At 41.4% G+C, this 127,054-nt stretch overlaps 10 protein-coding genes across 19 annotated transcripts; 7 read left to right on the top strand and 3 right to left on the bottom strand.

The window, feature by feature from the left end:
- The first annotated feature begins 7,657 nt into the window (after nucleotides 1-7,657).
- tph1a (tryptophan hydroxylase 1 (tryptophan 5-monooxygenase) a) lies at nucleotides 7,658-14,559 on the top strand. 2 transcript variants are annotated; one of them, XM_030053833.1, is made up of 11 exons: nucleotides 7,658-7,803; nucleotides 10,407-10,541; nucleotides 10,811-10,994; nucleotides 11,100-11,200; nucleotides 11,303-11,370; nucleotides 11,451-11,647; nucleotides 11,759-11,894; nucleotides 12,462-12,588; nucleotides 12,711-12,806; nucleotides 13,228-13,361; nucleotides 13,574-14,559. In XM_030053833.1, exons 1-11 carry the CDS (start codon nucleotides 7,714-7,716, stop codon nucleotides 13,746-13,748), a joined length of 1,443 nt encoding a protein of 480 aa, XP_029909693.1. In that variant the 5' UTR covers nucleotides 7,658-7,713; the 3' UTR covers nucleotides 13,749-14,559. The 2 variants fall into 2 exon arrangements, with proteins under 2 accessions (XP_029909693.1, XP_029909694.1); XM_030053834.1 differs by lacking the exon at nucleotides 7,658-7,803 and adding an exon at nucleotides 9,151-9,274.
- A 796-nt stretch (nucleotides 14,560-15,355) lies between these two features.
- Nucleotides 15,356-26,427, top strand: sergef (secretion regulating guanine nucleotide exchange factor). The gene is made up of 11 exons (XM_030053835.1): nucleotides 15,356-15,514; nucleotides 15,793-15,931; nucleotides 16,807-16,959; nucleotides 18,814-18,908; nucleotides 19,561-19,621; nucleotides 19,707-19,820; nucleotides 19,951-20,013; nucleotides 20,665-20,823; nucleotides 20,924-21,069; nucleotides 22,843-22,879; nucleotides 25,331-26,427. Exons 1-11 carry the CDS (start codon nucleotides 15,473-15,475, stop codon nucleotides 25,558-25,560), a joined length of 1,239 nt encoding a protein of 412 aa, XP_029909695.1. The 5' UTR covers nucleotides 15,356-15,472; the 3' UTR covers nucleotides 25,561-26,427.
- Nucleotides 26,428-26,941: 514 nt separating this feature from the next.
- On the bottom strand, nucleotides 26,942-39,238 carry kcnc1b (potassium voltage-gated channel, Shaw-related subfamily, member 1b). 4 transcript variants are annotated; one of them, XM_030053815.1, is made up of 5 exons: nucleotides 38,461-39,238; nucleotides 37,554-38,171; nucleotides 33,758-34,673; nucleotides 32,266-32,439; nucleotides 30,754-31,184 (listed from the first exon to the last, which is right to left on the bottom strand). In XM_030053815.1, the coding sequence occupies exons 2-5, from the start codon at nucleotides 38,118-38,120 to the stop codon at nucleotides 31,045-31,047; spliced, it is 1,797 nt and encodes a 598-aa protein (XP_029909675.1). In that variant the 5' UTR covers nucleotides 38,121-38,171; nucleotides 38,461-39,238; the 3' UTR covers nucleotides 30,754-31,044. The 4 variants fall into 4 exon arrangements, with proteins under 4 accessions (XP_029909676.1, XP_029909675.1, XP_029909674.1 ...); XM_030053816.1 differs by lacking the exon at nucleotides 30,754-31,184 and adding an exon at nucleotides 26,942-28,455 and having other exon boundaries at nucleotides 37,554-39,238; XM_030053814.1 differs by having other exon boundaries at nucleotides 37,554-39,238.
- Nucleotides 39,239-40,032: 794 nt separating this feature from the next.
- LOC115360731 (CD81 antigen-like) lies at nucleotides 40,033-49,311 on the top strand. Its single transcript, XM_030053847.1, has 8 exons — nucleotides 40,033-40,180; nucleotides 42,079-42,193; nucleotides 46,828-46,925; nucleotides 47,133-47,207; nucleotides 47,339-47,452; nucleotides 47,601-47,696; nucleotides 48,269-48,352; nucleotides 48,587-49,311. Exons 1-8 carry the CDS (start codon nucleotides 40,115-40,117, stop codon nucleotides 48,647-48,649), a joined length of 711 nt encoding a protein of 236 aa, XP_029909707.1. The 5' UTR covers nucleotides 40,033-40,114; the 3' UTR covers nucleotides 48,650-49,311.
- Nucleotides 49,312-50,920: 1,609 nt separating this feature from the next.
- pkp3a (plakophilin 3a) lies at nucleotides 50,921-68,611 on the top strand. 3 transcript variants are annotated; one of them, XM_030053803.1, is made up of 14 exons: nucleotides 50,921-51,022; nucleotides 52,582-52,759; nucleotides 57,008-57,096; nucleotides 57,606-58,348; nucleotides 59,052-59,175; nucleotides 60,581-60,785; nucleotides 62,138-62,312; nucleotides 63,260-63,377; nucleotides 63,747-64,181; nucleotides 64,889-65,042; nucleotides 65,354-65,549; nucleotides 65,770-65,857; nucleotides 66,829-66,879; nucleotides 67,084-68,611. In XM_030053803.1, exons 1-13 carry the CDS (start codon nucleotides 51,020-51,022, stop codon nucleotides 66,868-66,870), a joined length of 2,550 nt encoding a protein of 849 aa, XP_029909663.1. In that variant the 5' UTR covers nucleotides 50,921-51,019; the 3' UTR covers nucleotides 66,871-66,879; nucleotides 67,084-68,611. The 3 variants fall into 3 exon arrangements, with proteins under 3 accessions (XP_029909663.1, XP_029909664.1, XP_029909662.1); XM_030053804.1 differs by lacking the exon at nucleotides 50,921-51,022 and having other exon boundaries at nucleotides 52,401-52,759; nucleotides 63,747-63,911; nucleotides 63,999-64,181; XM_030053802.1 differs by lacking the exon at nucleotides 50,921-51,022 and having other exon boundaries at nucleotides 52,401-52,759.
- A 755-nt stretch (nucleotides 68,612-69,366) lies between these two features.
- On the bottom strand, nucleotides 69,367-76,169 carry sigirr (single immunoglobulin and toll-interleukin 1 receptor (TIR) domain). Its single transcript, XM_030053828.1, has 10 exons — nucleotides 75,950-76,169; nucleotides 74,611-74,922; nucleotides 73,401-73,608; nucleotides 73,153-73,280; nucleotides 71,694-71,834; nucleotides 71,452-71,595; nucleotides 71,126-71,228; nucleotides 70,593-70,743; nucleotides 70,081-70,258; nucleotides 69,367-69,620 (listed from the first exon to the last, which is right to left on the bottom strand). The coding sequence occupies exons 1-10, from the start codon at nucleotides 76,017-76,019 to the stop codon at nucleotides 69,448-69,450; spliced, it is 1,608 nt and encodes a 535-aa protein (XP_029909688.1). The 5' UTR covers nucleotides 76,020-76,169; the 3' UTR covers nucleotides 69,367-69,447.
- An 893-nt stretch (nucleotides 76,170-77,062) lies between these two features.
- Nucleotides 77,063-89,309, bottom strand: LOC115360714 (anoctamin-9). 2 transcript variants are annotated; one of them, XM_030053807.1, is made up of 25 exons: nucleotides 89,243-89,309; nucleotides 89,018-89,135; nucleotides 88,180-88,245; nucleotides 87,951-88,073; nucleotides 87,717-87,853; nucleotides 87,359-87,408; nucleotides 87,213-87,271; nucleotides 86,232-86,311; nucleotides 85,213-85,347; nucleotides 84,991-85,084; nucleotides 84,828-84,888; nucleotides 83,364-83,446; nucleotides 82,725-82,829; nucleotides 82,326-82,490; nucleotides 82,205-82,241; nucleotides 81,460-81,571; nucleotides 80,852-80,909; nucleotides 80,641-80,738; nucleotides 80,337-80,533; nucleotides 79,104-79,256; nucleotides 78,856-79,003; nucleotides 78,614-78,736; nucleotides 78,259-78,352; nucleotides 78,057-78,169; nucleotides 77,063-77,293 (listed from the first exon to the last, which is right to left on the bottom strand). In XM_030053807.1, exons 2-25 carry the CDS (start codon nucleotides 89,036-89,038, stop codon nucleotides 77,278-77,280), a joined length of 2,328 nt encoding a protein of 775 aa, XP_029909667.1. In that variant the 5' UTR covers nucleotides 89,039-89,135; nucleotides 89,243-89,309; the 3' UTR covers nucleotides 77,063-77,277. The 2 variants fall into 2 exon arrangements, with proteins under 2 accessions (XP_029909667.1, XP_029909666.1); XM_030053806.1 differs by lacking the exon at nucleotides 89,243-89,309 and having other exon boundaries at nucleotides 89,018-89,196.
- Nucleotides 89,310-92,478: 3,169 nt separating this feature from the next.
- On the top strand, nucleotides 92,479-115,679 carry ano5a (anoctamin 5a). Of its 3 annotated transcripts, XM_030053799.1 has the most exons (20): nucleotides 92,479-92,721; nucleotides 96,151-96,218; nucleotides 103,900-104,007; nucleotides 104,931-104,999; nucleotides 105,314-105,598; nucleotides 105,885-106,004; nucleotides 106,190-106,305; nucleotides 106,417-106,551; nucleotides 106,692-106,797; nucleotides 106,933-106,993; nucleotides 107,847-107,998; nucleotides 108,950-109,024; nucleotides 109,977-110,205; nucleotides 110,366-110,538; nucleotides 110,663-110,760; nucleotides 111,379-111,509; nucleotides 112,055-112,260; nucleotides 112,414-112,613; nucleotides 113,159-113,264; nucleotides 113,465-115,679. In XM_030053799.1, the coding sequence occupies exons 1-20, from the start codon at nucleotides 92,652-92,654 to the stop codon at nucleotides 113,693-113,695; spliced, it is 2,739 nt and encodes a 912-aa protein (XP_029909659.1). In that variant the 5' UTR covers nucleotides 92,479-92,651; the 3' UTR covers nucleotides 113,696-115,679. The 3 variants fall into 3 exon arrangements, with proteins under 3 accessions (XP_029909659.1, XP_029909661.1, XP_029909660.1); XM_030053801.1 differs by lacking the exons at nucleotides 92,479-92,721; nucleotides 96,151-96,218 and adding an exon at nucleotides 102,430-102,581; XM_030053800.1 differs by lacking the exons at nucleotides 92,479-92,721; nucleotides 96,151-96,218 and adding an exon at nucleotides 103,532-103,647.
- Nucleotides 115,680-115,929: 250 nt separating this feature from the next.
- LOC115360550 (P2Y purinoceptor 4-like) lies at nucleotides 115,930-117,421 on the top strand. Its single transcript, XM_030053525.1, has 2 exons — nucleotides 115,930-115,950; nucleotides 116,363-117,421. The coding sequence occupies exons 1-2, from the start codon at nucleotides 115,930-115,932 to the stop codon at nucleotides 117,419-117,421; spliced, it is 1,080 nt and encodes a 359-aa protein (XP_029909385.1).
- A 1,161-nt stretch (nucleotides 117,422-118,582) lies between these two features.
- Nucleotides 118,583-126,216, top strand: slc17a6a (solute carrier family 17 member 6a). The gene is made up of 12 exons (XM_030053830.1): nucleotides 118,583-118,668; nucleotides 120,200-120,455; nucleotides 120,987-121,105; nucleotides 122,177-122,291; nucleotides 123,425-123,512; nucleotides 123,719-123,805; nucleotides 123,900-124,042; nucleotides 124,139-124,288; nucleotides 125,246-125,378; nucleotides 125,467-125,577; nucleotides 125,659-125,786; nucleotides 125,887-126,216. Exons 1-12 carry the CDS (start codon nucleotides 118,583-118,585, stop codon nucleotides 126,214-126,216), a joined length of 1,746 nt encoding a protein of 581 aa, XP_029909690.1.
- Nucleotides 126,217-127,054: the final 838 nt, after the last annotated feature.

The following is a 127,054-nucleotide window of genomic DNA, read 5'->3' as shown; positions in this document are numbered from 1 at the left end:
ATATATATATACACACACACACACACGCACACACACACACACACACACACACCAGACATATTAAAACTCATAAGAAGGCACATTTTTGCACAGTACAGTATGTAGCCCCTGCATTCCTGTGTCTCCTTGCTCCTAACCCGGCATGCGCTGTCATGTGATTGGCTGTTGTTGAGCGTCAATCATGTTGAATTTTGACATTTTAACTTTTTAAAAAAATATGTACTGTATTTACATTGAGGAAAATTCTATTTCATTTATTATAGTAGTAGTAGTAGTAGTAGTAGTAGTAGTAGCATAGCTAATTGTTTTATTGCCTAGAACTGCAGGTTTCTTTAAAAATTTAAATGATTAATAAGATAAAATGAGTGATTTGGGGTGGTTTTGATCACTGGAAAGCTGTGTATCTGTATCTGTATCCACTGTAAGTGAGACACGCACACAGAAAACACAGCTGTGGTTTGCAGATCTCTCCACACACATGACACACGACTACTGTCCCTCATCAGTGATGCAGCGTCTTCGGCTTGACGCAAAAGGTTTTCACAGAAACGAACAAAACTGTTTCCGCTGTTTCACTGTTTTAACTACTTTTACCACAAATTATATTTTTATGAGTTCTCTCTCCATTCATATTAAATGTTCTTTGAAAACAGAAAATTTCTTTATAAGATGAACCCGCTTTCAAGGTGTATTGAGTCATCCTTTCCAAGCATATGAGTAATGGACATGCTGATGACAACATCAAGTGTTTACCAGAGGGTGACAGTCACTCGGTAAGGACAATAAAATTAGATGAAAGGCCTGAGCCTGCTAACAATGAACTCATTTGGTTTCCAAATGCACCATTTTGCCCACTCATGGGGGAGAGCAGGACAACCTGCGCATTTCCAGCAAGCTTACGAAGGCTGGGTGAATATAGCAGCTTTTTAATTAAAGCCTGGATTGATATGTAGAACACTCTTTCTAATGGAAATCCCGAGTTGGTTAGAGTGTATGCGGGACAGAGGTCACCCTATGGCAAAAAAAAGTCTTTTAATCCTGCTATCTCTGAAGAGGATCTGAACATGTTGATGAGATGCGTGATGCACATAGATGGCCGATGTTGAGAATTATTGCCTTGATCTCCAGAGTTGTGGTCGTGTGTGTGCTGTAAAGTGCTGCAGTGATGTGGATGTAATCATGCTTGGCCTTTCAAGATTGCTTGTGGCTAGTGACTTGCACTTTGCCACAGTGCTCCTGTCTTCAGGACTTGCTCCCAGTCACGTCATGTCATAGAGATCAGAGTGAAGCTCAGATGTTTCCTGCTGCCCTGCCAACTCCATTGTCAATCTGCCTGTCTTAACAGAGGCCTGATATGATCTGACTCCACACTCACGGTACAGCAGGCCTTGCCTTGTGTATGGCCGGGTGCTCACCAAAGATTAATGACAGAGAGGCATGTCAGGGTCAGCTGATGTTGATGCTGGGTGTCAGTTTTTTCTGTTTTTTTTTTTTCTTTGTTTACCTCTACACACATTGCTTGATTTTATTTTAAATGACCTGACATTTTGCCTTACAGTGAAATCTGTTCTATCTTTGTCTCTTACATCTGTATGAGCATTCATATCATATCTGCCCAAAGTCCTTAAATCACCTGCCATGAATTAAAAAAAAAAAAAAAAAAAAAAAAAAAAAAATAGGCTATATAAAATTGCAATAAGAAAACCTAGAATTCATAGCATGCCTGTGAGATTGAGCATTATTTTACTGGTGAGCATTTTCATATATTCATCAAGTGATTCTTGGAGAAATTAACAATTTGAAATCAGGAACGCTTTGATCTGTGGGGATCAAGAGGCATTTTCTGGAGACGCTTCAGTGAAGAAAGATTAAGAGCCCAGCATAAAATGCCCACCCATGATTGAAGACAGCTTCAAGATATCAAGATAATTATATTCTCGTGGGATTCTTGTGTGCTTGTGTTCACAAGTCTAGCTTGAGCTGTCCAACATGATTGGAATAATGAAAAATATATGCTTTACCAATTTCTTAACAATGGATTTTCTCTTGAACTGAGACCCACAGTGCACGAAGGAGGCGCGTGGAAAATGCTGCTGACGCCGCTAGAGCACTTGTTGCTGGGTGAGCAAGACGGATAATGAAGGGATAAAGAATGCATGTGCAGTGTGTCACGTTCCCTTTCCTTTGATTCCAAGGCCCAGCCTATTCACAACCACCTGGTCAGGGCACGTTAATAAAGAAACATGATGCTATTGGGTGTAATCAAAGCCCCGTCAGCTCATTTCCTGAGTTCCCTGGCTTTCTATCTCATGTCAACAGAATCACAATGAAACTTTCCCTTCCGTGTTGCCTAAATATCAAAGACATTTACGTTTCCTGCACACCAAAAGTGACCCGGTGACGATGCTCACATTTGCCTCGGCTGCCCCCCCCCCCCCTTTTACACTTAGTTCCATCTCTCATATTACTTATCTGTTATGTCTTTGTAATGACAGATTAGAGAGTAACAGTGCTATACACTGTACAACCTGTTCATCTCTGCCCAGGTTTATGTGTCTGCCACTAACAACAAGGAGGTAGAAACACTGCACTATCAAGGGTAATCTCTAATTTTTACTGTTATGTTGACCCTGAATCGATACTTTCTCCTTATTCTGGGCATGTTTTTATTTTATTCAAGGTGCAGAAGAAAGCGTCACTTGGAATACATATAGCCTGCAATAAATGTGGAAAGCTCAAAGTAAATTTGATTGATTTGGTTCTGATAATTGTCTTTGGAAGTATGATACACTATGAAAAACAGCTGACTGTTTTTCATAGTAAAAAATAAATAAATAAATAAAAATTTAAAAAAAGCTTGGAGAATTGCAATACATGTTGAATCGGCAATCAGTTGTTGTGAATCGTATTGTATTGGGTGGCCCTGCCATTCCCTTCCCTAGTTTTTTCTGTTGTTGGGTAATTCATTTGTTTGGAGATAAAACATGCACAGAGTGAGATGCAGATGTACCCTGAATGATCACTTATCATTTCCTTTGCTTTAGTAAACTTGAATAGGTACTTAAAACTCATTCATAACAATGTATGTTAATCAAATATAAAGTTTAATTACACTACACTCTTATTTTTTCCTAAAAAGTGATGCATACGTTTTTTGTTTTTTTTTTTGTTTGTTTTTTTTTAAACCTATGGCTATTACTATTGCGTTTTGTATATGGTCTTCTTAATGTGACAGGTGTTTGAGCTCTATCCTGTCCTGGCCTTGTGTACACTGACGCCTGTCACCAAGTAGCATATGCTGTTGTTTGTTCTGCAATGAAAGAATCGGAGCTAATTAAAGAGACCGAGTCCTCCTTCAGGAAGTGGACGTAAGCAGCAGACCATTCACGGCTCTGATTAGTTAGTTGTCCAAACAAAGCTCAGTATCAGGTGAAAGACTGGAATTCTGTTGATGAAGTGCTATTGTAAGACCTTGGATTCCTCATGGAAATTCAAATAACACCGGCATTATAGTCGGGTGGAAAGACTACCCAAAGGTCCTGCTAAAGTAGAAAAATCATTGTTTGGCTGGAGAAAAGATAATTTGACTTAAGTAGAAGAAAAATTACTGGAGTAAAAATCTGCATAAGTAGAAGTAAAATGTACTCACAGTAAAAGTTACTGGGCTGCTTAAAATAAAACAGTTACTCGTGATCTTTGACATGTAAACAGATAAAAGTAAGTAAATAAATGAAAAGACTTACCCCTAATAATCCTCAATAATGGTGTAAAGCCTTTCTCTATTAGCTGTTTACCTTGCTATCAGCCAGGCAAACACAAACTAATAATACTGCAGCTGAATCAATATTAAATACATTACTATTGTGGATATAATTTGAGCATTAATTCTTATAGTTAGTCAGCCTTTCTCCTGCGGGCTTGCAGTTGGATGCTGACACAATTTACAGGTGTCCAGTTTTTGGTTTTGCTCATAAAATGTGTTTTGTGTAATGGATGCAATTCAAAAATATCAGGTAAAATACTTCAGTGAAAGTAAAATTACTAAACAAATAAATAAAAGGCAGCAAAAGAAATTACATTTATAGGTGAAATATGTCTCATAGCTTAAAGCCTTTGATCATAAACTCGCAATGTGTGACTCTAAACGTTAGTGTGCAAGTACATAAAAGAGCAGCCAGTTCCCTTGAGAAGAACACAGGGACTCAGAGGTCAAATGTCAACCAAAAATGGCAGAGTGAGTGTTAGGTCTGCAGATTGTCAGAATAAATAAATCAGTGCTCTATATTGTTGGTGTACTATGAGTTAGGTGGTGAAAACTAGAAAGGAAGCATTTGGGGCGGTAGATAAGTTCAAACAGACATGTGTCATCAAGCATCTGCCTTGTTGAAGTGCCCTTGAGCAAGATACAGACTCTCAAGCAGCTCAATAGGTGCTGTGACCTCTGACCTCCCTGCAGTGTGTGTGTGGGGGGGGCATAAAGGCAATGCGCCTATGAATTGATATAATGGGGAAAAATAAGACAAATGCTTGATGAGGTTCACATATTAACAGGTGAATTTGTGATGCTTTTGTTGAGGAGTTTCTTAGTACATAGGTGAGATTAGTCAGAGGGATCTCTCACAGCTCAATGTTCAGACAGTGTCAGTAAATCCCTCTGATTGAAGTGAACAGAACTGGGACAGACTCCCCATCGTGCATCTCACACACTCAGACTCATCTCCAACTCCTGTCATTTGTATTGCATTACAAAATATCTCCCCTTCACCTCAGGAGGAGACCTCCTCCACTTTTAATCAGAGATGAGAGCTTCTGCAACACTTTTAAAGAATAACAAACATGCCACGAAAGAGCAAGATTTACTACGGGAGAAAGAACATTTGAACATTAAAGGCAATAGATGTACGTACTCATGGTTGCCTGGATAGAATCAGCAATCAGCTATGGTCAGATTGTCTGTGGCTGGTTTCCTCAGCAGTGGTTTGCATTTTGGTAATGAGATGGGTGAATGTAATGAGCAATCTTGTCCTGTCTCACTCCAGTGAAGCAGATCATCAGGAGCCACAACGAAGGGAAAGCGAAAGCCTTCCTCTCTCCTCTTTAAACCTCTAATCTACATTAAGCACAATTGTGTTCAAGTACATGCATATGCATGCCCAGCTTTGAGTAGGATCATCTACAGTGGTTACAGTACAGCATGTACATGCATTTTGATGAAAGGTATAATACCATAAAAGAGGCGCAAAAGCACCTTGCACATTTTGACTGCACTGTATGATGACTGAAGGATTTTGCACACAAATTGTAACATATGAAGCAGCAGGAGTTGGAATTATAATATAGATGGACTAGTGGTGGTGAAATTGACCTAAATCATCTGCTAGGACAGTGTTCATTCATGAATGACTTTTTGTCACATTTCTCCCTCTGAAGCACCATTCACTAATTATTCAAAGAATGCTATCCACAGAGACTGATGTGTCACCAGCAGGGCTAACAACAATGAGCCATCTTGTTCATGCCACACTCTCCAACCTCATCACACTCCTCAGTGGCTTGAAGCATCTCGTAGCACCTGTGTCAATTACCCAGTGAATGGCAGCTGAGAGACGTGACGGAGAGCACAAGCCACATCCGGGTGATTTAAACTTAAGTCAGCACAGTAATGTATTTTTCATACATTACTATAGTTTTGAGGAATATAATGATTATGTAACATAGTTACTGTCATCACAGTTACAAAGGAAAGCTCTTTATTAGCTGGTCAAAAATATTGGGTGCACTTGTAAACCTGATACAGCATGAAATCCAATTAGCACTTGACTCTATGAAGGACATTGAATTGAATTGACATTGAGGACATTGAATTAAGGAGATATGGTCTTGGAGAGGTCCAGGCATGAGGAGATCAAAGACATGGCCACAGCATCTGGGGCATAAAAGCGATGTCTGTGACTATTTGATAATAAGCAGACGTAGCAGTGTGGTGCTGGATCATAGAGGCCAATTCAGTTTTTGGGCCTTTATCAGAAATGGACTGTTTGTTACTGAAACATAGTCCATAACAAAACCACGGCCACTACTGATGCACCTTTTTATTGTTTCAGCCCCGTCTCACTCTCTGACCCCTTTATAACAAAAAGCATGCTAAGATTCTCATTTACAATTTACAATTAGGGCTGGGCAATATGGAGAGAATCAAATATCACAATATCTTTTACCAAATACCTCAGTATCAATATTGTGACCATATTGTTGGGGGTACGTAAGATATTTACACACAAAAGAATTTTTCAAAACAATCATTAGTAATTTTATCATTAGTGGACATAATGACCGAGCAGGTAAAGCCAAATAATAAAACAAATACAACTGTCTAATGAGTTCAGAAAATTGCATTTCTTCATTGTAATACAGCCTTTAAAACCTATATCACAGCATTTTAAATATCTGAAATCCTGGACGATATCTTATTTCATATCACAATATCAATAAGATATTAATATATCACCCAGCCCTATGCCCAGTAGCAGTCTTAATCTGTGACTCTGCACCATGGCTGGATAGTACTACACTGGTGTCTAACACATGAGAGGCCAGATGAGCCCCTTCACATGCCTCAGTCCCTGGGAAGAGGAAGCACCCTTCACTGCCTCCCCAGTTGTGTAAATCTTGTGTCCGTGTCACGAGTGACACAGGCCAGATACCACCTGAGAGAAATATCATGCGCATCAGCCACATGTTCCATTGTCTTACTTGTGTGGAGCTAAAAGTAATGGCAGACTATCTCAGTGTTATTTTTTGAGCTGAAAAGCATGTATGGTCTGCCACGTTTCTAACAATAATGGTGCTAGCCATTAAAGGTTATTAGGTCTAGGGCTTTAGCTCTCCTTTGTCTAGGTTCTGCCTGAGCTGAGCCACCTGAGGCTTTTTACTGTTATTCTCTGGATCTCACTTAACAGGCTTACACTGTTAAGCAAAACATCCTGACTACAGTATTCATGCTGTGTGCACGTGAATCCATAGGTGCTTACAGTGCAAAGAAATGGATTCTGGAAGTGGGGCATGTTTGGATCACTGAACAATGAAGGAAAGAGCACTAAGTTTGAATCCTCTTAAACCTTGACCTCTGCTGAGTCTCAAGGTGTCAACAAGCGCTGCAAAGTAAAAAATAGGAAGAATTCGGTTACTTGAGGAAGCATAATGCGTGGAAAGGCTGTGTTCATATGGTGATTTTTTTTCCTATGGATATTCACTGGGTAGTGCTGTCAAACCAGCTTACATAATTAAAGTTTGTCAGCACCACCCATGCCCTCCCCTCTGCTTTTCTTGTAGGCTTTTCAAGGCTTTTCTTATAGGATTTTTCGAGTGTATTTAAGTGTCTGATGTCAAGCGTTATCCAAACAGGCCAATCTAATTCATTCTCCTGGAAACACATAACTTTGTGGTTTGATCTAATTAAAGATCCCCAGTGTCTCAGGCCTTTAGGCAAAATAAAAAGCGAGCCTTTTCCCCAATGACGTGAGCGACGCTGCTCTTTTTCCATTTGCTGTTGTGGGTGAGATTATTACTCCCCTGTGCCCCCTCCTATTTCCTCCCCTGTGGTTAAATAGCAAAGCGCGCTGCTTCTTAAGGTAGACAGCCCATACATTGCTGAACTTATTTAGATCCACCCAGAAGCGGTATATAGATAGGCGGAAAAAACAGCACTTCATCATGTATTCAAACAAAATCGATGGACCGCGTAGAGGAAGGTCTTTCGACTCGATGAACATTGCCTTTGAGGAAAAACTGCTGAACAACGAGGTAAGAACTTCAACACCAAAAAGAAAGCAAGAAAAAGAGTTAATTATTTTGAAACAAGACTTCATCAGTGATTTTACTAGCGGCACTGATATTGTGAGATTATGTCTTATAGATAAAACAGCTTCAGTATCCTGCAGCTAACCTGAGGGATTTGATGGTGTTGTCTTTCTATCTGATTCCTTGATTACGACTTGTTTGACAGACATATGGGGATGCGTGTTCAGGGTCTTCTTAATGAATAAGCCTTCACTTGGTCGTCAGCGCAGATTAATTTAAGCCGTTTTGTGTTCATAAAGTCTACGTCAAAGCGTTATGATTAAGAAGGAGGGATAACTCTGAATTTCATGGCCAGAAAAGACCTGCATGCTTGGCTCAGTGTGTATAGTGAACACCCTCCACTCATTTCAATGGTAAAAGGCACTTGAGACACAACATGAGCCGACCAATGATCAACAGTTCGGCAGATAGAGAAAGAGACTGGTAGTAGCCAGGGCCCACTGCAGATACGGGTGCATTTTCTGGAGATAAGCCTGTTACAATTATAACAGACAATGAAAAAAAATAGACTGCATGAATCTACAGAGCCTTTAATGCGGTGCCTTTCAATTCCAAGGGCGCAAACGTGCAAAATCAACCAATAAATGAGTCGACAAACGAATAAAAGACCACATAATTTCGTCAAATAAACACACAACAAGTCAATTATGATGTGACTAATTTTCTCAAGGTTGACTGTGAAATTGAAAGAGTAGCCTACGCAAGGATAAATAATTTTCCCAACGGGAGCAGCGTCACAGCAGGTTAGTCCGTGGCCAAAGTGTCACTTATAATTCGGTAATACAGACAGAATTTTAATTGTAATATATAAAACTGCGCAATTATGCTCAAAGTAAACCCCTGTCTCAACATCACTATCAAATAAGTGAATGAATGTGAAGCTGCCTGCTTCTCCATGATGATGTCGCCTATAAAATAAAATAAAAAACAATAAAACATATAACTCTGTGAACATCGATATGCGCCAGAGGTTAAAATTGGGACTTAAATCTGGGAGTTTGAACTGACTTATCATTTTATGTTCGGTAAAAACAACCTGTTTCAGTAAGTTTCACTGTAGTGTAGTTAAGATTGGAATAAATTGTGGTCGGACAACAACTGCAGGCTAGATCAGCCAACTTGATAATAAATGCGCGTCGGATTGATTAAATGCTGCCTAACGTCTTGTAAGATTAGGCCACACCATGGAGGGAGCTAATAATAGGCTTCCCCGCTGTCTAAATGCGATTGCTCTAAGGCGCTTCTTTGAGACAGAGACAAGTTCATCTTCGTTAAACCGAGACGCGAACAGTTGACCCTGGCACCGACCTGGGCCTGTCTCCATGCACTAATGCTTTCAGGGATACTACCAACAAGAGTCCACCGACAGCTGGTCTGCCGCGCCGTCTCCACAATGCTTGAAGGGCGAAATGTGGTAGGCCGTAGTCAATTTTACACAATTCAACATACGTCATGTGATCCATACAAAAAACAAAGAGATAAATACATAAATCAGTTTTGTTGAATAGCCTGCACTGGTCATAAGTCTACATTTCTGGAGCTTCATAATGTAATTGTGCAGGATATCATATCAATAAAGAAAAAAAGTAGGCTGAACGTGCCTAAGCGATTTGAATCTTAAAAAATCGGAAACATGCGTTGCAGGCTGCGGTTCAGAAATACACAACAGTGCCCTAATAAAAAAAAAACTGTGATAGATTTTCTGCAGTATTTTTATAGTATTTCTAAGGGTTAAAGGGGATTGTTGTGGTCGTCTCCTGAGCGTGAACACGCTCCGCAGTGTGTGCGTCAGCACCGGGGTCGCTGTCCGTGGTGCTGAAGTGGATGGGGGCGCAGCTTCGCTAATCTCTGCCCATCGTGTCGGTTTGAACAACATGAATGCATGCATTTGTAGTTTTTTCTTTCTTCTTTTGTCACTGTATACAGAGATCTAACCCAAAGTTGCTACATAAATAGGTTGTTAGTCCTACTGTGAAGGCACCACGGCTTCCACCCTTAGACTCCTTGTTATTTGTTGCTTGTATGTTCATATGATTTTTTTTTTTGGCTGGGTAGACGCTAAGTGATTACAAGTCTTTTATTCACGTCATTACCTATCCTGATCAAAGGTTCAGGGACTCAGAAGATGCATGGGTATCAGCATAACCCAATATAAGTAACACCCTCAGTTATTTTGAGAAGAAAACACACATTGTTTATGAATTGCTCAGAGCTTTTTTTAAGAGTTAAGGAGAAATTGTGCAGCACAGAACCTGATAATTTAGTATGTTGTATGTTTCGGTCTATGATTTCATCAAATTTGTGCTACTCATACCAGCAGTAATTTTGTCAGAGTGTGCATCACATTTATAAAATATGCATTTCTGTCATTTTTATCTATAATATTTGAGAAACATGAAAGTAGAAATCACCATTGATTTCTCGTGGTCGAATGCAGTCAGCACCTCCCAATCAGGTCATCATGGAGAGAGCAAAATAATCCCACCTCTTGAATGGTACTGTATTCATGTTAGGCGAATTAAAATCTCATGCATTTCTGTTTTCAGATAAACAAATCAACCTTCACAAAAATTGAAGAAAACACTGAAAAGAAGAATGCATCAGAGAAGGGGAGAGCAGCAATAATCTTTTCCCTCAAGAATGAAGTGGGAGGACTTGTAAAGGCTCTCAAACTTTTCCAGGTGAGGACCAAGTTATTATACTGATTCTTGATTCTATCTATGTATTTATCTGTATGTATTTATCTATCTATCCACATTATAGATTATTGTCATTTTTCATGATACTTCTCAAATATGTTTGAAATAATTTTAGATTTAACACCAGAGAAACAGCTCTAGTCTAAGGCAGGCAAATGAGTACAACCCCAGTAATCAATATATTATACATGCAAAAGATGATGTTGGTAGTGTAAAAAAAAATGACAAAAAAATCACATTGTTTGTTGTAGGAAAACCACGTCAACCTGGTGCACATAGAGTCCAGGAAATCCAAAAGGCGCAACTCTGAGTTTGAAATATTTGTGGACTGCGACAGCAACCATGAACAACTGAATGAAATCATCCAGCTGCTTCGTAAGCATGTGAACATAGTGGATATGGAGCCCCCAGACAACTCCTGTCTACTTGAGGAAGGTAGGAAAACAATGACTAAAATGACACTGAGAGGCCTCTTATGATCCTCATTACAAAATCTGGTACGGCACAATTAAAATTGATCACTGGCCTGTTTCGTTGCAGATATGGATAATGTACCTTGGTTCCCAAAGAAAATTGCAGACTTGGACAAATGTGCTAACCGTGTCCTGATGTATGGCTCAGATTTGGACGCTGATCATCCGGTATGCAGGACACAAATAACCCTTTTTCCTAAAGGTGTTCACTAAAAATACAAGCTCCATAAATTCATAGCATTCTCATAGACATTTCCTTATTTTTGTCAGGGTTTTAAGGACAACGTCTACCGGAAAAGAAGAAAGTACTTTGCTGATCTTGCCATGAGCTATAAACAGTGAGTGAAAAATGAAATCTTGGGTTATTCTCTAAAATATCCACTTTACAGTTAGTAACAGAATCATTCTGTCTCTCCAGTGGGGATCCCATTCCTCGTATTGAGTTCACTGAGGAGGAAGTCAAGACTTGGGGTGTTGTGTACAGGGAGCTCAACAAGTTGTACCCTACTCACGCCTGTCGGGAATACTTGAAGAACCTGCCTCTGCTGTCCAAATACTGTGAATGTCGGGAGGACAACATTCCTCAGTTGGAGGATGTCTCACGCTTCCTCAGGGGTACATTGCGTTTTCTCAAAAAAGCCCTTGACTCAAATGCAAAACCAGAATTGTAATTGTCATTGAACAGTTTCAGTCACTCATGGGGTTTCCGATGTCTTATCCTCTCAGAACGCACTGGATTTACCATCAGACCTGTGGCCGGTTACCTTTCCCCCCGAGACTTCCTAGCTGGTTTGGCCTTCCGTGTTTTCCACTGTACCCAGTATGTGCGCCACAGCTCTGACCCCTTATACACCCCTGAGCCGTAAGTAATATAATAAATTAAGAGAATTGGTGTTGATTTAAAAAAAAAAAAAGCTCATATGACAATGCAGGCAGTGGTGAAAAGAATGTCAGAATGTCCTACTCAAGTAGAACTATTGTTATTTTTCTGATATTTTTGTTAAAATTAAAAGTACCTGAGCTACTGAAATAAAAATAAAAAGCAGCTCATTCAAAATGTACACTGAACAAAAGCTACTCAAATACGATTTAGAAAAGAGAACACTGCTGTGTGATCTTTTCATGCAAGAGCTAAAAAGAAAAGAAAGTTCAAACTAGATTCTTCCAAACAAAGTAAAGCAAAACGATTCTCTCTTCCTTGTCGACCACTCATTTTCTCCACAATTTGTCACTTGACAAATATCCAGTTTGTGATGCTTATGGGTTGCCTACAAATTCTGTAATGGGTGTGATTTAAAATGCAGTGTGAAGGACAATGTTTAAGTAAAATATACTGAAGTCCAAGTAATAAAATGCTCAAGAAATGTGAAATGTGAAGTGAATGTAATTGGCTCCAGGCCCTAATGTCCTGTTATCTTGCGTCATGCAGGGACACGTGCCATGAGCTGCTGGGTCATGTGCCGCTGCTAGCAGAGCCCAGCTTCGCCCAGTTTTCTCAGGAGATTGGCCTTGCATCACTTGGGGCCTCAGATGACTCGGTCCAGAAACTGGCCACAGTAAGTGACACCACTGCCTGGAAAGATTTAGCCAAACCAGTTAAAGGAGGATATTTTCAAATTGATAGACCTGAGTAATTTATTTTCTATTGTCTATTTTACTACTTAATTTTGTGTTTCAGTGTTACTTCTTCACGGTGGAGTTTGGCCTATGCAAACAGGAAGGGAAGCTACGAGCATATGGCGCAGGACTGCTGTCCTCTATCAGTGAACTTAAGGTAATGGTACTTTAATGGGCTCTTCAGTTTAAGACAGTCTTCCCCTCGATATTTTTCTAATGATGTAAAATCAAATTGACTCAGGAAGGCCCAAACAGCGCTCTAGCTAAAATAAATAAATAAAATAATTTTAAAAACTCATTCAGTTAATTTTCACCTTAAAAATCTTACTATATCTGGGCAATTTCATGCAAAAAAGCAACTGTGAACATTAATAAATTACATAATAAGTTCTTTTATGAAAGCCATCTGAATATTAATTATCTTAGAAAGTTATTTATCACTAAAATCTAAACCTGTAACAGTATTGACTTATCTAGTAAATCAAGCGAGCCAGGTTTTTTTTTTTTTTTTTTTTTTTTAACAGATAATGTTTATAGTATTTGCACATTATTTACTGTGTTTTTTCTCCTACCCACAGCATGCACTCTCTGGTAATGCAAGGATAATGCCTTTTGACCCCAAAGTTACATGCAAACAAGAATGCATCATCACAACATTTCAGGATGTCTACTTTGTATCAGACAGCTTTGAGGAGGCCAAAGTCAAGATGAGGTGAGTATCACTGCTCAGTGCGACAGTTTTACTGCCCAAATGTAGTTTTAACAGTCATCTAATCATCATTCATCAGTGAAGTATTAATAATGTACTCTGTGTGCAGAGAGTACAATACATCTAGAAACTACACTACTGAATATCTATATTCTTAAGTTCAATGGTGATATTCTCCTAAATGTTGAACATTGATGTGAAAATGTGTTTTTCAGGGAGTTTGCCAAGACCATCAAGCGTCCCTTCACTGTCCGATACAACCCCTACACCCAGAGCGTGGACGTGCTAAAGGACACGCCCAGCATCAACAGCGTTGTGGAGGAGCTTCGACACGAGCTTGACATCGTCGGTGACGCCCTCAGCCGGCTCAACAAGCAGCTGGGTGTGTGACAGCTCGGTTGAAGTTCCCCACTTAGTGCATCAACGCTTGCCATGTCATCCCCAAGCACTGCTGTAGAGATACTGCTTGTAACTCGCCCTTCGTCATTACAATGAATGTGCATTGCTATCGGCAAAATGCTCTTTTGTTCCCAGGCTTGTACAAATTATTGATACAGATTGGGTATGTTTAGCCATCGATATTAGTAAACTGAACAAACCCAAGGAACTCAAGACACTGCTTTGCTTCATTTGTACTTGGCTGCATTGGCCTTCTGTGTTGCATCCAGCAGCTTGTGCGCTTTCATGGTACATAAGATCCATGGTTAAATATCCATGGTAAAATATCTCTTTAAAAAATATTCCCAGCTGTTACAGACTGAGAAGTGCTCTGTTCCCATATTGTTAAGGCTACTGTTGTTTATGATCATGTGAAAGTTTTCTGTAATTCCTCTCATTCTTCTCCCTCCCCTTGAAAGTCTCCACACGTCAGTGATATGTATACAATGTACCTTGTTTTTTATTCATCTGGTGTATGTATCATGCTCCCTCCCGTGCACTGTTGCTGGAGTTTATAAAGGTGAATATTGGTATTGTAAGAATGTTTTCATGACTGAGTATGACCAAACTGGTACGTGTACCCTCACCTGGATTATTTTACAGTGATGTGCAAAAATACCTCTTCTTGCAGTGAATATAATTGTAGTACTCCTGAAAAAACATGAAAACATTATTTTTCTACTGTAAAGAAATACAGACTATGAGTAGACTATATATTGAAATACCAAAATGAAAATAAAATGTGCATTGTGTCTTCACTATATTGAATGGTGTTGTCAAAGTACTTACTGTGTTATTACTGCTGCCAATCCTCATAGCTGTGCTTTGGCTCTGGAAACTCAAATGGGGGTCTGTGTACCCCTAGTGGTATGTTGGAGTACTGCAGGGGTTATGTGAGATATTTTTTAAAATATGATTTTAAAAAATATCAGTCATGCATATTCACTGAAATAATTCCTCTGTGTTATAATAACGTCAATAAAAATGTAAATGTATGTTTGATAAACCACATTTTATATTCTGTAGTCCCTCCGGGTTCCAAATGTGTGTGTGCTTCTGGAGAAAGAGGGGGAAAAGAGCAAAAACAGAGCCAACAAAATACCATCAGTGTCAGGCTGTTTTTCAAACACTGATGGATCTGCATTTGGCCTCTATAGACTTTTTTCAACCCATTTTTTTTTTTTTTTTACATTAGCCAGGGAGTACTTGTCTGAAAAAAGTATTTAAAAGGGGATACATCATTAAAAAAAAAAAAAAAAAAAAGTTTCAGAGCCAGTGCATTAAACCAACAGGATGTCCGGTTAACTCTGCAAACATGATTTTAGGATTTGGAGTCACGTTTGCCAGCTAGTTAACAGCAGACTATGCAGTTTCAAAGCGCTGTGATGTGGTAAAGAATAATGCCAATCAATTCTCAAAGGAATATAACTTAGAAATGCCTCAAGCTCTGGACAACTCTTTTACCCCATCATGGTCCAAAATATGTCAACATCCACTGTTTATGTGTGTGTGCTTTTGACGTCAAATGATTATACATAATGTAATACAGCTTCACACCTTGAACGCGTTGACCAATTTTCACGTGGAGCCGCTCCTGCTGTCACACCCCGGCAAACAACATAGGCTTCACGACAGTCACTGCCGCAAATCGTGCCGTCGACCCGGCTGGTGAATCCATGGACAGCAGCTCGGCTACGGCGTTGTGTTTACACTCGTGGGTAAGTGCGCTCCTTCCACAGAAACTTAACGTGTGTTTGTGTGTGACCGTGTCGTGTAACACACCGTCTCAAACAGTCACCACCAGCCAGGAGAGTTTGTTCACGAGGCGAACGATAACTCAGCATTTTCACAGCACTTTAACTTAGCATAGCTTAAGTGACAGGGAAAACAAACTTCCCGTTGGCTTTAACCAGCAGGACACAGGCGGTGTTAGCTAAGCGTGTGTGTCTGTGTTTGTTTATCCTTATGACACCGTGTGTGTGCCGCACCGGTACAGGGAGCCAACAGCTACGGCCAGCTGGGGCAGGGACATGCGGAGGATGTGGCGGAGCCCCGGCTCTCCGACACCGCTGCTCTCCACCGCACAGCCGCCCGACAGCTGTCCGGAGGCGGGGGACACACCGTGGTTGTCACCGGTACTGCAGCTAAACATACACTACTCACAAAAAGTTAGGGATATTTGGCTTTTGGGTGAAATTTATGGAAAATGGAAAAAGTTCACGCTACAGTGATATTATATCATGAAAGTAGGGCATTTAAGTAGAAGCATACACTGGTGATTTCCTCATCTCAAACAATTTCTTGAAACAAAAGCCAACAACAGTGGTGGGTATACCACAACAAAAAATGTCAGTGTCAATAACTTGTCATGTGCCCTTGGGCATCAATTACAGCTTGACAACGACGTCTCATGCTGTTCACAAGTCGACTTATTGTCTGCTGAGGCATGGCATCCCACTCTTCTTGAAGGGCGGCCCTCAGGACATTGAGGTTCTGGGGTACAGAGCTCCGAGCCTCTACACGGCGACACAGCTGATCCCATAGGTTTTCTATGGGATTCAGGTCTGGAGAAAGTGCAGGCCACTCCATTTGAGGTACCCCAGTCTCCAGCAGCTATTCCCTAATGATACGACCTCGATGAGCTGGAGCATCAAACACCTGATGTGAATTTTGCCGTTAAACTCCTTGTTAGAGAACAGCAACTTGTGCAAAAAGTACTGAAACATTGAACAGTTGGACATGTGCATTCAAAAGTTTACAGAAGGTCACATTAAGTTCACTTGTAAAGGTTATAATGCATTTTAGGTTCATCCTGAAATTTCACCCGAAAGCCGAATATCCCTAACTTTTTGTGAGTAGTGTATGTTGCTTTTTCACTGCAATGTCATGTTGTAAATCTCTGTCTCTGCTCGTGTAGTAAGCAAACCAACAAGTGTGATAGAGAGACTCCCCCTCTTGGGCAAATGAGTGCCTCACCTGTGCTGTGTGTGGTGGATTGTGTGTTACACAGAGAGTGGAGAGGTGTTGGTGTGCGGTCAAAATCACAAAGGACAGCTGGGGCTCGGCCACACGACAGATGTCTCGATCCTCCGCCTCTGTCCTCACCTGAGTCAGAGGGTCACCAGTGTCTCCTGCGGCTGGGATTTTACTCTTCTTCTCACCGGTGAGCAACTAGTTCACGTCAGGAAAGTGACTCAGTTTGTGGTGACCAGGGTTGGCACATTATGTGGAACAGGATTTCAGTTCAGCACAGATGGAGCAGGGGTTTGGTGGTGATAAATCGTGATAAGTGTTGGTTATGTCTCAACAACGAAGGGCTTTACATGCCCACAGGTTTACATCAAACACCCCCATGACTTAATCTGCATAGCAAGGAAAAACTCCCCCCAAAACCCAGCAGCTGTAACAGAGAGAGGAGACCCCCTTCCCGGCCAGACAGGTGTGCGACAGGTGCCGACACAGTGAGCAAATTACAAACATTACAGTCATAATGCAAAAGAAAAAACACTAGCAGACAATATGACAACAACAGCAGCAGCAGAAAGGCTCAACCGAGGCAGCAAACACACACAGGACAAAGATCAGCCACAGTAGCCAGGATGAGGGGGATGATGATGATGATGATGATGATGAAGAGGACTGGGAGGATTGGTTGAGATTCCCAGTTTTATTTGTCAGAGTTGGTTAAGGTATAGTTAGTTAGGGCTTGGAGATAAGGACAACATCAAATAAAAAGATATTTTTGACAGAATACCTCTATCAATATTGTGATGATATTGTAGGGACGACTGTTGGACTGTTGGTGTGATATTTGAAAAACACTCACTAGTAATGTGGATGTGATGACCAAGCAGGTAGAGGCAGATAATGGAACAGACAGAACTGTCTATTAAGTTCAGAAGATAGGATCCCTTAAACATAATGCAGCCTTTTAAAACCTGCAGAAGACAACGCTTTTGCCATATCACAATATTACACAATCAAAATCCAAGGTGATATCTAATCTTGTATCACAGTATCAGTGTAATGTTAATATACAGCCGAACCCAAGGTGTTGTGTTTTTTCTCATGTAATATGGCAGATGAAAATGATGACAGCACTTTGCTCGATGGCATAATTTGTTTTGTTTGACTTTTAAATCAAAGTGAGACAACCACCTTTCCCCTTGTTTGGATGGTGTATTTAACTATCACTGTTTTCAGGTGTTTGTTAAAGAATAAAACATGTACAACTCAGCTACAAACAGATGTCTGAGATCTGTGACACAGCGAGAACTGTATTATCAAAGTTGTTTTTAAAATGTGGCAAAAGAACGTTGTATTGCCTCATAAACGTTTTGCTTGATCTGGGAAAGTGACGGCTCAAAGTGAAATAAAATCAAACGTTGTTTATCCATGCTTCAGACTTTTGAACTTTGCTGTGTTCTCATTAGGACCCGTTGTTAAGCTCTTTCCCAACTCCAGCTCCTCAAATAAAGCAGCACTCAGTCAATCATTATTGTTATCATTATTATTTATTATTGCTGTTGTTGTTGTTGTTGTTAGTTGTGGTAGAGCTACAGAATTGTCTTCTTCATCCTCTCACACTTGATGGTTGTTATCAGTGACTCGGCCACTGTGCCAGACATTACCTACACAGTAAATAATTGTCATGTAAATATATATTTTGATGTGAACTTCCCTGAATTAAGTCACACTTGACAAATGCAAATGGACGGTGCAAGGCGTAATGCGCATTTTGTTGAAATGGTTGATATTTCAGTGTGTTTTAAATAATCATAATACGGGGGTGTCCTGGTGATTCTCTTCGCGGCCTCTCCTGTCTCTCTCTCTGCTGTCACTATAAAATAAAAGAGAGGCCGGAAAAATCTTAGTCTTCTTAATCTTAATTTTTTAATTTTAATATATCAGTGCTTTGAACAATCTTCATTCCTGATGAATTTAGCTGAATCTCAACAAGTCAGAAATGGTTTGTTTGATTTAGAGTTTATTGTTTTAATGCTTTTCACACCAACAGATTGTGGGCGGGTGCTGTCCTGTGGCTCCAACGCTTTTGGACAACTGGGTGTGGGAGAGTCAATCTCACACTCTGCCGAGCTCCTGGTTGTTGAAGTGAGTGTCGATTCATGGTGTCTTTTACTCAGTCAAGTTTGTAAGGAATGCAGCACTACATGAATGTTGTAGCCTCCTAGTGTGTATCGTACACTGCAAAAACTCAAAATCTTACCAAGATTATTTGTCTTATTTCAAGTCAAAAATGTCTTATTTCTATTCAAAATATCTCATTACACTTAAAATAAGACATGATCACCTCAGAAGTAACTTGTTTTTAGACAATTGTCTCTTGTTTCAAGTGAAAATTTGCTTGAAACAAGTGCACATTTGCTTGTTTCATTGGCAAAATTTGTTTCTTGTTTCTAGCAAATTTTCACTTATTTCAAGTGAATTTTCACTTTTTCCACTGGCAAATTTTGCCAATGAAACAAGCAAATTTTCACTTGAAACAAGTGAATTTTCACTTGAAACAAGTGAAAATTGTCTAAAAACAATTTACTTCTGAGGTGATCATGTCTTATTTTAAGTGTAATGAGATATTTTGACTAGAAATAAGACATTTTTGACTTGAAATAAGACAAATAATCTTGGTAAGATTTTGCGTTTTTGCAGTGTAATACTTTTATCCAGTCAGTCCGGGGCAAAAAGCACCACTGCAAACTGCACTTATCTGTATTTTTTCATTTTTCTGTCTGGTGTTTGTCCTCAGAGGCTGAAGGAGCATGTGCTTAGCGTAGCAGCAGGGCTTAGACACTCACTCGCTGTCACTCGTAAGTTTACATTATAAATTATCCTCAGTATATTTTTTGTTTCACTGTCCAGCCACAAAACCTCTTTTTTTCCTTCTGCTTGAAGACTCAGGCTGTGTATACCAGTGGGGCACAGGTCTCTCCAGCCATGCCAAGCGAGCGCTCAGTCCGCACCCTGTCCCTGTACACCTCAGCTCAAAGGTGCCCTCTCTGGTACCAGGTAATTGAAAGTCACACCTCAACACTGCACAGCAAGATGCTTTTTCACAAGTAATTTTTTTAAAGGCCTGAAGGGCATTCATACAAGTGTCTTGCTGTGTCAAGGAAACTGTGCTCATGTCATGTTGCAGGTCTGGATCACGTGACTCCGTGCGCAGTCGCTGCAGGCTCAGTACATTGTGTGTGCCTTACAGGTATGACAATATTAGATATGTCAATCATTATGCTGTGTTAATGTTATATAATATTCACCGTAAATATCAGTCATTGCCACGAGTCATTTACATCATCCCTCTCTTGTAATTGCACATAAGCTGCGGGAATTTTTTGTGGGCTGTGATATTTTGCTCTTGGCGTCACAAATTTGTAAAGTCAGACATCAGCGTACTGTAGGCAGCAAACATGATGCAACGACGATTAGGGGAATAAAAATTAAATTTAGATATATTTATACTCATGCAATCGACTGTACTCAGAAATGCAACCACTATCTAATGCAGGACATCTACAGCTGATTTTAAATTCATAATTCATAAAGAAATGTGTCCCTCACAAAGTTTTCTTAAAGAAGTTTATCATGTTCAGTTGTAATTGTGAACACGTGTGCGTTACTTACATGAAGAGGATGTGTGTGTTCCAGAGAGTTAAAACATGATCTTGATTCTGTTCTTCTGCTTCTTCCAATGTGATGTAAAAACAGCATAAGACGCTGTACTCATACTGTATTCATGTCAGGCTTCCCTTCTGCCCTGTAACTAGCTGTCCTCTACCACTCGATAATTGTTGACCTTTCTTCTGCTCTCACTGCTGGATGCAGGCTAATGTTACTCTCATTTTCTGTGCAGGAGAGGGTCATTTATTTTTATGGGGAAGCAATAAGCATGGCCAGCTGTCCACTACAGAGCCCTTTTCCTCCTCTCCCTCTCTTCTCAAGAGCTCACTTATGGATGGAGAGAGAGTCGCCCATGTGTGGAGTGGCTGGACACACATTGTTGCCCAAACAGGTAAAACACAAAAACGCACATTATGTCACTGAGCTATACTGATCAAATTAACAGGACTCAGAGGACAGATGCTATAGCTGATTAAGGTTTCCCATTTCAGTGAGCGGGAAGGTGTTCACATGGGGAAGAGAGAGCTACGGACAGCTAGGCAGGAAAGAGCGGGAGTCGGCTGGTCCGCTGGTGGAGGGTGGCAGTCAGCAGGCTTGTCACCCTGCAGAGGTTAAGGTACTTTGTGGAGCAACACAGGTAAGACTTCTCAGGGTTTCAAAACCCAGCTGACCAAATAACCCTAAAATCCACACAATATGTCTTTTAGCATGTTAATGTTTTCTTATTTTAAAAAAAAAGTCATTTAGAATAGTATAAAAGCTTTATTTTCCATTGACTTCATTGGAAATTCGTCTTTGGCCTCACAGCGGTCAGTTAAGAGACAACAAACATCACATGAAAAGGAAAACACTACAACATTTCTAATGTGTCTGGAGAAGTTCTCAAGTATCTGCTATCCAAAAGGCGCCTAAGTGCTGAAAATTCTCTGCTGCCTCCACTGTCTGATTCCCATAGGGGAACTTCTCCTCTGTGGCTGCTCTAACCAATTACTTTAATAAGTACAAAGACAGGAATTACTCCAGGGATAGCTTTTCTCCTCATTTTCTCATAAGTACATGTCTGCCTCTGTCCAGCAGGGGGAAGCACAGACTTACAACTGCAAAACACTGAAAACTGTAGCTGAAGGTTGTTTTGTACAAGGGGAAAACAGACAGTACCACTGAATGAGAACAAGGCTTATCCGGAGTGGGTTCACAATGATTTGCATCGCTATATCTTGCGTGTAAAGCACATACACCTTGCCGTTAATCTTCCCCGAGGGAAGGAACCTCTTGCATTTAGTCAAGGCAGAGATCTCCTTTCCCACAGGGGCAATTATGACAAAGTAGCATGAGATTGCTGCACTTAACCTGTAGTCTAAATGTTAGCTGGGTGGTAGGAGATCCTTACCAATAAAGCAGATGTCAGGGACAGGCAAGGGCAGGCACTGCATCAGTCTTCCACTGCGTACAGATCATTGCAGCAGCTCTGGTGTACATTAAGGCACAGTCACCTTGTGCATGTACTCTAAAGCTGAGGGCAAGATGAATTAGCTGAGTGGACTATGAATCTCTCAGTCCACCCCTCCATGTCAATCTGGCTAAAACGCACACACACTCAACACCTATAGCGTCAGTATTCAGTAAATTGTCATTTTTATGAGGCTTATGAAGACTGCTGGGGTAATAAATTATGACCTGCCAGTGGTTAAGAAATCAATGGGTGTTTATCTATTCATGGCGTGCTACAGCTGACAGCTAGATCAAAATTATTGCGATAGGAGTAAACAGTCTGGCCCATATTAGTTATCCTATATTAACTAGGCTACACAAAATCCATTGACTTTCATTGCTGACAAAAAAGCTACAGCAAGTGTCATCTAGAGAGCTTTAAGTGGTTTTACTCTTGTTTGAGCTTCAGAGAATTCATGGGCAGCTTTTAACTATGACGTACAGTAATGCTGCCTTTTCCTCAGTAGTTGCTGCAAAAAGGTCCACAGAAAAGCAGCATTAAATTGTAAAAGGTTTTGGTCAGCAAAGGCATGGCACAAGCAGCCATGCTGAGACAGTTGCATTAACTCTCCAGGACAGCTCAGCAGTGTGTTTTAGCTTTTGTGCTTCCCCTACAGTTTTGTGCTCTTCTTTTTTTTGTCAATGTACTGTAGAGTGAGGGGTCGGTGAATTATGTTGTCTAAAATGATTGCATATGAAATCACTGGAAATTTAGTTTGCAGCACTCATGTGACATGTGCGGTGCAATTTGGAGTGAAAGTAGCTGGATAAAAGCTGGATGACAACATCCAGTCACATGTTGTTTTATTTCAGTGTGACAGCAGGGCAGATTGAGAGGCAAGCAATTGCATGGTAGTTGTGTGATGTGTTGGCTTAGTGCTGATTGGTTATTACATTCTCGAACTTTTTTTTTTTCCAGATTGCATGTGGATCTGAACATAATCTTGCCATTGTAGGTGAGTAACTTTTTACAATTACTATGTCTGCATATGTGCACTACCAAAATCTACCATGTTTGGAGAAAAAAACTGACAGAAAACGGTCTGACAACGTAATGTAGAACAGCACCAGAAAGCTACATATAGAGGGAGAGGTTTCAGGGAAATGGAGCAGAAATGCTGAGAGCCTATTGGATTCAGTAAGTGGAAGTGACTGAAACAAGAGCCGGTGTTTTTGGCCCTGCATGACTCTGGTCTTGAGTACCTGAAGGGCTAGGGAATACACACACATGTGAGGCCATACTATTTCAACTTATCCACCTTATTATACCTGTCTAGCTTTACAGTTTAACATCAGTGTCAAATATTAATCCTTCTGGTGATGCATCTGAGGATTTCTGAGGTCAGCTCATTGCTCTGTGGCCTTTGCTTCAGGAAGTAATTACAGCATGGGTAGATGGGTATCATCGACAGAAGCAATTACCCAAACAGGCCTGTAAAAGAGCTGAATTAACCACACACATTTCGAGGCATGTTCCTCCAGCAGAGTGTTTGCAGAGTTGTCTTCCTTTATCCACAGCAGAATAGAGCGTAGCTACTATTCACACACACGCCTGTAAAAGAATATTAAACAAACATGGACATGTTTGAGTATTTGTTTTCCTTCCTCAGATTTCCACAGAGATCACATTTCTCTCCGCCCTATTGATAAAATCCTTTTTCTTTGTTTGCCATAGTCACCAGCAAGCTCTCCGAGCATTTCAGAGGTAAAATCTCATGTGTTAAATTTGAGCACTGACCTAGTTTATTACATCAGCATCAGTATGAATACTGCTGAAGAAGATTGGAATATGTTTTGAGGAGCACGAGATCCCATTTGAGAGGAGGTGCTGGAAGTTGCTGGTGCATTTAAAAGCAAGTGGCCATTTAGTTCTAGCTGTTTTCTGAGTGGGCCATCCACTTGGGAAATTATTGATATAGATTTTGTCATGTACAATGACAATTCTCTCGAGGCACTGTCCTGTGCTTTCAGAACTTCCTCTCACCCAGTTAAGGGATGAAGAAACGGGTCAGACAAAGGGAGTGCTCATGTGAACATCCTGCACCCTGCTCCTCCACCATGCTCTCCTCTCCTCCTTGTCTTGAAGCATGGTGGCAGGAGCAATGAAATAGCAAAACAGGATTGGAAGCAGAGACCTGAGTGCTGCTATTTCTGGTGCTGAAGTAGGTCAGGCGGAAAGGAATAGAGAGCATTGCATGCTGCTTATGGGAACATATCTGTTGCTGACTGCTCAACCCTTGCCCATTTACACCTGAGGAAGAGCTCTTCATATATGAAATTCATTATTAGTGGTCAGAAGTGGGAAAAAAGCACTCAGAGGGCATGACATCCTTGATGAAGAAAGTTTATTTCCAGTGTGAATATTTGAGCGCATTGGGCATTGTTGCAATTGGCAAGATTTTTTTATCACATCTTTTTCCACCGGTGCTGGAAAAATTGTAAATCAGGGCAAGTGTACTAAAAAAGCCCCCTGCAGTTTCTGCCGCTTTATAATCTATTAATTGGGCGTGAAACTTAAGGCGGTCGAATGTGGAACCCAGATGCAGGTTTTGATTACAAGGAAGGAGCTTGGTACGAGTGTCTTGATTTTCATCCTTTTGTTGTACAGAATATTGTGCAGGCAGTATGTTGCCATGGAAACACTGTGCTGTATTCAAGTCAGTGTCCATGAATTAAGCACAGCACCGAAACAAGCCTGTTTTTTTTTTTTTTCAATGGAGGAAAGACTGCACTCCATGCAGCTCATTTACCAGTTATTGAATATCTTTCATACAGTCAAAGCAATACAAAATGAATATTAGGTGTTGTATTTGTCATGACTTGGTCTGTGTGTGTGAGTGTAATACATAAGCCATGGCTGGCAGAATTTCACACTGACAGAAGCTGCTGGCGTGACATCTTGGTCTGGTAACTGGTGAAAGCATATGTGTCTGTTGGCAAACCTTTCAATACCACTGATTTTAGAGACGAGCTGTAAAGGAGAAAAGACAGACAGAAATCCCTCGGTGGAGCAAACGAAAAAGATAGCATAAAAGAAGCAACTGCGGGACGAGGATAGCTTGACGATGTGTTACCCTTGAGAAAGCAAGCTCGCTTCTGTTGCTATGGCGATGGAGCCTATTAGGTAACTGTGTTGCCATGGCACGTGTCTCCTCGGTGATGCAGAGCTGACCACACCCACCAACAAGCTCACCAGCTGTGAAGAGCAGGGAAGCTTTATTACTGGCTGAGTGTCAGTGTGAGGAGCAGAGAGGCAGTGTGAATGCGTGTGGCCTGTTTGGAGTGATTTTTTTTTATCACCCTGCCGTCTTTTCTGTAGGATTCCAGTTTTAGCCTTCATGGTACAATGCTGCAGACCTGCTTCTATACTGTCCGCTCCACTGAACAATGATCCCTCTCCTTTTCAGGGGGCTGTCTCTTCTCCTGGGGTTGGAACGAGCACGGAATGTGTGGAGACGGTTCACAGACCGATGTCGTCCAGCCACAGCTCATTTCTAGCCTCAGACCTCTCCTCATTGGCTGCGGAGCCGGACACTCTATGGCAATGTGTGCGGTGAAGACCGATTCAAGACAAAACTCGGTTGCAGACCCTCCAGTAACTTTGGAACAGGAGAGCGAGCATTTAGCAGACATGTGACTGCCCTTTTGAGAAGGAAAGTCTTTGTGAGAAACGTGTGAATGAAAACATTTCTCAGTGATTTAAAGGTAGCTTATCAGTGCCTTCAACAAAACCCACATTCACTGTTGTTGAACTGGATTTTAAGTGCCTTTGAACGTAACTTTCACTTCCCGAACATGCTACAGTTTGAAGGCATGGCTGTGTTCAAACTGAGGTCGTCATAAATGTAGTTGAGGGGTTGGACACAGGTTGAGTTATGTTTCATGTGAACAGAGGCCATCATTTCCCTGACCAGCCCGTCACTTTGATGGACATGATTGTGTGTGTGGGGAGGGGGGCTTTGCAGGACCTGGACATGCCTGTGACTGCCTGTCCACCTGCCATGCTTGTCCTCCCATTGAATAAAGCTGTTATGGATTGTGTGAAGGATGGGCTAGACTGGTGCTATAGCTCCATCTTCCCATGTGAGGGGTTTTATTACTGTGATCTTGAGTGTCAGCAGGCACTCAATCTCTGAGATCCACACTCAATACTGAAATTCTCACGGCCATCTAATGATTTACCACTTAGAAATACTGTGCAGTATTTATGTTTACGCCCTGTCCATCACATTTATGTTTTTGCAGTTATATTTCATACATTCTGCTTCATATTCTTTGAGGTTGGGTTTCTCATATTTGCACTATTGTCAAATGTGCATATGAGGGTGAGAAATGTTAGGACTCAGAATGGCTCATGGATTTTATGTTGGCATTGCAACTCATATATTTTTTTATATAAATATAATTTATGATATAAAATTTCTGAAAATTGATTATGGATCACATAAATGTCACAAAAACTATGCACTGTTGAAAATTAAATTAAGAGTGTTTTTTTTTTTTTTGCTTGTTTGTTTTAACTTTAAAAAAATAATAAATCAACACTCGCTGAAAAATGATCATTTCTGTGTTTTTTATTTATCACTATTTATTGTACAAGCCTGAACTGTATTGGTCAGAAAAGACACACAAAAAAACCCTAAACAACAAACCAATCAAAACGATCACTGAACACCTTATTGAGATAACTAACCACAAAATGCACGGTGTTCAAAACACACACTCTGAAATCTCACTAAACGGCACACATTAGTTGCCATGTTTGTTGAGTTATTATTTCCGTTAATGAATCATAGCTGCTGTATTTTCCATGTTGGACAATGACCAGCACAGTGTCCCCCCATGTGTGCTCAGCTCCTTTGGCAGATCCAGATCTGCAGTACCTGACTGCACGCAGATTTCAATAAATGTTGTTGGCAGTGTGTTCGCAGTGGTTTGATAAAAAGTTGGTCCCTTTCCACTGGAGAAACTTTTCCTCATAAATAATATGAAGTTGTACTTTGTAACCAATGGCTGTTCTTTTTTTTTTGTTCAGGTATGCCTATTGCTTGCCTTCAGATACTGATCCATACGGGGGTCCATATTGTGTTTTGCCTGTGTGCTTTTTAAGTAGGGATGCACCAATATCTTTTTGGGGGGGCTGATGCAGATAGCGTATATTTTTCCACACATATGGGCAAATATTGATATGTGTTTTTGTAAGAATTTTGGCGCAAACGCAGGTGTAAAACAGATTATTCTTTTCATACATTGCCATCTTACAACTTTAAACAAAATTTTAGTTTTAGTTGCTTATTTGACACGCGTATTAAGTCATGCCCTCACAAAATGATAATTAGACAATCAGCCAAATATCAGCAGTAAAAATGACATTGGGCTGCTTTTTAAGCTGTCAGCCAGTGCCTTTGATCTGCTGCTATTGGTGCATCCCTACTTTTTAAATACGCCGCTGATCGTGGCTGCTTTCAATGTTTGTGTGACTGATTACTAACTGAAATTAAAATCATATGAGCTCACTACATTGGCTAAGCTGTGTTACTGATTGACATGACGGATTCGTATAACAGAGGCACTTGTCCAGTATGATGTGTTGAATGTTTTGGCAAAGATTGGTACTGCCAATTTGCAGGATTACAGAAAAAGAAGTAAATGTCAATTCCACATGATTGTCAGTTGAAAATGGACTTAAGAGCGATTACAGTATCTAAGCTATGACAGGAGATACTGTAAATTATACATGAGCCGCATATGTTCAAATTACAGCTAAACATGTCGATATAAATATTAAATCAACATTGAATATCTAATCCTCTTGTATCAAGCCTTAACTGAATTGGACATTTGTTTACCGATTCCTAACAGCAAATTTGGCCACTTTAATGCCTCCTCAATACAGGTATAAAGTAGGAGTTGTGGTTTTGGGAATATGAATGTAGTTTCTTTTTTTTTGTGGATGTTATCTCTATTCGATGCTGGAAAACATATCAAAGGAATGTTAAAGTTCACTGGTGCAAAACAGTGCAAAAGGCTATTTGGATGTGACATGACAGTGCAAAGTTAATGACTTGTTTCCAACTGGTTAGCCTGGCTGACATGACAAGTGACAGGTTTTTGCTGGGGGTGATAAAGTCGGAGCAACATTTTTTTTTCTTTTCAACAGAAACACACATATTTGATGATCACTCAGAAAACATTGGTATACACAACTTCAGCACACAAAAGCGTATATACAGCACTGGCACACACCAAAAATAGGCACACAAATTACAACACAGTAACCAGTCACAGATACTGATCTACATAAGGCTTGACAACAAAACTTCCTCAGTGCTACATCTATGCTGAGTTTGTGATGTACAGGTTGTCACTGTCACACCTATTTAAAAATACTAAGTAATACACACAACAACGCTACAGCACTATCAGGTGGGGGATGGGCCATTATGGGTCATACACATAGTGGTTGGTACACCATGGTTCATAACACAAACTGATTCTGTTGGTTGTCTGCTCCGGTGCTGTCGCTGGGTCTCTATAAACATATAAAAAAACAATAACACAAAAATAAATTATTACACAAAGTATGTATAATGGTGGAAGTGATGGCGATGGCAGGTACCTCTGAAGTGCAAAAGGGTGGTGAAATGGCACTAGCTTTGAGAGTAAAGAAAATGTGCTCCGTTAGTTCCTCATGGTAAACGACAAGTTTACCATGTATTTCCCATGCTTAGCCAAGGCATCGGACGAAGATGTACTGTCTGTGTGCAGAGGTTGGATTCTCAGTAGGTTAATAATCAACATGCCCGGTCATGCTGTGTTTTGTAGGTTGATGTACAGTAGTTCAGTCATTGTCATGCGTTTGTGTACTTTGCATCATGCTCTCACAGTCACCTCCTCTTTATGCTCTTTGACCCGCACAGAAGGAGATAAAGGGCCAAACAGCTGTTGAATGCACCAGCTGTAAGCTACTGGAAAAGGAAAGATGTGTATGCATGTGCTGTTGAATAAAAACGGAGTCTAAACGCTCATTGTATACAAAATTTATTTCATGCAAGGACTTTTATTTACATATTTTATTTGAATCCTTTTTCTGTTGCATAAATGTAAAATACATGCATTTACCTTTCCCCAAGTAGACCCACAACCCATACTGTATCGTATTGTTTTTTTTCTGTTGTTGTTTCTGTTTCTTTTTCTCACTTTAATTGCATTAAGTATGAGCATATAATTCACCTGCATTTCTTTACATCAAATCTTCACAAGGTTTTTTTTTCTTTCTTTTTTTTTTTTTTTCTCTTTTTTTAGATAGTGTCCATTAATTACCACAGCAAGAGACATGACTGGAAATGTAAAATGTAAAACTTTGCTCATACAGAATAAAAAACAAAACTTAAATAAGTTTCTATACCTATATCTATATATATTCTAGAAATTAACACTTCTGATTGGTCAACTTAATATTTGTTAAAGTGCCCTGAAAGATGTGTGCATAAGTAAGTGGGACAGTATCAATACATGTAACAGTATTGAGGTTTAAATCAATACACATTATGCTAAATTCATACTGTAGGTATTCCTGACATCTCTGGTAGAAACCATAAGTGGATGTGTTTTTGGCTCTTAACAGTTACAGTTCTTTGTCCCCTTTGACAACATTTTGTGCTGTGTCATACAACGTGTTTTCTTAATTCAGTGGTGTGGATGTTTTGCTTGCAGCTGTGTAAACCTAAATGCTTGTAACTGTTGGATGCCTGTGATCACTGCTTTATTGTAGCAATAATAACCAAGAGGGCATGCTTTACTTTGATTAAGGGTATGATGGTGATGCAATAGGTACGTGGCGCACCTTACACAATAAAGCTTTCGTTACACTGTTATGAGCATGGTATTAGGTGTATTGATGCTACAGCGTGAGCACTTTTTTTTGTGTCTCATGTCAATTTGTTACTCACTTTTACTTTGCCTCACCAGGTACGAAGGCACTGTAGTTATATAATAGAGGAGTCTTGCCTTAATTTAGGCATCACAGCAATAACAGACGTTGCTGCAGACTACTGACACTGTTTAAAAATTCATAACTACCAGTATATATATTTGTATAAAAAGTTTTTTTTTATGCTCATAACAGCATCAGTTAGCTTTATGACAAAGAATTCAAGTTAAATCACACTATTTTAGTTGGAGGCCCCAGTCAAATAAATACAAGAAAATAAATATATGAATTTGGGGAAAGGCAAAGAATGGCAGCTACATAAAAACTTGCTATGCTATATGCTATGACTGAGTCTCTTATTGTAAAGCTGTTTCACAATGCATAAAATGAAGAAGCTTTCGAAAGAAAAAAATGTTTTTCTTACAGGTACTGCGATACAGTTAGCTTCTTGTTGAACATAATTTCTCATGCAGTTCATGCAAATGAACAAACAGTTTTACTTCTGTTGACATTAGATGTATTCATCACTAGTATCATAGGAATTGTCATAATTTCCATATTGCATCTGACATCATGAACATCATGTTCAAAATAATTTGAATCGCCACTCAGATCATATGAAGTCTCGTCTGGGTTGCACTTTCAGAGTTAAAACATCTCCACTCCGCACCGTACAAAGCACTTAAGAGGAGTTCCCTTAACAGCTGGCAATGGTACCTTTTAGATATGTTTAAAAGCCATATACTGTTAATGTCCAGCATATTATTAGCAGGGGTTACATCTTATGAAAATTTCTTTCACAAGGTTTGAAAAAGCAGATGAGTTAAAAGTTATAGGCAGAGAGTATGAGAGATCAAAAGCAACAGAGCAACAGGCAATGATATAAACACAGGGAAAGAGTGGTGGTAGCCTGTGATAGAAGTACAAGAGTGCTTTGTCTGCAACTGAGGTGACCCATGCAGAGTGGCATGTGCCAGTGTATTCTAGTCGAGGATATGATGACACACCCAAGGAGAACACTTGGGAAGCTTGACTTTCAGCACAGTTTAGATACAGTTTTCCAGAAAAAAAAGGAAAGAAATGAAAAAGCAAGAGCGAAGGCAAGTGTAAAGCAAAATTTGACAGGAAAGATAAGAGGAAGAGTGTGGACAGGCCTTCCAATGGCATTGTGTCTGCTACTCGACCATGCTACATAATGGATGGGATGGGAGAATGTGAGTGCTGCATTAGACAGGGTGGGCTGCAGGGCAGGGCGGACACTGAGGACACTCCAGAGGCATCCCCGCTCATGCCAGACATGCTGTTAAGGCTCCAAGGCTTTTCATAACCTTCGGTTGAAAAACAGAGAATGTTCTGAGTACACTGCAGCGCTGAATCCATGACATAATGTTTTGGTGTTTTCTCATTGATATGCTACACCTGTTGCTTTCTTGTTTTTGTCTCCAAAGAAACAGGTCAACACAGACTTGAGACAGATCATTATTCTCCATGCATTGAGTGCATCAGGAGTACAACAGCATGCACCGGGTGGTATTGGAATGGTTCGGAGAGTAACACTGTAAAAGACTTGGTAGGCACCTCAGGCAGGGAATGCATTGTTAGCTACAGGTAGAATTTCATATGCCAAGTACATGTGCTCGTTGCACATGGAACCAAGGCTGGAGACTTGGCAGTGTTAGAGATTTTTTTCTTTTTTTTTTTGTACATTACTATTAAGTAAACAAAATAAAATAATCACCGATAATAATCAACCTTGTTCTTTTTAAATGTACAAATCAATGATATAATTTGGTTCATTATAATGATGTGATTTTGGCATTAGCCTTCCTCCATTTGTGTTGTGCTCCTTCACCATACTGATAACACCCATCAGCAAGACACTTCATGCACCGTTATGCTCAAGACCAACATACTCATAGTCAGGATTCCGCATGATATTTATCATTAAAACACATATACAGTACATAAATGGTACACACATAGCACGTAAATACTTTCTTAGGCATTTAAGACAGCACACTCAAGATTGTATAAAACTCTGAAAATAGTTTTCTTACTCTTAAATAAATAGGGGTATGCAATATGTGTGGTATCAAAAAATATATTATGTAGATGTGGACAACTATTATTGACAATAGTGGCGATTGTGCTTGAGCTTAATAAACAATGTTATTGTAACTTGGAATATATACAATAATACCCAAGGAGGTGGGTTGAAGAGAAACTGCTGTGAAGGGTGAGGGTTGGGTTGTGTGTGTGTGTGTGTGTGTGTGTGTGTGTGTGTATGTGTGTGTGGCTGTGAATGGTTGAGGTGTAATACTCAGTAAAGAAGGTAAGTAACATGTCGTCTCTATCTTATATGGTGTCAGTGTCTTACGGGGGCCTGTGATTGGCTGTTACTGTACGTACCCCTCCTCACTCTCCCCCCTGTGTGGTTGGGACGTTCGGCAGTGGTGACCAGGAAGCAGGGCCGCTCCCTCTCGCTGGGGCTGAAGATTTCCTCAGGAGAAATAGCCTGGTCTATGTGAGGGCAATCTTCATTGGCCAGAGCTGCATTAGCTGCCTCGCCGTTCAGTTTGGAATCTTAAGACAACAGAAAACACACACACACACACACACACACACACACACACACACACACACACACACACACACACACACAAAAACATATCTCATATATCTTCTGGTTAAATATGTTAGAGTGCCAGATGCACCCAAGGGATTGGTCTTTAGCACTGATAGGCATCAAATCGTTCACGAGTTGACATTGTTAGAGGTAATAGAGATGGTATTTTAACAAGGTGTGCAGGATGGACTAAAAAATAAATAAAAAATAAATAAATAAATAAAGAACTCCCTACATCACGAGAAATGACAAAGTGAATGTCTTAATTATAACTTGTGTGCACGATTTTTTCAGAGTATTGCTTAAGCTCCCAAGATGGACCAGTGCAAGTCATATGCTTGTTCCCACGCTTTATTTTGTGCTAAGGAAATTTATGTATGAATTTATGTGTTGGTTAATTGCTTCAAAAAATGAAATTATACTGAGCCTACGCTAAGTGACACAAGGTACTCATCCTGTGACTGGAAACACTGGACTGAATATCTGTGTCTGTATTAATCACTGTGCACTTATGAACTGCCACATTTTATATTTTTATGTTGGTGTCTTTTAATTATATTTTCTATTATTGTATTGTATTGTATTTTTTTAATTTCTGGAATGATATGGACCTATATCTCACATATTAAATAAACTGAATTGAATTTCCCCCCAAATATAATCAACACTCTATATTTACAGTTTTAACATGTATGCCATAATGTGGTTCACATTGGGAATCATAATGGAATTTAAATTTGTGGAATGATGTCTATAATCTATTGCACAGGGTATGTCTTGTATTGTCCCCTTTTACTGGCTGTGAGGTCATGTTGTTCCCATACCGTGCATGTCAGCATGTATTATGTTACTATGTCAGTTGCCGATATGTCTTGGTGTCACTGCCTGCTATGTGTTCATTCAGCAAATCCAGCGATTCTGATGTATTTTTACATGTTCTTCCCATTACAATACATGACAATAGCACCATAAAAGAGAGGATGAGCGAGTCACTACATTAACAACTGAAAAATCAATAGTGGGATTACTCATGGTCCGCCTCAATCTCTCTATTCTCTCATCCAGTGTCAAACATGCTTCTCATCACATATCTTATTGATTCGTCAGTGAGAAACTCATTTGTTTAATGCAATGTCTCATTCATGTGACTGAACTCCTAAGTGGGAACAGACAAACAATAAAACCGCTGAGTAGTGTTGCTGATGCCACAGGAGAAGAAGACAGTGGAGTGATGAGACAATGATAGATCAGCGGTGGTTAGAGTTTGTTTCTTACCTTGAAACTTTATCTCGAATACGTCGTCATGGGGTATGGGGCTCTGATGTTGTGAGCTGATGCTTGACTTACAGTAGTTAGGAGAACCTGGCTGGGGTGCCCGTGGGATATGCCTATTTTTTTTCTTTGGTAGTTTCTGTTTCGCCATGGCCAGTGAGTAATACATTCCAAAGTTGTTGACAATCACAGGGACAGGCATGGCGATGGTCAGCACACCTGCCAGGGCGCACAAGGCTCCAACCAGCATGCCGGAAGTTGTCTGAGGATACATGTCTCCATAGCCGAGGGTAGTCATGGTCACCACAGCCCACCAGAATCCAATGGGGATGTTCTTGAAGTGTGTGTGATCACTGGCTCGAGGGTCGTTAGGATTAGCCCCAATTCGTTCAGCGTAGTAGATCATAGTGGCAAAAATGAGGACGCCGAGAGCAAGGAAGATGATAAGAAGCAGAAACTCGTTGGTGCTGGCCCTCAATGTGTGGCCCAGCACCCTCAGCCCAACAAAGTGACGGGTCAGCTTGAAGATACGCAGGATCCGCACAAAGCGCACCACTCTCAGAAAACCCAGCACATCCTTAGCTGCCTTGGAGGAGAGTCCGCTGAGGCCTACCTCTAGGTAGAAGGGCAGGATGGCCACGAAGTCGATGATATTCAGGGCATTCCGAATGAAGTCAAGTTTATTTGGACAGAAAGTTATTCGCATTAGAAACTCAAATGTGAACCACACCACACAAACGCCCTCAATGTAGGTGAGGTAGGCCACGGTCTCAACCTCCGGGTAGGTATGCTCCACTGTCACGTTGTCCACCAGTTCCACCTCAGTGCGGTTGATGATGGGGTTGAAGGCCTCATGGGTCTCCAGACAGAAGGTGGTGATGGACACCAGAATAAAGAACAGCGAAGCGAGAGCCACCCACTGAGCAGGACATATATAGGGTACAGGAAGAGGGATATGGGGAGGGGAGAGGGAGGGAGAAGGACAAAGAGGAGAATGAGCACAGTAATGCATGCAATGTAATCAAGCTCAACAGTCCAGCAACCATTCTCAGCAAGGCACAATGCAATTCAATCTATTATCTGAGACTATGGCGTCTGGTTTGACAATGACAATGGCATTGACTCTCCCTCTCTCTCGCTCTCTCCTCCTCACCTACTCACGCTATCTCCACTCTCTGTCTGTGTATGTGTGTGTGTGTGTGTGTGTGTGTGTGTCTTCATTCCATAGTGTCATTGTAAAAGGGAGAATCAATGTGAGCTCACCATTCTTGCTCAGGCCTCTGTTCCCTCTGTTGTATCTCAAGGTCATGGCATGTTTCAAGGGTATGCTACAATCAGAATTACAAAGAGCCAGCAGCAGACAGGTCATTAGTGTCGACCCATGTGACTAAATTTAGCAGTACTCCTCTTCAGCACCATTACTACAGTAGGTCTTCCCTACACAAGGTCATATGGTCCAGATGATCAGCTCCAGGGAATCAGCATGAGCTGAGGCTGTTTGGATACAGGCTGCATTCACTTTATGAGAAACCTATATTTCCCTTAATGGCTAAAGAGTACTGTAGCCTTCATTATGTATTGATTAGGCGGTCATATTTCAGTGAATCCAGGTTCTGATATTTCTGATGTATACATCATTGGTGTAAGCGAGCGATACAATATTCTCTATTGGGAATTGATTGCAATCTCGCCCATTTGTTATCAGCCTCCAGGCCTACTGTTTACAGCATGTGTTTCCATTCATGCATATTGTTTTTATTATGAAAAAACAGGCATTTTTTTCAATGGAATCTAAGGTCACTAGGTCACTATTTGTGGATAGAGAGACAGGCAGTGGATAGCTACTTAATCATCCTGCGAATCAAACAAGTTGAATCACTTGCAATTTGTTCATGCATGAAGATGTCCTAATGAGTGTAAGTGCAGACATTTAGTGCTTTTCTGCCAGTGTGGAGAATTGTACTGTAAGAAGCCAGGAAGACTAATGAATGACATCGGGGAAGTGAGTCGGAGTCGGGCATGTCGGGGCACGAGGGAGAGTTTTATATTCCACTGAGCCAAGGGAACACAGGCTTAGTCAGGTCCATGTACCATGTCTCGCTATGGCTGACATATGAGATGGAAAACAGACACTCATCATAACATCCCATCATTGGCAACTCATCGCATTGTGCTGAGGAAATCACTACTGCTCATGAATGTCTGTTTCCTATCCAGCTATTGCAACAGTCCAGAGGGAAATTGTACTGGCAGTAGCTATAGTACACTGTCAGCAGCCTGTCTATTTTGTTCAATGGAGCCAGCATCACTGTTCACCTTCTGCATATTACAACACAAACATTGTTTTCCAAATGCAAAGATGGAGCATGCTGTCCATCATAGTTAGTTCCACCTTGTAATATGTTAATTGTTTTGTAGATTTTAAAAAATGTATTCACATTCAGTTTCTAGAAATTTCCATAGTTGAAATGTGCATCTACATCCATTAGCAGGAGAGATCAAAAACAGATCAAGCACAGCACTACCACCGGCACTGCCCGAGATGATAAAACCTCATTCATATCAGCTACATGTCAACCAAGCTTTTTTCCATTCATGTATCCTGGCACAGGCTCTCTGCCACTGGGGCTCAGCATGATAAACATCCAAACCATCAATATTTAGTGCATAATCTTAAAAACACTGCTTCTTAAATAATGTGTCTTTGTAACAGTATAAGCAGCACAACTTGACATTGAAGATGACAGTATGCAGTGATAGGGGTTTTCCTCTGATGTATCCACAGTGAATACAGCTGTAATTAACTCAGAGGCTTAGATCTAATTAATCTTCTTGCCAGTCTTGGTAGAGCTCTGTCAATCCCTGCTCTGCTTTGTCTCCCTCACTGTTAAATGTAGGACACACCAGAGGAGTTTCCTGCTTTGATACATTTTCCTGCAATCAGACGGTGTTTCTGAAAAACAAAAGCTGTGTGGAGAAAACAACATTCACTATTTCCTAGTGTAAGAGTGAGAACATGTCAATACAGTTTACACATGCCAAATGGGGCCTAATCGCTAATTACTCCAATCATCATGTTGCAGCTGTTAAAGCAGCATGCGACACAGCAGTCTTTGTAGGGGGTACTAGTCCAAAAAGCAAAAATATTAGAAGGTGTAAAGTCATTTCATTATCGCCAATGTGAGGCATTAAGCCCAGATGGAAGAGTGCCCATTGTAAGTCCAAAAATGTCACCTCTAACGGCAACCCAGTTTTTGCCTGGAGGTCTGCCATTAAATTCTGGTGGTGCCAAAGATCTGGTTTACTAAAGTGTTGCTGACCTATTTAACCAAACTGTGTCCTGAAAGTATCTATCCAGAGACCTGTGAGCTTCCGTATCCTCTCCTGTGACATAGATGGAGGTAATGATTTGCATGTAAATGATTCTGGCAGATGAAGTCATGGGTTGAATGTTTTTTTCTCACTCCCTGTGCAGTAACAGCCCTGCTGTGGAAACCCTGGAGAGAGAAATTTCAAGGTCATCAGCAGCCTCTCTAACCCCCCACCACTACCACTACTACCACCCCCCACCACCACCCCAACTGAGCGAGCGCCATCAATCTTTCTGTCACCATCAAAGCAGTCTGGGCAGACAAATTCACTACTATATTCATGCTCATGCAGCTTAGTGAAATACAAGACAACTTTTGGAGTATTTATTTACTCCAAGTTTTGCTGCTGATGATCTCAGTGAGTATCAAATGGAGCAGCAATGCCAAGGCCATGGCTTTACCCAAGCGTAAACTTGCAGGATACTCACCCTTGCATATCTAGAGGAGTAAGGGTCCTCAAACAGAGCCCATACACGTTTCTGCCACCGGCTCCACAAGCTCCCATGCCTGGCATCAGGGCAGTCTGCCTGCGCCAGCCTCCTCGTCATTTCATCCACATCGTCCCCCTCGGCGTGCTCTGCCTCTGGCTCTGGATCATCATTACCCAGGTCTAGCAGGGTACCCCCGCCGAAACTATCAAGGGCCTCCTCTGCCTCCCGGTGCTGACGATAGGTCATCCAGCAGCATGGCTCCACGTCTGTCTCATCAATGCCCCAGAAGGCCAGCTCCTCCTCATACAGGGGGCCGCAGACATCAGCAGGGCAGTGCAATTTACCTGTCCTGTAGTAATTGAGGATATGTGCAAAAACGCCAGGGTGGCGGTCGAAGAAAAATTCCTCGATCTTGGCATCATAGTCAAAGTGGTTGGGTGCATCAGGCTCGGCCAGCCAGGACAAGCGAGTGCCAGGTAGCGTGCGCAGGGTGCTGCGGTATGTCTGATGTCTGATCCCTCCCACGTTTATCACAATGCGATCCTTGTCGTCGCTCAAGCCCATTGCGTCCCTTAGGCATTTCTCCAATAAGTTCCCTTCATCACAACGGTAAGTCTAAGCGCACCGTGCAACACATGCACAGCAAGGGCCAGAGGAAGAGGGAGAGAGGGAGACACACACACACACACGCACACACACGCACACACACACAACACACACACAATTATGAGAGTAACACAGCGTACAGAACAATCGGTCTCTCCTTACCAACTGTGAAAGAAGGGATGCTTGACATGCATCAGGCTACATTCCCTCTAATACACCAGATTAGCTCGACTCAGTATTTCTGCAAGCACCTGTCATGCACCGGAGATCATAAACGCTTTATAGCTGTCAGACTCACTGGAGGGCAGAATCGAAATCCAAAACGATTGCAGCCAATGGCATCACATTAAGAATGGACGTCACATCATCGGTAAATCCAAGATGCTGCGATAAAAGGACAAAAGCTGGCAATTTTTCTACGGCCACCAATACAAATCCAGTGCATTGGGCTCCCAGGATGCAATAATAGTGTAGATCAATCAGTCTGAGCGTTTATGACTTTCACAGCAAGGTGACTGCGGTGGTGCTGAGCGGACAGCGCCTGATCCAGCAGCTCCTGGAGACTCTCCGTCAGTCCCCTCCTCTGTTGCCTACCAGCTCACCTCCTTCCCTCCCGACACTCAATCCGCTCTCTCCGTTTAAGGACACCGCCACTAGATCTAACTCTTTGTCTCGGCAGCTTTAGCAGATGCTCTATTTGCCAGCAGGGGTAGGCTAATACTTTTTTGTTTTTTCCCCATTCACGCAGTCATTCTTTGTTTGATTCAGCCGTGAGCTTCAATAAGAAAACATCCTCCCCGTTATCTGCTGTGAGAGGTCTTCTTTCTTGAATATGTGGCAATGCCACACAAGGAAGAGATGGAGGGGCGACAAATAAAAAAAAGAGCGCCCTCAAAACAGCCAAATTATCTTTTCACAGCTTCTTCACACCCTGCCCGTGGAGCATGCCCAGTAAAGACCGCTGGATTTGTTAAAACAGGCTGTCAAGTTCTTCCATTTCGGCTGAAATTGTCACCGCTGCCCAGCTTTTCCCTCCCTCTCAACACGTCGCCGTTTGGGGAGTTATGGTGTGTGAGCGGCTGTGGCAGACTGACCAGTCCTCATGCATAACTGGTAAGAGAAGGTGTGACCCTGAAGACATGAACGCGCATCCACCCCGCGACACTGAGGAGCCTTCTCTTGAAAGCTACAGCCAAATGATTAATTTATTCAGTTGTTAAGACTGATTTTACTACCATAACAATCTGGAAAAAAAAAAAACTAACATCGTTAGTGCTGGTATTGTGAAACCTAAGACTTTAGAGAATTTCATTTCTGATCAACTACGGGCTGCACTTTATTTGGCCAATTAGCCAATAGGACCTCCTTTATAAAATATGCCAGCAGAGGGCGCTAGAGCTCACAGCAGTTTCCCACACATTGCTATCCACTCTGGGGCTTTCTCTCTCATTTAATATTTCCATGGTAGATCTTTATTATGTTGTAAAAATGACTATGGGGCTTTTATTGTCAAATTTAATTTAATATGTGTTTCTTTCTTCCGTTTTCCTTCTTTCTTTCTTTCTTTCTTTCTTTCTTTCTTTCTTTCTTTCTTTCTTTCTTTCTTTCTTTCTTTCTTTCTTTCTTTCTTTCAGGAAAAAAAAACACGAAGTGGCTTCCAGTTTGAAAAAATTGGCTTAAATATGTTTAAATTGCAGAAGACTATATACCTTCCACTTGTGCCGCTCTCTGCTCTTGCAAATTGAGGGCTTGCTGTTGTGCCTGCCTGTCCGCATCAATTGGTGGGCAGTTCTCCGTCTCGGTTTTCACTCCTCATTATAAGGAGGAGTTTGTAGCATAGAGCCTATACCCTAACTGGCTGAATAAATGAGCCAAGTAGAAATCCCCGGACAGAAGACTGACTTAACAAATCTTTCATTTGGTGAAAAAGAGGATCTCTTAAAACTGGCATCATGGCTGTGGCGGGCTGCACCAAGTGCATTAAATATATGTTATTCTTCTTTAACTTTATTTTTTGGGTGAGTTGATCATGCTTTACTTTGTAACCTAGAAACTTATTTAATGTGCATAACTTTAGATGTTTGACTTACATGTTTCTTTCCTAAAACTTTCCTTCTTTTTTGTGACTGAGTGAACTAAGAGCTTTACACATCTGTAGCACATAATTTATGAATGATGAATCCTGGAGGAGATGCAGTGAATTTCCAGTCCTGCTATTAATTATGCTGTTCTGTCTGAGGTTGCTCTTAGAGAGGGAACCAGCATCAATAGGTAAGGAGGCACAGCACAAAGCCTTGGCCAGGCAGAGCTGAAATGCTGTTACCCATGATCAACAGTTATTTTCTGCTTGGCCGAGCACCGCTGCAAGGTGGCTGAAAGACAAGGAGAGAGAGAGGAGCACTCCAGGCTATGTGGGGTTCGCTCTCCTCCGTGTTCTCACGAAAATGGACCAAGATAACATCGCTTTTTCCCTCCAGCATGTCTCATTTTAAAACTCTCTGGTTCACATAAGCGCTGGTCCAGTTATTCCAAACTGAAGCATCATTTCATTGAAATTCAGTCATGTTCATATTAGTCATGAACTCTAGACAGCAAGGTTTGACTGCTGAAAGTGGCTTGGAGGGAAAAAAGAAAACATTAAGTTGCTGAGTACTGGAGGGGTTGTTGTTGACGAGAGAGTGGTTCTCCTCAGATTTAAACATGCATACAGAAGAAATGAACAAGGGTAACAGGGGTTTTGGGGGAGGGGAGCGTTTTATTTCCCTTCTGACATTTTCTTTGTTCCCACCTGGCAGTCAGAATGTAGCTTTTGCTCTCTGCTCAGGGCAGGCCTGTGCCTGAGATGTTTTAATTCCCCAAGTAGCTGTACATTCATATTGAAAAATGTACACTCCAAAAGTCCATTTTCTAAAAAGATGGTGGAGCTATTTGGGTCATAAGGGACTCACCACTTCAGTTCAGCAGCTGCTGGCTCATCTCCCTGCCCTCTAAGCTTCATTACACCACATCAGACCCCATGCAGATGTGTAGCGCACTTCCTAAAGCTGAATTCTATTCATGTGTTCATTTCCCTTGCTTTCTTTTTGGTCTCTGTATAGAAAACTATTGTCTTTTTTTTTTTTTTTTTTTTTTTTTTAGATAAGCACAAAGTCACCATATCCTGGACACTCTTCACTTGATTGAGTGCTTCCTCTGCTTTTTTTTGCTGGTGTGCTTGTCATCATGAAAACTCTGAGAGCGCACTCTTCCTTGAATTGCTATTTTTCTTGTTGAGGATTCAGTTTCCTGTTTCTTGGAGAACAATGGAAAGAAGGCATGGGCTGAAATGTGCTGATAAGTTGGTGTAAACATTGGCATGAAAAGGGACCTCACCAGATGAACTGTGAACTACACCGCTTGGCACAGCATCTGATCCTTCTGTTGTTATACTCCTTCACGTGTTTATCATCATCTTTTTATCAGCATGTTTCTGCGTCATTATATATTGTATAGCGATGAGACAGTATTTGTGGGAGATTTAGAGGAGCCAAGAAAACGCAACAAAGTACTTAAGTTGGATTTCAACCAATGGCCCATGCTGTGAGGACATGGCATGGGCCTTGGCTCACTGAGGTGCCAAGATGCGCTTCCATCACTTTTCTTAAAGGGCACTGGGCAGTGCAGTGCCTCCAGGCTATGCAGGACCCAGTTTGGACAATGATTTGACCTGAACCAGTAGAAATACCTGTGATTCCAGATGTGACAGAACGCTCTGTTGCTGTCATGTATGTTTAATGTTTCTTTATTTTTTTTAAAAAAAAAATGGTCTTAACAAGCAGTAACTGCAGATCTATTTTAATATTTTATGGTAACACTTTTTAACGGTTTTGATTTATGCATAAAATAAAGAAATAACACCTCTCTCTCACTGGGACAGCTGGCTGGAGGCGTGATCTTAGGAGTGGCACTGTGGCTTCGTCACGACAGTCAAACCAGCAACCTCCTCATCCTCCAGTTTGACGGCAACCAGGCACCCGGTACCTTCTATATCAGTGAGTATACCATCGTCAAAAGTAGGCAACCTCAGAGCTTCAGTCCTTTCAATCCAATCGTTTTGATCCTCAAGGGAACAAAGCTTAAGTCCCCATCAATGTTGAAGGCTCCTAAGGAAATTTATTATGTCACCATTTTCAATTTCAAGCTCAAACAGCTCAGAAGAAACATTACATTGGTGACATAACAAATTCCCCAAAGGGGAATTAACCGTCTTGAGGACTTCATACATTTTTCATTTATTATCTTTGCTTCAGTTCCTGCACCTGTTATTAAATGTTGGATGTGTGTGCTTTGCTTGCATTCTGCAAACAAAACTAAAGCTGGGATCATTCTGAGACACCCCTACACCCCCCCCACCCCCACCCCCCACCCCCCACCACCACCACCGCCATCCCCCACTACAGGAAGCTCATTGTTCGGTTCATACAGTGGCCACAGTTAACTTGTTCACACAAATATCCACTTTTAACATGTCTTTGGGGATCATGCGAGTAAGTTCCAGAAATAGCAAGCGTAGACTGACCTCTGAGAAAAGACCAGGAAACAGGACCTACGTAAATCCGCAACGTGACTAAGAGTGGCTTGTCAAGTGGCTGCAGTGCAGCAAATGTGCTTTTACTTGGCTGTCATTCTGACACTGACACATACGAGCGTCAGTCTCAGATAAACACACATGCTCTTTGTTTAAGAATCCTCCAGATCCCACAATCTCAAAAACTCTTAGCATCAGTGTATACGGGCAAGAGTGATGCCAGATGTTCTGGACAGATGTAGACGCATGTGTTTAAGTGTGTGGGCTGTGAATATACTGCCAGTCTGTATGCATGGTGCACAATTAAAGCCATAATGTGCCTTCTGTACCGCATGCTGTAAGTATGTGACTCACAGGAGTATTGTATTAATGCAGTGCAGCATGTTCTCTGTGTGCGTCTGTAGAAACATTCCCCCCTGCCATGTTTCCACCAAAGCACAGGATGAGGAATATGTGTTACAGGTTGTGTTCATCCTGTGTGCCAGAGGCATAAATCACCATCACATCTGCTTCACTGCCCTCAGCCGTCCACAGATGGACCCCAAAACCTACAATATGTAATATGATTAGAACATTTCAAAGGTCCATCGACTCAGTTTGTTGTGGTGGTGAAACTTCAGTGCGCCCATTAATTTACATTTGGGCTGCTCCACTCCCATACTTACCCCTCAGTAAGTATATGGAGCACGCAGAACCTTGTGCTTTTTATAGAGGAAAGGCAAACTCTTTATTTTAAAGGCAGGACGGCAAGAGAGGCCCACCCAAGGGAGATCAAGGGAGCGTTCCTTTTTTTACTCCCTCAAACACACGCCCTTGCATAATTCAAATAACCTTGTACATCTGCTCATTACCCCTCAAATTAGAGTTTGGAGTGGATGTTTTTAGCCTGCTGGCACACCAAAGTGGTATTTATGTAAGACTGAAAGTACACATTTTACAGCAGCTGAAATCATTATTGCTGGCAGTTGCCGCTGGTCCAGCCTGGTCATCCTGCTACTGACAGTACAGGCTCATGTATTGGAGCTGATACCCTGTGGGTGTGACAGATGTTTGGTAGAAAAGAGGACAGAATATTTTAGTAGCTTTACTTTTTTGCACTACATGTATTAGGCTGAGTCCCCACCAGAAGGAGAGTTGCACTGTGGGAAAGAGTGCTGTTGAGGAAGGTCAAAAGTTTAGAGTTTTGCAGAGACAGAGAAAGACATTTTCTGAAGCCTCTACTTTGTTTCATTCCTCTAACCTCTGCACTGTTTATGTTTTAACCATTTGTGTAAAAGGCTAATTTCTAACAACTGATTTGTCAGTAAACTTATTTGTTGGATCTTGATTACACCACCACTGCTGAAATCCTGTTTGGCTTTTTTTTTTTTTTTTTTTTTTTTTGGTAATAAAGTTGTTTATAAAAGACCAAACCAAAGACAGACACAGTGGCTCCTTTAAAGAGCAGTGGTGATTCCCGCTTCTCTCAACATGTGCGTGTGTGAATCAAAGGAAGAAAGAGAGCTACTGGCAACAGTCAAATGCTGTTCACCATTGTAATTGACTATGCAAACCTATTTTTACATATTTTTTTCATCCTTGGTTGTTTTTAATGCTGAGCTGAGGACCATTGGAAATATCAGCTCAAAAAAACTGTAGAAGAATAGTTAAAGATACAAAGATACTGTGCATGTCAAGTCCAGTGTGCCTCTTTTCTCACATATTCTTGTTAACAAGATGACAAGAAAGGTCATGTAAGGAGCCTTTTAATGATTATTCCTCATGTCATCACTTTGCCATTCAAGAACAGTGAAGTGATTTTTATTTATTTATTTATTTATTTTGTGGATTTGGGTTCACAGATTCTTGTTCAGGACTCTTTGAACAGTAGATGGGAAATGAAGGGAACTCTACTGGGGAGAAGTCCAAATGGGGATTTTAGCTGCTGTGCACTCCCTCTTTTTTTCCCCCTCTAGAGATTACACTGGGAGACAAGAAATAAATGAACTCCCCTGGTGGTAAAATTGCCTGTCTCCCTTAAAGTCTCAATACCCTTCAAACCTCAAAGGGTGTTGTCATAGTAATGGAAGGTGGTGGAAATAATGCCTGCTATGCCGCATTGCTGGGTTACTGGCCTTGGTAGCCATTTCCCTGCACAACAAAAACGTCAAGTCCTGAAAGAGAGAGGGGAATAAAGGGAGAGGGTCGCCGTGGAGGGAGAGAAAGAGAAAGAGAGAGATAGAGAGAGTGTGAGGGATGTGGAGAGATAGTGCGTGATCTGTGCAGTAGACTGGGAGGTGTTGGGAGGCCTCAGACGCAACAGAGTCAGAGCTTCTTTCTGGGTCTGTCTGTCCCTGTAGACTGCCCTGTCAGGGTGCATTAGATGCGATGTCTGTGTGTGTGCGTGCATGCATGCGTGTGTGCACGTGTGTGTGCATGAGATGTAAGAAAAGAAAACCCAGAAAAAAGTGATAATTTGAGAAGACTTTTTCCCCAGGGTTTTATTTTTAACTAATATCATGAGAGCAGGCTAAATGTTCCCATGGCATGATTTGGCAAATAACAGTTATAGTTAGGGAATGAATGTAAGTCTTTATCGGCTGTCCTCAAGGCCACTGAACCCTAACCTCTCTGGAATTTTATTACCTTTAGGTTCTTTTTTTATTCAGGTCATTTAGGGTTATTAATTCCTGATGGAGTTTAGCCATCCAGCCTCTAACTTCTATTACATCAGCTCTCCTTTTATCACTCTAATGAAGAGATGACCAAAGGATCTGCACTATGAATTATTTACGCCAGCATGCAGTACAGCCTAAACTTAATGTGGACATTGCTACAATTTGATTTTGTTTTAGTGCTTCAATTAAAATCCATTGCATTTTTAAAAACTCAATGTTTTTTTTGTTTTTTTTTGCAGGAAGCTTTATACTAACTTCTAACTTAGCTTACACTTGATTGGCTTCCCTCATTGATTAAACACTAAAATCCCTCCAGTCAGGCAGGTTTGCAGCATTTTGACCTGACCTGTCCACCAAAAGCTGCTTTGCCTCATTTGAATCGGCTGGTGCTGTCAGCCGGTCAGGGTGCGGTGTCGTGCTGTTCTGCATGTGAGGATATATTTTCTTCCCTTTCATTCAATAAGTACACTTCTGACAAAACAAGTTTTATCGGCCAAACTTAATGAGCAACCTTTTTCTTCCTCTCTGCGGGCCACAGGATATTTTTAAACGCATGAAATCATGAAAATTGAATGATATGAAACCTTTAATGCACATGTCTTTGCTTCATGCCCTTTCCCTTGTGGTCGTGACAGATGCACTTAGCTGATTTTGGAGAATTTCAGGATACACCTTGGTATTTTGTTAACCTCAGTAGCAACAGGGTCACCATGAGGTCAACCTTCAATGCAGAGGAAGTCTTTGCTTTTCTATCCTCATTTATCCGCATTTTTTAATGTTTGCATCCTCAGTCTTATGTTTTTTAAAGTTTATCAAAAACACCAGACAAACTTCAGTTCATAGGAACTGTGTAGCTATACATTGGCATTTTTCCTGCACCAGAGTGCTTCCTCTTGGTGTCTGTCACATACTTTTGAATGCATGTAGAAACAGTGGAATTTGTTTTGCATAACAGGGATAAAGGATAGTGACTGATTTTGTTTGGATAATCGATTGCTTGACTTCTTGGTATAAAATATTCTAGGTTCCTCGGCATATAACAGTTTATTTACACAAGGGCATGTGAGTTTGTGCGTGTGTGAGTGTGTGTATATGTGGTTGCCCCTGTTTCCTGGGGAAGGATAATGTTGGGTGTCAGGGGTCAGAACAGAGGGGTCTGTGGGGGTTGGGGTTCTTGGAAGGCATTTCCTGGCCTGGCAGCAGAAGACAGTTCATCCCGCCCCTCTCTTAGGACATGGGAGGCGTTCATTTCCAGGATGTCAATAATGTCATGTCATCCCACAGAGAAGGCAACAGAAACATCCACCAAGTCCATTAACAAACAATGTATAGATCAATGAATGGCCAGCAGGCAACACTGCCTCCTAGTGGTATTGAGTATGTTGACCGCTTTCTTTTAAAACCTGTCTGAGGTGCAGTTTTTTCCTCTCTCTCTTTGCAGGTGTGTACATACTGATAGCTGTAGGCGCTGTGATGATGTTTGTTGGCTTCCTCGGTTGTTATGGTGCCATTCAGGAGTCCCAGTGCCTCCTGGGGACGGTGAGTATGTTGGAGAAGGACTCCTTTGCACTTGGCATGTCACCCAGTTGCACCTGTGTAGTCCAAATTTGATGTTTTCTAGCAAGAGTTAGACTAAAAACAGCTTCAGTATGCAGGAATCCCTAATCAATCCATTTATGTTCATTTTTTGAGGCATTTAGTTGAAACAATTCATTGCACATTCTTTCCCTTTTCTTTCTCGTTCAGTTCTTCTTCTTTTTGGTCGTCCTCTTTGCTTGTGAAGTGGCTGCAGGAATTTGGGGTTTCATGAACCGGGACACTGTAAGCGAGTAACACACACCTGCAGTTCACTTTACTTTCATTTATTGACTATTCCGGTGATTTTCCACCCAGACTATGAACATGCTCTATTTGCTGTGTCACTAAACTAACCCACTCAACTCTACCCATAGATCTCAAAGGAGCTGATCAACTTCTACGACTCTGCGTATATCAAGGCTGTAGATGTCACAGGGTCCCCAAGCAAAGAGTCTGCCACTAAGGTGCTGGAGGTTTTCCACAGGACGGTACGTCATGATAAAACAGCCTCTTCATTTGGCTTTAAAGTTGTGGTCTCATGTAGGTGGGTTTTGGTGCTGTGAGTATGTGTGGGCATGCAGTAAGACCGTGGGGGTGGGGCTGACCTCTTGTTTCTGCTCTTGCCCTCGTCTTCAGCTCGATTGCTGTGGTAAAGGAGATGACGGCCCTCTGTTCACACAAGTGGCAAGCTCCCTGTGTCCCCAAAAGGCTGTAGATTTACTCACATCTCGCGTATGTACATGTTCTTATTAAATGATATAGGCTTGATTCAGCTGATTAATTTGTGGCTACACATACATTATGGATACATCTTTATTGGCTTTGCATACTTCACCCTTTTTTGTCATTTTTGTGAAAAAATATTTTTATGACAGCTGACACTCTCCTTAGTGATTTTCCCAGATCCAAATATAACTTATACAATTACAGTATACAAGGGGGTGAAAAGAAGGTAGGAAGTGGATGACTTAGCAAAATTGCTGGATTGGTTATGGGAGAGGGCCAGAGGTAAACTTTAAATTTGTAAAAAAAAAAAAAAAAAAAGTATGGTGAATTGATAGTATTTATCATCTTTAAAACAAGCAGGTTCTGAATGATTAGCAAAATAAGAACTTGCGTCTTGTAATAATGTCTACTGAACCATGTGCAGCAAATAAAAAGAGCTGCCTTAATGCACATACACAGCTGCATGTGACACTAGTTTTCCTACAAACTGACTGATCCTCCGATTTGCCTGTTGTGGAAGATGGCAAAGGATGCAAAGTATATATATATATATGCATATTCTCTCCATGTTTTCCCAGAGTTGTCATGTGAAACTGATCGAGCTGTTCTCAGAGAAGCTCTACCTGATTGGCCTGGCTGCTTTGGTGGTGGCCGTCATCATGGTGAGTGAAAAACATAAAAAAAAAAAAAAAAAAAAAAAAAAAAAAAACCCATGATATAAAGCACCCTGTTGTTTGTGTGCACTGGCTCAGCATATTTCCAAGAGCCTGCTCAGTAACCATATATCCTCTGAGAAATTAATTCTGAAACTCATACTCTTATCAGATGTGATAACAAGACGGCTCCTGAGATGCAAGCATATTGAATTAAGCTGTCCTGTTCTTTTTCCCATTTAGATCTTCGAGATGATTTTCACCATGGTGCTCTGTTGTGGCATCCGCAACAGCCCAGTGTACTAGAGGCCGGGCCGGAGAGCAGCGATGCTGCATGACAGCCTGTGATGAGATCATTTTATGCGTTTCTGTGTGATTGTTCCTCTTCCTTATGATTATAATACAAGGCAATGGATATTTCTCCCATATTATAGATGAGAAAGTACTCTATTTTGTCTTAATAATGCTAATACACTCATTTTTCTAAAACACCAGTTCAGTTTCTGTCAGATATTCAGGTGTTCTTCATGTTTCATATCAGACTTCCTTTGAGTTTTACATATGTTGTGATATATTTCTTTGAGGTCATTTTAAACTAGGTGCTCTTTTTATGATTGTATAAATTGTATATATGCTAGTCATATGTTAATAACACTTACTTGGGAGAGTTCATATGTTCCCTGTTTTGTTTGTGATTTTGCCTGCCTACAGTGTGCCAGTGTCATATAATTTAAGCAGCAGGGTTTCAGCTGTCCAGGGTAATGTACTGCATCAGTGTATTGATTAATCAGGAGGAGTCAGCCAGTGTGTTTGCGTTTCACTGTGTGCATCTCTTCTCACTGCCTAATGAACTGTCCTCATACTGTTACGCTGTCTCCACTATATTATATAACTTGTGAATCCCTCCCCTTGAATAATGACCCCTCCTCATGTCAAAACCACTTACTCAATCTGTTTTAATAATGGTAATAAATTATGTCTTCTCTGTTGTAATATTTGGGTGGGTCAGTGTGCACTCCACTGGTGATCCAAGGAAAAAAAACATGAACAGTACAAGAATCTTTGGACAGTTTCATACATGGATTTAAGCCAAAGCCTTGAAGAAAAAGTCTAGTTTTCTTTCAATGGCAAACTCCATTGTGATTCTTTTTCTTTTAAGTCTGGGAATAGGCTCAGTCCCTTTTACAACAAAATGCCTTGTCGCTTATTGTAAATAGGAACTGGAAGACCTCTTCAGAAGGAAGGAAGGAAGGATGGAAGGAAGGGAGGAATAAGGAATTGTTCAAGACATTTCTCTGGCCGATTCAGTCATTTTCCTTTATGTCACCACAAGGGGGTAGTGTGATATCAGCAGCAGTCTTACTCAGTCAGCACATTTTCATTGCAATTCACAGGGGATACAGAAGTCAACTGACTGGTACATCCATGGCACCATGCAGCACAGCCTTTTATAGCATGAGCCACACCTAGCATTCACACCGTGTTTGTTCTGCCAACATGTTTACTTTCCACCAGAGGACAGAGCAGTGATATAATAATGACCTGTTACAATGAAATATGAATCTCATTCACAATGCCCCCCCCCCCCCCCCCCCCCCCCCCCCCCCCCCCACCCCGACCCGCCAAATGTGGGGGGCAATGGTATTAAAATCCGAAACGATGGTTTTGCAAGTTCTTGAGAAAGACAAGCAAATCACAGCACATAAAAAAACAAGCTGTCCTCTTTGAGACAGGTTTTCACATTCCCTGAATGACTTAAATTTTCAATTTAAGTTCAGTAGCCAACCAAGACAAAAAAAAAAAAAAAAAAAACAAGAACAAGAACAAAGGGAAAAAAATGAAATGAACTCAGGAAAGACATCAAGTTATGCAACAGTTGCTGCCATCCATGTGGGCTGGCTCTGTGAATGAAACCTTGAGGTTATTTACTCCAGTTAAGCTGAACTGTGATATCTTCCATTTTTATTTCATTTCATTTCATTTTGTGATGTATTCTGTTGGCAATCTCTGTGTTTCAGAGATTGCCAAACCAGTTTCTCAGAGTGCACAGAAAGACAGCTGGCTCCTGACGCACTAGCAGAGATGTCACTCTCTCGCTCACTCACATTCAATCACTTTCTCTGACACACACACACACACACACACACACACATGCACGCACACGCACACACACCAGTCTGAGTCAATAACCTGTAGGCTGATTTCCATCACTCTCAAGACGGTAATACAGCTGGTTTGATGTGACACTGAGCTCACTGAGTCACAGCACCACAGCTTAAAGAAATATTGCAACACACAGATGTTGATTAATACATATAAAATAAAAACTCTATCACAGTACAAAAAGAGCAGAGGCAGAAAATTATCTCACAGTTTTCCTCCTCACGAGAAGAGTGACAGGGAGGCCAAATGTCTTATTTCTTTTCACTTGCCTCCCCTCTAACAGTGTGACACCCTGATTGCCCCCCTTTATTTCTCAGTTACACACCCAGTGAGTCATCCCTCTCGTTTGCTTATGTCTGTGTTTACCTGGACCCAAGGAAACAATGGTAAATGTAAGGGCGGTGACTAGTCCCATTCATTATAACTACATCACTTTCCCATCAGGTCAGATCACTTGGTTAAAAGAGCACCACACTTATCAGAGCGGAGACCCATCAGAATCACTCAGCCTTAATGGTAAGTCAAGATTTATGATTTAAAAAAACAAAAACAAATATGGAAAGAGAATGAGGAAATGCTAGCTTGATTGCCACCATGGTGGATGATTTTACAAGTAATGCGGGGCTGATGGGAGGGAGGATGGAGAGGGGAAGCAAGCGGTCATGTCTCCATGGATCTCCTGGATCAATGTAAATATCTGCGACCTGTTCAACCTACTGAGTTAGATCTGCCAGTCTGAGGAAATGAAGCCCTCTGCTGCCCTCAGGGGAAATTATAGACAGACTCAATCACATTTTGATGTGCTTTTGTGCTCACTTTCTGCTCAAATTGCTGTAATGTTTATTCCAGCTTGACCAACTGGCAAATTAACAGGGTTATCATTATTCTTTTTTAAACCTTACATACAGACACATTGAGACGGCATGCACTAGTCACACTCTCACTATAATCTCAGTATTGTTGGTAGTGACTCATGTTTCTTATGCTGAAGTAAAACAAGTCAGATAAACCTCATGAGGTGGGGCACCAGCTTAATAACAGAGTATGACTGTGCCACACCTTGTAACATACCTCCATTCATACTTAACACCATCTGGAAAACTGAGCTTTTTCATGTCAATTTGTGGGAAAAAAAAAAAAATCATGAAAAACACTAAAGGATTACACTTTTTATTCAGAGCCTATATGGCATGCAGTTTGGCCCTGAGGTAGGTTATAGATTGGCCTATCACTCCAAGAAAACAAAAAGTAATATCATGAATAAGTTTGAAAAAAAAAAAAATCTCTTTAAATGTTTCAGATTTGAATAAAACCATTTCACACATAGGCCTACCTCAGAATATACTTAGACATACGTTTCAGTATTTGTAAAAACTGTCCAACAAGTGTTAGTGCATGTACATCAATGCCATTCTTATCCAATCAAAACACACTGAGCGGGCAAAACATTAGTGTGAGCTGCTCTTTAGGTGAAACAGGATAGGTTCACCACGTGAAACACTGAACAAATCCACTTCTCAGTCATGAAGGTGACCTGTAGATGAACAAGAGTAAACGGCATTATTTTTTATTTTCTTATGGATATTAACAGGCCTGGGCGCAATATTTCAACAGGACACTCAAATCGCACAAACATATTTTAGCCACTCATATCGTGATCAACCTACAGAAATACATTTTAGGCCAAACGTAGCCTATGCATTTTTAAACCATATATCTACACTGTATTTCATTGTGAATGTATTTTGATGTATTTGTTTGTGTAATTCCACTTATTCATTTTTCACCATATGGTAAAGTGAGTGTAAGGGAATGGCTCACCTGTGTGTCAGGTAACCTGGTCTGCTCTCACTAAACTCCACCCTCCTGCCGGGCTGCAGCTGACAGCGCTGTCGTCGCTCTCAGTCTGTGTACATGTTGAGATAGCGCGGGGCGAGCTGCCACGACGCAAAGTGACACTTTTCTCTACTTATTTGTCTACACGGACAACTTGGGACCGACGTCGCCTGCGTCCCACTTAACTTCTCGCAATGAGTGCCATAGCCTCAGAAAGCGTCTTTTTGTCCGCTTTACAGCCCAACACCTCGGTCACTACCTACGGTCTCCCGTCCGAGATACAGGTCGGTAATGGGAGCACCTTGGCGGACGATAGGGCCAAGGCCCAGCGGGTCCAGCAGCAGGTTCAGATGAGGCTGGCGCAGAAGGCGACACTTCCGCGACAGAACGGCGCAGCCGGACATTATGCCGCATCAGGTAAACAAGTCCCTCTCGTTTTCCCTCACAATACAATAAACCAATATATGACCTGCTTGGGGAAGTGCTAAATACTTTTCTGTTTGAGAGAGTAGCATATATGTGGTGCACTTAAAGTTGGATATGCCTGGGTTGTCCATATGTCGCTGCTAAGTGAAGTGTAACTAACCTCGCCAGTCTTTCCTGTACCATTCACTCGTTACCCTGACTACCTCACCTGACTTCATTACCTGACTTGTGAGCTGAAATTATAAGACTGTATCTCGGCAAAGTAAGAGATTAACAACACAAAGTCTAGCATCCTAGCTGGTAAAAATGTGTGTAAATATGTATACGTAGGTGTGTGTGTGTGTGTGTGTGTGTGTGTGTGTGTGTGTGTGTGTGTGTGTGCACCAAAACGCACCATAGCCACAGATTTCCCTTAAAAAAGAAATAATACCAAGCAAACATTGCAAGTTAATGACTATGTCTGTCACTGTGTTTTAAATGTGAGAAACTTTAATTACAACATTTATTACAGCCGTACAACCTTTATTTTGTGTATTTGCTCCTCAAGCACCCTTAAGGGTTTCCAACATGTTGATTTTTTTTGGAGTATAGAGTCACATAGACTTCACTGTGTGTGTATGTACGTCAGTGAGCGCATGTGCGTGTGAGAGGGAGGATGTGTGAATGTGAGACACCTCTGTGTGTTTGTGCGTGTGCGTTTGTTCATGCTGCATTCCTGTGACTCCTTGAGAGTATCTGTGCGGGACTTTCCATGCCTGACGGCTTGTTCTGGATGCTGAATAAGCAAAAGGGAATTTGTTGGGTCACCTCAGCGAGTCTGTGAAGAATAAACCTGAGCTGAAGCCACCGTACAACAGGCTACCTGCATATGAAAAAGGGGTTAATGTGTAATGGGCCCAGACAAGCCTTGCTTTCATTCGGTCTGAGATAGTGGATGAGGGTGAAAGCCTTCCTCTGTGCGATTGGGTTTCAGGTGAGGTGAGGGTTCAAGAGATAGGCCTGCCAGACCAGTGAGAGTGTGTGAGAACCAGCCTTTGATGCTGCCTGTTTAAAACATGAAGCTCTGTCAAACCGTCCCCGTCAGTGGTCTCTTGGCACGCAGTCAAAGCTGAGTGTCAGGATGGGATTGTTATGTAAGCAGCGGTGAGACTCCCAGAGGGGAAATGGAAGGTTTCCTCGACTGTTTGGAATTAGTTTACTCAGTGGTTTGGCCAATACCGCAGATCTGTGGATTTGATGTGGTTTGAACAACCGAAATGTGTGTGTCAAATGTAGGACTTTAGGAAATCTGACTGTGTCTAAAACATTGCTTATCCAGGCTCATGCCACACAGGGTTGACATTTCACCTTTGACATGTCTTATTTTGAGTTTGTCCTACCTGTTGGTTGCATTGTCCAGGCTGTGTTTACACACCATGATTAATTTTTCTTTCTTCAAGCAAAACTACATGGAGCAGGCTGAGCAACTTGAGTTTAGGCCCTTATTTATGACATTCAGTGCAGTGTTGTGACAGTGGAAGGGCCCCTTTCTCAACGTTCTTGCCCTGGAGTTTACCTGCGCCGCCAGCCCTACCTGCCCTGGCAGCCCACATACTGCCCTGTACAGGCCTTTTTTATGGGATGGAATTTAGAGGGACGTGCCACGTGTCTGCTAAATGGGTCAACACAATATATTTTGTTTTACCTCCCTTCCACTTCAGCTAAATGTCTTTTGTCAAACATGCTTTTCATTTTTTGAAGATATGCCTTTACTCTGTTATTTCCATTTATCTTTTGCCCGGGGCATTAATAGGAGGGGCATGTACATGAAAAACTGTATATATTTAAATAATATTTAATATTTAAAACTGTCATTCTATGCCCATCTTGCTTTGGAACTGTGCACTGGTAAAAGATAGGGGAAATAATTTCCTACACTGCAACAGTGTCATCATGGTGGTTTGTGCCTTCAGAGGACCACATTAACAATGCATGAACACAGAGGCTGTTCACAGATGAGGAAAACACCCAGAGGGTTTTTGCAAGGACCGCCCCTCGGGGTTCAGATGCTGCTGGCAACTCTGCGTTTATGAGAGTGACTAATCAGCGTCCATGAGCAGACAAGTCATAACAGACAGTGAGAGAAGGCAAATGTTTGCAAAGAGTGTGCGAAGTCTTAGCTTTATGACCACTGGTGATTTTTCAGATAAGCAAACTTGCATTGGCAACAAGAAAAAATAACATCAGAAGACCTTTCTATCTTCTGTCAAGGAATTTTCAGGGTGCATTTTATGAGCCCTGTAAAGCCTATGATTGGCAGGTGCGTTTGGTGTTTGGGTGTGGGCGGGGTTGGACTGGGGAAGGGCCAGGGAGGTGCCTTTCATTCTGCTTCACTTGCTCTTACTGTACCAACCGGTTTGGTGTCAGTCCCCAGTGGCAACAGAGCTACTTCACCTCTCCCTTCCCTTTTATATGGGAACACACACATACAGATATGCACATACAATAAACACACACACACACACACACACACACATACACACACACACACACACACACACAGAGGCACACTTTGCTTCATTTTAAAATGTTTTCCCATGTTTGAGTTCACCCATGGGAAGGGATTTGACCAAACCAGCATGGCTTGACATCATTAATTTGAAAAGGATTTTACTGCCACAGTAACTTATCAGTCACCGGCCTCGCCCTTGTCAGACCTTTCAAAAGATTTAACCGTGTTAAAGGTTTTCCCAGGTAGGGCTCTATCAGCCTTATGTGCAATTAGTTGGTATCGTTGGTGCAAGTCAGTGGAGCTACAGTTACTATAATAATAAATACTGTAAGAAAAGCTATTCTGTGTCTGCTAATGTGTGCAACAAACTGCAGATTCAAGCAAATGCAGCTTTTTGGCTGTTTTTTTTTTTTTTTTTTTTTTAAACTTGTGACACTCATAACAGCTTATGAAGCTAAATAGAATGATGGTTTCTAAAAATTCTGCTTGGTGCATGGTGACAAATATGTTTAACTTGGGATCAGATGTTACGATCTCAAACATGATCACACAGTCTTTACAATACAGATACAGTTTGCCCTCAAGGTTAAACATTAACCTGCAGTACAGTGTGCGTCCAGTAGTGTCCAGCTGGTTAAGTGGGGTGATAGTGACTCGATCTGAGTACTGAGCAGTTTCATGCACCTCCAATCAGAAACTGTTACTAACATTAACGGGTTTGGAGCAAATTGTAGAATTTTAAGTTTAAGTTTGATTATTATAGAGTGCCTCTCTGTGCTGGTCTGGGCATCACCACATGACAGACTGATATACACATTAGGTGCAGCATTAGAGGTTGATTTAGGCCAGTTTCTATATACATTGGATAATTTTTTATTTGTGGAGGCCATGCTGTTATCGTTGTGGTCCGCCACTGATAAGCCTGTGCAGGGGAAACACTGCAGAAAGGTATGCATCGGATAACTTTTGAATTTTTGGAGGCCATGCTGATATCGTCCGCCACAGATGAGCCTGTGTAGGGGAAACACTGCAGGCAGGTAACAGGATTGTATCACTCTCGCCTGACACACTCTGCTTTCAGCTGACTCACATATTCTTGTCTACGAACTGTAGCCATTGCTCACGCATTTTGCCACATGCCTGTGTTATCAGACTCTAATGTCACTCTCTATTCTGGTCGCAGAGCAACATTCACACACTTTCTCTGCTGAGCTGGCTGAGTGGCTGCGAGTATACACCATAAACTGGTCCGTGTCCCAGGTGTAGAATAACCAGTGAGGTCATTGTGACTGTTCAGGTATTGCGGTGACAGAGCCTCTGGAGTATCTGATCTTTTCCAGTGCCACAGGAAACCCAGTTGTTCATTTTGTATTCAAAGTGAATGCATTTTCATGCAAATAATTGTTGTAAATGAAGGAGATATGACACCTTGTCATAGCCCTGGTATTGTGATTAAATCTGTCTTCGCCGTATCCTGTATCATCTTACTTAGGATGCTCATGATAATTATAAGAGTGAATTTTCTCACCCTTGAGAAACTTAAATTTCTCTCAGAAATATTGCCATTTTTCTCATGATTTGTATAAGTCTTGTTTACTGTACACTGTTTTTATGATGACATCAAAAGATCTTTTCTGCAGATTAAAATATTTGAATTTTAATGTATAAATGGAAAAGCAGAGTCTGTTTCAAGACTTTGAGTGAATAAAATGTCCTATTACTATATTCCTTTCTTTCTTTAATTCCAGAGTATGGCAGTTCTTCAACGATGAAATACCAGAACTGTAACCCATCTTACAGTGCCAGATCCCAAACCATAACCACCATGCCAGCCATGGTATGTATATCTGAGTTATCTCACTATTTTAGAATTTATTCACACATATGGTGGAAATATTTGGCTGAAAATCCAATGTGTCAGCTGTCCTGTTCTAAAAAAGCAGCGGCAGTTCATCACTGACTTGTTGGTAGTAGTTGGGGCTCAACATGTGTGGTATTTCACAGTAGGCTGTGAACGGTGCAGCTCAGGCCTTCAAGTCCACCCTCTAGATTCCTTTATTTTAGCAGATCAACAGGAAGACACAGACCTTGTACATTAGATGTTTTAGCTCTAATTGTGTAGATTTCACTATGCTTTAGTGTTTCCCACAAAAGAACTGCAGGTCAGAGGAGATTTTGAGTTGGAATAGTTTCGTCATCATAGTGACGATCACATATAGTGATTCATCACTATAAACGTAGAATGACTCATGTCAACACTTGTGTTAAATCCACCTACACTGTAATTTAGTGAATAACTCTGCTTGCTGATGTCATTGTAACAATTACTCCTTCTGTATGCTGCAGTCACGCATGTACAACACAACTGCCCGGTCTGTTGGTGAGCTGGGCCCTTCCCTGCGGATGAGTACAGCACGAGGAGGTAGCAGACTATACCAACATGATGACATGCAGCTGGGCGGCTTCCAGGGGGGCACCAGACAGCAAATGCACGTGGCGTCCTTCAACATGAGCCGAGCTGAGCCAGACGCCATCTCTCTGCACTCCTTACGCCAGCAGCCAGCTCCAATGAACTGGATGGTCGATGGCAGCGATGCTGGCAGTATGGTCTCTGAGCGGGATGCCACCTTCAACCGCCAGTATGCCCAAAACACATTGAACGGGTTTACATCCCAGAGCCAGGTGATGAGCCAAAGAGGAGGCACCATGACCCTGCCACCCATGCGCCGATCTCTCAGTGGCACTCTTTCCCGTGGTGGAGGGATGGAGATTACGCAGACACACACCTTCAAAGGCCCAGCCTATCGCACCATCAACAGGATTAACAACCGAAACCGAATGAGCATGGGCTCCATGTCTGGGGCCAGCACCCTGCAGCACCAGATGTCTTCAGGTAGCAGCGTTTATGGTGGAGGAGCAGCGGACAGCGGGTTCATTGTAGGTGGGATGTCTGGCTCCCAGGGGAACCTGATGATGCAGCGTCAGGGCACCCTGTCCCGTGCCATGTCAGTCAAGAGCATGCACAGTGTGGGCAAGGGCATGGACATCTTCGATGGGTCACTGGGGGCTAGCATGGGCAACCTTAGCGGGTGAGAAGCTTGCATCACTAACACAGTCACCCTTTGTTTTTTCTCCCGTTAAACATTTCTTTCATTTGCAGCACCAGTAATCAGTTCCTCATCGCTGTGTTCTGTAATACTAAAACAGAAACAGAAATAGATTGTTCCAATGCAAAAAACATAGTAAATTTAAATTATATAAAACTGCATGTTCAGTGAGTTTCTTTAGTCAGAGTCTCCTGGCTAGGTATTTGCATTAAGTCAATATAAATTCAGTTTGATGAACTTCTCGTGAACTTCGGTAATGTTTTAAGTAAGGCAATACACAAGCATAACTGGTGTCGCAATTTTCTTGAGCCAAGAGGTTTCACTGAGGGTGTGTGTACTGTGAAAAGTATATTTCTCAAGAGCTGTGGATTGTGAGGTGGCTCCATAGTGGCAGGACTGGTTTGGGTGTGGCCACACAGTTTCAAGCCTTGCATTTCACACACCAGCAGCTCGAGGTTAGCCAAGCAAATTTAGAAACCACAGTGTGATCAGGAATGTGAAAACTAAATTTTGTTTCCAAATAGCAAATCATCTATGATTAATTATTGTGGCTGTTCTCTTGTTTGAATGGCATTTATTATAACGTCCAAAACATTGTTTTATTTTGCCCCACCATACATAACAGCTATGAAAATGCTGACTTTTGAATTCCTTGGTTTAATTTGCTCGTCTCTTGGTTTGACAGGATCAACAGCCTGGACATGCCCACTGCAGTGATGTACCTGAGAGAGTCTGACCCAAATATGCAGGTCCTGGGAGCCGCATATATTCAGCATGAGTGCTACAACAACAGCGAGGCCAAAGATGAGGTACTGGAGGCGGATTGCATTTGTGGTCAGAATTCCTCTGTGTTTCCCTTGTTGGCAACTGGTTGTTAGGAAACAGCCGTGCGAATTCTTTTCAAATGTGGCTTACAGTCGATAGATGTCTCCTGGTTGTTAGCATTAATTAGACACAACATTATCACCATGCTGGCACACTGGAGATGTTGCACAATTTCGTCATGGTTGTAAACCTGTCTGCACTTTGTCCTGTTTAGCTGTTTCACTAGCGAGAACCACACCAGCAACAAAAGGCATTTACAGGGTTACTGACTGAGAGTTAGATGACGCATGAAATGAACGATGCTTGAATCTAGTAGCTCATAAGTCCTGGGGTTTACTGGTTGTGGGGAAACTTTGAATGGGACCGTCAGTTGCATGCACGGCAGGCCCCGTCAGGACCTTACAGGAGAAAGGAGAGGGATAGAGAGAGTTGAGAGGAAAAAAGGGGATAGAAATGGAAAGGAGGAGAGCTTTAGGAAGGTATCTATATATATTCCCTCTGATTTATATTATATCAGAAGTCGTGTGGTTGAGGTGCGGTCCTTCTCCTGAAACTACACTATCAGTGTAGTTGGCGTAGAGATTGAATATCTTGTCCAATATGACAGGCGCCTCTTTTGTTTTTCTAAGATGCTCGGTTGATTCTCCCAGGTACTATGGCTTGTGGAGGCTTGTTGTCATTATATTTATGCCTGCCAGTTGGTTTAATGCCCTGTGAGTCCTTGAGAAATTGCACGAGATGCAGGCGCTTTTGCATGAATCCAAGAGATGACTGGTTATTGTTACCATGTACTTACAAGATACAACAAACAGCAAAACAAGTCAAACAAGCAGATAATTGAAACCATAAACTTTTAATCACCTAATTACAGGGGAGTATGGAATCGCCAAAACTATACTGATACTAAACCTACAGGAACACGTAATTGCTAGTCAGTTGACTGTCAACAGGATTTGGCTCAAGAGACAAGCAACACGTATTCAGAAACAGTAGAATATGAGGGGAATCTCCGTTCCTGATCTTCAGACTTCATCAGTTAGTGTATGTTGACTAGTAGCTGTGGATAAATACACTTTTATGTGGCTAAACCTAAAAGTAAACCTAACCATGAATCTAATAATAGCCTTAATAGTGACCTTTAGCAAGTTCTTTTATGTGCCCAACCTTTACCTGCTGATGTCTGTTGGTAATAATTTGAGCAGGTGTGTACATGACAATGGACTTTCGTTACTTGGCATGAATTACAGATAGTGTCGAGACTCAGCAGAAAACAGCTCGCTGATTCTCTGTTGAAACAAGTCCCAGCTAACACACTGAGAATCAGCCAAAACAAAGTGACCCCCGATGTGCAAGGCCTAAGCAGATCTCTCCCTGCCGTGTCATCCTAAGGTGCGACGCTACAAAGGCATCAGCGAGCTGGTGAGGCTGTTCAACTGTGACAACCAGGAAGTGCAGCGCTATGCCACCGGTGCCACACGCAACCTCATCTACGAGAACATGGACAACAAGGTGGCCCTGATCGAGGAGGGCGGCATTGCGCAGCTGATTGAGGCGCTGAAGGAGAATGACGATGAACTCCACAAGAACATCACTGGTAGGACAGGCTGAAGCTTTGTTACTAACTTTCAAACAATACAGCACTTTTTAAGGAGGGTTCATCTTAGTCTATGGAGCTCAGTTTGAACTGTTGACCCAGATACAAATTATGCAAATGAGTAGTTTCAGCGCTTCGGGACAGCGCATGGTGCTCTAACCGAGCCGCAGTGTGCTTGAAGGTCTAGGAGCGTACAGTTGCTTCTGAAATGATGTCATTATTTATTGGAGGTTGGAAAATTAGTCACTTTTAAAGAATTTACCCATTGTCAATATCTTCTTAGTTTATAGTTTGACCTGATGGCTGTATTTATTTATTTATTTATTTTTAGATAGTTTGAACAAGAAACAGGAGGTAGAATTGAATCTTACACCACTCAAATATCCTGTATTACAGCCACAGCGCTTTGGTTATTGCAGGACTTGAAGCTCTATGCTGGCCATTCAGTTGCAAAGTCCATATCTCCTTACTTTGTTGCCTTTTGGTAGAGATTTCTCACACCGTCACACCTGTACATCTTCAATAGTTTAATCAGCTAGTCGCGAGCTGTCCTGGATACTCTGGGGCTTTTTGTGTTACCGGTCATTTGAAAAATGCAATTTCCGTTGTTATAAGTTCAAATGAGTGAAATGTATTCTTTGAAACCATGACAGCAGATACACAGACAGACAAGAAATCTTCAAGGGTGGAGACTTCCCAGTCAGGGTGTGTGAGTACACACAGGTTAAGGAGGTGGAGCCATTAGGGCGTGTGTGTGTGTGTGTGTGTTCTGTGCGTTAGGAGAAGGAGAAGGGAGGCATGTGGGAGTTGTCTGGGCCTGTGGACTTACAGTATCTTTACCGCTCCCTTTTTATGAGTTATAGCTTCGTCACACTCTCTGTTGAACTGTTTCAACTTGATCTGTATCTGTCTGAACAGTCACAGACTCCTGGCCGGGTCACATGTTCAGTAAGGAGCTCTGGGCGAGTCTTTATAAACCGAGCAGCTGTGCCCATGCACCGTGCTCTGGGTAGTTTGCCAAAATGTGACACAGACGTCCTGTTTTATAAACACATTATCGCTGCCACATGGAAAACTGTATCCTGTAAATGTCAGCCTCAGCTTGTTTGTAGTTTGACCATGAAATGAAATTCATGAAATTCAGAAGAAAAAAAAATGGAGTTACAAGTACGTTTGGGTTATTGTTTCAAGAATCTCAATCTTGTTGCCTTTAAACCTTAAATAACCCTCTAGTAGAAGTATCCTCAGGTTAAGAAGCATTGCTTTAAAGAGCTAAAAGAAAAAAAAAAAAAAAAAAAAAAAAAAAGCAGCTTTTTTTTTTTAACATTGTTCCCTGGCGTGTATTTGTGTAGGTATCCTGTGGAACCTGTCATCCAAAGACAACCTCAAAGAAAAACTGGCCAGGGAAACGCTTCCTGAGCTGACTGAGAGGATCCTCATTCCTTTAGCGAGCAGCGGAGACTCTGAGGCCATCAGCCAAACCCCCTCCGAGGCCGACATCTTCTACAACACCTCCGGATGCCTCAGGTACTCTTTCTTCTCAGTATGGATTTCAGTTTATTTCACACACATTCAGCTATGGCTACTACACGTGGGTGGACTAAGTAACCTAAGCACTAAAGAATAACTCTGTTTTTGTTGACACTGTGATTCAACAGTCATTTTGGAGGCTGCGGTTTGTAGTTTTGTTTGGCAAATATCCCTTTAAGTGTCCTCAGCCAGTGCCATATTTTAGTCAGTCTGGTTGTCTGGTTTGTTTGGTTGACACAATGTCTTGATTGTTGCCTTACATCGCCTTGAAAACTTGCTTACAAAAAGGATCATTGCTAGTCTGACACAGCTAAAACTGCCTTTTTTATTATGATGTAGTTTCAGAGTTTAAAGTGTCCTTTCCCATTTTGTTCAGCCTCTACAAATTACACAGGTCTCCTAAAGCCCCAAAAGTCAGCCTCATAAATTTGGTGTTCATTGCAGCACCAGAGCTGTGTGATCTGGACCAAATCTTCTATCATGATTTGGATTATTTCATATCTGCATTATGATTAATGTCACAATACAGTATGTTTTCTGTAATTCTGATTTAAAAAAAAGTCTTTATACAAAATAACCACATGCATCATGACTACTTTTTGATAATTCTGTGAACTAAATACAAATGAAATGCACTTCAGCTTTCTCATTTTATTTGGAAGTGACACTGAACTGCTTTCTTTCTTTCTGTAAATGTGGTAGAAGAGGTTTGGTGTGTGACAGTCTGATGTAGGAATCTGGAGGAAAATCTCTGCTCATAGACATTTGCTTCTCATCTCACGATATATAGCATCATATCATACAATGCTGCATCAGGGCTCTCGTATCAGATCATATTACATTGTTTCTGCTGTGTTGTCCACTCACTGTATTTCTCCTTTGACCACTTTTTCTGTTGGCTTTAATTGCAATGGCTCTCTTACGTCTCCGTGTTTGTTACCCAGGAATCTGAGCTCTGTGAATGAGAAGACCCGTCAGCAGATGAGGGAAACCCCTGGCCTGGTCAACGCCCTGGTGAACTACATCAAAGACGCCCTCGAGAACAACAAGGCCGAGGACAAGGTGAGACTGATTGACGAGGGAACAGCAGATTTGATTGATTGTTTTCTTTTAATTAACTTTTATTTAACCAGGTAGAAAAAAAAGCATATTAAGGTTCCAAACATAATTTCCAGAGAGTAGCAGAGGAGCAAGTTACAAAACAACACACATGACATAGCTCCACAGAATAAATAAGTACATTTTAAAAATGAAACGACCACATCCTCCAGATAGAAAACCATCCCAAGTCAGACCAATCAGCTAAAACAAGAACAGGAGCCAATGGCGTCATGTTCCAGTAGATAACAGGATATCAGGTTACTTAAAGCTGCATGTGGGATACTGTGCAATGCACCTCTCACCCTTGCTCGTGTGTGTTTGTTGTCTCAGGGGGTGGAAAATGCAGTGTGTGTCTTGAGGAACCTCTCCTACCAGCTTTACAGCGAGATGCCGCCATCCGCCATGCTCCGTCTGGAAGGACCAACCAGAGCTCAGGACACAAGCAAAGCCGAAGCCATCGGTTGCTTTACGCCTCAGAGCAGGAAGGCCAAAAATGTACGCACGCATGAGCATTTTCCCATCACCATTCTGGGTGCCGCATGTCAATCTCAATGCTTACTGTCTTCATCTTTCACCTCACAGAGGAAGAACCAGGATCTCACCACTTTCACCGAGGTTGCCAGGGTCCCCAAGGGAGTAGAGTGGCTGTGGCACCCGCAGATAGTGGGGGTATATCACCGTGTGCTGCGCCAGTGTGAGATCAACTCCACCACCCGCGAGGCTGCTGCCGGGGCGCTGCAGAACATCACCGCCGGAGATAAGAGGGTAAGCAGCGGGAACTCACAAGAATCAATACATATGTGACTAAGTACCAAGCGAATGACAGCATTTTGAAAACGATACCAATACCAGTGTTTTTATAATTAGTACTACTGATGCAGCTTGATACCTCACTCTTTACCTCAATGTTTTTATTCCAGTGCAGCCTTAGCCTGTGTGTCTAAATACCTGAAATACTTCAAGTTGCAGTTGGGCGTACAGGACTGTAAATCAAAATGAAAAAAAAACATAATCACACCATTGTATTCAATGATACAGCAGGACATTTCATACTGTTCCTCGAATTTGAGATAAGTGTTATGCTTGGCTGCTTCATGCTCTACTGGAAGGCTTCAGGCAGTAATGCCGCACTTTTCACTCTGTTTTTTTTTTTCACTCTCATGTCGTCTGAATGTTTCAGTACTTACAGCGCATTAAGTTTCTGTTTGTTTATGTTTATACAATGTTTTTGAATGCAGCAGTGTGTGCTGAATGGGATTTCTACTTCTGCCGTGGTATCACATCAGGCATATTGAGAACTGTGAAATTTTACTGGTATTGGTATCAAAATTCTGGTACAATATAATCTCTCGTAACATTTAGAAGCAATACTCTGAGGGTTTCACTTTCTGGTGTTTTATATTGTATCCCCGCCCCCCCCCCCCCCCCCCACACCCCCCCCCCCCGCCCCCCCTTTCTCCTTGTCTCTGTAGTGGGCGTCGGTGCTGAGTCGTGTGGCTCTGGAACAGGAGCGCATGCTTCCGGTGTTGCTGGATCTCTTACGTCACAATAATGACCTGGAGCTGCGCTCACTCACTGGCTTCTTCAGAAATCTGTCTCGCCATGCCGTTGATAAGAATGATTTCGGTGAGGCCTTGGCACCTTTCATGTCCTGAGATTAGATTTTAGATTAGATGACTCATGTACTAAGGATGTGATGTGGATGGCATGTTAATGTTGGGCTGGGTGACATGGTTGAAATCATTATCACAATGATCTCTCGATTTCTACTGAAAAAATAACACTGAGGTATTATGCAGGCAGCCCTGTTCAGGAAGATGATCACAGCCTAACTCATTGCCATTTGTTTGAATGTTCTTGCACTGGATCAACTATACAGCACAGACACATTTTAATTTTGTCTTAAGAGATTTTTAAACATTGTTTTGTCTGTTTAGCCACAAAGTCAGTGAACAACCTGGTGACAAAGCTGCCGAGCGATGGCCACCAGAAGGAGCCCTCCAGTGACGTGGTGGTCAATATTTGTGGCATCCTTAACAACCTGGTGACTGCCAGCTCCGTCGCTGCCAGAGATATCACCTTCTTTGATGGCCTGCAGAAACTGCTCGCCATCAAGAACTCCCACGACAATTCGTAAGTGGTTTTTAAAATGCGAGATTACTGCGAGATGCACTTGCACGTCTCCTACTTACATATGCATTGTTGGGGCATGGCCTCAAAAGTTTCTGTTAGTCAGTGTTGTATCTTGCGCAAAACTTGCAAAAAAAGATAAATGTTGACACCATATTTTAGTCTGTTGTCTCCATAGCAGTTATTCATGCAAAGTGCTAAACTTTGAATGTATCTTCTCTAGCCCTGGGAAGTTGAAGGCAGCCAAAGCAGCGGCCACAGTTCTCAGCAACATGTTCCAGTACAAGAAGCTGCACAAAGATTACAAACAGGTAAGGCTGGAGGAAATACCAGAAACGAGTACAATGTTAATGACAGGATAGCAATACCATATTGTCCTTGAGTGTCCAATACATTTGAAAAGGATTAAATCATATCCAGTTAGACACATCAAGACGATGTCAGTGACTGAAGGCTTAATAGAGCCAGCAAAGTATGAGTGGAGAGAATAAAGAGTCAGGGTTAGGGTTAAATAAAATACTGCACTCACTGTAGAGAATTGCTCTCATTTTATAGCTGCCCTTACGTTTGTCTGAAATAAGCAGTGGCACTGTTTTTTTGTCGACGGCACAAACAAAACCACACAGACGTTGCAGTTCTGTGCAGAAACTTTCTCCTCATTGAAAATGTCGAACCCCACCCACATTCTTATCTGTGTGTGTGTGCGTTTGTGCGTTTGTACGGGAAAGTGTTTGTATATGTGTACGTTATTAGTTGACATTCTTTACCCGCTGCAGTTTCCCTTAGGATTAAGTTTATTACAACACTTCAGACCTATACATCCCAAACTACGTTCACACACATAATTCTGTCAGCACACACACACACACACTCACTCATGCAAATCTGCCTTCCAGGCAGGGCTGGGTAAGTTTATCACCTTTGCAAATGGTGGGACGCCCCTCCTAAGGGTGTGGCATTCAGGTTATTTCCTAATGTACAAGTTCCAACAGAACAAAAAATGCTTTATGCTTCACAGTTTTGAATTTAATGCCCTGCTGCTTGTTCTGTGGGAGTAAAGGTCAGAAAAAATATTTACATGTGAAATTAGTTAGTATTTATGTATCCAAATTACTTTGAAACTGCCTTTGTGTACTTGCATGGCTCTGATGTCACTCCACTTTTCATAATCCAAGTAAAAATAGCCTCCGGTTTACAGTAAGCCAACAATCACAGTATAATTAGTGAAAAATGTGTTCTGTGATGTGGTATGTAATAAGTGATTTTGCTTTTGTTTTTGCAGAAAGGGCTGGTGAGACAAGATTTTGCTGATCTGACCATTTAAAAAACACAGGTAAAGCATATACAGTTTATATCTGCAGCTCTTTTGAATAGTGCTGGGCGATATGACCAAAAATGATAAATGCTTTATTTCATATTTCGATATACATCAAATAATTATTATGTCACACTTAAAGCGTTTTTTTTTTTTTTGCTTGTGTGTGAAATCTGAACAATCCTGAATGCTAACAATTAGTCTTATGCTAATCTCTTTCAGCCACCGAAACAACACAGTTCCTGTGTGCTGTGTGTCTGTGTGTGTATGTGTGTCTGTGTCTGTACGTGTGTGTGTGTGTGTCTCCTCACTCATGACCGGCGTTCAACCAGGCCTTTCTCCATTCTTGCCACATGATCTGCGTTTTAAATTCATCAAGATTTTACTGAACTTGTTTTTTTATATTTATATTGAGGAAAAATCTGTCGTGATAATTACTGTTATAGTTTTATTGCCCCAGTTTTGGATAAGCACATGGACTGATAAGTGACGGAGGATACACTCAGTGGAAGACGGACTGTCTGCACATCACGGGACTGAATGAACGTCAGTGGGTTGCAAGTTGCTTGAAACATGAATCCAGTAAAGCGGACTGTTGATGGACTCTAATAAATACAACCGTGTGAACCTTTCCCATTGTACTTTCTTTGTTTGAACGCTGTTATGTGTTAGTATAGAGACAGTGATGTTTTTTTTTCTCTCTCTCTCTCTGTTGGAGCAGCATCGCCGGATAAAACTGTGTTAAATTGTCCTTTTTTTTTTTTTTTTAATTTTCTCTCTCTGGCTGCCATGTGGAGCAGTTTCACAGCCGCCTGTTTATGGTCCAATAAGGTGGAGACTTTGTGCCTGATCTTCTCACTGCTGCACTTCATTTTCTGCATCAATGCAACCTGTGTGGTACTATTAAGGTTGCCTGACAACTAGAGTATTCCTCCCTCTTGTTAATTATAAACCAAAATACTGTCATTTTTTTTTTTTTGTAAATATTGTCTTTTGCAAAGTAATTGAATGAAATATATGATGTACTTTCTTATTTGTAGTTTTTGATAGATGTGTACAATGTGGTCCTTTTTTTGCGAGTGAGTCAGAGTTATAATTGAATGTATACATGGACAGATGTTGCGAAATGGGAATGACTACTGAAGTGTGAGGAGCTTTGATGTATTTGATTCACAGGTGTGTGCTTCAAAAGCTGAACAAACTTTGCTCTTTTTAGAATTTAGCAAACTTAAACCTGTTATTCAACAATGCTGAGTCTGACATTTCAAATCAGTTTGTCAGACTCTCACACCATTGTGTTAGTTTATTTTTCTGGAATACGCCGTTATATATGCTGTTTGTCTACTGTAATAAATGACCGGTGTTAAGTCAAGAAGCACACGGGTGAGAGCATGGTGGAATATTTGTTTTGTACTTTGTGGGTTTTGTATTCGAGTAACCTTTCTAAAAAGAAACAATGGCAAACATCTGGACCACATTCTTCTCATAAAACATTTTAAGTTCGGCTAGTGGAGTGGTGGTAATTTAAATCAAATTGTTTAACTTGTAAATATGCATACGTAAAGTTTAATTCAGCCTAATTCAACTTCATGTTCAATCAGTGCATTGTGAATATGGCTATACTTTATTGTGGTGCATTTTAATATGTTGTATTTCATACTGCCATTTTAATATTTGCTTTTGGGTTGTATACAGGCAGGTGTGTCGAATTGTTATTTTACCTAATAAAGAAGAGAACAGTGTGGTTGTTGAATGTGTTTGTTTTTTTTGTTTTTTTTTAGCACTTCCTTGCGAGGTTGTGCCGTGTTTGTCGTGGCTGTAAGAGACTGACACCAACGCAGTGAAATGCGGGCCCCTCCCTGTTTACATATTTGTTCCTGCTCAGACAGGAACGATATCAGACCTTCCCTGCTGCACCTTTTCATAACTTCCACAGTCAATCATTACCTCAGCGGGACAAAGATCGCAAACCAGCCAGAGATCTGGTTGAACTGTTTAATTAACAAGATTGACGTGTTGTTACAACAAGCGGTGAGGCTTTTAAAGTGGAGAGAAATGACAAGAGTTTTTTCAGTGCAGGTGGCATGTCATGTGTCATGTAACTGAAAGGTTTTGGGTTTCTTTCCTGTCCATCTCTACTGGCAGCGATGACAACAACTGGACCGTCATATTTCATCTTACTCTGCCCTCTGCTGGGCGGCTATGTGAGAGAACTTTGCTGTGAAATGTCAGTCTTATAAAATGTCTACAAACACACAATATTCGCAAACACAGTGGCACAGTCTGTGGTATTGTCTTCCCTGATCGACTTGTGTTTAAGTTAATTACTTCTACTGCAATCTTCTCATAAAAGTATTATCAGATTTAAAAAAACTAATGATTCTCAAGAGTACAAAATATAAAATATGTGTCTTTGGTAAGTGGAAAAAGCACAAAATTGTAACACTTGTTGATTTCAAAAACACTAAGGAAAAACAAACAAACAAACAAACAAAAATCCAGGTAAAGTGTAAGTAATAAAAATGTGCATCATCATGTAGTTATGTGGTCATGCTTAGAGACAATCAGACATGTGGAGGTTGTGGTTTAGATGTCGTCCTCAGTGACCAGGCAGTAGAAGTCTGAGCGGGCTCCATAATTGCGGGACCCGAGGTCAGACACGTCGATGTCTGAGGGTTTGGGCTCAGCTGCCGCGGCAGGAGCAGGAGGGAGGACCGGGGCCCTGGATGTGAGCGCCTTGTACACAGGGAGACGCAGCCCTGCAACACAAACAGAGGCGACACATGGAAAATATGCACCAAATCTGTGCAAATCTACCTTGCTGTTGCATTAAGCACGATTTTTTCCACAAAAAATACATTTTTCCCACAAAAACCTTGCATTAAACAAAAATTTTCTGTAAAAACATGTGACTCATGAGTCTGAATTATAAAGTAGAGCTACTATTGAGTGTTTGTTATGTTTGGCATAGACTGATCGCAGACCAGCTCTTGTATAAGCATGAGGTTGCTGTGTGCAGTTTACTCACATCATGTTACATGATTTCTAGGTATTGAATCAACTATTTCAAATTCAAACAGATAAACCTTGCCGCCACCATGCAAATCTTTAATATATGGTTTTCTGTTTGTGCAAATAATGATGAATGACATTTTAACAGTATCATATCCCTCATTTGGGGCGGTACGCCTCAGTAGTTGAGGAGTTTGGTGGTCTTACCCAGGTCTCCAGCGGGGTCAACATCCGAGCGGCAGTCCAGGTAGTCGGGATTGAGCGTCAGCATGGGGTCCTTGTCGTCCTGCAGCAGAGTCTGGGGGTCTCCGGCGGAGTCGCTGTGCAGGACGAGCCTGCGAGGCATCGCTAAGGCCAGCTCCTTCCAAAAGACTGAAGATGGGGTCTGAGGACACAGAGGACACAGCGGTCAAGACCATGCTGTAAAATTAAAACAAACACAACTTTTTTCTTACAGCAAAACGACAGAGGTCTTGTTTGCATGTACTGTGGAAACTTTTAATTTGTATATGCCCTTTTCTTTATATGAATTATATAAATAATAGTAATCTGTTGTTGTCAATTACATCTGCCTATATCAGTTCAGGTACTTCCACTACTGGAAAAAAAATGTGTTGACAAGATATTCAGTCTTACTAACCCAAAAACAATCAAATTTTGGACTAATATAATAATAAGAATAATAACGAAACTCATTGCTCATTGTTCTGCATGTTTACCACAGAGTTGTGCCTCCAGGTGAGCATGGTGAGTCTGTGCTGGTGCTCCCTGAGCTGCTGCTTGACCTCTGACCTCATGTGTTTGAGCTGACCCTCCAACACGATGAGGATGGGCCGCTGGGACAGGTCCAGCAGGTGCAGGAAGCCTTGTCTGAAAACACACGTCACACAGCCTCATCACAACTCAAACAGTGTGGTAGTAGCAACAGCGCCTTCAAGTGGCAGATGGTAAGAACGCCGCAGTAGTTTTTTTACTCACAGTTCAACTCTTTAAAATTTGGATCAATGTCAGATTGATCGATTGTCAGATTTGTAAGTATCATATTTATATATTAAATTATGCTACAGGAAAAAAAATTTGTTTGGTTGATTAATCTCAGGTCATTTGCCTCTTCATTATTTTTATTTATTTATTTATTATTATCAAGCAAATTTGCTCAGGTTTCAAAGGGTTAAATGCTTGTGAAAGGCATTGTGATGTCTGTGAAAATGTTTGAGCTCTGGTTCTTTCCCAGCAGGTGTGACAGTCTGACCTGAAGTTGTTGGAGCACCAGTCCTGCTCCAGGTAGGCGTGGGACAGTATCACGATGAGACGCCGAGACCGACTCACGTTCATTAGCAGCTCTGCGGAAGGTTCTGGAGACAAACTGTATTTTTGGTGCACTGGTGATGATATTCGGATATACCTTCTATTTTGAGCATCTTGCTGAGCAACTTGTAATGAGTGTCATTTATTGCCAACATTAAAGCCAACAAACAAATGCGGTTGTAACATTAAGAGATTGGAAAAGCAAGGTTTCACATACAGTAAGTTTATAAATTCAGAGGTTTGCAGAGTAAAACTGGTGTCTGAGGTTACCTGAGCCGGGCAGGATCTCGTTGTCATTGAGATGCAACTTGTATTTATTTTTATTCTCCAGGTGAGGTTTGAGAATAAAGTTGACAAACTTCCTGTCATAGTCATTGTTTACATAGGAGACGTAGGCATCATACAATTTGCCATCTGTAGACATGGAGAGGCAAAGATATGAGTGCTTTTGGACTGTGCTCTTGCAGAGTTGAACACACTGAGCTTCATTACACATCAAAAAGAGTTCTCACCATTGAGCTCATAGTCTCCATAGGAGTCCCTGTACCAGAGTTTGATGTTCAGGTGACACCTGGAGTACACAACAGCAGCTGTGGCCAGCACCAGGAGGAGGATGATGGCTGCAATAACAGCAGCTGTGTGGCTGGGCCGATCTGATCACACACACAAACACAAAATCAGCCAACACTCCCTGATTATTATGCATGCCTGAATGTGGCTCCTGTGACGTGCGAAGGGTCTTTGCATTTCAACACTGAATGAATAAGTCCTGTTCCTGACAGACGAGTGTGAGCGGACTACCATCTTCACAATTAATTCAGGCATATCTACATGAATCAGAATCAATTGGTTTTGCTAAGCACAAAGGTTTCTGACCTGGTTAACCTGAGCTGACACATTAGAGGACAAAGAAGGACTGACACATTAGATGAAGAACCATCTTCTCAAGTGCCATTTTTCCCTCAACTTTAGTCTTAAGAAATAAAGGAGACATTCTCAAAAACAGTTCTCATGTATTTTCTTAACTTTCTACTTATGTTTCAACTTTTTATATTATCACCTCTTAGTGTAGTCCCAAGCAGGCCGTATGTCTCATGTAAGCAAATTTTTGATTCTGCAGTTAGGCTATAGGCTTTAGGTAATAACAGCGACCAATTCAAATGTTTTCCAGCTTAAAATTTAAATGCCACCCAGTTTAAATGTTTTCAAATGCTTATGTAAAGTAACTAAAGAGCAGCATGGAAAGCAACAAAATGGATTTCTAGTCTAATATATGAAAGCAAGTTCCCTGCTACGCGTTTGAAAGCATTAATATTGACATGCTAAGCTTAAAAAAAAAGACAATTTAAATTTGGTCAGAAGTGAGCTTAAACCTTAATCAGTGCAAACTCCTCGCACAGCCACAGGTCGTCAGGTGCTAGAAGGCAGCAGGAACTTGCAACAACTAAGATAAACAGATCCTCCGCACACTGACGCACACTGACGCACACTGACGCAGACTTTACTTAAACAGTGTGGAGGATCTGTTTGTCTTAGTTGAGCTTAAACCTTATTAAGATATTAATCTAGGCTCTATTTTAAGAAGCTTGTAAGTCAAAAAAAAATTAAGAAATCAGTGCGAGATGAGGTTGCTACTAAGACAATAATGCAGAAATGCAATCAATAACCTTCTTAACAGCTACGTAAAATTATTTCTCAAGTGATTTTTTAAGATCTGCCTTAAGAACATGTTTGTGAATATGGCCGGTCTTAAACAGTGACAATCAGCCATAAACCGTGGTAATTCAAAAGATACTGCAAGTACAAATCCAGACCACAGACCTGCACCAGCGTAGCAGCACTTACAACAGGTTATTCATAAACTAGGAGGCTAAATAATCTGAATAGGTCATAAAAATGTTCATGTGAAAATTAGCAAGGCTCAGGCAGAGTGCTGGGTGTGTGTACTTCCTGTCCTAAATGGCACCTTACTTGTATTTTGCAGGCTGAACTCAGCGGAGGCGTTCCTCACTGTGCAGCTGTAGAGCCCAAAGTCCTCCTGCTCTCTGAGGTCGACCACCAGCAGGCTGCTCACCACCAGCAGGCCGGCACCAGGCGACCTGGCGTGGAAGAGGGAAAACTTCAACTTACTTCCACTGTCCTGACTGTGAAAATACATTTATTTGGTGCATGTTAACAGGGAATGATGAAAAATCCATATTTTAAAAGCTTCACAGCACCATGAGGACGTATTCTGCAGGTCAAGCGTGCGGTTGGTGAGAGGAGTGCCATTTTTACTCCAGCACAGGGTCACATCACACGGCTCCTCACGCGGGTCCCATTGAAGGAGAGCTGTGCAGTTCAGCTTCACATTAGATCCCAGATTCCCCCAGAGCCTAGTTAGGCCTCCATTAGGCTGATATTCTGGGGCTTTGGAGCACTGGGACTCTGTGTAAAAACAAACCACAGTGATCTTTACTAAATGAACGAATGAAAACCTTGATTGCGCCAAGGGGAGTTTAATTAGCAAATAAAGACCTCAGACAATAAAAGACACATTAACCACATCAGCAATACACAGCGGCTTTATAAATATTAAGTTGTAAAACTAAAATTGCTTGATTTTAAAGCGCAGATGCAAGAAGTCGATGTGAATTGTCCATTTCGCAGGAATTTCTTTAATAAAGGTTCGGGATGCTCCGTGGATTGATGAGGAAGTACTTCTCTTGATTTTATTGCTCAGTATTTAAGGTTGTATTCAGTGTGCAAGGAGTGTGATGGGTCATCTATAATCCTGACTGAAAGCCTGATAGTGAACTGATCAGATGTGCTATGATGTTTAATGGTGTTCCTTTATATTAACAACTATTTTCTCTATTTTGTCCAGAGGAGCTAAAGACAATAGAGGCCTTCATGTGTGCTGGCCACTGCTGGAAGCCTGATACCGCCACATATTTGCTGGAGGGCACCCTGAAACCAAACGCCTTCTTGCAGGTGTAGCAAGGAGCCCCTTCACCAATGCAGTCTAAGTTTACCACAGGACGCCCAACAATAGCTTACTGAGAGAGTCACCTTGAGGACATGGTGCTAGATGACACAGTGAGAAGTTGCCGATGATTTTATTACATCAGTATCGAGGTTTGCCACAGCTGAGCAGCTTGAAATTAAGAACACCTGCTCCTGCTTCATTTTGCACAAATACACATGCATTCACAGACAAAAATGTCTCCCAAACATAAAGAAAAGCATAAGCCTTCCCTCCCTTTCTCAGTAATACACCAATAGTCATCCTACAACATCGTCACAATATTGATAACAAAGAACTCTGATGTTGCAGAATATTGTGATGTTTGATTTTTTTCCATATTGCCCACCACTATGTTATACCTAGTCTGAAAACACAGGGATCTCTTCTTCAAACATTCAAGTACATTCTCAAAGAACACTTGCCTCTAATGGTGAGATGCACAGTGAATGATGCTGTACTGTTGCCCTTATCCACACAGGTGTAATTTCCCTGGTCCTTTAAGCTGAGGCTGGGGAAATCCAGGAAGGCCCTCCCCTCAGGAGTGAGCGGGCCCTGAGCAGGACTGGAAGGCGAGGGTCCAGGCAGCGGCAGACAATCCTTCAGCCAGCTCAGCTGCAGCTGGTGGGGGCTCTGAGGAGGATCAGGCGCTAGAGGGCATCTCAGTCGATATGGGGCACCCTGCCCCACATACACCACCTGCTCCTCGAATCTCTGCTCATCCACACAAGTCTGAGCTACAAACCAGGAGAGAGAAAATTAGGCAGAGTCAAGGTGCCACTCAACACAACCCTCTTGGTCCTGTGAGATTCAGTGCATAGAGTGAGCAAATTCCTGTTTTTTTTTTCATAAGCAAGGTTCCTAAGGCTTTGCACAGTGTCTTTTAAGGCTGGCTCTCTTTAACATGAGTGTGCTACAACTGGCACGGTAAACATGGAGTGCCAGAGCAGCTAATGGTGCATGAAGGTGAAGCTGTTTACATTTCAGCCTGGCAGCAGCTGAGCAAATGGGTGTTTTTGCTGAGTGATAGGAAAACAAACAAACAAAAAAAAAAAAAACACTGCAACTGCTTCACTGTTTGAGGACATTTTACATGTAAACATCAGTGCATTTCAGAGACTAAGTTCAAATCAAGCATCTCACTATTTAATCCTGTATGGGAACTTCATTCATCATCCCAGCCAGACTGTCTGGGACTGAGCTGCCACATCAGACTCATCTGGACCAGTTTGTCGGCATATTTAGCGCATGCCCATAACAGAAATCCGGAGGAACTTGAATCTCTAAGTCCTCATCAGCGGTTCCTCTCTTGCTTGGTGCACTTGTCTTTTGACCGTTTCTAATTAACTACGCCTTCAAACGCCGGGCTGCACATCCGGGTGCAAAGTCTGCCTGGCAGCCCGGTGTGTGACACCGACACAGATCATGTAAACCAGGTCACTCTCTGTGTGTGTTGGGTTCACTTGTTTATTTCATTGAGCCATATTTCATGATGTGCACATGGTAACTTCACCTCACTCATTACAGTCCACTGTAGGAACTGGAAAGTGCGACTGGTTACCAGCTCAACATCATCTGATCCTAATCTTTTCGCCGGCAGCACAAACTAGTGATGAAATGTATTCTTCATCAAATGCAAGCCCGTCCCATAAACGAAAGCCTTAAGTGTTGTTCTGCTTTGATGCATTCTTAACAGATTATTTAAGAGTAAAACCCGCCACTTACAGTTATAAAGGATTCGCACATTTAACCTTGTTAACTTACCGTCAGCCCGGAAAGTCCTGCCCCATAAACTTGTGTATGCCAGTAGGAAAGCGACTAAAATCACAGCCATCAGCCACTGTCTTCTTTTTCCTTATTTCCAGGAATGAGTAATTCAACTAAAGTTTTACATATAATAACATTCACTGACTAAAAATAACATATCCAATTGCTTTATTACAGTTTCGTTACATAGAGCAGGCAGCCGCTACCGCAGCCTTCATGGCTGATCGACGCACCTGGAAAGTTGTCTGATGCCTATTGGCTGGGCGAGGTCACGTGACGCATGCGCTGCTCTCACCTGTGAAACTAAGGCTGTTCCAGTTGAAGAGGAAAACACTATTTAGCTTTATGAGCCCATAATTTGTCCTTAATGAGTTCAAACTGGCCTTGTCCTGCTCCTCTGTAACTAAAGGATCACTGTGCCGATCCCAAACCATAGGGCCACTGTGGGAGACTGGAGGTAGTAGGCTACTGCCCTTTACACAAACAAACAAACAAACAAACAAACAAAGCCAATAGGATATCTATTGTTCTTTGTCACACTCATTGCATTGACAACAGATAGGTTTCCCAAGATTGATCATTGACAAATTAGAGGAAACCATTGCAATGATAATAGTGTAGTCAATATAGCGAAGTGATGAAGAAACAATAGCATCATGACCAACTTAAAATAGTTTATTACATTCGTAAGGCCGAAGTTTGGCATATTCAGAATCTACAGCCTCAGATGGTGTTTCTTAACTGACAAGCACAGGCTTACAAGGCATTTCATGATGACAAAAGTTTCTTGTTTTATTAAAAAATATAAAATATAATGCAAACAATTCCTGTGTCTGACTTACAAAAGGCACTTCACTATCAGATTCTTCACAATCAATTATCAGAGTACAATATAAGGCAACATCTTAACACACAAAATATGTGCAATAATAGCATAAATTACCTTTAGGTATACAATAAAAATGAGCACACATACAGTAAGAGCATCAAATACAGCAATCCAACAGAAACATATCGGTGCAATTCAATAATAATAACAATAATTATAATAATAATAATGATAATAACATGAGGAATAAAATTTAATTAAAGACACACTCAGTAAAATCAATCACACTCTGTTTTGGCTAATAATTTTCTCTATCCTTAATATGAGTGACCAGGAATCAGATGGCCAGCCCTTACATCTGACCACAACATAAAATAATAAAAGTCCTGATATTAACAACTTTGTTGTTAGCTCAACACTGGGAGGAACTGAACAGATCGACTGCAAGGTCATCGTTGTGTCCACATTTGGTGAGAAAAAAAAGTGTCCCATGTTGTCACACTTCAAATGACCTGTAAGAATCACAAGCACATTATTAGTTGTGGCATCTACACCACAGAACCTTTTGTAGTAACACACTCAACAAGAGAGAAAATCACTTAACTATTATTGCTCATTCAATCATATAACTGCAAAGAAATACTGCGAAGTAAAAATTGCATTAATTTGCAATTATGTAGGCTGATTTAATGGAACACTGAGCTATAAAATTATTTTATTTAATTATTTATTTAAACTTTTTAGCATGCATACCTCTGTGGTTTTAGGAACAGTCAGCCACTAACACCGGCTAACATGAGTATCTGTCGTAAAGTCACATATTCACATATTCGCTTTCATTGTGAAGACCACATGTCCAATTCCTATGTGCTACAGTGAAATAACCCATTTTATGAGTTAGGAGACAAAACTTTCAGAGCACATTTTTATTTTCTCTGCTTCTAGTTGTCGATAGCCAAAGCCAGAGCATGAGTGATAATGAAGTCACATTGTGCCAACATTGTACTATACTAAATTATCACATGAAGTAAAGGTTTATAATATTTGAGAAAAATCTCAAGACATGTATTTTCTTGCATATTTTATATATTTTTTGTTGTTTTTATATTTATATTTATATTTTTGTTTTAACATGAAGGTTAAATAAAAGTTATGATGATGAAGACAGAACAGAAGTTAACCGCATTCTGGTGTTTCATGGCAGATGGGTTGAATAATCCTGACCAAAATTCAAATTAGTTTGGGCAGCCTGACTTCATACTATGCGAGACCCACCTGAGTTCTTCCTTTAGTCTGTTGAGTTTATCAAAGAGTCTGTCGTTCTTGACCTGCATTGGAGCACTCGGAACAAACCAGGCGGCGATGAATTTGCATATGACCACAACGTGCTGCCAAAACACAGACAATGATGTTAAGATCAATCAGTCAGCGCAAGCAAAGGATATGTCTTGTGTGGTGAAGTTGCACTAATTGTTACCTCAAATAGGATGACAAATGCAAAGCGCACAGCTAAAATTAACCAGAACTGAGGGGTGAGACTGTAGTCCTCATTGCTCCTGTAGTCTTTATAGCTGTGAGGAGAGAACAGATCAGAGGAATGGTATCATCTCCATCACCAAACTTTCCTTAAAGGCTCACAGAATTTGGCTTCTCTGGGGCTGACTGTGGGCTGTAGCAGCAGAGATCCTCCCCATATTTACTGAGAAATGCTTAATTAGATCAAGATTGTGCAATGTGTTTCTATAAGCCCTGAGGTGTTCCTTCATGTTATAGAGAAATGTCTCTTCAGCTAAAGGCCACAATATGATAAAGAAAAGAGCAACAGCTGAAACCTGCAGAATGAGACGTTCAAGCCGCTGGGAGTCACCATCTGATAAGGTGAAAACTCCTTGTGGATGTTCGGGTCATCCACTCGCACAGTGGACAGGGTGTTGTTGATATAGCCCACCATGCAGCTGGAAACAAAGACAAGAATAAAGTGAAATATTGTGTGAGTGTTGCTCTTACAGGAAACACAGCATGGCAAATCAGAAAGGCATCTTCAAACCAAGGCTGTCAAAATGCCCAGTCTCACTCAATATCTGTCACTGTGCCGTTGGCACACGGGCCGTAGCGGTAACGGTACAGCAGGCGAGGGATGAAGTCTGAGGATACGCCAATGACAAGCCCGTTAGCGATGACGGCTAAGACACCAATGGCCTCCAACACGTCTGTCCACACCCCTGAGGGAAAACGTCACATTGATGTCAGCAATATTTTACCAATCTACAGCAGACAACAGGAGTCAGCAAATCAAAGTCTTAGTTCCCCAGTTCCACTAACCAATATCGTTGGTTTTCTTGGGCACCATCCTGCGCTCCAGAGTGACCATCTTAATGGCATCCAGGCGTATCTCGATGATGTTATTAATGAGAGCGAGCAGAGGAGCGAGGGGAAATGCTGCCACAAATATGGTAGTAAAGCTGAACTGGATCACTATGGAAACAATAAAGAAAATACATTTTAAAGGGTGATGAAACCCTACATCTTTTATGGCAGACATGCTTTGTTGCAGTGATCTCTAAGTTGAAAAATTAAAGGCAGATTGAGTAGGATTTTCTTAACAAACAATGTATAGACTCATACAAAAATAATCCCTCTCAGTCATCACTTATGAGCCACTAGAAGTGTGTGTTGATGTGTGTAGAGATGCGGCCCTCTGCCTGGATTTTCTTGTTTTGCTGAGCTTGACTCTTCTGAGCATTAGACTGTGGGCAGTGGGCATGTAGCTCCCAGCCAATCACAGTCATGTAGTGCCAGATCGATAGCACAACATCCAGTAGGAAGCTACGATAATGGTGGATGTGGACCGCAGGAAAAAAAGGAAATATAGCAACGCAAAACACCAAGCAGACAAAGCTTGTTCCGCAACAGGAGTGAATCTGGGGTTGGCTTTCAAGAGCACTGAGGTAGAGGTCGAGGATGAAGAGCGCCGTGGTGTTGGCCTGTTTTCTGTTCTGATGCTGGCGGACCAATTTTTTCCCTAGGGCTGCGAGGAAATGCTTTACATTTCATTCCCTTGCCATCCTGGAAAACGAAAACTTGCTGTCTAGGTTTAGCTTAGCCAGGGAGGAGGGGCCAGCTGTGAATGCTGTGTTTACAAACTGCATCTGACAAATCCTACTCATTTTGCCTTTCAAGAGTGACTCAACACCAGCAGTAAAATTCTGCTGCACTGCCCTCTTGGGGTTGAAATTTCAGGCATGTTGCCCACACCCAATAAGTGATGTGACCGCAGGTGCTTTGCTATTAAGAGCTGCTAAAAATACCTGCTGACACATCACTGACTGGTTGTGGCCCGAAGCACTAGAGGGCAGTGCAGCAGAAGTTTTTTTTGCATTTAGTGTTTGACCTCACCAAAAGGTGGCAAAAACCAAGGTAAAAATTACAGTCACTACATTGGATAAAAAAATCAAATTTTTCTACCAGGGTTTTCGTACTTCTTTAATGCCAGAACTACTCTGGTGTTTATTCACTCTCTGTGAAACCTTACTCTGCTGTAACAACTGCACGTACCCATCTCCAGAAACTCATTGAACAAGCTGAAGGAGTCGACGTCGTTGAGACGGTAGTTACTGAGCCAGTCTCGAAGCTTGCAGTTGTCACACAGTTCAGCTTCATATTTGGTCTCCAGTTCGTCTTTCAGGTAGCAGTGGGCGCATTTTCTCTGCAGCTTCTGGGTTCTTCTCCTCTTCAACCATCGGCCGAGCCAGCTGAAAGAGACAAAGATCAGCTTTGACCAACCTGAGCCTAACAGCAGGAAAGTGGATCATACAGTATATAAACAGAACAGGTTAGTACTAAGCAGATTTACACTTACGGGCCGGTGAACTCAAAGATATTGCTGATGGTTTGCTTGAGTACCATTATGATGGCCATTTGGATGAACAGGTCTGTGAGGCAGCCACTAGGGTGACACTAGGGGAGACCGAGACTTGTGTGTGAAATCTGATGCCTCTGAAAAGATTTTCATGACCAAAAAAAAATGTACACTGTTTTCGTAAATGGCATGCATATTCATGTTTACTCACCTCTTCAAGCCTCCATTTCCCAGCAATTCGCACATAGCCACCTGGATGACCATTTATCCTGTCAGGTGTGATGCAAACGCATGTCATGAACATACTTCAAGTCCTACAAGTTTGAGTTTATTTAGAGCCCCAAATTACTTTTTACAGTCTCAAATGGCTTTATAGTCCCACAAGTTTAGAATAACAAAAAGGACAGCCCCTGAGAGGCAGGAGTTGAGGTTCTGGTCAGTCAGGTGTGCAATAGGTGCTGATCAGGTGGGCAAAACCTCAAAATAAGAACACTGGGTGGTTACTACAGAAACACCCTACCAGACATCCTATTTTGTGATTCTGTTGAGGACTTTTGTCATTATAGCTGCAGTTATGAGTTAAATAATATGTTTGCAATTACAGAAGCATCCAAAAGTGTAAACAAGGTTATTGATAGGGTGCCTAACTTACTAAATTATGGCAGGTTTACTGCTCTTCTTGGATGGACAGAAAGAGCAATGAGATTTGTATATGAAAATGATATTTTGGATTTGATTGTGGATTATGGGATAGGATGAGAGTCTTATTCTAGCAGGCCTCCAAGGTTTGGACTCCGGGTCCTTCCGGGTCTTACTTACCTGCCAAGAAAAAAGGCAACGTAGAAGAGTGAGGAGAAGTAGGTGAAGAACTGGAAGGTGAACATCTTGACGGTGAAACTCTTCTCTGTAGCAGCAAATGATCTTGTTTCCTCTGGTGAAGACAGACACACGTCAGTATACATACATGTCACTAAGTGGCCAAAAGATGGCACAATATCATGTAATATATACCTTAAAGGTGATATATTGTAGCAACTCATTTTTTTCTCTAGTATATCTATATAATTTGACATGAAGCACACATTGTTAATGTTTTTTTTTTAGTTACCAAAGTTATTGAATGTCAAAATGCCTGTTTTCTTTCGCCCCCTGCACAGTTGGACTTCATTGGCTCTTAAAACAATTACTAAAATCCCTCCAGTCAAGCTTGTTTGAAGCATTTGAGCTGTAATATCTCTTCACAACAGATTTGCCTCACATGAATTAGATTAGCTGGTGGTGTTAGCTGATCATTGCCCAGCAGTGTGTCTGCTCAGCCTGTGCATGCTTCAAATTAACTCAATAAATTCCCATTTATTTGCAAATAATCACAAATACAAGACAATACAATACAAATATTAGTATAATAGTGTGCAATTTAACACTGATGAGAAATATGTTTGGACATTTGTATGATCCAGCACCCAACTTAAATGTTTTAAGAGTACGTGCCTGTCATAATCTTTATTGTTCCCATTTAAGTTACCATACCAAAATGCAAAGTAAATTAGATATGGTGACATACCTATTTCACAGAGCTTCATGGCTACAATCCTGTTGATCTGTGAAGATGGAGGCACACAGTCAGAGTCACAAAGAATGATACTAAAAGGAAATTTAGAGGCGCATGTATAGATTGGCTGTACCCGCGTCATGATAGTGATGATGAGATAATGGAGAAAAGCCCCCAACATCATCGCTCCCGTGTTGGAGTTGTCGCTCAGGAATTCCCATGATCCCTCAGCAAGCAGCACCGCTGTCATCACCCTGAACACCACCAAGGCATGAGTGAGGCCGATGATCACCAGGATCTGAGGACACACACAGACACCGTTAAATTACTTTACCTGCCTCGCTCAAGCCTGGACTCCATGCTAACCCCTTAACAACAAGAGGACTGGCAAAATGCTCTCGCTTTTTATTTGCGATGAGGACACACGCACACATTTAACATATTCAGCTCTCAGTGAATATTTAGACACAACCACACATTTTATACTAGCTCATGAACTGCTTGTGAGCTGCTAGTTCTCTGAGTCACCCACCATGACAGTGACACAGATCAAAACCAAAGTGCTGCGCAGATACGAGTGCTTGTATGTTTTGGGTTTGCAGTTTTCGTTGTTTACAATTTCCAGGATCAGTTCCTCCTAAAATGACATAGAGAAAAAACACAGCGATGCATTAGATGATGATAATGTATTTATGGCTAACAGCTTGATTCATTCATTTTTATTTATGTCATGCACTATAAGGTTCCCAGTAGGACTGCACAATATGGTAAAAAAAAAAAAAAAAACATACTGAGATTATTTTGAAAGATATTGCGATGGCGATAATATCTGCAATTTTAGTGGGAGTCATCATTTCCTCATCATAATTTTCATTTTAACTGAAAAAAAAATGAGTAAAATGAGGGGGATGTGATTTTTTGCATGTTTTTTTATATTTATAATTGTGTACTGTCACATTCAGCCTTCATCAAAAGATTTCATCTGCTGTGATTTCAATATTGCACTTATCCACATTGTGATCTTGATAGGATTTCATTGATTGTGCAGCCCTAGTGCCCAGCCACCAATATATATAAAGTTATAGAATATACAAATTTACACACACTCAAAATGTGGGTTAAATTCAGTATGCATAATTGAAAAATAAGACATGTGTGTATGTGATCATACCTCCTCCTCACACCAGTCGGAGACCTTCCATTCACACACGTAGGAAGCCCGGTGTCTCTTCCAGAACTCCAGAAACAGAGTTGCTGTGAAAACCAGGAACGATAAAGCCACAACACCAGCACTGAGGGACAGTGACTGTTTCTGTAAAATTTAAGTTTACTGTGGTAATTTTTTTGGGGTAGTTGTTAGCCTTTTTGCATTTATTTTTCACTGCCATAATGTGCATCAAAATGTTGTTCGTATGTAACTTAAGTAAGATACCTCACTTAAACTTTGTACACCTTGATGCATATACTGCACCAACTAATTTCATCCATACTGTCACAAGCATACAGATGGCCAGCCACATAACCTTTCAGTGCAATAGAACAACTTAGGTTAAGACTTGAGTTAAGGCGATGCTGGTGAGTTTGTCTTTGGTGCACAGGAGAGCTTTATTCAACAAAAAAATTCTAGTGGAGATCCCAAGGTTTCCAAAATTATAGAGGCATGTGTATAAAATGACGTACAAAACAGCTAGATAATTTCTATCTGGTGTAATGGTGCAGCCATAAAACAGTGTTACCTGACTGACATTGCCCTTGAATATGGGTGTCTAACTTTGAGGCAATTTAGGGACGGAAATTAGGAGTAAATTTTAGTTTAAGGGGTTAATTAATAAAACATTTCCATGCAACTTGTAGCAGAAAACTTATTTGTATTTGCAAAAATTGAACCCCGGTCACCAGAGTTCTAGGGCGGTGTATACACTCATCCAACACCTCAGCCTTCACACCCACCTCCTGTAGGCTATTTTGGTGTCAGACGACGTCATACGAATTCCACCTCCAGTTTCACTCGTTGTTTGTGTTTGGAGTGGCAAATGAAACCATGACTCATTAGTTTTTTTTGGGGTTTTTTATAACTATAGGAATTTGGCATGAGAACAAACTCAGTAACACATTGTAAACATTCATAAAGCCATTTTAACATCTGGGGAGGGCCACCTATTTTCTGTAAACAGTCTAAACAGCTGCCAAAAGAAACACTGGCACATCAGGGGCTAACACGGTATTTTCATCATGCGGACTTTTAATATCTTTTACATGCATATCATAAAGTCTGAGACTCCTCCCCTGCATCTTATTTCATTTCCTGGATGTTTATAGGATCATGTAGCTGCCATCTGATCCCACTGACATTCAACAATTTAGCTACATTAGCCTGGTATTGCTGTTTGACATAACTTCTAACTGCATGCAAATATATAAAAAGTACTGGCTCTGGCAATTTTTTTTCCCTTTATTTTAGATATTTTTTTATTGAAGAAAAAAGAACATTGTATGTTGTATGATTTGTAACTTCCTTCAATAAAAATCAAACAAACAAAAAAAAAAAAACAATACAAAAGTGTTGGGAAAAAAGGGGGAAAAAAAACAAAACAAAAAAACCTGTCATACATTAAACATGGGACATTAAACTCACCCCACACTGCCATGAACATGGCAAAGAGCACCGTGCCGTTGTTGTCGAACAGTAAGCTCACCTGTACATGGACAAGAACACCAGTAAGCGACAACACACTCATGCACTGTTTTCCTCTCTGTGTTTAAATGCACGGATGCACCACAGACCGTGGATGTTGTACCTTGGCGTATGTGCAGGTGTCAGAGAGCTGCCACACTTTGCATCTCTTGTCACAAAGGGGGCACATGACCGTGTTAGCCTCACAAACTTCCTTTCTGCAAGACAATCAGCAGCTGAGTTGGTTATGGCACAGTGGCAGGGTGTGTGTGTGTGTGTGTGTGTGTGTGTGTGTGTGTGTGTGTGTGTGCGTGTGTGTTACTGCAGAGCTGTGGGGGAAACTCACATGAGGGGCGAGCTGTTGAAGAAGGCGAGGCCGTAAAGGAAGACGATGAGCCCTATGAAGGCAGCTGGGATGAGCAGATATGTGTACCAGCCCAGCCACAGGAAGTACAAGGCCACCTTCTCCCCAAAGTAGTTCCTGACACACATACACACACACACACACACACACACACACACACACAACGTCACAATTCTTGTTTCTGAGTGCTTGTAAAATGCACCTGAACACTTTTTACAAGCACTTGACCCTTTGAAACCTGAGCATATCAGCTCAAATTCTTTCAAAAACATGGGGAAAAAGACAATGAGCTACACAGCAAGAAATGTCCTGAAAATCTGCATAAAAAGAAAGAAAAAAAGAAAGAAAGTAAACTGAAAAGAGAAAGAGAGAGAGAGAAATACTGAAACATTGTGAAAAATCTTATTTACTTAATTCCACGTCATTTCCTTGTTTCTTGTTTTCATTTTCTTGTAACGTTTTACAAACTACCTTTGGGTTGAGGCTATTTTAGGGTAATTTCTTGTTAAGTTGCTCACTGCCTTCTCATGAAAGACATCAAATGAATCTGCTTGGGTACCAAACAGTTAAACAGCACAACAAAAAACAACATTTAATGCCTACATCACTGGTGATGAAGCCTACACATATCCACCTCTCCTTCAAAATTATACTGTTGGCTCTACTTAGACTAAAGCTGAAAATGATTCTGTTTCAGTTTTGACAAAAATTGAAGGGACAATGCGTTTTGACACTACATACGGTGACAAAAAACTGTGAATGGCCTGACTGCGATATGATGCTTGACAGTACACAAATGATCCATAGACAAAGACAATAAACTATGTATATGTGCGTTCTGTACATAATTTTAAATAATTATCCCAAACAATGGCTGCACCATGCGTGGGGGACAGCATGAACCTGCTGCTCAGTAATTTCATATGGAAAACAATCATGCTGCAATAACTGCAGCTGTAAAAGGCAGCAGAATGATGAATATGTTGTGGTGCAGTGCTAACCTGACAGCAGTTATGGGTTGCCCTTGGAGACAGGCTGTCCATCGTGCCCAGCTCTGCTTCAGCTCTCTCTGTTTCTTTTTCTGAGAACAGAGACACACACAATCAGAGGCATTCATCAGTGCAGATCTTCAACAACTGACTGATGCAGCACACAGGCATAGTGATTTTCACAATGCAAAGATAATCTCATGTCAATGCGCAACAGTTACATTTTTCTTTTGAAAATATGCAACAAAAAGGGTTGAAACTGCAAACCAGGAGGGGCAGAGCCTTTAAGAATATCCATTCAAGGCTGCATCACACACTGGGAATGTATGAGCACTTCAGTGAAGAAGGCTCCCTTATGTATACAGGTGGGCAGAACACACATACACGTGCACAGATGCACAGATGCATACACACACACACACACACACACACACACGCACACACTCATTTGTCGCTTGATGACTAAATGTACTGATATGAATAAAGACAGCCTCCATATCTGTGCAAAGAAAATACTCATTTGGCAGTAATCTATTGTTTTGGACAGCCCTTGCCAAGTTTCACATAACAATTGTAATGGTTCTTAACAAAAGCATAACACTTGAGAGGCAGTGTGACAGTGTGAGAGTTAGACGATCGTGTCACTATCTTTAGCATGAGGGTGTGCCAGTCCAGATGGAGAAACAGCAGAAGACAAAGGCAGGATTGGTTTGGTCTTATCATTCTGTTCTGACCTTTGGAAAATGATAATTTTGTTCCCATGCCTGGTCTGCAGTAAATTCATTCTTCCAGTCCATCAGCTACCAGACCACAACAACTCAACCTTACAGGAAAATGGCTGCACAAAAGCTTAAAAAACTACCAACTGTTTTATCTGCAGCTCCTCCATATCCAAACCTTGATGATTACACAATTACCAGGTTACATATATGACATTAATTAAGCAAGATTTTAAGAGCAGCAATTTAAAAATGATATATATTTGGAATTTACCTCATGCAAACAAAACTTTGCCTCAAACACCTTCTTCTTCATGAGCTCACGCAGATCCTCTGGGGAGATTGATAAGGAAGAATATAAAACATTAGCAATCCAATTATCTGAGAAGGAGTGACTATTTAAATTAAAGTATTCCTCACCTCCTGTATTGATCAAGGTGTGATTCAGGATGAAGTGGAGAATCCTTATCCTACAACGAAGAGAACGGTCACTTATTATATCAACCTGAATTGATTCTGTGAATGTTTTATAAATATTTTGTGAAAGCACAAGCAGCAGTACGGGATTACAGGATCATTTAGACAGTGAAATTCATTTTAACACTACAAGCAAGTTTCCATCTCTTAACTGTGTATTCTGAAAGATAGTGTTGATAACCTGCACACTTTAAGAGCCAATACACTTGCATCTGATCCTGTGTGGTATATAATCAATCACAGACACTTGTTACATGGTGATAGCATCCAGTCTGACTTTACTGACGGCAGCGCGTCTTACCTGGTGCTGAGAGGCACGACGTTCTGGTCATAGCTCCAGTTACAGGCATCAGACACTCGGAGCAAATATCTGTACTTCTCAAAAATTTCTTTGGGGGCTTGAATCCCATAGAAGACCACATCATCATCGATAATTTTCTAATAGAAATGAACATGAAGAATTCCACATAAATAAATCATGCATACCAACTGTAAACAACAAAAAAGGCGCATTTTTTTCTCAGTAAAAACTTACTGTGACTTTCAAGTTCTTCTTTTTCAGTTCGTCAATGAATGCCGTCTGCTTCCTGAAAGTCGCTTTCTCATGGTCGTCAATTGTTTTGGCAACTAGGACATAGTCATATGATAGTGGGGTATGCTGTGTATCAAAATAATATGCAAAAAGTCAGTCTTTCAGAGGCAATATGGATCAAAATCAATCTTTGGTATACTTTGTTGTGAGTGGACACAGTGTGTTATCTTACCACTGGAGGAAGTTCACTGCCATTCTCTCTAACCACTCCAATGAACTCCAGCAGTTCAATACTGGGCTAAAACATAAAGTTAGAAAATAAAAATAAGTCATCCATACAGTTGTGCCATATTTACACACCATACATAAGCTCTCTTGGTTGTTCCAATTATACATGGCAGGCAAATCAGACACAATTATTATCTTTACTGGGACTTTTAACCCCATGAATCTGATATTCAGCTGATAGTACGCTAATCAAATATATGTGTTAAAGGTCATCCTCCACATGGGGTGGAGTGTGTTGAAGAATGTTAAATGCACTGGGCTAAAAACCTGTGGTGATCCTGACTCACCATGGAGGATTTCTACTATGTCAGGGCTTGGTCAGTGGAGGGTTAACCTGACTGAGAAGCACAGCAGGTTGGTGTGTTCTCACTTTCATGCCAAAGCAAGGCAATCACGTTTTGATATATGCAGTTAGCAAGGACAATGAAGGAGTGGCAGATGTAGGAATGTAATCTGAATATAATGATAGCAGAGGAGGATGTACACTCTACATAGGCCTACACGTGAAAACTCACACCTTATTGATTTTGCAGTCTGTACAAAATCTGTGTAAGCTGAGGGACTCCTGATGAGAATGAAGAGTCTGCTTTACCTATTTAGTCTGACAACTAATTGTTTCCATGCAGCTCTGCAGTCATGTTAAAGGAAACAGGATTACAGTATATGGATCTTACACTGGCAAGATTACAGTCTCACTATAAAGACACTGCTATACGATTATACATTGATCAATTATGGCTGCTGGACGAATGTGGAGAAATCACAGCCACCAGATCACCTACCTGTCTCTTGTGGCTGGGCATGATGACTAGGTGTTGAGAGCAGAGGCGTCTTCCCAGACCAACAGGCTTCAGTCACTGACCACAAAACCCCCTCGCTGAGTTCTTCAGTATTCCCAATCTGAAAAATGACATGAGGGCACTTGAACAGGCAGCTAACTTCCGCACTTCCCCCGGGAACAAACGCATTGTTGTTTAACGAGCTGTGGTATGTGAAAGCGACTCTACCTGTTGCTGTGATGTCACAGGTTTTATTTGTGCGGCCCCGTGGCGGCGGTTTCAATTTCCCCCAGCAGCGTTTTCAGCCAATAGACACCGGGCGGCACAGCTTGTATCAGACCATCTGCAGATTAAAATCATCCCGAGGTGGCTTGACAAGTGCGATGTAATGGCAAATGTTACTGCTGCCTCCTCCTTACTGATGTAAAATGACATAGAGCCTATCCACCACTAGATGGAAGCAAAAACAATGGCACCGGCCGCCTCTCCATCACCGCTTTGGCACAAATGCTCGAGTTATTTATGTATTTATGAGCAGGCTAAATCTTTGTGCACATTAGTCAACCACCAGTGACGCTTCTTCAGAGGACAGAATCACCACTTTTGATTTGAGTATAATCAAGCCACTTTAGAGCCATTGTCTGTACAGGTTTACTGATTGCTGTAGGGCTCATCGTGAAGATGAAGGCCTAATTAATGTAATTAAGGCTTGATTGAGTGTCCCTAAATAATTTATAATCTATTTATTATACACATTCTACAAGCAGCTTCCAAAAGCATTGGGAACATCTGGATTTACCTCTACAACGCATTATAGTGTATGGATTTTTTAATAAAATAAAATCTATTATGTATTGTGACACTATTTAACTGTTTTTTTTTTAAACTATTTATCTGTGCAGTAATATTATACCTTTAGTACTTTGTAAAACTTTCCATAGAACTTCACCATAATTCAATGGTGCAATACTCCAGAGTATATATGATGTATAAGTACACCTTTTACATATTCTCAATTTCTTATTTCTGTATATATTGCTGTAATATTAATGTGGGTTTTTTTAAATTTTCTTTTTCTATTTCTTATAATTTCACTTATGCTTATATATATTTTCCTCTTGAGAATTTTAGCAACTGCAACTGGCCCAGTTTCCCCTTGGGTATCAATAAAGTATTTTTGATTGTGATTGTGATTCTGATATAGTAAATAAAGTAAAGAAAAATGAAATGAAATGAGCACTAGGGAGAGGTGTTGTGTTAAAAAGTGCGGTGTAAACACTGCGATGGGTAGGACTTATGTGATTAGGCTCTATATTTTCAAAAACTGCCTCAAAATGTCCTGTGAGAAACAGCCAGTGGATCTGTAGGCCTATTTCTGTGACACATCATCTCCACTTTTGAGCCAAAGTTTCAAAAACACACACAAAAAAGAAAAGCAAACATGTCAACTGGGTGGCCATCCACACCTTGTCATTAGAGAAGATATATCATTAATCTTGGAAACCTCATCCTCTGTGGAGGCACAGTGCACACCCAAGACCCAAATGTCAAGGAGGAGAGGTGATATGAGACTGAAGAAAAAGTGGTTGAGTAAATAAGTGGCTGTATTTCTGCAGACCGCCACACCCCACAGAGAAGGATAACATAATTACACCAGCACCGGACTGTGTAAGCCACTTAAAGGGCGACGGGAGGCCGCTGCTACCAAATGTGACCGGACTGGAGGTTTAACAAGAAAGATGTGGGCTGGGCAGCTACAGGCCCAACCCCTGTGTTGGGCCTTTAGCTGCGTTTTCTCTCATTAATACAGACATGAGACTGACAGAGAGCAGAAAGGCCAAATCTGCTGGCTCGGTAACCAGGCTTGTTTAGATTCTCTAAATGTAATGATACACAATAGGTTACTAATTAATGCAGTGCTTCCCAGTTTGGGCTCTGGGGCTCCTCAGGGGACTGTCAAAGACTGCAAGGTCTTCCTTATTAAAATGAAAGATTTCACCACACTGACCCTCAGTGTTGCTTTGCACAATTTGAGAATGAGTCAGAACTTAAATGATAGGGTTCACTCTCTACTGAAAACATTTTCTTAAGTAAAAACAAACTTCTTAGGTGGGAGGTTCTGCAGGCAAAAATCACACTAAATGAGAGTCAAAGGCCTAAGCCTGTATCTGTTGAGGGTTCTTGGCAAAACACATTTTAGGAAGGCATGGGCTAATGTGCAATCTTTGTTGTTAGGGAGTGTCTTACCGTAGCTACCACCCTGGGATGCTTTCACTTTTGGTACTTTGCCAAACCACTTACATTTAGGCCAAAGCAAATCTTTGACTGAGAGAATCAGAAGAAAACTTTAATATCCTCCCAGAGGCAACTTGTGGCACAGAACAGAAAAAAGCAGACACATTAAAAGCATATCAGATAAACAACAACAACAATAGTCCAAAATCATCTGTGGCAGCCATCATCACAGTCCAGGCATACATTTAAAGTGCATGTTAACAACTATACACCAACAATACCAACAAATAAATAAACACATGGTGTTTTCTCCAAATTTGTTCTTGTGATTGATTTTGGAACATCCACAACAGCATACAATCTAATATCAAAGGATGCTCTCAATAAAATATTTGTAAAATAGAGTGAATATGGACATTAAAGGTCACTTTTCTAAGAAAGTGAATGCACCGTTTAGCCTTCTTAAAAAAACATCAGCACCTCTGTTCCAGGAGAGTTTGTGATCTATAGTAAGACTAAGACACTTTTACTCCATCACCACCCCAATCTCCTCTCCTCTGATTCTAGAGAGAGTGGGTGGTGGAATATCACGTCCAAAATCCAAAACCAGTTCTTTGGTCTTGGCCTACAATAAACAGGCGAGATGCAACATGAAATAAAACCTAAGCATGGTCTGCGTGCTTTGCATAACATGGCACCATTATTTGCAGACGTCAAACCCCATATCGCAGATATGATTACGCTGCTGCTCTGATATTGATATTATCCAAACAAAGCTGATATGGTCCTTTATTGCTTTCAGGTCCCAACGAGTTCATTCATTATTCTGAGAGTCCAGTGTTGACACTCACATATTAAATAACAAAAAGCGGTTTAGATATTCAGCAATGTGGCACTATTTTGAGTATGATTAGAGACTTTTAGATTTTTAGATAGTCACATACAGTAGTAAAATGGGTGCAGACTATCCCAAATAAAGCGTGCCGTTCGCTTTTCCTCACTTAAACTTTACAGTATCACCCCAGCTGAACCCATCATGCAGGGATGGATGGGTGCCTTGAATCATACACACACACGCACAGTAGCCAAACTGCGTTGAGATTTAACCACGTGGTTTCAGGGAGGCTCGCGCTATTGGCCTGTGGGCCGACACGCAGAGCCCACACGGCGCCACTCCCCTTTAATGAGCAGCCTGAGGTGATGCGGCAGGCCCGGCAAGCAGTGGGTGAAGGGCATCGGCGAGGCGGCCTGGTGCCTGCAGTGTAATGTTGAGTCAGTCGTACAAGAAAACACCAAGAGCTTAGAGTTACAGGCGAGGGGAAGGTCCGGACAGAAATAACCCGGCTCGGGATATCCCGGTTCAGACGAAGAGTAGCAGGGACGTCTTGGCTGCCCGGGCAACATGCACCGAATAACGGGAAGGACCGGGGATGAAAGTTTAATTGAGATGAGCCCGACAGAGTCTCTCCGCGGTGAGCCGACTTCCTTCATTACAGCCACTACACAGTGAATATGCTGGGCTGCTGCTGTTGCGACACACTTATTAAATTCAATTAACTTATACTCCAAAATTCACTCACACCCCCTGAGAGGAGCTACGGTAACCCTGTTAATATATTTTTTAAGCATAGGCGACTGTATACTAACATCACAGCAAAGTTATCCTCCACTTTATGAACACCAGCTGAGTGACTAATGCAGATTTTTGGGCTTTTAGCAAGATAGGCGCCTATAGTTTCCCTGATTTGGCATTTAAGGAAAGTGGTAAATTTAAATTAGAGTCATGTCATGGGTTGTTGGCACAGCCGGTAGGTTAATTTTACTGTGGCAGGCTAGTAACAACAACGTTATTATTTATTCATTTATTTATTTACCACTTTCAACTCTCCTCAAGCTTTTTTCGTGAGTAATGTCTTTTTTTGTCAGACTGTTTCAAAATGTATCACCGCGTTTCCCCTTTAACGCCATAACTGGCTCATATAGTGTGTGTGTGTGTGTGTGTGTGTGTGTGTGTGTGTGTGTGTGTGTGTGTGTGTGTGTGTGTGTTTCTTTCATGGCAGCATGAGTGACTTAGCCAGCCAGTTCACATGTCTAAAGCCCGGACAGCTGGCCTGGCCACTGGAAACACTCTGTCACTTCCAGGCAGCCTGTCTCCACTCTCTGAAAACCCCTCAAAGCCTCTGCTTTCTAACCAGCTGAATGTTTAAACAAACCCCCAGGGAGGAGGCTGTGTTTTTGGCCATTTATGGTGCTGCTGAGTGGTGGTGAATCACGCCGGACACTCTTCGGCTACACTTTCCTGTGGTGCTCACTAATTAGTTCAAGTGTTGTGTTTCATCTGCAGATTAAGGAGAATCAGATTGTAGAAGCCGAGCTGAGAATCTGCAAATTATCACTGCAGGATCATGAGCAAGCTTTCCTGATGTGTGTGTGTGTGTGTCGTGTGTGAGTGTGTTGTGTGGGGAGATGGCACGTTGAAATAGCACTGAGACCCATGTTTACATGCAACATTGAACCTGAACTGAATTAAAGCCACTAAAAAGCACAAATCTTGACTATTTTAACATGACTTGCATGGACTCTTTGAGGGCGTTTGCCGAAGGATAATAGTCTCCTAAACTTTCACATCCCAAATTTGTTTTTTTAAGATTCAGCATAACTCGAAATATGGAGTAGTTGAAGGTATGTTTTGCCTCTGTGTATTCAAACAATAGTAACAAATTTGATTTTCAGATTCATAACACAGGGAAAAGTGAATTTTGCTCCAATCGGCAGACCATCAGTGTTGCACAATGCACTTGTGGTTGAAATGAATTCAAAACAGAACTAATGAGTTTTAAATGTAATCTGAAGACAAGGCCTATATGGCACAAAGTCAAAAAAGTGGATAGATGAGGAGTTTGGTTGCACACTTGACGCAAACTGTGTGTGCACTCTGATCACATCAACCCACTGTGTGTATTTTGTGGATGAATCCAGACATGCCCTTAACTGTGGATGAAGCCAACCTGATGCTGCCTTTATATGTGAAGCAGGTTGTTAGTGCCAGGTATTTGTTGTGCTCTCATGTTGGCTCCTCAAATTTTGCAGCTCTTACCTCAGATTGTTGTCTGATGCTTTGAGTTATGGCATGGCAGAAGATTTAGGTTTCCTGCCACAGGAAACCAGGTAAAGCAATCAAATGCACGTGAACAGCTAAGCAAAAGCTAGCAGCGTTAACATGACACTAGTGAATATCCGTGCAAAGTGGAGATGATAAAATTGTCTGAATTAAGGAAAGTGTTAATGTGCAGCATCTTTGATATTATATCTGTCTCATAACACCAGTACAACAGTGCCATGTATTGTAGCTGTGTATGACTCAGATGGTTTTGCCTTTAATTACCGGTACAGCTGTGTTGTGCAAAAACATTGTTGTAAAAATTTCTCTATGTAAACAATAGATGTATATGTGTTTTGCCCTCTTGCGTCTGTTTGCTCTTGCAAAAAAAAAAAAAAAAAGGGAACAGGGGTAGCCTTGTGGCTTTTGCACTGTGATCAGCTGCTCTCGTTCTCAAACAAAGGCTTGACTGTAAACGCTACTTAGGTGTAAGGAGATTCTTGCTGTAGCTGAGCAGCTGAAGTGCTCCATTACTGGATCCAACTGTGTAAAAAATGCACCTCTGATCAATGTCAGCACTCAGACTGTGATATATAAGGAAGATGTTGGAGAACAGCCTGACTATTTTATGGCAGCTTTGTTTTGAAAGCCTAGAATAAAATGCTGGCTGGGTGTTTTTAGCCAAATCTAATCCAAATTCCAAATCTAGATCATTTCAATGTATTATATTGTAAATAATTGGAAAACTTCATTTCTTTGTAACTGTTTCACATGGTAAGACATGATAAAGGGCTTCGTCAGTGCAACGATAGAAAGAGAAAGCTTGATCCAATAAAATAAATAAAAATAGTGTGCAAAGAGTGGGCAAATTTGGCATCACTGTTCCAGTTTTGGAGTGTAGATAATGTCAGTCATACAGGTTTTGAACAAAAGTTGGCTCTGCTGTGTGGTAATGCAAGGACAGAGATCTTCTACATTGTTACAAGCTTTAAATACCAGTTTCAGGTCAGGAGTGTAAGCACATATTCTGTGTTCAGTCTTGCCTAAATATAACCTCAGAGAGACCATCAATTAGGGCTGTTACAGTTATAAACATACAAGCATAGCGACTGAAACGTTCCTTTGCTTTCACTCTTGTCGTATGGCAGTGCCAGCAGTAATTAATGTCTGTGTTGTTTTTCCATCTGCGCGGTCATTTGTTTATGTAAATCTTTTTCCCGCAGTGTACTCTGTACCTCTGTATTTTTTTATTTCACAGGCTTTGCAGTACAAGTCAAAAGTGTAAATTTATTTTTAAGCCTCAAAGATTTCAGATTTCCCCGATGTTTCCTCTTACATGCAGCCTTGACCTTTTGGGTTTTTACCAAATGTCTCAGTTCTGTTCCCTGTAGTTACCTTTTGCAGAGCACCAGAGTAACAGTTTAGCAACATGGCTGTGTGTTTTCTTTCAAAGGGAACCTGTTACACTGTCTGGCCTGTGGGAGTGCTACCATAAAACTTCAGTACAAATATAGACCACAACATTGGCTGTCTGTCAGCGTTGCTCTCTTACCTCAAAGACCATGGCAGCTGTTCATTTGCCTGAAACTGAGCTAAGCTGCCACCCATCCCTCTATTTGAGAGTCACTGTGGCAGTTGTTATTCTCTTACAGTGTTGAGAGAATAGTGCAGAGATTAACTGAGCTAATCCCATTGTTAAAATTGATTTATCTAATCAGGCTTCACTCTTGCCTTAAAAATGGTGTCCTTTATTTCCCCTGACCATGTTAATCTGTTATATTCCTCATTTTAAATCTTGCAGATGAGACTAACGGATACCATCATCACCCTACATCTGGCGGACGATCCACCCAGCAGGGACAATCAGCGGTAAACACCAAACCCACCGCACGGCTCACATCCACACAATATATTCACATGGAGACTCTGCAAAGCATGGGCCTTTTATCTCTTTGTTTACTTCACACACAAGAATAAGAAATTCTCTGTTTCACCTGTCAATGTTTAATGTTTGAACTGAGAATGAATGTATCACGTATTACCATAAATGTTTTGATCGCTATTATAATTATTATTTTAGTATTATTATGATTTCAATTATACTGCTTTGTTGGAGCTATTTAAATAATGTGAACATTAACACTCACATTCACATTTCTGAATTTTTTTTTAGCTCTCCAAGAAATATTTCCCATTTCTGTTATCAGTGTTTTTGGCAAAAACAGGAAGTTAATCCTGTTCCAGGGAAATGTACTATTCATTATCAGATCTCAGTCCTCTCCTTTGTTCGGTTTTATAAGCACAATTACTATCTTGTATGCACAATCAGTAGTTACTCTCAAAACCATTACCAATCACCGGTCAGCATGTGGCAGGACAGTTTGTCTTGTGAACGTAGGTTGAAGGGCACACAAAATGGGATTAACATTTTGAGATTGCATTATTTTTACTTGTTTAATGGTAACAGTCGGCTCCTGCAGTCTTCACAGACCAGCAGCAGACCACATTCTGGGTAGAGGAGTGACTCCGAGACAACTCTTAACACTCCTTTTTCTTCTGCCCCCTTTCACACTGTATTTAAGTCGCTTTTAAGCCCTGGTGTGTGTACCGCGTCCTGTGAGTCACTGGCCACCAGCCTGGCCTCCCTGGCCCCCTCTGAGCACAGCGACAGCCCTCAGTCTGAGTCCCACACCTTAGAGCGCCTCAGCACTCTGACTGGGGTAAGACACCAGGCAGGGACACAGATGCATGCTGCTGTGTCACTGCCTGCGTGTGTATGTCATCTCACACAGTCTCCATGCTCGAGCCTTTAATTGTGCAAGATTACATGTGTCCTCGCTGTGATGGCAGCTTCTCATTCCCACCATATAATGGTTTTCTGAGTGTCATAAAATGCCTTGGACACGATCTGTTAGAGCTAACCACGGTGGCTACAAGCTCTTAACATGATGCCAAGTTTGACATTGAGTTTCACCCTTCTTGTCTTTCTCTTGTTTGCACTGGTGTGTTTGCCCATAAAGCTCTATGAGGTTGCTGTTGCAAGTTTTAGGTGCATGGTGTTGTTGGTTTTGACACATTGTTAGGCTCTCCCTCACTGTTCACTCGGTTCCTCCACAGCTCGGAAGAAAGCGGGCACTATTCCTCAAGTTTCGCGCAAGGGTATGGCATGGTAAAACAGGATTGTGATGTGATGTTACTTCATGCATATGCCTGCCTGCCAGCCTCTGTTTGCTTCATGAGAAATGACTGTTCAATATGGACTTACTCCTCCAGCTTTAGTAATTCAAAGCATAAAGCTTGGGCTTGAAATCAGTACACAGATGTTGGTAGAAAGCAGTTGGAGGTTTCTGGAAAACATGTTTTTTTCCGCAGAGGCTGAGTATTGGAGACAAAGAGGCATGGGATGTTGTGGTGATGCATTATGAGAGTCATTAAAAATGGAAACGGCCCTTTCACCTGCTTTGTTCTCACCTGTGATAATACTTTGCTTCACTGAAGAGAACACACAAGCCTGATAGTGTAAAAACATAATTAGAGAATGCACATGCACAAACATGCACAAGCAGACTTGCACACACACTCATGTTGTATAGTAGTCATTTACCTAGCTGTGCAAGTATTTTGTATGTGTGTGTGTGTGTGTGTGTGTGTGTGCATGCGTGCGTGCGTGCGTGTGAATGTATGCGCGTGTGTGTGTGTGCGCTCGTGCACATGGAGTCTATGCAGTCTACACTGGTATTAAAACCCTGCTCTGTCCCATGTGATGGGACAGGACTTTGCTGTGGTTAACCACGCAGGCTTCCTCCTTTGAACCCTCTAAAAGGTGGTTTTGTTTAAGCTGTGTGTAACTCATTTTAATGAGGAGTGCAATCATTCCACCATTTAACAGCTTCTAATTTGCAATGAAAAAGAGCTGGCATGAGCTTTAGCTACCATTTCTAGTAGTTTGGCTTCCTCCAACTGAAGCCGACGATTTAGCCCATATCAACCTGAAAACTTCCTGAATCGTAAACTTGAAAATTATTTGAATGTTTTAATCATGCTTTTTGAGACAGTCGTTGTCACGTCAGCCATTCAGCAAGGAAGTGGATACAGGAACGAGAATCTCTTTTCAAAGTGCACATGCTCTTCCTAAGTCTTGACTTTTACACATACCACATTCCCTCTCTCTCTTTCAGTTTCATGTCAGTTTCCAAAGTATATTGTTTGCTTATTCATGAATGTAATCTGCTTCAGCTCAGAGTCAAATGGAGCCATGGTGCAAGATAGTTAGATCACTTAATTAATATAAATAAAATCAATAAGAACTTTGCAAAACAACATTCATCAAAAACAATTGCATTTGGTCATGTTCAGGAAACTAATGTCCTTGAGGGAAATTCACCTTGTAGCAGTAAAAGAAAGGTTAAATAAACATCAGTAAACAGGTCAACATAAAATGTCAGCACACTAAGAAGTAAGCAATAAATCTAAAACACAATTAAAAACAATTAAAAAGTTTAAAAGTCTCCAAGTGCACAGTGGGTTCAAATCTCAGCCCAGACCATTGCTGCATGTCATCCCCTCACTTTCCCCTGCCTTTCTGTGTCTCTCTACAGTCACTATCAAATAAAGCAGAAATGCCCCCCAAAAAAACAATCTTTAAAGTTGGAATAGCCTAAAGTAAGAACGAGTTTCTAGTCCTTTTTGTTTTGACTTTATGCAGCCTGTACCCGTGCTCAATAGTGACAACAAAGCTAGTGTAAAGAGAATGATAGTGTAAAGAGCCACTGCAGTATTCCAAATTAAATGCTTAAAATGATCCAGACTAACCTGTACATCAAGTTTCAAAAAGCTCTGAGCAATATTCCACATTTTTGGGAAACAGTTTTTCTGCAGTTAGCACCAGTTAGTGCCTGGAGCAGCAGCCATCCTGAGAGCAGGTAGAATAAGCTCCATCTCTCCATCTTTTCAACAACGTTAGAGTAAAAGGCTACAGTGGCTCTTGTAACGAGAGAGATGGCTGGCCACCATACATACAAGATACAGTGATGCGTACTATAATCATGACTGGCTTCAAAGTGCTGAGTGGTAGATAGCATCAAGGGTTTTTAGAGTGGCGGCAGCTGCATGGCTATAAATTTTGTCACTGTAAATTCAGAGCAGAAAGATAAATCGTCCCTGCTGTCCTCTTCCTACAAGACATGGAAATGTAGATCTTATGTAGGCCTACAAGTGGCCAAACTTCAACCCCAAATTTTGAGATTATCTGTATGTACTCTGAAGCAGAGTTTATCATTAATCCTAATGACCAGGTCTTTGTCATGTGAGATTTTATTTATAGAAGAACCACAATGTGCATATCTGGAGATTAGATCATTCATTGTTAGTTACCGTCATGGATGTATTTAATATTTTTGTGTTTAATGCAAGTTTGAGGATTACAAGTTGTAAGGTTTCAGTAGCCTCTTGTACATAATTTGTATAACAGACAGAACATTATCAACCATACCATGATTCACATACTATTGATGTAATATAAATATAAACACAGAAGATAAACGGACCCAGTATTGAACTGTGGGGTACACCATTGTGAGTTCTTCAACAGACAGAGTGAAAGTTAGCCATTATTTGGCCATGATTTTTTGGTAGCTGTTATTTTCACATTTTACACATTCAGACAAGCAGTTTTTGCACCAATTTACGCAATCAGAATTAAAGCCAAGGCCTAACAGATGCTTCAAAGCAAGGAATGATCAACTGTGTCAAAGGCTTTTGAACAAGCAATAAATTGAGCAGCATTGTGATTACCATAATCCAGGGCAGATAACAGTATAATTTCTAACCAGTGAGGTGGCAATCATGGTACAGTGAACAGTCCTGAACCCAGATTATTGAGTGCAGAATGAAAAGTGCCAAGTAAGAAAACTCTTAAACTGTTTGTTTATTAAAGTTTTGATAATTTAATCCAAACAGTTTCAGTGCTGGAAGACAGATATATAAATCTAATTTGTCGCCAACATTCTGTAGGAGTAACATATGCCACTGACATATGCCACGCTTTAGGAATGAACCTAGACATTACTGTCGAATTAAAGATATGAGTTATACAATCCCACAGCAAAGGGACAGGGACTGTGAGAAGCTATCTGAATTGGGAAGTGAAAGCACGGCAAGTGAAACTGGACAGAGATTGGTTCTCAGAGGACTGATAGTCATCTGTAATAGGATGAGAGAACTTGGGACCATCTGGAGGGTTAGCAGCTCCTCCATATGTAATGTCAAACAGGTGACTAGCTTCAGTAAAATGCTAATTTAATGCCATGCCTAGCTCCCTCTGCCTTAAAGAAGACATCTTAAAGTAATATTTTAAAGAATCCGCCTCCCTGAACCTACTATCTAACTCCATGTTCGGCATTTGGCCTCCTTAATTCAGATGAAAGACGTATGCCTACACACCCAGTAGTTAGGGGTTAGTTGGTAAATGTATAGCGCTCTGCGGCCTCCACCAGCTCAACTGAGGAGGGGCGGGTTCCAGTAGACGCAGTCATTCCATATGTGTAATCTGTAATTACGGAAAATTAGAGAGTTTCTGAAGCAGCGTTCCAGTTAAAGACAGAACCAACCCTGCCATGTTCAACATTGGCTGATCTACACTGGGAGGTAGTTCGGACCCATAGCATAATTTTGGATATGAAAATCTATAAAAAGGATGTACACGTGGACAAGGGTTTTCTACAAGCTGGCACGAGAGGATCAAGGCTCGTAGATCCAGAATGTCAAGATGTAGAGCTCGCGATTTATGTTGTTTGGAAGACTGATGTTCTCAGCCTCAGCTGAAGTTTTGAACTTGCAGGCTATCTGGAAAAACATCTCTCTCTCTCTTCACGTAATCCTAATCATCGATTCATTCATTTTAAATTTACACACTGAGCATATCTTACTTAAATATATTACATTGTTTCTCATGAAGGAAAAACCTGAATGTAGTTGGAAGTGGCACATACAGGAGGTGTGGGATTGCTCAGTGGTTTATAATTTATGGAAAGAAGTATTGGATTTTCTATCTCTTATTATCGGGAGATCTATTCCCTTCATGCCAACTTCTTAAAGATATGTCCTCACTTAGTCTATCTATAGATGAATAATTGTTGTTGTTGTTGTCAATTGTTGTTAAAAGAAGAGGTGTTTGTCCATGAAAACAACCTCTTTCTGTTTTTCAAAGAAAGCTGGGTTTATGCTTTTTTGGATATCTTGAACCTTGAACCAGTGGCTGCAAGAATGCGTAGAGCAAGTATATCCAAGCACTGAATATTATGATTCAGAAAATTAAAGGTTTTTTTATGATTTGACTGATGCCTACTTAATGGATTTTTGCATGCTGAGGTACCGTGTATTATCGATCTTTCATGTTATGATTGGGATTCATCTGATATGAGTGTTGGGTTCCACTCTTTTTTTTTGGTGTTTAGAAGTCTGAGACAGTTCACATGTATTTATCTAAACTGTTGTCCTTTGCACTTTGTACATGGCTTTTGTAAGGTCTCAAGGCTGTTTAATTGATTGTTTTGGAACAGCAAGTAGCCAGACTGGTGACTTCATGTAGGAATTATTTTTGAAGTTTTGAAGGTGCTGGAGGTCAACTTTATCAGTCAAGGAGGCTGGATTTCTGAATGTGGCCAGGAAATTGTTGAGCTGTGTTTGCTCTGATTTTAGCTCAGTCCTAAATATATAGATAGATAGATAGATAGATAGATAGATAGATAGATAGATAGATATACTTTATTGATCCCAACCAGGGAAATTCTGTTTTTTTTTTTTTTTTTTTTTTTTTTTTTAGATATAAACATATATTCTGGATTGCTGCAGGCTATTAGCTCTCTGCCTGAGGTCTAGTGTTGTACAGTAATGTCACACCCTTTTGTGTGATGCTCTTATTACATTAGCTGGCTGCTGGCAGGGGCTATGCTACTGGAAAGCTGATGTCATCTGTAGGAGCCTCCTTTCTCTTGCTCCCTCTTCCCTCCTTCTTGCTCCCTCACTCTCGCCTGGATGTCTGAGCGAGTGAGGGCTTGTTGTGGGAGGTGAGTGCACAGGATGGAGCCTCTTTGGCCAGGAGAGCAGGGGAGTGAGAGTTGAGGGCTGTGTGTTGAGGGCTCGACTGTACTCCCCAGAGAAAGGCACTTTCGCTCTATCACAGCCTGCCTTTCCGTTGATGCATCAATACCATAAAGGGACTGGATCATGGAGGTAAAATGCTTTTCTTTTCCTCCCTTCCCCCACAGTGTTGTGCTGAAGGACAGGGCAAACTCTGTGTGAACTACAGTAGATGTGGTGGAGTGTGCCGCTGTAGTTTTTGTTGTGCTAACCTTGCGAGTGCAATAGCTAGGTAGCCACTGTAGCAACGTGAACCAAGACATTGTGGGACATGGTGCCATAACTATTTTTAGCCTTCTGAACAGCTGAAGCAGCAATGACAGCCAGCAGCCATGTCTTCCCTGTCTCTCTTGGGCATTCCTGTGTTTTAACTATTCCTGTGCAGTATTACAGCACTACAGCATTTCCCTGTAGCCGCTGCAGGGCCATCTTTAGCTGATACACAAGCTTGGAGTCGGTGTGGGTGCTAACATGATGAATACACATTCCTTCCAGTATTTATTCTACACAAGAATAGATACATGAAGCACAATAACGTTGCAGGGTTGACTCAAGTGTGGCTGCTGAATTGCCTTGTTGTGGACAGAATATGATCCCTGATTTTTTCCATCAGGTATAATCATATTGTCTTGCTCCTCTGTTTCAAAGACTGGCATTTTATCCTATTATGGTAATTGCTGTAGTGTGCTCTGCGTACTCTTGCCCTTGCCTTGACAGATATAATCTGGGCTTTTGTTTAGTAAGCTTACTTGCTGCCTGATATTTAGTGAAATCTCTCTTGATTTGATGATACAACCTGTAAGACCTTTGACTGTAATACTCTGGATTTTCTCTTATTCTCAGTAAAACATACCGAGGCGACATGTGCACCATAAAAGCTTTAAGCCAGGGGTGTCAAACTGGTGTTATGGAGGGCCACGAGGCTGCAGGTTTTCATTCCAACCAAAAACTCCACCAGGTGATTTCACTGATCACCTCACCTTCAAGCAGAGAGGAGGGACTAATCAGTGAAATCACCTGGTGGAGTTTTTGGTTGGTTGGAATGAAAACCTGCAGCCTCTTGGCCCTCCATGGCACCAGTTTGACACCCCTGCTTTAAGCCATTTTGGATATCCTTCCATCAGCATGCTGTTTGTGTTTGCAGTGACCTTTCATGACTGTATGTTTTTTTTTTTTTTTTTTAATAGAAAGATACAGTTATCGCTTACTGATTTGTTGTGGAAACAGCAGGCATTGTTCAGCAATAAGCTTGGGTTTTGCCATAAGCCGCTGCCACATGTTTGACAGTCTGGCCTGCGGTGGTGAATGCATCCAAGGATTTTTGGAGTTGCTGTGAATATGTAATTTCTGTCTGTGTGTTTGTTTCAAGTATGTGCATGTTGTGATCTCTGGCCCGTCCGTCTCCCCACAGATTGACAAAAGTCAGCAGAGTAAAGACTCTGTTTTCTTCCGCGATGGAGTGCGCAGGGTTGATTTTGTCCTGTCGTACATTGATGATAAAGATGGCGAGAGGAAACAGGTAGGAAACAGCTGAAATGTTATGAATGTGTATATTTTCCCATTTCACTGACCTTGAGCGATTGTTTTTTGTTTCAACTGATGTTCCTTTTCTCGTTGTATACATATCAGTTGTACAATTAACTAACTGAGCAGATGGGTGACACTGAATATTATACATCCTTCCATGGAATATTCAAGAATATCCTAGAGGATCAAAGTAAAAGTTCACATTATTTCCACTTGAAAGGCTGTACTTGATTGAAATAATACGGGAGTAACAACTGATTCTTACAGCTTATCTACACAGCTTGTACAAGACAGCTGCATAGCCTGAATACCACAAACACAGATAATGTTAGATAAAAAGTTGAAATACTCAGCCTGTGCCAATAATCCTCCCAAGGAAGGTCACTTCTACACTGAGATGTACTTAAGCCCCTATTTATTCAGGTAAATGAGTTTTATTTGTATAGCCCTCGAGTATTTGCATTCTGAGGAAAAAAGTCCATGGCCAGGTGTCTTTTCAGGTCTGGTGTAGGGCTGAAGGGCTGCGTGTTTGACACTGGCCTGCTAGCTTTCACACCTGGGTGTTACTGCTCCATGACTATGAGGTCTGTCTTCTGTGTTTGTGATTTCCATATCACACTGTCCTCTGTGCTTCATCAGTGATTCAACACCCAGACGCCTGTCCTGGACAGGAAGTCAATCATTCTTTTTCCAGTGTATGAGGAACAGTAAATAGGAGGTTCACTTCCTGTGTGTGTCATCCAGAGATGTTAAAAATAGAAATTTCTATTAAAGTGGAAATGTGACATATTGACAAAAGATGAGCATTGCAGTCAGCCGACCATCAACAGTACATCTTCCATACTTCTCATTCTAGGTTTTTTTTACACTTGTTATACAATACATTTTGGCCTTAATGTTATTTTATCTGAATAGGAGAGGAGGAGGGAGTATGAAGCCAATCTAGAGAAGGCAGGGCTGGAGCTGGAGACAGAAGATAAATCGGTAAGAGACCTTCAACTATTGATCTGATTATGTCTAATCATGTTACGTGGAATGCAATGGCCTGCAAAGAGGAATCTGCGCCATGGCTGCTTTTGGAAAAAGATTTCTTGTTGTCGCAAAGCAGTGAATCAGAGCGGCAGCATCTTCCTAACACAGCAAAAAGGAAATGCTGTAGTTCCTCTTCATCTGTAGTGGGTCAAGATTTGTTGTTAGGTCAATTTATTGTTTCATACTGAATTTGTGTATTGGTTTGTTTCTCAGTTTGCTTTACACCCATTATATGCATATGCTTTCCTCTTTCTTATTGCCATTAGGAGTCGGAAGATGGGAAAACTTATTTCCTCAAAATCCATGCTCCATGGGAAGTGCTGGCCACCTACGCAGATGTGCTGAAGATCAAAGTGCCATTCAAGGCCAATGACATCCCAAACCACACAGAGATACCCATGAACTGGCTCTCCACCCCGTTTCGTCTGCCTGACCACATTATGCACCCGGAGCCAGACTTCTTCACAGCTCCCTTCAACAAGAGCAAATCTGACTTCTTCCTCATCGATGACAAAGAGACATTCTTCCCTCCATCTACTCGCAACAGGATAGTAAGGACATCTTCTTGTCTTGTGATCTTGAAATGACGAGATTCCATTCCAGGCATTTTTGAAAATGCCTGTGTTTAAGTGTCTAATATGTGTAAATTTTAAAAAGTTTTTTAGTCTTAGTCCATGATATCTGAAATCCAAATGCCCATTAACTCAAAACTGACCTTAATAGATACAGAACCCTATAATTTCAAGTTTATGTTGTTACTTTGTTGTTGTTTTCCTTTAAACAATAGAACAATACTTTACAGACTCATATTGACTCTTCCTTCCTTTTTCTGCCCAGGTCTATTATATCCTGGCCCGCTGTCCATATTACAAGGGGGACCATGGAGACAAAGACAAGAAGGGTATCAAGAGGTTACTCAACAACGGCACCTACACTTCTGCCTTCCCTCTGCACGATGTGAGGCTCTTTTGTGAATAATCACAACTTTATCAGTGGAAAACGCCACGGGGTCTGGAATGGAATGTGCACCTAGACGTTAATATCCTGTTCAGGGCAGTGTTGGATGTCTCACTGCAGGGATGAACAACACTGCAACAACGCAAGAAATGCCGTAGCAAACTGTGTCCTCTGTCTGTGTGCAGTGTAGGTACTGGACGAGATCGAGGGATCTTAACTGTGAAAGTGAGAGGTACAATCTCTACAAATACTGGGCCAGATTCTTATGCTTCTTCAAGGAACAGCCACTCAACCTTATAAGGTAGGAACTTGGAAAAAAAAAAAAACAAAAACTCATGTTTCTTGTGAATTTAGACATCATTCTGACAGGAATTAACAGCAAGACTTATTTTGCTTTTTCTCCTTCAAACAGGAAGTACTATGGGGAGAAGATTGGCATTTATTTTGCGTGGCTGGGCTTCTACACTGAGATGCTGTTCTTTGCTGCAGTGGTAGGCGTAATCTGTTTCATCTATGGACTCCTCACCTACAGTGAAAATGAGTGGAGGTGAGTCCTGCAGAGAATGACTGACCCAGTATCATCCCAGTGTTGAGCTTATTTTGTTGGTTTTTCATATGTTCTAATATTACATAGTATGCTGATCATTTCATTGTCATTTTTTGAAAATCCCCCTTACTCCCATTTAGTTATGAAATATGTAGCGAGGAGATTGGAGGTAAAATTGTCATGTGCCCTCTGTGTGACAAGAAATGTGGCTACTGGAAGCTCAACTCGACATGCAACTCATCATGGGTAAGACATCCTGGCTTTGTGATTGAGAAGAGATGTGCTTTAAAAAAAAAATCGTACTTTGTGGCATTTCTATGGTTATTGCAAATAATGTCTCTTATACTGTTTTTTTTTTGTGTGTGTGTGTGTGTGTTTCAGCAATCACATCTTTTTGACAATGTGGGGACAGTGTTCTTTGCCATATTCATGGGGATTTGGGGTGAGTAAGAATGACTGCAGTCAGTATTTTGCATTTTTAGTCCAGTGCACCACCTAGTGGTAGCTTCTGCAAAAGATATGGTCAGACCTGGGCAGCAGCCAATCAAATTATTCATTCAAAAGTGTTGCTACTCCCACCATCTTAAAAGCAAAATGTCAGTGTAACTTGCAGAATATGTCTGTTTTCACACCAAATTTTCATGAATGCACAGATTTAGGAGGCTCACTGGATTTCAATTTAATTCAGTTCAATTCAAACTTTATTGTCTAAAAGCATACAATGATAAAAATCCATGAAAAACATAACCGAATTATAGCAAACCAACACAAATGCCACAAGTTATAACATGTATACCAAGATCTGTTGTTCAAAAACAGGACGAGGGATCTGTAGCTCAGTAAAGTCCAACAACAGATCACCCCACAGTGGAAAATAAAAAAATTCTTGTACAAACATTGTGCTGCATATTTTTGTATGTAAATCTAGTCATCTAATTTCAGTAGGTATAAATTTGTCTCTCATTCATTGTAATCTTGAGTTTAGGCAGGCCGCCAGAGGGCATCAATTCAAACTGCCCTCTGAGGAGCTGACCAGGTCGGCCAAAAATGACATTGGCCTTCCTCATCGCCAGGCATTTAGATTTCCGTCAATTGTTCTTAACCCCATGTAACCTCACTGCATGTTTTCATGAAGCTAACAAGTCTGTTTTTATTGCTTATGCTTGAGTCACCAAGCCAGGTGGCAGTAAAAAAAGATTCAAACAAATCTTAGTAAAACAGGGTCATTATGTGGACGAGAGCCTTTACCATTTTATCATGATCCATGTTGTGTAATGGGCCGCGTTGTCCTGCAGTGACCCTGTTCCTGGAGTTCTGGAAGCGGCGGCAGGCCCGTCTGGAGTACGAGTGGGATCTGGTCGACTTTGAGGAGGAGCAGCAGCAGCTTCAGCTGCGACCAGAATACGAGACCAAGTGCACCAACCGGAGGCTGAACCGTATCACTCAGGTGTTTGTGTGCCCATGACTTTCTAAACAGTAACACTATGGCAACAGCTCAAAGTCTGTTTAGCTTTTATGAGGCTTTATTGGGCAGATATGTGGTAGGAACTGGAATAAAGTACAAGATGCCTCTGTTATTGGATAGACGTTGCACACAGTGAACCAGTGACAGGCTCATCATTAATTAAGGCAAGTCTTGCAGTCAAAGCTAATTTGAATGGAGATTTGTCTAGGACTAGACTTGTATGTGAAACTGTCTGTAACCAGGGATTATTATTTTTTTATTATTTATTCATACATATAAAGTACATAGAAAAACATTTACATTTACCCAATTTCACCTCCAGGATCAATAAAGTATTTCTGATTCTTATACTGAAAACAGTATTAAGGCTGTTAAGAGAAAGATGGATAAAGGAGTACCAGATAGATTCTTTACTGTCCTTTACTGAAATTTGTTGCCACCAATCTGACCATCGACCACATCCCACCCGTCTGTAGGAGACAGAGTGGGTCCTTGAGAGGACCCCTGCTGATCTGGTGGGGAAAGTGTTTCTGTGCTGGGCCAGTGTGGTGCTGTGGGTAAGGGTGGCACTAAACGTGGAATGCCCGTTTGGTGCGGTGGAGATGTTGGTGTGGTCTGTCCTGTGTGGATAACATAGACATCTCTGGAAAGACTCAGAGGCATGAGGGTCCAAGTCTACCTGTAGCGTTATGCCTGGTGGATCAGTGTTTTGAAGAGGTTATTACACTAGCAAGGCTTCACCAGGAGAGGACTAGAGGACTGATTGGGCTCAGGCTGAAATGCCTAAACACAAAACTCTTGGGGTTGGGCTTCCTACCTCTGCTTCTCATCTGAGGCCAGCAGTAATTAAAGCTGGTCATTCAGAGCCGTCTTTTCAAGATATAACCAGAGTGACTGACTCCTGTGTTCATGCTTTGCTTGCTTACTATGTAGGAAATGGAGCCTTACTTACCCATAACAAGCAAGTGTGCTCGCACATGCCTGTCTGGAGCCACCGTCCTGTTCTGGGTGAGCACAGTATCTTTGATACTCCCTATCAATCAAAATCAACCTCATCTTCCATCTTTATCAACACCTTCCACCCTCTTTTCTTTCCCATCATTCCTTTCTTCATCATCACTGTCATTTGACCAGAATATGTACCATCATGATTAACAAATTATCCTATATTAATATTTAGGGATGCACGATATTGGATTTTTTGCTGATATCTGATATTTTCCAACTCTTTTGGCCAACTGCCGATACCGATATTTGCTTATATCTTTTTCCTCCTAATTGCAGAGGACATTAAGTCTCTCCTGTAGTGGAATTAACATTTTATTATGGCTGCTCTTACCATGATGGCCAACTGTCAGATGCAGACCTAAAATGTAATGTTTTTCAAAATGTCCATGTTCACTGGGCAAAATAAGAAAACTACTTCAGCTTAGGTTATGTAAAACATGCCTTATTTATTTTTCTACAACATTTTCTTCCAAACAAAACCTTTAAGATTCATCCAAGATTCACTTGGATGATAAAGTCCAGATTTAGCCTTAACCAGGGCAAATTTTACCTATTTGGCATGTTGTATCGGCAGAAATGTTTATTTCAGGCCAATTCAGATGGTGTGATATTACTATGTATTCCTATTAATATTTAGCTCATAACATTCTAACTAGTATTGATCAAAACTGTATTCATAGAGCCTCTAAAAAATAATACAAGCTGATCTTAGAATAATTGGCAAAGTCATATTGTATGTGATAGTGGGGCATGTGTGCATTGAGCATGAGACTTATTGTGTTGTTTTGCTGTGTTTTCTCACCAATTCTGCATGCTTAATCCATATTAGTGTCTGTTTGTGTGTGTGCTTTGCAGTGTATAGGTATGGTATCTCCCTTGTATGTTTGTCTTGTGGTTTGCTGTGCCATGTAGCTGTCTTTCATGTGTCCCCACTGTTGTGTCTGTCTTGAAGATCTCATTGATCATTGCCTGCATCATTGGGGTGATAGCATACCGTCTGGCGGTATACGCGGCCTTCGCCAGCATCATGAAGGACAGTCCCACCAACAACCTGCAGGTGGTGGGCTCCCTCATCACGCCACAGCTGGCCACCTCTGTCACCGCCTCCTGCATCAATTTTGTCATCATCATGATCCTCAACCTCATGTATGAGAGAGTGGCTATTTGGATCACTGATATGGGTGAGGGCCAGAGAGAGAGAGAGAGATCCAAGCATTTATTTTGAGACATTTCTGTATGTATTTGTGTATTTAAGGATTTCCTGTCTGTCCGTGGTGTTGTTTAAGAGTTTCACGATGTGTTCTTTTGAGTGTTAATGCAATGAAAATATTCATTTGACAGAAATCCCCAAGACCCACCTGGAGTATGAGAACAAACTGACGGTGAAGATGTTCCTCTTCCAGTTTGTCAACTATTACTCCTCTTGCTTTTACGTGGCTTTCTTTAAGGGCAAGTTTGTTGGCTATCCCGGAGATTATGCTTACATGTTTGGCAGCCACCTGAGGAATGAGGAGGTACCACTTACTACATTACAGTATATCACATTACTTCTTCTTAGTCCTGTTTAGAGCCTGAATTTGAGTTAAGGCTGTTTTTCTCTTCCCCCTCCTCCATCCATCCCACCCTGTCTTTATTCAGTGTGACCCTGGTGGCTGTCTGATTGAACTGACCACCCAGTTGGTGATTGTGATGACCGGTAAACAGGTGTGGGGAAACATCCAGGAGGCGCTGGTCCCGTGAGTACTCCCACCCTCAATTGCACGTCATCTGCATACCACACCATGCCTGTAATGGCTTGTTGTCATACCAGCTACACAGAGGCTATGTCGTTGTGTCACATATCTCAAATCTGTCAAAGACAACTAGTGCTACTGTGGAGATCATTATTCTGTAATTATAAATAGAAGTATATTGATAAAGTAGATGTGTTTCCAAATTTTGGATATTTTGACACAGGAAGCAGTATAATGTTTAGGTTTAGTCAGCACTCCAAAAAACTTGTGAAGAATCAGCTCAATTAAAATATGTCTTTTGTTTTGTTAGCAGGATAATGCAGCTGCTAACCCACTGCTACTGCTACATTAGCTATTGTGCAATTCAGATATTTTTATACAACAAACCTGACCAGATATTAGTTATGCTGGCTGCTGCAAGCTGATGTCATTTAAGCACAAAATTGATCAAATCATCACATGAAGCGTATCGGTGGCTAGAGGTCACACCGTTAAAAACAACCACCAAGACAACCAAATGGTTTGTTTTGATGTATAAAAAGCTGCTCACTTGACCTCTGGCCACCAGAGGTTTGTGTTACATCATGTCAAAAGCCCTGTATTTCCCTCTGTACCATCAAGGTGGCTGATGAACTGGTGGGGCAGCAGGAGGTCCCGGAGCCACCCAGAGAGTCTGTACAGCCGCTGGGAGCAGGACCATGACCTGCAGAGCTTCGGACAGCTCGGACTCTTCTATGAGTACCTGGAGATGGGTAAAAACACACATTTATCCCTGTACATAAAACACATAGGTTTAGAGAGAAAAATAACTGAATCAAGGTTTCAGTCAAAATTTTAGTGGAATCCAAGTCACTTCCAAGGAGATCAAATCAAGTCCAAAGGGAGTCAAGAGCTGAGCAGCTTGAGTCCTGTTCAAAGCCAAGACCAACCAGGCACTAAAACCTTCTTTCCAAACGAAAGGATTTTGCATGATGTTTCTGAACAACTTCATATGAGAGTTTCTAAATGTGAAGTACCCTAAACTGTATGTGGTGCTGGGGAAGAATAAACATTTAAGCACTCATTATTGAAAAAGTCAAGCTGACATGTAATAGTGGCCAAGACAAAGGCAAGTCAAAATAGGTACAAGGCTAAAATTCGTTCTCAAGAATAGACTCAAGACATGGATTGGTCTTGAAGTCAGCGACCATGTTTCAAAGATAAATGTACAAGTTGCAGTGTCCCCCAAAGCCCTACAGAGGGCAGTGTTTCCCTCTTACTGTTATCTCACCAACATCTCTCCTGTCTGTGTCCCCAGTAATCCAGTTTGGTTTCATCACGTTGTTCGTCGCCTCCTTCCCCCTGGCTCCTCTGCTGGCCCTGTTCAACAACATCATAGAGATCAGAGTGGACGCCTGGAAGTTCACCACCCAGTTCAGACGGCCGGTGGCAGCCAAGGCCCACAGCATCGGAGCCTGGGCGGAAATCCTCAGCGGCGTGGCTGTGCTCTCTGTCGTCACTAATGTGAGTGTTTGACTCGTTCAGTTTACCAGCCGTCAATTCATTAATGCTAGATTTGACTTGTAGCACTGGTTTGCAGAGTATGGCTCGACCCATATCACTTCCTCAAATTTTATCTTTGTCTTTCCTTCCCACCTCTTTTTTCCTGCTTTTTAGGCTTTCATTGTTGCTTTCACCTCTGATATGATCCCTCGGCTTGTCTACATGTACGCCTACTCGTCAGACAGTGGGATCTCCATGAAAGGCTACATAAATGACAGCCTGTCAGTGTTCAACATCTCTGAGATCCCCGACCGCAGCAGGCCAGAGGACGGAGAGAACCCTTCCTGGTTTAATAGCTCCATCACTACCTGCAGGTGTGTGTGTGTGACAGTGTTTCTGTCTCAACTTGATATACGTTTGCCCTAATGTGTATCTATGAATGTGTGCACGTATGTGAACAACAAAATGTGTTTCATCTGCATCCATGTGTGTGCCTATAATGTGGTGTGCAAGAGCCTTTACCACGATGGCTGCTGAGAATTTAAGCACTCAAAGCAGCCAGACCTGTCTGGCCTCTTTTGTTGTGTTTTGTGGAAAATCACCACACACACACACAAAACATAAAGCTAGGCTCAACTATGTGACACAGTGCTTAGGGATGAACAATATGGTTAAAAAAAAAAAAAAAGCACATTGCAATTCAATTTATAGATAATGCGATTTTGATATGGTTTGTAAGGCTACTTTTTACTTTTGAATTTCCATTTTCACCAACCTCGAGTTTGTATACAGGGAGCTGTAGCCACTAGATGGTGCTAAAGCATCATAAAATTACATATATTACCTTTTTTTAAAAAAAAAAAAAAAAAAAAAAAAAAAACAGCAGGATATAACACTCTGATGTGCTGCTTCTTTGTAGGTATCGTGACTACCGCTACCCCCCTGGACATGAGAAGCAATACTCCCACACTATGAAGTTCTGGCACATCTTGGCTGCTAAGCTGGCTTTCATAATTATCATGGAGGTAAAATGTCTTCAACACGTCAAACACCACCACCAACACTTAACGAAACATTCGAACTGGGTCTCAGGTTCATAACTTGGACAGTAGTTACTCCTTACATTTATAGTAACCCTGTTCTCCCACATACACATTATCCATGGTCTGCTGGTTTTTGTTCAGACTGAATTCAAATTATCCGGTTGTGTGTTCTCGCTCCGCAGCATGTGGTGTTCCTGGTTAAGTTTTTCGTGGCCTGGATGATTCCTGATGTTCCATCAGAGGTGAAGGCTCGCATAAAGAGAGAGCGCTACTTGGTCCAAGAGTATCTCCACAACTACGAAGTGGAGAAGCTAAAGATGCAGCTCAGCCAAAACGGCCACAGCGAATGTACCTGCACACCCATGATCTACCCGTCCTTAACCAAACATGAGGTGCTATCTGAGTGTCTCTAGCCCTCGGCCTTCTCTCCGCCCGCAGTTCCACTGTCCTATCAGCAGGACATGGTGATGAAGGTTATCTTGTCGCTACCCTGCTTGTGTACTTTGACACTGACCATCACTTTGCTGTAGTGCCTACATTGTTTATACTATACAGGGACAGGTTTATCAAAGAACTACAGATTTCCTCAGTTAGTCATCCCTCTTCTACTGTTCAGCGTGAGTGTACAGACATGAAAAACGTGATAGAGACCGTAGAGTCTGCATGCATGCTGTAGATGTAGCCACCATGCACTTGAATTTAAATCTTTGTCTCATACTTATGGCTTTTCATTCGTATTTGCTGCAAGGAAATGAAGATGAAATGCTATACACTGTGTCTAAAGCCAGGCATCTCACTGATATTATGTAGAAAGGCTATTTATTTTTAAGTACCACTAGACAAAATGCCTTAATCTATTACACATCCAACAATGTTTCCTCATTTCCTCAAACTGAAATGTAATGTAATTTGGACACTGCAAGTTTATTTTTGGCATTATTGTAGGTGTTCTAGCATCACATACATTTATGTTCAGCTTTATTATTATGCAGGATTTGTATGTTTGCAACAGTTGTAACCATTGTTGTTGTTGTTTTTTTAATCTTGTTTGTTGGCCTAAGTATGTGGGAGGACAGTTAGATATATCACAATATTACCAAAAAAAAAAGTTTTGTTTTTTTCCTCACAACACTGTGATGCTGTTCAGAGGCTTGTTGCCAGTATTTTGCAATGATCCGGTGACAATGCTTTGTTTCCTGAGGCCAAATCTGGCATGTGAAAAAATTTTTAAATGAAGTAATCATCTGTTTTATTGCTCATTTGTGTTATTAGCTGTGTGTGAGTAAGGGAGAATAATCTAAAGTTTTATTTGACGCTGCTGTGGCTAGTTTTCCTGCAGCAGCTGGTGCATGTTGACAGTGAGTCCTGTTCCCGAAACCCTGAGAGAGTGAAGGGATCTCTTTTTAATGTGCCTCTGTTTAACAACACACTGGCGCTAATGAAAGCCGGCCCCCACCTACTAAACCATAGTATGTTTGCTCCGTCACACAAAGCACATCAGCCATCGCTTAGCTCTCAGTGTTTCAGGTTTCCTCAGCTGAGTCTGTGTAGAGAGGGAAAGATAGACATTCTTTTTTTGTTTGTTTGTTTTGCACAAAGCACTTAATGAAACATGTCTACCATGGCATAAGTGTGTCAGTGTAATTGCTGTCATGACACTATATGTAATCAGTGTTTTGAAACAAGAACATGTGATAATATGCCAATCTCTATTCACTCAAAAGGAACACAGGTTGCACTGTAAATGGAAACACATACTGTATGTAAGAAAAGGTTCCCAGTTCTGATTTCTTGTTCATGTGGAGGTTGAATATGAAGGTGAATGAAGAAGAAAAGATATGTTGTATCATGTTTAACAGTGAAATCTGTATTGTAATGGTTTTGAAATTATATGAAGGACATTTTTACATCTGTTACCTACATCGAAATATGTAAGAAGTTTCTCAAACATTTGAATTCCCTGTTAAATAGCTGCCTGGGCATGCTTCAGTGAATGCACATAGATGTGATTACACGACCTAGTGACATGAAGACCTTTGAGCATTGTTGGACTGTCCCAGTTTGCCTTTTTATGCCCTGGGCTCTGCTAAAGTTGTCCCTGTTGATGCCTTAATACATTTTAATACTTAAGTTGTGATTTCAATTTGTAATTCTGTACCAGTTTGTATTGCCTCATTTTTTTTCTTTCCTCTTTTGTTATACTTTAGTGATATTTATTTTATATACTTACTATAAAAAGTCAAAGTAAAAGGTGTTTACAGTATGCTATAAGTTGTAATTTCATGTTTTGGTTAATTTTGTTCTATAATTTTTTACAGCACCCTGTATCCAAATGCATCAGACTGTCTGTTTAAAAAGAAAAAACGTACAGAATAAAGTATCAGTTCAACACAAGTAGTTCTTGCGTGTGTTTGCAACAGTGTTAAATATGCTATGCAGTGCTGGAGAAGGAAAATGACATATTTTACTTGTCACATATCCCGGGTCCTTTGCTGGGTGGATGAAAGTCACTGTTCACATAACAGATGGCTGGGGTGAGCACAGACAGCTATTCAGTGTTTGTTCACAATGGTGGGTGTGCTTTATACCAAAATATACTGGCATTGTTCTTTCACTTGGCAGGCAGCTAAGCCACTGTAACAAAGGCATGGGCAACACTCAAGTTCAGGTAGGTTAGGCTCACTGTGTAAGCTTTATTTTTCATTTTAAAAACCTTTTTTATACACAAAGACAAAATACATTTTTGGTAGCCTACAAAATTAGTTATTGTAGGCTAAATGTGTTCTTTTCATTTTTGGGTGGTTATGCAGAGAGGTTAGCATAGGGGTTAATTGATAATTTCCCCCTCATCAAATGGAAATAATTAGGACTCCCCATGTTTTTGTGTGTGGTTATTGGTGTTAAAACAGTTTTAATAGTGTATTCAAAATGAAGCGAAGCTTTTATTTCAATTAAGCTCGGTTTTCTTCTGATAGTACAGGCTAGTTGAGTGAAGATCGCGCAACAGTTGAGGAGATCAGGTTTATCCTTGATCAGTGCTAATATGGCCAACTCACTTCTGACCCTGTCTAACTACACAGCCTCCAGAGACACCCTTCTGCAACCTGAACAGCCCGAGCCAGGAAGGGCTGCTCTTGGTGCAGTTGCACTTGATGCCAGGCTTCTTCCTGCTTGTGTTGATCCTCGGGTTGCCCCTCAACCTGCTCTCCCTCTGGATCTTCTTCCACCGCCTGCGGCGTTGGTCCCGCAGCACCGTCCTCCTCTTCAACCTGACCCTGGCTGACACGTCCTGGCTGCTGGCCTTGCCTTTCCTCGTCCAGTACCACCTGGACCACCTCCACTGGAGCTTAGGGCTGCCCTTGTGCAAGGCCGTGAGGCTGCTGTACCACAACTACTTTTACCTAAGCATCTTCTTCGTCACCTTCATCAGCGTGGACCGCTACCTCGCCATCGTGCACCCGCTGCGCTCACTGGTGCTGCTGGGTCGCCGGCAGACCAGCCTGCTGTGTGTGGTGGTGTGGGCGTTCACCGTGGTGCTGAGCATACCTGTTGCCAACATGTCTTTTATCCAGACGTGCCCTGGGGACAACCGCACCGTCTGCACTCTTTACATAATGCTAAGGGGAACCGGGGAGAGCCTTCCCTATTCCCTTTTCTGCTCCATCACCGGCTTTCTCTTCCCGCTGATTTCAATCTGCTACTGCTGCCTTCGCAGCGTCCGGGAGCTACGCCACCGCCCCGGTCTCCCCCACCAGCAAAACAAGCAGCAGCGGCTCAGACGGGTGCTGAGCGCTGCGCTGATCCTCTTTGCGCTCTTCTACCTGCCCTACCACCTGAGCCGAAACGCTGCCATCATGATGAGGACACTCCACCCTGACAACCCCGGTTCCTGGCAGCCCGCTGACCTGCTTTTTGCCCTGGAGATGTGCTTCTGCAGCCTCAGCACCTGTGTCAATCCGCTGTTCAGCTGCTTCATAGGCCGCCAGTTCAGGCGGGAGTTTCACGGCACCTTTTCAGTGATGTTTACCCAGTGTCCAGGCGTGATGCTGGCTTCAATATTGTCCCAGCGGGAAAGGAGGACAGTGGCGAGGGAAGGCAAGACTACCGTCACCCCTATGTGCACACTGCCTGAAACATAGATCCTGATTAAAGAGCAGTTCAAAAGTTAATTAATGTTTGTAGTTATGTCACATAAAACTGTAGGCCTACTGGAAACCTTTGTGTCTTATTTGTTTAAGCTCTCTGTGTCCGTTTATAAAGTGGAATTTTAAAAAGTGGAATTAAAAAAAAAAAAAAAATTATAACACACCTTGATTCCAGTCTCCCGCCTCTGTTTTTATCTACACGCTCTCCATAGCCCGTATAACTTCCCTACACAACACTGCCTCGGTGTGGTTGCCCGCACAAATCTTTCAAATCTAGCTTGACATGCATCCATGGAGCGCAGTTTTCAGTATGAATTCTCTCAGGTTATCCCACGCACACATCTCTGCGCCATTTTTCTCTCAAGTTTTAACCATGTCGGTAAATGCCCTAGGACAATCTAAAAACAAGGAGTGAATGGATGTGCAGGGAGGTAGGGCTTTTTTTCTTTCTTTCTTTCTTTTTTTTATTCTCCTGCATCTTGCATCTTGAACCTTGTTATACGTCAATCGGTCTAAACTGACGGAGAAAGCGCTACGCAGACCTTCTTGATGCAACATATTTTAAATAACAATAGATTTCCAGAGGGGAGCGGTGCGTGTGGACCGCGGGAGGGGCGGGCTGGGTGCCAGTGACGGGAGCAGCTGACAGGTAGAGCACACAGCTGAGCGCTGCGCTGTCCGCGGTGCTGAAATCTGCTCCGGCTGCTTCACGGGCGATTCTCACCTCAGATAAGAAGAGTGGAGCTTCCACATGACTGCAGGGTGAAGCTTTCTCCATCCTCCGCATTTCAACGACGTTTTCCATAAGAACTAGCACAAATTTCTAACTTTTTTTTCGTATTATCATTTTATATGTATTTCATTTTGTTCGCTTCCGATCGTTGGCTGGATCTTAAGATGGCACTGCATGGATTAACATTGCGCAAGGCAAAAGCGGACTTATTTGACTGCTGTTTTGTGACTGTGAAACCAGCCCTATCAGACTGAACGTGTTTCCCCCCTCCAGCTCTTCTCGTTTTTTTCCTGGACATCGAATACTGTTTTTACTCTTGCTGAAAGAGTGGCACATTATTTGGATTAATATCGTAACAATATGCTCGTTAATGTTGCAGCTCAGTTTGTTATAGTATCATAGAATTTTAAAATCATTTGGATATGGAGCCAGGAAAGGAGAGAGCTTTCCCTCCCACTAAAGAGGGAATAAAAATGCTCGCAGGAAAGGCCCTCGGGAATTTACACAGGTAAGGCGAAATAATGACCATTTTTGCATGCTTTATTAGTTCTGCTATAAGAAATTCAAATGAAAGACAGATGTTAACAACTGATTTCAAAAAGATTAAAAAAAAAAAAAAAATCATCGGCTTTTTCTAAATGTGGTTATTCCTACAATTCAATTAAAGCCAAGAGGGAAATCACATTTCTTTTTTTAAGATGGATTATGGACAGGATGCCGAAAAGCACAGTCGTGGGGCCCGAATATTTAAGGATCAGATATTTCCCTGGAGGATGATTCCTCCACCAGCAGCTGTGGGTGTTTTTAATAATTAATGAAACAGAACGAGTCGTGACACAGGGTCGGAGGATATCTATTACGGTATATATCCAACTGTATGAATTCAGGATCGATGTAGGTTTCTTCACATATATTGTCTCACTTTATTCTTTGAGTCACGAGCACATTAATGAAATCAAATCGAAGGGAAAACTGATAACTGAGTGCAGAGCAAATAGGCCAGCTCTTTCAAAATTAGAGTGGACAAGTTGTAGATAGCAAGGTCAATTTAACCATCTTCATCCACATTTCAGCTTTCATTCGCTTTTGTCAGATGGGTTTAATTTTGATATAAATATTGTTTCTTATATTTTCATTGAAAATAAGACAAACATACAGTGGTTCAATATTTTTAGGCAACAAACGAAAAAAATATAAACCCTCTGGAAACATGGAGCATATACAAGGGAGATATTACGAAATGCCATTTTCTTTTTTTTTAGAAACAGCTAGGCTACGTTTAAGGCCGATCGTGCTCATAGCTAAAATGGCACTAAGTTGATCAACTTGATTATAGGCTGCAACAGAAAAACGTCACGCAAAGCAACGAAAAGGGGAAAAAATGCTGGTTGGTTTCATTTAAACTGTAGCACAGGCCTGTTATTTTACAGCACAAGGCCTGCACTTACAATCAGTCAGTTTTGAATGAATCTCACACTTTTAGCAGTTAATTCCAAATCTGAGTCAAAACAAAATCTTAAGCTCGTGTGATGATAGCTCATTAAGCAACAAAAGAGCAAAATTAACTCTAAACATAAATGATGGCGATAGTGCTGCAATGCGGTATGAAGGTCATTTTGTCTTCGATGCAGAAACATGTAAGGAATTTCAGCATGGAACGAAAAAGGCAATAGTCACAACAATCCAGCCTTAAGGTGGCCTATACCAAATGAAAAGAGGAAAATAAATACATTGCCAAGGCCTGTCGTTGATAAAACACATTGTAAAATCGAGTGCGTCTGTGGCATATAAACCAGCAGTAGCATATAAGACATTCTGGTGGAAAAAACAGCTGATTGGGGCTTTATTTTCCGCTCCGTGTGGAGAATCAACTAAATGATTACATAGACTACATTTTTTTCCAGAACGGCTCTGGCCTTCATTTAAAAACCTCAGTCTGATTTCATGTTGGATTTTTTTTTTATTAAGCCAAGGTGGGTTTTACAGGATTTATGTAGGCAGGAATTTAAAACTGAAGCGTATGACGCATCGTTGTGTAGGAAGCTGGAGAAACGGCAGCAAACAGGTGAGGTGATCGAGCTGACGGAGGATGGGAGACCCAGGGAGGACCGGGAGAGGAAGGCGCCCCTGTGCGACTGCACATGTTTCGGGCTTCCACGCAGATATATCATCGCTATGATGAGCGGGCTCGGCTTCTGCATCTCTTTCGGTATCCGGTGTAACCTGGGTGTGGCCATCGTCAGCATGGTCAATAACAGCACAATTCATCAAAACGGCAAGATCATCATCAAAGAGGTGCTTATAATCCCCGCCCCTTCCCACCCCTGTAATCTGATAGGTATTATGGACAGTCAGCAAGAGCCTATAGACTAATCAATAACTTTTCACATCAACTTCTGGTTAAACTGACGATAGAAGGCATGGGGTTCCAACTGTACACTTTTTATTTGAGTTACAGTACTTACATGTCTATTATTATTATTATTTTTTACATACATAAATGTAAACCTTTTCTGAAACTGTAATCTACTCGATATATTGGCCTCGTAATTGCTTGAGTAACCAGTGATGATCATCTACTGGAAGCCATGTTTTTCCTATCTTTCTAATTTATCACTGGCAATTCTCATTCCATTCAATTCAATCAGATGTGTTTAATCTTTTCAAATATTTTTTTTCTTATGTAGCTACACTTAAAAAAGAGACATTGTGAGACCACACTGCCAACAAGATGAGCCGGATGGTGTCTAAATTCATTTTATATCGAAAAATGTTGAACACGACAAGACAATAAAATGTGCTTTTATTTTTTTGTGTGTCTCAAAGAAAGCGAAATTCAACTGGGATCCAGAGACTGTGGGGATGATTCACGGATCCTTCTTCTGGGGCTACATAGTTACTCAAATTCCAGGAGGGTATATTTCCTCAAGATTAGCAGCAAACAGGTAACTTTACCCAGTGCCTTTTGGAAATAAGCAAATTTATAGGCTATTTAGAGACATCAAGTAATGCACAAAATGAAGATTTAATGTTTTATTGGTGTGCTTGCTTCATCGAAGCACACACTCTATTTTATTTTATTTTATTTTTCTTATATTATTAATATTATTATTGTTATTGTAAATCTATATGGGATAGTCAAGTGAGTGTCGTGGCTGTGTTTGGAGGAAGGAAGCCTGACCTTACAGCTGATAACCCGGGGATTTCACTGCTGCCGCCAGGCGTGCCTCCTCATGTTAATGAGCTCCCATGGGACAACCATGTCTAATCCTTTATATTCAGAGGCATGGCAACCACAGCAGCCAAAGCCCTGTGTGAAATGCGGTTCAGTGTAATAATTATAATATGATATCAATGGGCATAGCCTACCGCATCACCACGGTGTTAAAACCCATTCATTAGTCAATAGTATTTAGACAATAGGATGTGTGCAAAGCCTGTGTGTGACAGCCGGGAACGTTTTGCAACACAACAACAACAAATATATGCGAAATTGCATGAGGATGCTAAATATCAGAGCAACAACCGTCAATCCAGATAATAATAATTCCAGAGGAGATTAAAAAAAAAAAAGAATACAGCGAAATACGAATCACCGAAGTGCCTGTAGCACTTTAACAGGATTTTAATGGATGAGAGAAACTAAGACCAAACAGCGATTTTTGAAAAATGTAACCCCCACCTCCACCCACCCTCTCCTCCGGAAACTAGGCCACAGCTCAATAATTGGCTGATGTGTGTAGCATCCAGTTAGAATTTGTCAATGCCATTAATTAATTAATTTTTGCATTCTTGTGCAGAATTACAACTCATAATATCATTATTATTTTGAACAGAAATTCTGCCTGTTTTAATCATCATGACTGTAGTCATGTTGATTTAATCTCCTCAGCTGTAGAAGATGTTGTGGATGATGATGATGATGATGATGATGATGATGATGATGATGATGATAATGATGGTTATGATTATAATGTAATATTCTGATGAATAATACCAGTAACCTGTTCATTCAGAGTTTTTGGGGCTGCCATCTTCCTGACATCTACCCTGAACATGTTCATTCCCTCGGCTGCTCGAGTGCACTACGGGTGTGTCATCTTTGTGAGGATATTACAAGGCCTTGTGGAGGTACTGATGAATGACTTGAGCTTTACACAGATTTTACATAGTCATTACTCTGTCTGTATCTTGGCAGATTTAGATCTTTACAAGACTCATATTTCCTAGGTGAGAGCTGTCCTCTTTTTATGATGAACCCAGCTCTCAGTTAAATTGTCTTGACATTCCGTATTTGTTCAAAGTTCACAAATCTCCTATGACAATATGGATCTCTCTGGTTTTACAGTGCTAATTTGCAATGGAAAATATAGCCTATTATGAAGAGACCCTGTTCATTTTGCTGTATACAATTGCCAGATTATTTTGCAAACAGCTCAGAGCATGCACTGATGAAAACCCTGAAAACCAGGGCTTACAGATATTGGCTTACCTGTGAGAAACAGCTCCATGTCCACATAGAAGCAAATACAACAAAAGGGATAAAAACCACTCGATGCAGATGGCTACCTCAACTCAGTGGAAAAACCAACGTTTCAGAGAGATGCTATTATCAGACTGAAGGTCATCCTCCTTTGTCATTTTGTTTAGCTGCATACTGTCGTTTGAATAGAGGCTCACGGCCATTGAGAAACATGCGCTGTGCTCCGCGACCATCGACTTATTACTGCAAATTAAACATTAGCATTTCAGGGTGTCTCCCAAAGCAAGCCCCAGCAATTTGTGTCTATCAATAGTTGATTGTGTGCCACTTAGTCTGTAATGAAGATTTAATGGGGACCAATTCAAGTTTTTTTTTTCATGAAGAGGGTAGTCAGCTTGAATTTGCACTGACTCACACCTAACCCATCAGTCTCTATTAGAAAGGTCAGCTACAATGAATGTCAGTGTGGTTGTTATTACGTACAATTTGTCTTGTATGTCTCTGACAAATGGGAATAGACTATGTTAATCAAACCGGCTATCTTTAGATGGTACAAATTCTAATTATTGAATCAGGCAGTTCAAAGGAAATGTTAAATTTATTGATGAATTTGGCAAATAATTGGCCTACCTTTAACTGAAAACAGCTCGTGCATGCACAAGGGGATAGAATTCAGAGGAAGAGGTGTCAGAGTCAGAGGGATATGATGTTTTTGTGTTGGTCAGATAATGGGTGATGGTCAGTGAATGGTGTGTCTGTGCTGCCATGTGTCACCGTGCAGGGAGTGACATACCCGGCCTGCCATGGAATCTGGAGCAAATGGGCTCCTCCACTGGAGAGAAGTCGTCTGGCAACTATCTCCTTCTGTGGTACATAACCTACACACCAAAACACAAGACTCGCTCATTCGTGTCATATTGATTTTTCTAATGTGTTATTTTGTGTGCTGCGATATACTGGGTTTATAATTACAAAATATTGTTCCTAAAAGTGTGTAAGTGGACAGCGCTGCTCTCTGAACAAGAAGCCAGGTTCAAATTCTGCTTGGTCAGACACATTACTCTTTACTGTGTAGGATCCTATGCTGGTGCAGTGATAGCCATGCCTCTGGCTGGGATCTTGGTCCAGTACACAGGATGGTCCTCTGTCTTCTACCTGTATGGTGGGTATCACTGTTCTGGATTTGCAACAGTATGGCTATCTCCATAAGGGAATATGTTTGACTTTTAATGTTGTAATTCTCCTGACGGATACAGGATCCTTTGGAATGTTCTGGTACATGTTCTGGATCTTGGTGTCCTACGAAAGCCCGGCAGAGCACCCCACCATCACTGATGAGGAGCGGCGTTACATTGAGGAGAGCATCGGAGAGAGCGCTCAGTTGATGGGTGCAGCTGAAGTGAGGCTCCACTTCACATCCCTTGTTTTGTGATGCTGACACAAAGTATTTCTATTTTTGATTCTATATGTGCCCTTGGTTTCTGTGTTTCAACAGAAATTCAAGACCCCCTGGAGGAAATTCTTCTCCTCCATGCCTGTCTATGCAATTATCGTGGCCAACTTCTGCAGGAGCTGGACCTTCTACTTGCTCCTCATCAGCCAGCCCGCCTACTTTGAAGAGGTGTTTGGATTTGAAATCAGCAAGGTAAACAAAACTCTCACAAATACTTGGTATCATCACAGCTGAGGACATCCATTTTTAAAATAATGTGGATTATTTTTTCTTAAAGTCACAATGAAACAGCCTCTGTCTTTTTTAATTTGATGTATTTCCTGTTGAAACAGGTTGTTTGAGTGGAGCTTAAGACAGAGATAAATTGTTCAAAAGTGTAAACCAATGGGAGATCAGTTAAGCAGATATAGGGATTTTTTTTATGTGTGATTATCCACAAATATTATACATTTGTCAGCTGAAATTTGTGTGCATATTTACTGGTTAAATGTGGCATCACCACTGATAAGAGACTGTTTTACAGAATGTAGAAGTAATGGAATTTTAATATAAAAGTAGAAAAAAAGAAAGAAAAAGAAATGATTAAATTCTAACATCTAACATCTGCCAGTGGGGTAAAATGGTTTCAGTCCAATATAAATTATCTTGTTGAATGCAATATAAATTTTCTTGATGCTAGAGCTGTGTTCTGCCTTATTCTGCCTTGCTTCTGAAGGGGATGTTTTCATCCCATTGGCATAACATTTCACTTTCATGAATTGTTAAAATGGACACTTATTGCAGTGGATTCCTTCTCAAGGCACTGCGGCTTGGATTGATTTCCTCATCCAATATCAGTGAATGTGTCACCCAAAGCAAACAGTTCCAGTTAATCTTAGAATTTCATAATCTTTGCCCTCCTGGGAGAGTGTGAAACATGAATCAAACCGGTTTGACAGCTGTAATTCAGGTGCAGGTTGAACTGCAGGCACCTCATGATTACTGCAGGTGAATTATTGCTCAGCTGTAAGACTGGAGTCAGAGGTTGAAATGCTCACAAACATTTCCTCTGAGACAGTAAGAATCATTTTTTGTGACAATCACTTTGTACCTGTCACATAAGGTTGCCTTCAGACAAGTGTTTCATGGCTGTGGTGCGTGGTTTCTCAGGTTGGGATTCTGTCAGCGCTCCCTCACTTGGTGATGACCATCATCGTGCCCTTAGGCGGCCAGCTAGCAGACTACCTGCGCACCCATAACATCCTGTCCACCACGATGGTCCGGAAAATCATGAACTGTGGAGGTGAGAGTTTAACAGCCTCTAATCTGGATTGTATACCAGATGTATCACTTCTAAAAGCATCATTTAACTGTCATGCTCTTGTTTATAGGGTTTGGAATGGAGGCTACTCTCCTATTGGTGGTTGGTTACTCTCACAGTAAAGGGGTGGCTATCTCTTTCCTAGTTCTGGCGGTGGGATTTAGCGGTTTTGCAATATCAGGTGAGTCTCAGGTATTTCTCAGCACTTCTGTAAATTAAGAACTGCAGGCGAAACACAAATGCTTGTTCATCCTTGCTGCAGGTTTCAATGTCAACCATCTTGACATCGCTCCTCGCTATGCCAGCATCCTAATGGGTATATCCAATGGCGTGGGAACCCTGTCGGGGATGGTCTGCCCACTAATAGTGGGAGCTATGACCAAGAACAAGGTGAATCATTTATATTCAACTATATGAATGTTTAGCAAACACCTGAGTAATGTTTCAGCCTGGTCAAACCACTCAACTGCCTGCTGTGCTCTTTCCCTAGACCCGGGAAGAGTGGCAGTATGTCTTCCTTATTGCCTCCCTTGTGCATTATGGGGGTGTGATCTTTTACGGGCTCTTTGCGTCTGGAGAGAAACAGCCATGGGCCGACCCCGAAGACACCAGCGAAGAAAAGTGTGGTTTTATTGATGAAGATGAGCTGGCCGAAGAGACGGGTGACATCACCCAGGGTTACGGTGCAATGGGCGGTCCCACCAAAAGCTACGGGGCCACCGCGCAGCTCAATGGAGGCTGGGTGCAGGACTGGGATAAAACAGAGGAGTACGTACAGGAACCGGCCGGCCAGATGTACGCTGAGGGTGGCTACTCTTAGACCAGACACGTTCATGTTGGCAGTTACGGTGAGTTGACTTACATGAACAGACTCTCCATCATGGATCGCACAAAGGAGCATCAAATTAGATATTTAAATTCATTCTGTGTATTCAAGTAAAAATGGTTATTTGTTTCAAACTGCCAGTGTGAAGAAATAGCTGAAGTTCATTGCAATGCAGAACAATCCTCACTAGATCCTCGTATGTTTCTCATCACATCCACCGGACCTGAGGCCTCACTATACAGTACGCAGTTGCAAAGAAAACTGCAGGCCTACAGAATATTGTACTTCTAGGGTACCCAAACCTCATAACTCTACTTGAACAACGTGAGCCAGACATCATTGCAGTTGATCATAGGGTCTTTCTCTGAAATACTGTACCACTCTGATTGCACTGATACTATAAGTATTCTAAAACAAGATTCTATTCTATTTCTCAAATGTGTTTTATGTATTGTATATACCTGTATACTGTTTCTGTGAGACTATTGTGGATTTGGGTCGTTGATCTGTGTTAACATTAATATAAAAGGCCATATTTTTCATGGACAGTACCTTTTCAGGGAGATGTCTGCTTGCAAAAAAGGTCTTCTTCTTGAGCAAGGCCTATAAAACACTATATGACAAAAATAGCGTGAGTGAAGTTGAACTGAAAAATGTAGAATTTTAGTGTGTATTGTTGCATGAATTTGCTCAAATCAATGTTCAGATACAGCCTCCTGACAGTCACTGATAGTCCTCATTCCGCCTGCTGCTTTGTTCTTAGATAAGTGTTTTTCTGCCATTATAAGTAATAAAGTGAACTTTCATAATCAGGTTCTGGTAGTGATGTGAG

Source organism: Myripristis murdjan, chromosome 6, assembly GCF_902150065.1.
Source record: "Myripristis murdjan chromosome 6, fMyrMur1.1, whole genome shotgun sequence".
Taxonomy (NCBI): Eukaryota; Metazoa; Chordata; class Actinopteri; order Holocentriformes; family Holocentridae; genus Myripristis; species Myripristis murdjan.
This window is presented reverse-complemented; position numbering and strand designations above follow the sequence as displayed.

Bases quoted from the DNA above. Each gene is read 5' to 3' on its own strand.
- tph1a (XM_030053833.1), top strand. From the start codon at position 7,714: ATGTATTCAAACAAAATCGATGGACCGCGTAGAGGAAGGTCTTTCGAC. The intron at 10,995-11,099 runs GTAGGAAAACAA...GTTTCGTTGCAG, and splicing joins CTCCTGTCTACTTGAGGAAG to ATATGGATAATGTACCTTGG. The intron at 11,648-11,758 runs GTACATTGCGTT...TTATCCTCTCAG, and splicing joins TGTCTCACGCTTCCTCAGGG to AACGCACTGGATTTACCATC.
- sergef (XM_030053835.1), top strand. From the start codon at position 15,473: ATGGACAGCAGCTCGGCTACGGCGTTGTGTTTACACTCGTGG. The intron at 18,909-19,560 runs GTGAGTGTCGAT...GTTTGTCCTCAG, and splicing joins CCGAGCTCCTGGTTGTTGAA to AGGCTGAAGGAGCATGTGCT. The intron at 19,622-19,706 runs GTAAGTTTACAT...TTCTGCTTGAAG, and splicing joins ACACTCACTCGCTGTCACTC to ACTCAGGCTGTGTATACCAG.
- kcnc1b (XM_030053814.1), bottom strand. From the start codon at position 38,120: ATGGGCTTGAGCGACGACAAGGATCGCATTGTGATAAACGTGGGAGGG. The intron at 34,674-37,553 runs GTGAGTATCCTG...TGTCCTGCTCAG, and splicing joins ACTCCTCTAGATATGCAAGG to TGGGTGGCTCTCGCTTCGCT. The intron at 32,440-33,757 runs GTAAGAAACAAA...TGTTGTCTTAAG, and splicing joins ATTCGAGATAAAGTTTCAAG to ATTCCAAACTGAACGGCGAG.
- LOC115360731 (XM_030053847.1), top strand. From the start codon at position 40,115: ATGGCTGTGGCGGGCTGCACCAAGTGCATTAAATATATGTTATTCTTC. The intron at 42,194-46,827 runs GTGAGTATACCA...CTCTCTTTGCAG, and splicing joins ACCCGGTACCTTCTATATCA to GTGTGTACATACTGATAGCT. The intron at 47,208-47,338 runs GTAAGCGAGTAA...CTCTACCCATAG, and splicing joins GTTTCATGAACCGGGACACT to ATCTCAAAGGAGCTGATCAA.
- pkp3a (XM_030053802.1), top strand. From the start codon at position 52,537: ATGAGTGCCATAGCCTCAGAAAGCGTCTTTTTGTCCGCTTTACAGCCC. The intron at 58,349-59,051 runs GTGAGAAGCTTG...TTGGTTTGACAG, and splicing joins AGCATGGGCAACCTTAGCGG to GATCAACAGCCTGGACATGC. The intron at 60,786-62,137 runs GTAGGACAGGCT...GTATTTGTGTAG, and splicing joins ACTCCACAAGAACATCACTG to GTATCCTGTGGAACCTGTCA.
- sigirr (XM_030053828.1), bottom strand. From the start codon at position 76,019: ATGGCTGTGATTTTAGTCGCTTTCCTACTGGCATACACAAGTTTATGG. The intron at 74,923-75,949 runs GTAAGTTAACAA...CCTGGTTTGTAG, and splicing joins CAGGACTTTCCGGGCTGACG to CTCAGACTTGTGTGGATGAG. The intron at 71,229-71,451 runs GTAACCTCAGAC...GTTTGTCTCCAG, and splicing joins CGAGATCCTGCCCGGCTCAG to AACCTTCCGCAGAGCTGCTA.
- LOC115360714 (XM_030053807.1), bottom strand. From the start codon at position 89,038: ATGCCCAGCCACAAGAGACAG. The intron at 88,246-89,017 runs GTAGGTGATCTG...TTTATGTTTTAG, and splicing joins TGCCCAGCCACAAGAGACAG to CCCAGTATTGAACTGCTGGA. The intron at 87,409-87,716 runs GTAAGACGCGCT...TCTTCGTTGTAG, and splicing joins GTCGTGCCTCTCAGCACCAG to GATAAGGATTCTCCACTTCA.
- ano5a (XM_030053799.1), top strand. From the start codon at position 92,652: ATGCACCGAATAACGGGAAGGACCGGGGATGAAAGTTTAATTGAGATG. The intron at 106,994-107,846 runs GTGAGTAAGAAT...GTTGTCCTGCAG, and splicing joins CATATTCATGGGGATTTGGG to TGACCCTGTTCCTGGAGTTC. The intron at 110,761-111,378 runs GTGAGTACTCCC...TGTACCATCAAG, and splicing joins ATCCAGGAGGCGCTGGTCCC to GTGGCTGATGAACTGGTGGG.
- LOC115360550 (XM_030053525.1), top strand. From the start codon at position 115,930: ATGGGCAACACTCAAGTTCAG. The intron at 115,951-116,362 runs GTAGGTTAGGCT...CTAACTACACAG, and splicing joins TGGGCAACACTCAAGTTCAG to CCTCCAGAGACACCCTTCTG.
- slc17a6a (XM_030053830.1), top strand. From the start codon at position 118,583: ATGGAGCCAGGAAAGGAGAGAGCTTTCCCTCCCACTAAAGAGGGAATA. The intron at 122,292-123,424 runs GTACTGATGAAT...GTCACCGTGCAG, and splicing joins TATTACAAGGCCTTGTGGAG to GGAGTGACATACCCGGCCTG. The intron at 123,806-123,899 runs GTGGGTATCACT...TGACGGATACAG, and splicing joins CTCTGTCTTCTACCTGTATG to GATCCTTTGGAATGTTCTGG.